Source organism: Fundulus heteroclitus, chromosome 19 (assembly GCF_011125445.2).
Source record: "Fundulus heteroclitus isolate FHET01 chromosome 19, MU-UCD_Fhet_4.1, whole genome shotgun sequence".
NCBI lineage: Eukaryota > Metazoa > Chordata > Actinopteri > Cyprinodontiformes > Fundulidae > Fundulus > Fundulus heteroclitus.
The window spans coordinates 31,818,342-31,962,520 of NC_046379.1; the positions used below are offsets into that span (position 1 = coordinate 31,818,342).

At 39.8% G+C, this 144,179-nt stretch overlaps 5 protein-coding genes across 7 annotated transcripts; 4 read left to right on the plus strand and 1 right to left on the minus strand.

Moving 5' to 3' along the window:
- Nucleotides 1-12,512: 12,512 nt before the first annotated feature.
- Nucleotides 12,513-13,746, plus strand: hikeshi (heat shock protein nuclear import factor hikeshi). The gene has a single exon (XM_012879691.3). It carries the CDS (start codon nt 12,599-12,601, stop codon nt 13,190-13,192), a length of 594 nt encoding a protein of 197 aa, XP_012735145.2. The 5' UTR covers nt 12,513-12,598; the 3' UTR covers nt 13,193-13,746.
- Nucleotides 13,747-27,569: 13,823 nt separating this feature from the next.
- On the plus strand, nt 27,570-34,413 carry lgals3b (lectin, galactoside binding soluble 3b). The gene is made up of 7 exons (XM_036150710.1): nt 27,570-27,685; nt 29,424-29,445; nt 31,988-32,051; nt 32,671-33,002; nt 33,085-33,173; nt 33,303-33,471; nt 33,600-34,413. The coding sequence occupies exons 1-7, from the start codon at nt 27,639-27,641 to the stop codon at nt 33,756-33,758; spliced, it is 882 nt and encodes a 293-aa protein (XP_036006603.1). The 5' UTR covers nt 27,570-27,638; the 3' UTR covers nt 33,759-34,413.
- Nucleotides 34,414-41,887: 7,474 nt separating this feature from the next.
- On the plus strand, nt 41,888-59,602 carry fbxo34 (F-box protein 34). 3 transcript variants are annotated; one of them, XM_021307158.2, is made up of 4 exons: nt 41,888-42,161; nt 44,121-44,213; nt 52,362-52,517; nt 56,336-59,602. In XM_021307158.2, exon 4 carries the CDS (start codon nt 56,343-56,345, stop codon nt 58,242-58,244), a length of 1,902 nt encoding a protein of 633 aa, XP_021162833.2. In that variant the 5' UTR covers nt 41,888-42,161; nt 44,121-44,213; nt 52,362-52,517; nt 56,336-56,342; the 3' UTR covers nt 58,245-59,602. The 3 variants fall into 3 exon arrangements, with proteins under 3 accessions (XP_021162833.2, XP_021162834.2, XP_021162832.2); XM_021307159.2 differs by having other exon boundaries at nt 44,124-44,213; XM_021307157.2 differs by lacking the exon at nt 44,121-44,213.
- Nucleotides 59,603-59,976: 374 nt separating this feature from the next.
- Nucleotides 59,977-79,675, minus strand: jmjd7 (jumonji domain containing 7). Its single transcript, XM_012879740.3, has 9 exons — nt 79,524-79,675; nt 77,192-77,345; nt 75,378-75,516; nt 75,174-75,288; nt 70,910-70,966; nt 70,459-70,554; nt 68,517-68,593; nt 68,273-68,432; nt 59,977-60,635 (listed from the first exon to the last, which is right to left on the minus strand). Exons 1-9 carry the CDS (start codon nt 79,576-79,578, stop codon nt 60,529-60,531), a joined length of 960 nt encoding a protein of 319 aa, XP_012735194.2. The 5' UTR covers nt 79,579-79,675; the 3' UTR covers nt 59,977-60,528.
- A 23,775-nt stretch (nt 79,676-103,450) lies between these two features.
- On the plus strand, nt 103,451-112,601 carry foxg1a (forkhead box G1a). The gene is made up of 2 exons (XM_012879725.3): nt 103,451-105,304; nt 109,504-112,601. Exon 1 carries the CDS (start codon nt 103,752-103,754, stop codon nt 105,060-105,062), a length of 1,311 nt encoding a protein of 436 aa, XP_012735179.3. The 5' UTR covers nt 103,451-103,751; the 3' UTR covers nt 105,063-105,304; nt 109,504-112,601.
- Nucleotides 112,602-144,179: the final 31,578 nt, after the last annotated feature.

Sequence of the window (144,179 nt, forward strand, 5' to 3'; positions counted from 1 at the left end):
TTCTTCAACTTTTTCAACTTCTTCAACTTTTTCAACTTCTTCAATGCTTTTCAGCTATTTTTTCTCTTCCTCAAAGATCTTCTGCATCTTTTGCTTAATCATTCAGCTATCTGCATTCACAGTGCATTTTCGCAGGAAATGCAATTTTTTCTAGTTACTGTGAATGCAGTAGGCATTCACAGTTCTTGAGATCCTGTTTCTCTTTATTCTTTATTCTTCTTCTTCTTAGTGTTTATTCTTCCTAATGCGTTTTTACTGTTTAAAGTTTGATTCGCTTCTCCTCCTACAATTTTTCTCCGATTTCAACCATTCAACTTTTAAACTATTCAGCTTCTTCTGGAATGGATGGCTATGTCTTTTTGTACTTTTAACTCTTCAACTTTTTAAAATATTCAGCTTTTTCTGCAAATTTTCAGCTTTTTTTCTCCCATAGGAAATTAATGTAATTCACTAAAATTCCGCTCATTTCAGCTGCTTTTTGACAGCTTACTGCTTCAGCCTACTTTCAGCTAGAAACGCCATTCAACTTTCAAAATGTAGTGATATCTTTCAGCTATTATGGTCTATTTCAGCTTTTTCATATCTTTTACCATTTTCATATAGTACCTCCTTAAAATAATTTTGGCTTTTCAAGAAATTCAGCAAATAACATGCGTTGCTATGGTCGTCAAGGAGGCAGTTATAGAGTGCGCACTCTAGAAATTCAATAAATTCTTCATCTCCGAACAACTTCTTCTCACTCGCTCAATTTTCAACCTATCCACATAAATTATACATCAAAACGTAGGAATTTTTGTCTGGAATCAGGAAATGTAACCCTCAGTGGTGTAGCATTTATAGATTTTTCGCAAATCACCTCAGAGCGACACAAACCCGAAACCTCCCCCATTCATTTCCTATGGAGCGGTTTTGAAAAATGACGTCTGAAAATCCAAAACATCACACGTTTTCACATCGTCACTACTCCTAAACCGTTTGATGTACAGGCATGAGACTTTCACACATGAATGTCCCAACCCTTCTGGCACTCACAAAAAAGGAATTTTGTGGATAACTGTTACGGTTTTTCCGCAGGAACAATTTGTTCGGGAGTAGCGAATGTGCAAAATCCTGAAGACGCTTTGGACCTCCATCACCCCAAATGATCCACTTTTTTACATCGTCGCTGTGCCTACACCGATTTTTGTACAAACATAAAAATGAGCAACATAGTCCTCAAAAGCCTGCTGATACTCACAGTGAAAGAATTGTTTTGATATCTCTTATACTTTTTCAGCTAGAGCGATTTGTTCGGGACTGTTTTTAGAGGATTTTGCAAATTCCTTAAAAAAAACCCTTTAGATCATAATTTTTTACGCCTTTATTGAACTTTTTCCAGCAAAAACCGATAGCTTTTCTTCTTCCCCTATCCGTTATGAACTAAACGCAGAAAAAATTACGTCTCTACCATTTAGGGATCAGGAGATATGAAGCGTTGTTCGGGGCAAAGTTCTCCATTATAATCCAATGGGACTTATTGTGGGCAAAGTCTCTGCACTTCGGTAGATTGGCCGCTGCAGGTGTGTCAGTGAGTTTCCATGACGACGGAACTCTGAGGGCCAGAGGGAGAGGATCAATTGAGATACAATGGCAACTTTCGACGTTCACCGCAGTTGCTGTGATTAATGTAGGAATCTGAAATTCGCACAGTCATTTTCGCTTGACATTTTAAAATTTTCATGTGACTTTCAGTCATGTGTCATTTTTCTTGTTCCATTTTGGATGTCACATGCTTTCCTATTGGGCCTTTGCTTCCAACAGGACCTGGCATGATGCCCAGACACGACCCAATTGGCCAATACAGCACCACCCACATGTGGAAAATGGCGCTACTGACCATTTTGGTCAAATGTTGAGTTCTGGGCCCAGATGTGGTGAGGCTGAGTTGCTAAAGGAGGCCAATCTGACCCATGAACTTTGGTCATGTTTGGTGACATTAAGTATTGGCACCCCTATTTGAGCCACTTCCCAGTACAGGATTTGGACCAAACTGACAGAGTACAATCACCCGGTGATCCTGAGCACAACCATGTTAGCGGCTAATGGTTAGCATGTTGCTAATTAGAAGTAGCTCTAGGAAGCTCGGACAAACTTCTGCTTTACAAAGTCTGTACCTCCTTTATACAGAATGCTCCACAATAAGTTTGGGCCTTGTCATGTAAAGCATCTCCAAGTTAGGAGGTGTCAAACATCCAATGCTTTTCAATGGGGGGCTAAACCCCTTATACTCCCTAGAAATGCAGGCCCACAATATGGCTACAGTACATTCAAGTTTGAAATTCTACTTCTGCTTTGTTAAACCATTCAGTGTTTAGAATGAGTTAGGAAATGTTTGGTGCCTTTCCCTCAGTTTTTTCTTCTTCTAATCATTCAGCTATTGTTCTTTCATGTTCAAATTCTTCAACTCTTTCAAATTCTTCAACTTTTTCAACTTCTTCAATGCTTTTCAGCTATTTTTTCTCTTCTTCAAAGATCTTTTGCATCTTTTACTCAATCATTCAGCTATCTGCATTCACAGTGCATTTTCGCAGGAAATGCAAATTTTTCTAGTTCCTGTTTATTCTTCCAAATGCGTTTTTACTGTTTAAACTTTGCTTCGCTTCTCCTCCTACAATTTTTCTCCGATTTCAACCATTCAACTTTTAAACTATTCAGCTTCTTCTGGAATCGATGGCTATGTCTTTTTGTACTTTTAACTCTTCAACTTTTTAAAATATTCAGCTTTTTCTGCAAATTTTCAGCTTTTTTTCTCCCACAGGAAATGAATGTAATTCACTAAAATTCCGCTCATTTCAGCTGCTTTTTGACAGCTTACTGCTTCAGCCTACTTTCAGCTAGAAACGCCATTCAACTTTTAAAATGTAGTGATATCTTTCAGCTATTATGGTCTATTTCAGCTTTTTCATATCTTTTACCATTTTCATATAGTACCTCCTTAAAATAATTTTGGCTTTTCAAGAAATTCAGCAAATAACATGCGTTGCTATGGTCGTCAAGGAGGCAGTTATAGAGTGCGCACTCTAGAAATTCAACAAATTCTTCTTCTCCGAACAACTTCTTCTCACTCGCTCAATTTTCAACCTATCCACATAAATTATACATCAAAACGTAGGAATTTTTGTCTGGATTCAGGAAATGTAACCCTCATTGGTGTAGCATTTATAGATTTTTCGCAAATCACCTCGGAGCGACACAAACCCGAAACCTCCCCCATTCATTTCCTATGGAGCGGTTTTGAAAAATGACGTCTGAAAATCCAAAACATCACACGTTTTTACATCGTCGCTACTCCTAAACCGTTTGATGTACAGGCATGAGACTTTCACATATGAATGTCCCAACCCTTCTGGCACTCACAAAAAAGGAATTTTGTGGATAACTGTTACGGTTTTTCCGCAGGAACAATTTGTTCGGGAGTAGCGAATGTACAAAATCCTGAAAATGCTTTAGAGCTGCATTTTTCCACATGATCCACTTTTTTACATCGTTGCTGTGCCTACGCCGATTTTTGTACAAACATAAAAATGAGCAACATAGTCCTCAAAAGCCTGCTGATACTCACAGTGAAAGAATTAATTTGATATCTGTTATACTTTTTCAGCTAGAGCGATTTGTTCGGGACCGTTTTTAGAGGATTTTGGAAATTTCTTAAAAATTTCCTTTAGATCATAATTTTTTACGCCTTTATTAAACTTTTTCCAGCAAAAAACGATAGCTTTTCTTCTTCCCCTATCCGTTACGAACTAAACGCAGAAAAAATTACGTCTCTACCATTTAGGGATCAGGAGATATGGAGCGTTGTGCGAGGCAAAGTTCTCCATTATAACCCAATGGGACTTATTGTGAACAAAGTGTCTGCACTTGAGTAGACTGGCCCGCTGCAGCTGTGTGAGTGAGTTTCCATGACGACGGAACTCTGAGGGCCAGAGGGAGAACCTCCATTGGGATACAATGGCAACTTTCGACGCCCGCTGCAGTGGCTGTGATTAATGTAGGAATCTGAAATTCGCACAGTCACTTCCTCTTAACATTTTAAAATTTTCATGTGACTTTCAGCCATGTGTCACTTTTCTGTCCCATTTGGGATTTCACATGCTTTCCTATTGGGCCTTTGCTTCCAACAGGACCTGGCATGATGCCCAGACACGACCCAATTGGCCAATACAGCACCACCCACCTGTGGGAAATGGCGCTACTGACCATTTTGGTCAAATGTTGAGTTCTGGGCCCAGATGTGGTGAGGCTGAGTTGCTAAAGGAGGCCAATCTGACCCATGAACTTTGGTCATGTTTGGTGACATTAAGTATTGGCACCCCTATTTGAGGCACTTCCCAGTAGAGGATTTGGACCAAACTGACAGAGTACAATCACCCGGTGATCCTGAGCACAACCATGTTAGCGGCTAATGGTTAGCATGTTGCTAATTGGAAGTAACTCTTTGAAGCTCGGACAAACTTCTGCTTTACAGAGTCTGTACCTCCTTTATACAGAATGCTCCACAATAAGTTTGGGCCTTGTCACGTAAAGCATCTCCAAGTTAGGAGGTGTCAAAAATCCAGTGCTTTTCAATGGGGGCGAAACCCCTTATACTCCCTAGAAATGCAGGCCCACACATGGCTACAGTATATTCAAGTTTGAAATTCTACTTATGCTTTGTTAAACGATTCAGTGTTTAGAATGAGTTAGGAAATGTTTGGTGCCTTTCCCTCAGTTTTTTCTTCTTCTAATAATCCAGCTATTGTTCTTTCATGTTCAAATTCTTCAACTCTTTCAAATTCTTCAACTTTTTCAACTTCTTCAACTTTTTCAACTTCTTCAATGCTTTTCAGCTATTTTTTCTCTTCTTCAAAGATCTTCTGCATCTTTTGCTTAATCATTCAGCTATCTGCATTCACAGTGCATTTTCGCAGGAAATGCAAATTTTTCTAGTTGAGATCCTCTTTCGCGTTTTTACTGTTTAAAGTTTGATTCGCTTCTCCTCCTACAGTTTTTGTCCGATTTCAACCATTCAACTTTTAAACTATTCAGCTTCTTCTAGAATCGATGGCTATATCTTTTTGTACTTTTAACTTTTCAACTTTTTAAAATATTCAGCTTTTTCTGCAAATTTCCTGCTTTTTTTTCTCCCATAGGAAATGAATGTAATTCACTAAAATTCCGCTCATTTCAGCTGCTTTTTGACAGCTTACTGCTTCAGCCTACTTTCAGCTAGAAACGCCATTCAACTTTTAAAATGTAGTGATATCTTTCAGCTATTATGGTCTATTTCAGCTTTTTCATATCTTTTACCATTTTCATATAGTACCTCCTTAAAATACTTTTGGCTTTTCAAGAAATTCAGCAAATAACATGCGTTGCTATGGTCGTCAAGGAGGCAGTTATAGAGTGCGCACTCTAGAAATTCAACAAATTCTTCTTCTCCGAACAACTTCTTCTCACTCGCTCAATTTTTAACCTATCCACATGAATTATACATCAAAACGTATGAATTTTTGTCTGGATTCAGGAAATGTAACCGTCATTGGTGTAGCATTTATAGATTTTTCGCAAATCACCTCAGAGCGACACAAACCCGAAACCTCCCCCATTCATTTCCTATGGAGCGGTTTTGAAAAATGACGTCTGAAAATCCAAAACATCACACGTTTTCGCACCGTCGCTACTCCTAAACCGTTTGATATACAGGCATGACACTTTCACATATGAATGTCCCAACCCTTCTGGCACTCACAAAAAAGGAATTTTGTGGATAACTGTTACGGTTTTTCCGCAGGAACAATTTGTTCGGGAGTAGCGAATGTGCAAAATCCGGAAAATGCTTTAGAGCTGCATTGTTCCACATGATCCACTTTTTTACATCGTCGCTGTGCCTACACCGATTTTTGTACAAACATAAAAATGAGCAACATAGTCCTCAAAAGCCTGCTGATACTCACAGTGAAATAATTGTTTTGATATCTCTTATACTTTTTCACCTAGAGCGATTTGTTCGGGACTGTTTTTAGAGGATTTTGCAAATTCCTTAAAAAAACCCTTTAGATCATAATTTTTTACGCCTTTATTAAACTTTTTCCAGCAAAAAACGATTGCTTTTCTTCTTCCCCTATCCGATACGAACTAAACGCAGAAAAAATTACGTCTCTACCATTTAGGGATCAGGAGATATGAAGCGTTGTTTGGGGCAAAGTTCTCCATTATAATCCAATGGGACTTATTGTGAGCAAAGTCTCTGCACTTGGGTAGACTGGCCGCTGCAGGTGTGTCAGTGAGTTTCCATGACGACGGAACTCTGAGGGCCAGAGGGAGAGGATCAATTGAGATAGAATGGCAACTTTCCACGCTCACCGCAGTTGCTGTGATTAATGTAGGAATCTGAAATTCGCACAGTCACTTCCTCTTGACATTTTAAAATTTTCAAGTGACTTTCAGCTATGTGTCATTTTTCTATCCCATTTTGGAATTCACATGCTTTCCTATTGGGCCTTTGCTTCCAACAGGACCTGGCATGATGCCCAGACACGACCCAATTGGCCAATACAGCACCACCCACCTGTGGGAAATGGCGCTACTGACCATTTTGGTCAAATATTGAGTTCTGGGCCCAGATGTGGTGAGGCTGAGTTACTAAAGGAGGCCAATCTGACCCATGATCTTTGGTGACGTTTGGCGACATTAAGTATTGGCACCCCTATTTGAGGCACTTCCCAGTACAGGATTAGGACCAAACTGACAGAGTACAATCACCCGGTGATCCTGAGCACAACCATGTTAGCGGCTAATGGTTAGCATGTTGCTAATTGGAAGTAGCTCTAGGAAGCTCGGACAAACTTCTGCTTTACAGATTCTGTACCTCCTTTATACAGAATGCTCCACAATAAGTTTGGGCCTCGTCACGTAAAGCATCTCCAAGTTAGGAGGTGTCAAACATCCAATGCTTTTCAATGGGGGCAAAACCCCTTATACTCCCTAGAAATGCAGGCCCACATATGGCAACAGTATATTCAAGTTTGAAATTCTACTTCTGCTTTGTTAAACGATTCAGTGTTTAGAATGAGTTAGGAAATGTTTGGTGCCTTTCCCTCAGTTTTTTATTCTTCTAATCATTCAGCTATTGTTCTTTCATGTTCAAATTCTTCAACTCTTTCAAATTCTTCAACTTTTTCAACTTCTTCAACTTTTCAACTTCTTCAATGCTTTTCAGCTATTTTTTCTCTTCTTCAAAGATCTTCTGCATCTTTTGCTTAATCATTCAGCTATCTGCATTCACAGTGCATTTTCGCAGGAAATGCAAATTTTTCTAGTTTGTGCTTGTCGTGCATGAGGTGCGTTTATGTCAGATATCTCACACTGTACCGTGAGAGGATAGGGTGTGTCTTATTTGGCTTTTTTCCCTCTTCTCCCCTATTGTGGCATTCTATCCTTCCACAGATTCAATGGCAGCACCCTGTGGGCACAGTAGTGTCCTTGGCAGCATGGCCTCAGTAAATCGTCTCCCCCCTAAAATTTTTGTGATGTATGTGATGGCAGTTGTACTGAAACAGTAATTTCGCTCTGGAATTATTAAAGTATTTCTGATTCTGATTAATCCTAAATGCAGCAGCATAGAATCCATGTTCAACATGATTCTGAAGCTGAGGAAGGTCCCGCAGCTCTGGAAGCCCTGCTCTGTGGTACCAGTCCAAAAGACCACACATCTGAAGGACCTCAGCAGTTACAGGCCAACTTGTTTACTAAATGTTTTTAGAAAAATCTGCTTAAAGTATCATGTTAATTTCAATGATATGTGAACTTACCTTTTAGGAACTAAATGTGAATAGAAAATAAAGCAAGTCTTACAGTTCAGACCCTTGTGTGATGTGGTGCAGCTGGGAGAACTGTCACATGAAATGTCAGTTAGAGACACTGTCCCTGTCGTAAATCTTCTGTGTAATAGAGTATAATTAATACAGTATAATTACTCTATTAAAATAAGAAATGCACAAAAACTGATCTTAAACAGATGCCAGCGCAAACACTATTCTGATCAAGATGGTTGATAAATGCCTTTAACGTGATTGAACCAGATTGTCATTTAATTTCACAGACTGTGCTTTTAGGGTTGTCCAAATGCATTGATAATGAAGTTATGATAAATAAAAAATATGTCAGTGCAGGTCTGTGATCTTAAATCAGGAATACACTGGCTCCAGACAGTGTCAGGTATGCAGTCCAGGTCAGCCGTGGTGTGTGTGCTGTTCCTACCTTTTTCCTGCAGGTTGCGACAGGTGTTTCCAATCTCCCACTAATCAAGAGGACCATTTAAGTTGGCAGGAGACAGAAGGAAGGCGTCAGAGCATTAGCTCACCATCCCATCTCGGTTCTTGCCATCTCATGTCTGGTCCACTCCATCCTGATTCTCTGGCAAGTCTGAATCCCTCAAGCCATCCTGGAATGCTGGTAGACCTGGCACTCCTCTCCTGCTAGCGTCCTACTACTACCTAGCTTGTCCACCATCTGTTGTGGAACTCTCCATCCAGCTACGAACCACACCTGGGTTTGTCACTAACAGCCGCTGTTGGATTAATTCAGCAGAACTTTCTATATTCTTTCTTCAGGATAGTTTTTTTTGGCTTGCTCACCGCTTGGAAGGCTAAGACTCATCAATTTATTCTGGGTTGTTTTGGGGCATCAGAACCTGTGGAAGGCCTTCCTCTGATCAAATCTTCACCTCTTTTCCAAAACCTTCCCCAGAGTTAAGTCGGTTTATTTAGAAATCCAAACTATCTGTGAATTTACCTTTCCAAGGGGAGAGAATATTTATCGGCTAAATGAAAATCTGAACATTCATTCTCTAAATTTTTCTCAGACCCTTGAAGTTGTTAGCTTTCATGTTTGTTTGCTTATGCCTTATTCACAAACCATAAACAGGCTTAAGTAGGAGGCAACTGGACGTTTGCTCCTTCTGAAGATGTTTCGAGACCTATCCAGGAGTCTGACAATTCTGGCATCTCGCTCTACATGCTGCATTTTGAGCAAATTCTCCAGAGTTGTTCAGAAACTCCTGAAACATATGGAATGACAATGTTTTTGCCTACCTCTGTTTTTTTATTCTGTTTGACAGTGTTGTTTTTCTGCTAGTTTTCTTAGCCGAATGACTTGCAGTGATTTCCTGATGTGTGTGTGTGTGTTCTTTTAGTTTCTCCTGAGATATGAAACTGATATGATTTAAGCTTTAGTAGTGAGACATTTATCCAAACTGTCTTGTGCGTCCCTTCAACATAAATATTGGTGCTGGTATCTTTCCATATGCCAAAGTCACCAGGGTTCAAAGTAGAAAGAACCTGTTTTTCCACATGTTCTAAAGTCCTGAAATGTTCCAAGGAGAGCATAAAATGGAAACATGAGTATTTAAGTGCTTTTTTTTTTACCCAGTTTCCTGAGATAACATGTCAGACGAGTGGGTGAGGGGTTGTGAAAATGCAGTAAACAGTCTGGGCATGAGCAATGGAAAGTTCTCGTTAGAGATCCTGCTGATCTAATTTGCTGTCTTACTAGTTGCTTTCCACTCACTCATCAATATATGTAGTTCAGATCAGAAGTTAACATACACTCACACTGACAACAATTTGGTATGATTTATTTTCAGTTAAAGAATCTGAAGGTTATTCCTTTGTATAGAATGTTCCTTTAACTTTGTGTGGTACACAGGTATCACTGGCTGCTAAACAGACCCTCACTGTGACCACTATGCATCATAGTTGGAACAGTGTTCTTTAGTGCGAAAGCTTCCCCTCTCTCCTCCAACCTTGATATGTAATCCATCAAATATTAATATTACGATAAAGTATACTACATACAAAGGCATCTTTTTAAGTATTAATTTATCAGAGATTTGCATAACACCTATTACCTTCCACAAATAAATAAATTAGCGTACATTTTATGCTCAATTACACCTTAAAATTGATCCCTGAGGGATGATCACAGTGTATTGCAGTAGAAATCTGTCCTCCCTGTTCTTTCTGTAAGAAGAGATTAGAATGTTCACTTATTTACTGACGAGGTCATTCTACATAAGATCCATCAACATTTATCAGATCTAGATCTTAAAGGTATATAGCCACATTACATGTTTAAAAAAAACCCAAAAAACATTTGATCATATTATAATAAGGTTATATACACTAAGGCTCCATCCTTACAATGTTTTAATGGTCCTTTTTGTGGATAAATATAGCCTCAGCGCCGGACGTGATTAGCATATATAAACAGATGTGGCACCATCTAGCGACATTATCGCAGAACTATCAAAATGCCAGTTTGCTTAGTTAATAAATTAAAATTAAATAATGCTGGACCGAGCCTGACCCTCTGAAATGCCTCGCAGTAAAGCAGCAGCTTGGCCTGATCGAAGACCAACCATTATTAATTAAATAAAACGATCTAACAGCAACTTTAAGAGCCTCATATCAGAACATTTACTTACGTCAGTAAACTCTGCGGTCACATCTGAGCCTCTGCAGGTTTAGCGTCCGCTTCAGTGAACACCAATGTTCATACTGTATTCCCAGCGACATTACAGTCTTTGGAGATGCTAATAGCCATTAGCCGCTACCATTTTTTAATCCCTGCCGTGCAAACGCACACTTCCGTTAGAATCGTAAATAAACACGAAAGGCTTTATTTACTAACAAATTGATCAAAAACAAAGCATAAAACACCAAAATAACAACTAATACAGTGACAAGATGTGATAATCATTCATAAAAACTTTGTATGCAACCAGAATGAGCTACTGACGTTTAAATAAAAAAAAAAGTTAAAAAGTAGTTCTGTTTTATTGTCATCTTTTTATTATTTTACATTTTTATGTATTTACTCTAATAATAATTTAACTTGGCTTGGTTTTACATTTTTTGTAAGTTTAGATGTGTTGTTACTCTCAAATGCCCTGGTCAGTGGAGCCTAAGTACTCTCGAGTGCTTTTTAAAATCAATTTGTACAATGCCTAAATTGTTAATCTTGTAGAGGTTCTGGAGGATGAAGTGGATGTGAAAATTTGAGGGTAAATTATTCTGGGCCTGAGTAAATGAGATTTAAATGCCCAAAAAGATATTTCGCCAAAAAACCCCCCAAAAAAACAGACGCTTATATATAAAACCTCTTACCTTTGCTGTAAAGAAAGAAATAAACACAATAAATTGTAACTACAACATCTTGGTTACATCTGGTGCACGTTTGGTGTCCACAATTGAGAAGGTTTCCATGTTTAGATTGAAAAACAATCCAGACAGACCCCTATGCTTTTGGGTAATTTTTGGCACAATTTGGCACTATTTCTGAAATGTATTCTTGAAATACAAAATGTGTATTATATATTTGGTAGATACTTTTGCAGATGAGTCTCAGATGAAGATCTGGACATATGATAAGTGTGTGTTGGTCTCAGTCAGCTACAAGTGCATTATTGTTGCTAAAGAGCTCAAGCCCCCTTGAAAGGGGGCTCGCGGGCTTAAGCCGATAGAGCTTACAAGAACACAGGACAAATATGCAATGGCTTCTGGGTAATTGGGGCAGAAGAGTGGAATGCATGGGTGCTACCCAAAACAACCGCTATCTCTTCTATGATAGGTTCTAGCTTTGTAAATAATATATAATGTACTGAACAAAAGAGAAAAGATTGGGACCATGAAGACAAAAATGCAATGATGCAAAGAAGCACACATTGTTCCAGGAACCCCTTTCTTTTCTGGTAATGGCAGATGATCTGCCCCCCTGGATGGTGTCACACTAACAGAACACCAGACCAGGTGTACTTACTACGAAGAGAAAAATGACAGAACTAAAGTTGAAATAACAAACAATGCAAATTGGAGAACTCAGCAGTGAGGAAAAGAGACCCTGATGTCCTCAATCAGCCTAAGCATATAGGAGCATAACTACAGAGAAAGCTCAGGGTAACCTAAGCCACTTTAACTATGAACCTTGTCAAAAAGGAATAGCACCTTCATTGGTGCTGTGGGCACATTGGCAGCCTCCTTTCTAATCTGCCTGCAAGTTGTGGCTTTAACTAAGAAATGGAAATGAGCAAATGTTAAGGAAATGCAGCACAACACAGACTGTTGAGCTTTATTTCAGGTTAATCAGATTTTTCACAATTTATGGTATGTCTAATTTTACAAAGGTAGAATCTTGAAATGCAATCAAAAAGGTGCTTCAACAATATCAAGTATTAGTTTAAGAATCTGGACACATGCAACCATATACAGGTCCGCAGGTGTCCAGATATGTATTGGAGCTTTTTTTTTTTTACTGACATACTTGTTTACTTTTTCAGTTGAATTTTTTTTATCATTTTTGTAAACATTATTTATCATGCTGTCATTTTTTTTACATCATAAAAATGCGTTTTATAGGGGTGTATAGCCCCACATGGTAAAATATGATTCAAACACAAGGGGGCAACAATTCCCCGGCGCCGCTTGTGTTCTGTCTGATGAATGTAGAAGAAGTTTCTAGAGCTCTGTTGGGCTGAGGCAGCTGCAGGCTAAGCTAGCAGGGTTGGAAGCTGTCCGCGGAGATGTTCGGGTGTCTGGTGGCCGGCAGGTTGGTTCAGACTGATGCGGTGCAGGTCGCCTCTGATAAATTCGTCTTTAATCTGGCGGATTATGAGAATGTGAACCACGTGGTAGTGTTCATGCTGGGGACCGTGCCTTTCCCCGCCGGAATGGGAGGAGCCGTCTACTTCTCCTTCCCGGACCTGGTGAGCGGCGCTCCGGTGTGGCAGCTGCTCGGCTTCATCACCAACGACAAGCCCAGCGCGATCTTCAAGATCTCCGGCCTCAAGACTGGGGAGGGCGGGGCTCATCCTTTCGGCGTGATGGCCTCCGTGTCACCGTCCGTGGCCCAGGTCGGCGTGTCCGTGGAAACTCTGGACCAGCTGGCACAGCAGATTCCGGTGTCCAGCGCCGCCGTGTCCACGGTGGACACGTTCATGCAGTTCACGCAGAAGATGCTGGACAGCCTCTACAACTTCGCGTCATCGTTCGCTCTGTCCCAGGCGCAGATGACGCCGAACCCCACGGAGACCTTCATCCCCTCCAGCTGCATCCTCAAGTGGTATGAGAACTTCCAGAGAAGGATGGCTCAGAACCCGAACTTCTGGAAAAACTAAATAAAATCGGAACCAGATGCAGTGCCTGCATGGGAACAGTTTCGGACCCGCTCTCGGTCCCCACGGTGGCCATGTGTGGGTTTCTGTGATTGAGTGGGTCTGTGGAGAAAAGCCAGAACAGACTCAGAGTGCCTGCTGCTGTTTGAACATCTGACATGGCTCCTACAAAGGTTTCCTCCGCTTGTTTTCATGTTCACTAATTCACCAAAGCTTTGCTACCAACACAAATGATTCCTAAATAAAACCTGATCTGCCCTAAAACTCACCATGTACTTAGTTTTTCCATCAACATCATGTTCCCATGAGACGGAACATTTAATTTAACGGGACAGAATCTTTTGAAAAATGAAGCTGTGCCTTTCAGTCAGAGTGCTCTCCATAAGTGGGACTAAAGGTTAATTAAACTGGACATAGAACCCATGTTCCAGTCACTGCACTAGAGCTTCACAGGGTTCCTACTGGAGCGTTTCACCTTGCAAAATCTGCTGAGAATGTTTTCAATAAACACTGGTTACTTACTTTACTTTAAATAAAGCATGTTATCCTTTTATTTTAACATGGACTTGGAAGCTTTTCTCAGAACTTTACATTTTGTTTTCCATCTCGCAGCCGAACGAGGTTATGGTTGCAAAGGACCCCCCCCCCTCCCTGTTTAGCAAACAGGTTTTCATACAATAAAAAGTCAGAACTTGAAACAATCATAACAGTAGAATAAATGCTTATAGAAAATCTGCAAGAAACAAACAAAACATCTGCAAACTGAAATCCTTGCCTGAATTTGGTCAAAGTAAAGTTAAGTCGTTTCTTATTCTGAAGATTAAATTACTTTTTTTTAATTGTTTCTCTATTTCTTTATTTTTGTTTTATTACCCCATCATAAGATGATTTGTTAAAGAATTGTTGCGTGATCTTATAAGTGGGAATTATTTACATAAAATTGATTTGGTTTGTGCCACTGCCCTTGAATATGAGTTAGAGCCTGGGCTATGTTATTTAAGACAAACAGATTCATATCAATAAATCACAGAACTGAAAATTAACTTCAGTAATTCAGTTCAAAAGTAGAAACTTGTTAAATAGATTCATGAGACAGTGATATAGTTGAAGTCTTTATCTCAGTGAGTTTTGATGATTCTGGCATAAATCAAATGAAATCCCAAATTCTGTTTCACAGAACATTGGAATATTATGTCATGTCTACTGAAGTATGGCTGCACCCATGGGATAGACTGCTGACTGTCTGTCTGGCAGACAGCAATGGTCTAAGCCACAGGTGTCAAACTCAAGGCCTGCGGGCCAAATCCGGCCCGTCAAGGTAAATAATCAGGCCCTCAAGAGCCAAAAAAAAAAAAAAGGCATCATGTCATAAAGTAGAGGCTTAAATCCTTTTAAAGTGTATAAAGTGGTTAAATCTGTGCCTCCTGTAAGTGTAACTCACCCCAATATCAACTTTTTTTGCAGATAAACTGGGCCTAAGGTTGCTACTTTTATGTTGCTGTGCATTTTTTATACTTCTATGTGAACTGGAATGAAATTATGAAATGAAAAGTATTGTCTATACACGTGCAACCGGCCCTTTTAATGACTTCATGACGCCAAAGTGGCCCTATATAGAAATGAGTTTGACACCCCTGGTCTAAGCCATAGTAACCGGCCGTTACTATGGAAGCCAGCTGTTGACAAAGAGCACTATCTAAGCAGTGTGATGGAAAGATGAGTGAAATGATTTGGTATGCCATGTAAACACACCCAAGCAACATGAGTACATTTATTTCACTTCTTTACCTGACAACAGTGCCATGTCGTGTTTAGCTGGAAATTTGCTACTTTAGCTCAGTCAGCCATTTTTATATATTCTCTTGGATGCAGATGCAGATGCATCCAAGAGATGAAAATCTCTTGGATGAGTGGAAGGAAGACATGTGGTAGAAGAGACACCATACAAAGACAAATTCTAGACACGGGCTACAAATGTAGCATTCCTTGTGTCGAGCCACTTCTGAACCAGAGACAACGTCAGAAGTGACTAAGGAGAAAAGAAACCAGACTGCTGCTCAGTGGTCCAAAGTCCTTTTTTCAGATGAAAGTAAATTCTGTGTTTCATTTGGAAATGAAGGTCCCAGAGTCTGGGGGAAGAGTGGAAAGCCCAGAATCCCTGTTGCTTGAAGTTTATAATGAAGTGATGGTTTGGAGTTCCATGTCATCAGCTGGTTCTGGTCCACTGGGTTTTCTGAAGTCCACAGTCAATATAGCCATCCATCAGGAAATTCTAGAGCACTTAGTGCTTCCTTCTGCAGACAAGTATGGAGATGCTGGTTTTATTTTCTAGCAGGACTTGGCCCCTGCCCACACTGCCAAAGGTACCAAAAGCTGGTCCAATGACCACGGTGTTCCTGTTCTTGACTGACCAGCAAACTCCCCTGACTTGAACCCCAAAGAAAATCTCTGGGCTGTCGTAAGAGGAAGATGAGAGACATCAGAAACCGGACAAGGCAGATGATCTGAAAGCAGCTATCAAAGCAATCTGGACTTCCTGAACACCTCGGTAGAACCACAGGCTGATCTCCTCTATCCCATGATGCACTGATGCAGTAATTCATGCAAGGGGAGCCTAGCCAAGTACTGAGTGCATCAAAACGGACATACTTTTCTGTCCGCACCAGAGGGGCTTATAGTGGACTACACCCTGTCTATATAGAGTGGACAATGCTGTCAAAATCAATGATTAATTCAAGTGATTAATCAAAAAAATAACTAATAATCCTACTTGAAACCTGTCTACTATGTCCTGTTTGGCTACCAACCTCCTCACTGTTGGTTGGTTTACACATTTCGCTCACATTCTGTATACTCTGCCAGAGACATCATCATGCTAAGCTACATACAGCTGCAATCGGCTCCATCTGAATACCCTTAATGATAGCTTCTAGATCCTATTCCTAGCTCCTGTTCCTTGGCCTTCCTTGGCGTCAACAGTAAGAACTCTATAGTGGATAGGAAAGGAGCTTCGGACTGCTGTGCCAAATTTGGACAGCCTTTGACTCAAATGTCATTATGTGACGGAAACGCTCATGGATGATGTGAGTCAAATCCGGGCCTATAGACTTCTGAAAATTAACTACAAAGTACTTTCTCCTTTCTCTCCAGACATTTTTGTTGATTTCCGTGAGGGGGCTGTGCTGATGAGTCACGTCACACAAACGATTGTAAGGGTTCTTAGCGCTGGTAAGGGACATCGTGGGGTTCCTAAGCAAAATTAGCCGCGGGAGGGAGCGGATTGGCTACTTTTACCACCTCCTTCCTTACTGACTGCACTATACGGAGCCTCTCTCCAGAGGCGGGTACACCCTGGACAGGTCGCCAGTCTATCGCAGGGCAGCGGGTATTACCATAAATGAAAATGAATGGAAAATAATATTGTTAAAACATATACCCAAATAAATCTAAACAATATATTACATGTTGTGTGCCTTTAATCAATGATAGCACATAGATGTGATTCATCCCTTTTGTTAAAACAGAAAAAGAGTTAAAAAATAATAATAAAGACATTTGTATTTTCTTTTTTACAACTTCGTCAACAGCAGCTGCGGGGTAAAAAAGAAGAAGACAGGAAGCATAACCTGTTCCTTACTGGTTTGGAAACAGCCACTTTCAGATGAGAAACAAACTCAACAAATTGACATGAATTTGCTTTGTTTCTTTCAGACATTTTAAAGTTTAAATTCAACAAAGAAGATTAAAAAAATAAACCCACTGTTTACTATTTAGGAAACACCTTTAACTTGGTAAGGTAGCAGACAAGTCTCCCAAACAGATCTAGGATTTTATCCATTTGTCCCTGAGATTGTCCAGCTTGGCTCTGTCCCGGTCATTGTTCTCTTTTTGTCTCCTCTCCATGTTTCCACACTATTCCCTAAGGTCGTCTTTTGCACTCTTTCTCCACCTTTTGCCTCCAATTCCATCATTTTAATTGTTTCACTGCAAAATAAATACATACATTAAATATATAGTTGCCACAACTCTGCACATCTCCCTTCTTGTAGAGCTATGGTACCAGTACCCTTCCCCTGCATTCCTTGGGCATCTTCTCGCTCTCCAAGACCTAATTGATTAGCCTGGTCAAAAACTCTCCTGCTGTCTTTCCTACACATGTCCATAACTCCACAGGTATCATCAGGACCAACTGCCTCTCCACTCCTCATCCTTTTTCCAATACCTTGCTTACTTCATCCTTACTAATCTTTGTCACTTCCTGATCCACAATGGTCAGTTATTTTACTCTTTGCTCTTTCATTTTCCTCTATCAACTCTTCAGAGTTGATGAAGAGTACGTCAGAGTACTAAAGATCGGTTGTTAGGCTGATGCTCCTTTCTTGCAGGTAAGCAACCAGTTTTGATTGTCACTGTTAAACTTGTTTATCCACTATCCAAAAGTACTGCTGATAAGCCTGAGTTTACCTGAAATGCCTTAGACTGAAGAAGTCTCTTAGAAGAAGAGAAAAAATATTTTAACAAAGAAGAACCTATCCAGAGGACCTTCTCACAACTTGTTTTGAGCTAGGGGAAACATGTAAATTTAAAATACAGCCAACACAGAAAATAGCATAGAACTCTGGGAAATAGTCAAGCAGGCTGACAAACACATAGGCTGGAATAAAAGGTTCAATGTGTCAGTTTCTGTTCATACCCATTGTCAAGATCCTGGTGTGTACATGCATCTGGGAGTATATATGAGGAGATCCTTTGGTGCTGGCTGCAATTTGCACATCCAATCTGGAATATCCTGAACAGCTGCTGGGTCTTTTAAGTAATGCTGGTGAACCTGGTCAACCTTTTTCGTAGAATCAAGCCAAACCATTCTGCTGTCAAGCCCTCAGCTGTCACCTAACTGCCCACTCTGTTTGGATCTCTCACCCAAACTGCTCCATTCTCTCTGGAACCCAACTTCACAGAAAGTAATCCTCCTCCTCAGGCCATCACTAGGATTCCAAGGCCGTTTCTCAATATGCGTTCTTGAGCGTTCTCGTGTGCTCGTGATACGTCATCAGCCTCAGCCCGAGCACTGTTCCAATGCTGAGAACGGCAAATCGAGAACGCGCCGAATTCCCCGGATGTTGTTCTCGCCCGCCCTCTTTATCGAGCATGCATCAGAGCAGACTTGTGCGTTCTTCAGACTGACCGCTTGCCCAGAATGCACCGCGGCCGCAGCTTGATTCGAGACAGCGCAAACAGAGCTCACAGCGGTAAGTAAAAAAATCCCTTTTCTGCTGCTGTTATTGTTGAAAAGTACGTTTTAAGATCGTTTGAGGCGAGAACATTATACTTTTAAGCTTCCCTATGTGGCCTGTTTACAGAGTTAGTGCGTAATTAAAAAAAATAGTGTGCATAATACCGCTGGTTATGATTTATTTGTTTTGTGTTTATCTGACTGACGTGTGTTGCTTTATTAACTCAATACTTGCTGGAATAAATTGTAAATGTCTCCCTAGGACGACAGCAGCATATAAAATAAATAAATTCTATAAATGTTTTTCCTATCTAAGTGAGTTTCTTCTGAGTCAGGGCATGAATAATTGAGAGGAGAAAGAGGGAAATAAAACAATAGTAATAATAGTATATGAAAAAACAGACATTTATTTTATACAAATGTTTAATCTTTGGAAAAGAATGAAGGTGTAATATATTCAACACATTATTAACAGTTACTAACATGGTTTAAAACAAAGAAATAACTCCTATTAAGATCTCATACAAATAGACAATGCTTATAAACTTACAATTAAAAATAGTTGGAATGGAAATTATTTAACGATTATTTAATGTATTTTCACAGGTGGTGAAAAAATGAAACGAAGCAGCATGTGAACATGACTAGAACTGATCTACATTAGGTCAGGTGTAGTCATGTTCACTTAAACATGCAGCCAGCTGGAGCAGCTCCCTGTCTTCAGCCGCCGGATGGTCATCCTCCTCTGGGCCAACCTCCTCATCCTCCACGTCTAGCTGGTCCCCTGCCTCTATACTAATACTGTGGAGGATGCAGCAGAGGGCGATTACTTTTGGGGCAAACGTCAGGCGGACCTCCAAGCCCTTAAGAAGATGGAACGCCACCGTGTCTTCAGACCACCAAAGACACGCTCAATGATGTTTATCAGCCTTGGCGTGGTGTCTGTTGTAGCGTGCCTCCACTTGACCTGTACCAAATATAAAATTAACTTGTAATTTAGGTAATATGCTGATCTGTCTTAATCTTCTATGCAATTAATATCATCTATCAATTGTGTGTCATTGCTGGCTCTATTTAAGGACAAGAAGGTAAGAGATCTTACTGGCAAGCTGTTTCCCTATAGGATGCTCCACAGGCCAGCCAGCAGAGGGTCAGCAGCACCTCTATCTCCTGTGGCCATCCATGGACCTTCTGATGGGCAGCAGCTGAAGGAGGAGGACGATGGTGGCCCTGTTTAGCCTGAAGGCTGGTTTCAGGTCCCCTTCATTAAAAAATATTTGGAGGATTGGCACCGAGGTGTTTATCCTCACATATTTTGTTTCTGTTTCTTCCTGTAAATAAAAAATGCCAAATGTTACCATAATTGTTTTTTGTCACCTTTTCTATGCATAAATCTATACCTGTTTAACATGCAGATTATTATAGTTCTCAAGAAAGAAAAGGTAAAATGTATAGTAAATGTAACAAATGGCTTCCCTTATCTGGTATTTTTACCATTTCACTGAAAAAATGGGCTGAACTAACTGCACATAACTTATAGATTGATCACTGTAAAGGTGGACAGACATAAAATGTTTTTTTTTTTCCTTTCTTAATGATCAATGCTGTGAAGGTCAGGAGGTGCAATAAAGTAGCTTAACCCTACTGTTATTAATGTTAAAACTGGGTCTTCATTTTTATTAATATAGGAAAATAGTCACAATTTCAACCTGATCACGTTTTTAATATCATCATCAATTGGTTTTTTAAAAGTAGGAAATAGGCTGTCAATCTTAAAATGCCTACGCAATAGATGGGCGAGCAAAGCCTGCCTTCTGAGCCTCCTTTGCTGCATCAATCTTCTCCTTGCTCGGATTTTCCTCCTCAACTGTATCACCTCCTCTTCAGCCTGCTGGTAAAGCTGACCAACGACCGAAGCAACAGCAATATTGCTCGTATCGCTCCTTTTGCTTCTACAAAGTGCTGATTTTTAAAGAAGATTCAATCGCCTCTGCAACTACAACAATTACAACTCCCCACAAAGAAATTCACGCTATTGCTGGTTTTATACCCACAGTTCTGTAATTATTTTAGATATTTTTTATACTTTTTAGAAATTAATTTAAATAAAAAAGGTTTTCAATAAGATATGATGGTCTAGTGTATAAATAGTTTTGAACGTTAAAGGAATGCTCAAGCACTGTGGGTGTGATGACGTCACGAGTATACTTCTGTTCCAATGCACAATGTACGTGCTCGCGTTCTCGTCAAGTCCGATCTTCCTGTGTTCTTACCGAGAACAGACTTGACCAGAACGCGAGTACGGACTCGCGTTCTCGTGAATTGAGAAACGGCCCAACTCCTCTCCCCAAAATCCTAGCCTCGTGAGACCATCCTGATCTCGCGAGCTTTCAAGGTTTCACTCGCAGATCAGTCTGGCTACCCTCCGTTAAAGAAAATTTGGAGCCGTTCACCAAACGAACGTCCAATCAGCGTTGGCTTTGAGGCGGGTTGAGGTGTGACGCAACGGGAAGCGACAGTTCAGTCTAAAGAACATGGCGGCTTCAGCCGATGAAACTAGCGTTAGCCTGGCTATCGAGCAAGTTTTATCGGAATTACAGAGTATTTCTCTGCTGAGCTAACGAGCCTTTACCTGCAGCAGCAAGAGTAGCTTGGCTTGTGGTTGTGTTTTCATCGTCAGACGAATCTGATTGGTTTATTTGGCCCGTCTATCACCAACATAGGCCAATCAGCTAACCAGTATTTTCGCCCCTTCCCAAAATTACTTCAATGGAAGGTTTCCAGATGGATATGCAGAGCAAATACATCTGGCGGAGTCAGGTAACCAAAATCCCCCATCGATGATAACACAGTAAGCCACCTTCACAAAGAATTCAGATATCCTATTGTGCTCGCTGCCTCCATTATCTAAACACTCTTGTTCCCCAGATACCATTGAAGCTCCCTTCCAGAAGCCTCCCTGTTGCACATTTTTATTTTCCTTGCTGTAAAACGAACTCCTTGCTAAAGCAAGCTTGAGTTTGAGTCCGCATGTCGGTAAAGTAAAACTACTGGCTGTGGCACTTGCACTGAGCATGTTTATTGCATACATGATTTACAAGATTCTTTTTAAATCTGCCGCACAAAACCTTTTTAATCATTATGCTATCCTTAGTTCCAATATGCTTTCCTATTTGGAGTGCAATGATGTCTCTGAGAACACACCCAGTCTGCACTGAGCTTGTGAGTCAGAGTTTGGCTCTAAACCAGAAAGATTATTTCTGGACAGGGTGTGTTTGTTTACTCCATTTAGCACCAAGGGATCACCCTGTACCACAATGAGAAACTTTAATAAAGCTGTTCAGACTTCACAAACCCAAGCCTTCTTAGACAGTAAAAATAACAAGGTGCATTGATACAGAGCCTTGCCCTCTTTTTGTTTTTTTATGCATTTTGTTACATTCAAACCTGTAATTCGAATTTTTAAAATTGGTTTGGGATGGCTCTGTATAAAATAGTCTAAGCTAAAGTTGTAATGAGAAATCTAAATATGGAAAAACTGAAGATTGGTATGTGCATATGTATCCATCCCCTTTACAATGAAGCCTCTAAAAAGTTCTGGTGTAACCAATTACCTTTAAAACTGAGTTAATATTTCTGAGGTTTGGGTTCTGGGTTTGACCAACCCAGTATTACATGCTGCCAAAGGTGGGACCAAGTCACTGTTTTGCAAGTCCCAAGTAAGTTTCAAGTCTTTATCCTCAAGTCCCAAGTCAAGTCTCAAGCACGGACAGCAAGTCCGATTCAGGTGACAAGTCAAAACAAGTATTTCTCAAGTCAATTTCCAAGTCTGAAACTTCAAATTTCAACTAATTTCGAGTATTTAATAATGTTGGAATAATGTAAACAATAGAGCATGTGTTCTTAAATCAGAATCTATCCCAAAGCGTGATGAAACCAGTGCAACTGACCTTACAGAACAGTACAATTAAACTTAGCTTCAAAACAATTCTCCTATATTTTCCAGAATATTCGATGAAAAATGTAACTGCAGAACTTCATGTTCAGGCCAAGGCGAAATTACTCTTGGGAGCATTCTTGTCCTTAGCTTTTTTTCTTTTCCTTTTTAAAAAATCTAATTCATTTGGCCTGTGACAGACTGGCGACCTGTTCAGGGTGCACCCCGCCTTTTGCCCAGTGAACGCTGGAGATAGGCACCAGCAACCCCCGCGACCCCATGAGGGATTAAGCGGTTTGGAAAATGGATGGATAATTCATTTGGTTGGCTGTGCTGCAGCTCACACACACATATGTGCAGAGTGGGGACAGAGACAGACGGTCTGCGTTTGTAGATACTGATTGAGTGAAATTAATTAACGGTGCACACTTTTTAAATGATAGATGTCTTAAGCTTTAGATTTTGGGTAAAATATCAAGGCTTTTCAAGCAAAGACGTTCAAGTCCATTTCAAGTCTCAAGTCTATGATGTTAAAGTCCAAGTCAAGCCACAAGTCTCTGAACACTTTTTCAAGTCAAGTCTAAAATCATAAAATCAACGACTCGAGTCTGACTCAAGTTCAAGTCATGTGACTCGAGACCCCACCCATGCTGCAGACACCCTCATCCTGTACAACTGCCTTTTATTCTACCCAGAACTGCACATCTCTGTTCTCATCAATCCTCCACCCCCTCTGCTTCAGATGACACCACAAATAAACCCCCACCCTGTCAATCTCCACAACCCCAGGTGAGGAACGTACAGTTAAAAAACAAAGGGAGGAAGGCTGAAAGTCAAGACAGCATTAACTCCAGGCTCATGAGGTGCAGATAAGCTTTGTGGCATCATGTAATATAAATCCAACATCAGCTGTGGAAGACCTCCTGTGTTGTAATGGTGCCTAAAACCTTACACTCCAAAGCCGTAAACAGCTGCTGACAGGTAGCACTTACATCCAGTGGTGGGCACAGCTGACCAACAAGTTATCTTCACAAACTCGTATTCTGCAAGCGAAAACATCAGCTTCACTACCGTTAAACCGATGACAATTAAGGAAATTTGAGGAAGCTAACGCTAACAGATGACCAACAGCTGTCACTCAGTCTGTGTCACAGGTCTTCAGACAAAAGATGCCGCTCGCAAACACAAGGCGCATGACAAACATGTGCAGCGCTGCACGTTTGAGGGGATAGCTGTTTTAGTTCAGGATAAATTAGTTTTACATTTGAACTTTACACAACAGTGAAAGGATTTTAGAAGAACATTCTATCCCTCTGTGCCCAGGGAGCAGTAAAACAGTGTTAGTGTGGGCAGCCAGTGTGCCAGTTCTTGGGAGAGAAGCAAGTGACCAGCTCTGTGAAAACAAACAAGCCCAACAGGCCACCTGTAAACAGCATAAATGAATAAGCCCATAGTTGCTTAGAATAACTTGGCTATGGTGCTGGAAGTCTGGAACACTGCAGGACTGTACGTTTCCAGCGGTTGCTTTTCCCCTCTGTGGTCAGTCTTTTTTTTTTACAACCAGTAAATCATGACTTTTTGGGTAACTATTGGGTAGACTACAGAAAGTCCAGGATTACTAAACACGCTCCTCTCTGCATACAGCGGGAGGTGGTGGAGTGTGTGGACAGCATAAAGTTCCTGGGCATTCACATTTCTTCTGACCTCTCCTGGACTGTGAACACCTCCCATCTGGCAATGGAGGCCCAACAACTGTTCTTCTTCCTCAGGAAACTGAAAAGGACTGGGTTTTCCACTAAGCTGTTAAACTTTTACAGAGCTACCATAGAAAGCATTTAATGTCTCAGCATAACAGTGTGGTTATGCTGATTCAGGAACATTAAATGAAAAACTAAAAGACTTAGGCCACATCCAAACAAAGCCAAATAAAGCCAATTCAAGATATCTGCACAGAAAAGTTTGAGTGTAATGTTGAAACCGCCTGAAGCTGAACAAGCTTCAACAGGCCTGGTATTACGTATGCCACACCAGTGGATGGTGCGGTACTGGGGGAAGTGCTGTAGGAAGAAGAAGAATAGTGACCGCTATCACTGTTGGAGTAAGAAAAGAAGCTTTTATTTGGATCGATGACAAGGTGGAACTTTTCCTGTTCAGCACATCTGCAACTATGGAAATTGCGGTTATGTGCATAGGGGTGTGACAACGAAGGCACCATGGAGGGCGGGTTCAAACCTATCCACTCTAGGAGTCATGACATCCTGGTGAGATCTTCATTAGGTGCACTGCAGTTTGCTTACCAGCCTAGTTTTGGGATGGATGATGCCATCATTTACCTGCTACCAGTGTTATAGTACTCGAGTCCGAGACTCGAACTCGAGTCCGAGTCATTAGCTAAATTTAGAGACTCGTGACTTGGACTTGAGCACTGATGACTCGAACTTGGAATCGGACTGCTACATTCAGATCATTCTGACTCGGAAATTGAGAAAAAGACTTGACTTTTTTTTATATCATTAGGCTATAATTTTAATATGTCATTAGAATATTATTTGGTGTATGATTTTAATATCTAGTGCAATGGAATGTTACTGCTTCATGTCATACATCACACGTCACGGCATTTCCAACAACGAACTTGGATCAATAGTGACTCGACTCGGACTTGACTCGGATGAGTAGTGGACTTGACTCGGACTCGACTCAAAATTTTTTTTAATGACTTGGACTTGACTCGGACTTGAACACTGGAGACTCGAACCTGGACTCGGACTCGAGGCATAGTGACTTGACTACAACACTGCCTGCTATAATGAGCTATGGCCCACCTGGAGAAACCTGGGAGCACCGTGAGGATCATGTTCTGGGATTTCTCTGGCGCTGTCAACACCATCCAACCATGACTTCTGAAGAACAAGAGAGGTCAAGAGTGGACCACCACCTTTTGCTGTGGATGCTGGACTACCTCACTGATCGACCACAGTATGTGAGGACACGGGACTGTGTCTCTGACAGGTTGGTCTGCAGTACGGGAGCGCCACAGGGAACTGTGCTGGGACCGTTCCTGTTCACCCTCTACAATGCAGACTTCTCCATCAGCTCACCAGGTGTCCACCTTCAGAAATTCTCTGATGACTCCGCCATAGTCAGTATCTTCACGGATGAGAACGAATCAGAGTACAGACAGTGAATCCAGAGCTTTGTAGACTGGTGTCAGCGGAACCATCTCAAATTAAATGCCGGTAAAACAAAGGTGGTGGTGAACTTCCGCAGGCATAGACCCACGTCATCTGATGTTGAGAGAGTGGACTCTTATAAGTACCTGGGGGTTCACCTGAATGATAAACTGGAGTCAGAACATGGATTCTCTTTACAAGAAGGGTCAGAGCAGACTCTACTTGCTGAGGAGACTAAGGTCTTTTGGAGTGCAATGGATGCTCCTAAAAACTTTCTTTTAATTCTGTGGTGGCATCCGCCATCTTCTATGGTGTGGTCTGTTGGAACAGCGGCTGATCTGTAGCTGAGAGGAACTAGCCAGATGAGCCCATTAAGAGGGCCAGTTCTGTCCTGGGTTGCCCCTTGATTCCAGTGCTGGTGGTGGGAGACAGAAGGACTGTGAGAAAAATCACATCATTGATTGACAATGTCTCCCACCCCATGCATGGAGCTACAGGGGAGCTCTTTCAGTGACAGACTGCTGCATCATAGCTGCTCAAAGTAATGCTTCCACAGGTCCTTCATCCCAGCTGCTGTTAGACTTTATAATCATCACTGCTCCCAAAAAACTAAATAGGTGTTCACATGCCTTCCTTTTTTTCCATTCTTGTTAATAGTCTGTTTGTCTCTCTGAGACTGGCTCTTTTAGTTCTGTATCATGCCTTATTTGAGTCATTATCTAGCTCTCTGCCTTCATTGTTCTTAGTTGTCCAGAATTTTTTAACATTCTGCACCGTCCCCCCAGTATACTACAAAAATGACCTTACAGGGTGTAGTGGAACACTCTGAAACCTGGAGGGAGGAGGGTTTGAAGTGCTTCCCTTAGATTTAAAGAGACAGCACCAAAACAAGCTGCTCTCAGCCACACCGCAGAACAGGGTCAAAAAGAGGGAGCGTGGGGGTAAATTAACGAGGAATTCAGACCAAAGCATTGCGTTCCCCTTTATTTAGCCCACAACCACATCATTTCAATGTGATGGGAAAGGATTAAAAACCACGATTTGTCCCATTAATACAAGTTATGGCCATTTCAAGACATCAAGAGAATGCAGAAAATCATTACCATTGAGCATGATATGGAGTAAAAAATATTTCTGAGCTTTTTTTTTTTAAAAAAAAGAGGATTGTTTAGGGAAAACACAAATCAATGATGATATTTTATTTCCCTTTAAAGGAGTTTTTTTTTCTTCAAAAATACATAAAAAAAGGACAAAAAACAAACACAAAAACAAATAAGCCAAGACAAATATTTCTTGTCGCCACTGACTTTTATGAAGATATTAAAGCTTCTATTTGCGTGGTCTAAAAAGTAAATCAGCTTGATATGTTGGTTGACATTTTTTGGCTACTTGGATTACTCTTTAAAAGAAATTACAACTTAATTTAAAATCAAATTTCCAAATTTGAGATTTGCACACCTTTGCTTCGGCCTCTGCTTGCCTGTACTCATGACTTGACTTGAGGCTTGAGAAGGAAAACATGATTCTCTTGGAACTTGCTAAATCTGGTCCCATTTTTGCTTCTTATATAACAGCTTTGTAGAATGTCACCTAAAAACATGTGAGCTTTCACTTTAAAACAGTGCAGTTACAGATGTCAAGGCTATGGCTAAAAGTGCTCCCAGCAAAGACTTGAGGTAACTAAGATTTAGATTTAGTGAAGGGGAAAAAGCTATGAGTCATGTGTTGAAGGTGGGTCTGAATCTCTTTTGTCATAGTGTTCGTGTTACCACAAAGCATGCATAGCAAGAGTTTTCCAGCAAACCCAGTTTAAGCTCCAGATAGAACAAAGTCTGACTGTTTAAACAAAGGGGACAACTATGTTTTCACAGGAGCAGTGAGCAACACACCCAAGATGGGAATGTTTGTCTTTCAACGATTATGTTGTGTTATCTCAATATTGAGGTGAATATTGGGAGCTAATTTCCTTATGTTGACAAAAACAATCTTGAATTGCAGAAATGACGGTGCAGAAAGAATGAAAGTTCTTTAACTTTTGGGTTGGCAAACAACCAGCGGTTAAGTTACAGAAACAGGAAAACAGGGCGTGGCTCTGCGTTTAAAACCATGCTCATGTTTCACAGCCTGACAGTCTGCAGTTCTCCAGCGAACAGGTATGTCTCTTTTCTCTTTCACACACTCCTCTTATTGACTCTGCAAAAAGAGCAGCCTGTTGTGGTAAGACTTCCCTGAATTGATTCAGAGATAGACATTACTAACTTGTGAATTGTTGCTTTAGGATGATTTGGGGAGGTTTTATTCTTTACACAGGTGAGGGAATACAAAAAAAAAAATGGAGCAGTTTCATTGATGTTTTCTGTAGATGTTGTTTAGCAGCATTAAAAGAAGGTGGGTATCAATTAAGACTCAGCGAGGTCTGAAATAAGAGAAGTAAACGCAGTATGTGCAGTGATCCCCATGCAAAGGCAACCAGGAAATGGACTGCAACCACACCCACACACACACACACACAGAGTTAATTTTGAATATAGAAGGTTATGAGAGATTTCAGGTTAGCAAAGCGCCAATTTCAGTAAGAACCAGAACACATTAATAGAAACTCAGTCCTGGTTCTGCTGTTACATTCAAACTAAACTTGATCAAATGTAGAGAGTGGCAAGGAAAGGGTTTTACTGTGGAGACCAACAATCAGGTGCTGGTTAAAAATCTGACAGAAATTCAAGTTTTGGTTTGTAGGAAACTATATGTTTGATATATGCTACACACGTCTGACTTGTACTTCATGTTTAGAATAGGATAGAAATACCTTTATTGTCCCGCGCTGGGGAAATTCAGGTGTGACAGTGACAAAAAACAAGTAGACAGAAGACACCAGACGGACACACAAGATTAATAAATATGAAAAAAAAAAGCTACATTTAAAGTTAAGGTATATAGCAGAAGAGAAAACATCAGAATATATTGCACAATTAATAGATAACCAGGTATATTTAGATAAATATGAAATGTTCAAGTTAAAAATGAGAAAAAGCAGCAGTTGATTACAGAACCTTGTAAAAAGAAATCTAGCATTTGTATGAATTTACAATAAAAAAGTCCCAGAGAAGGTAAAAAGTTTGCAAATAAAGAGGATCTGAGAGACGTATTCAGACTGAGAACCTGTGGAACCAGTGGCGTATGTAAAGACTTGAGTTTGTTAGGAGCAGCAGAGATTTTCAGATTTTCAGAGAACCTGCACGATCAATTTCCATACCTTTAACTGTTTGTGCCAACAAGACGCTGTGTTTAACTTTTTACCTTTTACCAGTTATCCAAAAATAAAAATTAATTCTACAATATACCAATTTTATTACAGCAATCATGTCTAAAAAGAATGATGGGTTAAATGGAGAATCCTCTGCACATGAACATTGGAATATATTATTTCTGTAATGAAATAAACACACTAAAACTCCATGTTTTCATAAAGATTATTTGAACTGGTTGATTCGTTCTACAAAACTAGTTTTGTTGGGAGGGAATAAACAGAACTAGAGCAGGACATTGTAAACAATGGCTTCCACTTCTGGACTTTCCATGTGAGGATGTTGGCATTGACTGACAAATCCAGGAGCAAAATTTTTCAATCATGTTAAGCCTTAGACTCTGTATATTTCAAACCCAATTGACCAATTGTGGTTTATAGACAAAAATCCTTTTCCTACTGTCATCTTTTATCCTAGGCATCCCAGACAAAAGGGCTAAATTAGAGGGAAGCTCTGAAGCCATAGCTTAGTAAATGTTAAGGTTTAAGGATAGTAGAAATAGCAATTACTGTTTATTGAACTGGACATATATATTTTTTTCCTGCCCTGTTGTGCTGTTCACTTGCTGCTTCCAATTGGACTTCAGTTCCCAGCAGAGCGCAATGGATGTAAGTCTAATTTCTTCATTTGCATGTTTTATAGTTTTTTTTGTGTTGGTTTTTTTTGCATATTTTTGAAATAATTATTTACTTGAAAAAAATAAAATACAAACATACAAAGTTACAATGAAATTGTGAAATGACTGTTTGCATATAAAATGTTTACCTCATTATTATGAAATATTTGTCTTTAAAAATGCGCATGATTATATAAAAATGTATGTATAAAATGTTTTCACATTGATAGAAATTATTATCAAGGCAATATTATTTAAATTCCAGCAGTTTTTAAAGACTCATTTAAAATGCTATTTTACAAATTCTTAAAGATGAAAAATATTTAATATTACTCAGGTGATAATTTTATAAGCATTTTGTTATTTCACAATTTCATTGTCACTATGTATATTTTCTCTTTTTTTTATTCACAGATTTTTTTTTTTTTTTTTTTTTTTACAATGTTTTTTTTATTTTATTTAATTTATAGCACTTTGGATTTCCATACATAATGGAGAGAAACAACCTTAATGTTGGGAGTCAAAAATTGCAACTGCAAACTAAAAATAGGCAGGGTGGAGTTAAAACACTTAAGTGAAGGACAAAATAGGAACATTTAGCACCCTGAAAATGATCAAAGAATTTTTGTACCATATAAAATCAGTCAGTGATCATGTATAAGGCGCACGGGATTAGAAGGCGCACCATCAGTTTTGAGAAAAAGTTCAGATTTTAAGTGCGCCTTGTAGTCTGAAAAATATGGTACTAGGATTGTGGGGAATATCTGCATATACTAGATATGAAATGTGAAAATCTTGGCCAGATGTTTTCTGGATTTTAAGTTAATTATAAACTATTTTGCCACACTTTTGTAATTAAACTGATATTTTAGTCCTGAACAGAGCCCTTCCAGTTTTTTTAGTGCACAGAAAACACACATTTCCCTAAGGCTGACTTTTCATCTAAACCAAAGTTGGTGGACTGTGAACTCTTTTACTATTTACAAACCATGAGCCATGCCTCAAGGAAAAAAAGAAAATATGAAAGAGTTCAGCTTTCTAGACACAGATGGGTGTGAGGCATTGTGAATAGACACTGATGCACCATACTAAAACCTTTTGTTATCCAGGCACAGAGAGGAGAGGGAAACACAAAGCAAGCATGCATGCATGCATGCAATATATATATATATATATATATATATATATATATATATATATATATATATATATATATATATATATATATAGATATATATATATATATATATATATATATATATATATATATATATATATATATATATATATATATATATATATATATATATATATCAGAAATACTTTAACAATCCCAGGGCGAAATTGCTGTTTCAGTACAACCGCCATCACAAACATTTCATATACATATATATATATACAGACACACACAAATATTTTAAATAATCATATGATCAAAGTTTATTGTGTGCTTACTTGATTTTATTGTTTATCGTGACAGGCCTTACAGCAACCCTAGATCACAGCACCGTCCCCTCAAATTCCTTGACCTGAGTTTAAGTGGAAAATGTATACTTCTGTAGCTCATATCCAAAAGGCTGTTAAATTTGAAAATCAATTATGACTTGTGAAAGAAAGTCAAGGCGTTAATAGACTAAACTATTTTTTTCCAGACCAAATATGAGTACTTCAGTTTAGATACTTACCGATTCCAAGAATCGATACTGAGTACTTAGTAAATTGATACTTATAGATCACACACAACTTTCCAATATCACTGACCACTGTAAACGATTGATCATCAAAGGTGATGAAGTTGGTTACACCTTCAGTTATCTTCTCTCTTCTTGCTTTTTCTTTTGGAGGGTCATCAAACTACCTCTTGGTGTTTTAGCACCAAATGGTATAGAGTAGCATCTAACCTTTGATTTGCAGCGTAGCCCAACCAAGGAGGAAAATGAAGCAGAAATTTGGTATCTGTACAAGTATGTATAACAGTACCTGACTCTGGTATCGGCCTGATACCGATACCTATATTGGTATTGGGACCCCACTAGACTAAACTCATATAGTCCTTTTCATTCCAAACTCTAAAAGTGGTAACAAGTTTATTATGCCAGCCACTCGTACACTCGTACACAATTGCCTTGGGGAATAACTGTTTTGCCCAATGAGACATTGGCACATGATAGAAGAATCAAAACTCCAACTTTCCTGATGACTCCATGATGACTCAATTTCAGATTTCAACTGACTCAATAGCGTTCCATTAAAAACTTCCCAAAAAGCACAGAATGCTACCTTTCTCTTTATCTTGTTGGCCTGTTAGCAAAAACTGACAAAATCCCTACCATTCATATACTAAATTCATTTACTAAAAGGTTAGTGGCATGGAAATTATATAATGAGCAGTTGACCTGTTTAAAGAGTTTACCAGTTTTAAATATTAACAGATATCGCTGCAAGTTCACTTAGGTTAATACATGTCTGAGGAACTGAAACTCCATGAACTGGGAGTTTATGTGTCTTTATGTCTTATGTGTCTGACTTTACAGCTTTCAGATGCTCTTTCTGACAACCAATCAGGAGGTCCCTGGCCCAGCAATCCCACCTGGCCAGGTAGGAACATCAGGCAATTCTTTAAAAAATGTTTACACTTCTTGATATACATAGATGTCTAATGCCTCCTCTGTATTTGGTAAATGGGTATTTGGTAATAAGTCAGTTTCAAATTAGATCAGTTTAGATGGTACCAATTCACAACATGTCATCTCAAGGCAATTTTACAAAGTCAAGTCAATCAAATCCTCCAGACAGATTTATATGGCGCTTTACCAGACTGACTTACAGGGAAGGAAAAAGAGGACAGTGGTCAGCAGTTATCTGCAACAAAACTGTGAGGCACTACAAAGTGATTTTCCCCTCACATTTACTGCATTTACTGCAATCTGAAATACATTTGCCATCTTCCTCTTTTTGACTACTTCTCCTACACACAGTCACTTGTTACTGTCCCATCACATCTGTTGAGTGTGAGTAAAAAGCCAAGAATGCCCCCTCCCCCATTTATTATATAATATCGAATCTGTTGGATATTAACTTTTTAAAAGCAAATAATGTGTTTTCACATTCAGAATGTCAGTGATGTTTTGCTTTTTGTAATTGCCTTGAGATACATTTTGTTGTAAAGCTATATATATGAAAGAGAACTGATAACTAAAGATGAATTATGACTCAGGTCAGCCGGCAGCCAACCCGACGTGGCCTGGGGGTCAACCTGCAGCCAACCCGGCGTGGCCTGGGGGTCAACCTGCAGCCAACCCGACGTGGCCTGGGGCTCAACCTGCTCCTAACCCGATGTGGCCTGGGGGTCAACCATCTACCAACCCAACATGGCCTGGAGGACAACCAGCAGTCAATCCCACCTGGCCCGGTGGCCAATCTGGAGGTAACGGTGTGTGGCCAGGAGGGAACCCAAGTCAACCGACTACACCTGGTGGATTTCCAAGTGGACCTGGTGCATATGGGCCTGGACCTGGATCTGGACCAACTGGCCCCCAAAGGAGTTTGGTAAGAAAATGAGAAATGCACCTGGAAATATGGAAAAAGGGAGATGTGTTAATTACTTGTTGTCTTGTTTACTTTTTGACAGGCTGTTCCCTACGAACAAATACTGCCTGAAGGACTCTATGACAAACTACTGATCACCATCAATGGGACCATAAAACCCAATGCTGAAAAGTCAGTCGCAACACTGAGATTTTAGTTACAAACTAATTTTTCGATCAGCTTTTGTGTGTAATTAGTTTAAAAAAATATGGTGTTATCCCCCCAAAAAAGTTAAACTATTATGTCTATGTTGTTGATCAGGATCACGGTGAACTTGTCAGCATCGAGTGACATTGCCTTTCACTTCAATCCTCGCTTCAATGACTATGGCCAGAAGGTTCTTGTCAGGAACACATGCATCAAAACAAAGTGGGGCCAAGAGGAGAGGAATGTGAAGGAGTTCCCCTTTACCAGGGGTCAGCCATTTCAGGTCAGACAAATACATTCAGACACAACATTTTGTACACTTTCTACTATGCTTGGGAAAAAAGGGATCTGTAAATGCAGAGATTTTTTTGGGCACCTAACATGTATTTTTTTATTTTTATTTTTTTGCAGCTGAAGATCTTGTGCACCAAAAGTGGGTATATGGTGGCTGTCAACAATGTCCACCTTTTTGAATACAAACATCGGATAACCAACCTGAAATCCATCAATAAACTCAGCATCTTATATGACCTCACACTTTCAAACGTTACTACTGAGACGGCACATTGAGAAATATTGGATATTACTGGGGATCTGCTAAAGATGAAATTCAAAGCAGACACTGATTTATTGCAGGTTAACTGGAAATCCATCTCCGATCTACCAGAAATATATATTTTCTTTTAAAGAACATAATCTTTATTAGATTGTCTAAAGAAGAAACTTGAGATCTATAGATTGACCATAGTTCTGGAAATCTAGCTGGAGATCTAGTAGAGATCTACAGAGGATTTTCCCGAGCTATTTCTGAGAAGGCCATTTTTAAGATCTACAAACTCTTTATAAGACAAAGGAAAAGTTAGCTTTGATAGACTTGAATCAGATTATCAGATGATTTAAAGCTGAAGATGATTATTAGTTTTACAGAACAATATTAATCAATTAAAATGTATCCCCAAGATTTGCTTTTGAGCCACAGAAAACATTAGTAAGTAATCAGTGGTATTGCTTTGAAGAGCTATAGTGGAGTCCTCTGTTCTGTCCTCTGGTCTTTTCTTTCTATTCCAGATGGTTTCTGAAGTTATAATCAATTGTAAATCAACAGGTAGTAGTTTTCCATTTTTCTGAGTGTTTCTAAACCCTTGTAGTTTTGAACCTCTTAATACTACTGATGATATCAGAGATAATTTGACTTGTACTAAATAAACAGAAACTACTAAACTGCTGTGTTGTTCAGGGTCTACTTTTAAAAACCCAATTTTGACCTAATGTGAGGTTTCACAGGTTTTAGTTTTTTATATTTAGAAACAAGACAAGGGAATGCCACTAGATTTCTGGAAAAAAAAAAAGCTCAAGATTGATCTTTTTCAACTGGTTGTGTTTTATATTTCTACATTCCTTAAAGGCTTATTTAATTTCACACTATAGAATTCCAAAAATTTGATTTTAGAAAGGTTTTGGAAGTTAGGTTCTTGATCAAGTTGGATTGAACAAGCATTATATGACAGTGCTAGTTTCCTTTCCAACATCTCCAGCTTTCTGAAAATAGCACAAGCCCATTTGCAATGCCTGATGTGTGTCAAAAGATAAAAGTCCACGTGTATTTTTTATGAAACGACTCACAGTGGCAGTGTCTGGTTGAGACAGTGCTCAGTAAAACCATAAATCAGTCGGGGTCAGGACATATCCATTCACACATTGCCTTCCACTAATGTGAACAAAACAAGGGAGTAGATTCCAAGAGAAACAGAAAAAAGGTTCAACACTATTTCCATCATGTGACAAGAAGCGGAGGCAATGGAGGAGTATAATTACCGCTGTGTTTACCTGGACAACAGACTGGACTGAAGATGCAACAGCAAAGCCATTTTTAAGAAGGGATAGAGCAGACTGGACCTCCTGAGGAAGCGTAGGTCCTTCAGTGTTTGCAGTGAGATGCTGCAGATCTTCTCTAAGTCTGCTGTGGAGACTCTGATCTCCTCTGCCATCATCTGTTGAGGCAGCAGCATCAGAGCAACTGACAAAGAAGCTTAAAAAGATGAGAAAGAAGGGTGGTTCTGTTATTATTCCTCTACAACCTCTAGAGATCATTGTGCAACGAAAAATACTTCATAAAATAAAATAAAGAACATTACAGACAACCGTTACCATCCTTGTTATGCAACAACAGTGTCTTCAGTGAGTGGCTTTTCAGAGTTGCTGCAATACAGATCCTTCCTGCCTGTAGCCATCAGGATATGCTACTCTTTGAAGAAAATTATATAATATGAGTTACAGCAAGATTTAATTTACCTTTGCGATTAATAAAGGATTTTTTTAGGTTCTGGAAGTAGTATGTCTAGGACTGATGAGAAATCCCTTGACCAAAGCATACTATTCATCTGAGGTAGCAGATAAAAGAAAAGTGCATGGTTGACAAACTTTATTTTGTTTTTGGATGCAGATTTTTGTAAAAACAAAACAAAGTTTTAAAAAGAAGATAATGTTGTAAAAGACTAGTGAATGAAAATTTAGTCTTAAACTTAGACAAACTTTGTCATTTTGTACGTACAGAATGCATACAAAACAAAATTTCGTTGCCTACAGCTTACGACAATGTAATGAGATTGCAATTGAAATAAAATAACTTTACACTATAAAGTGCAGCAGTGATAAGAATGTACAGTGCAGGAGAAAAATGTTTTTAAAAAAAGTGTGCAAAAGAATGTTCCACCATGTTTATGGTGCAAAAAGGCATTCATTTGAAAAGTCCAGTGTTGGCAAAGCAAGATAATAATGGTGCAAAAATGCAGTAATCTATCATTTGTGTACTTTTAAATTGATTATAAAAGTTCAGCAACGTTGGCAGTGCAAAATAATGATGCGAAATGGCCATAAAGTTCCGTTTTGTGCATGTGTGATGCAGAGTCCAGTTTAAAGTTCAGCAGTTCAACAGTCTGATGGCAGCAGGGAAAAAGCTGTTGCAGAACGTGGTGGACCTCCAGCAGATGCTGTGGAACCTCTTCCCAGAGGGCAGCAGGGAGAACAGTCCATGGTGGGGGTGTGAGGGGTCCCTGATGATGTTACGGGCTCGAGACACACAGCGCTGCGATGAAATGTCTTTAATGGAGGGAAGAGGAGCCCCGATGATCCCTTCTGCTGTCCTCACCACTCTCCTCACGTTCTTCCAGTCGGAGGCGCTGCAGCCTCCACACCACACATAGTGACAGCTGGTCAGAATGCTCTCTATGGTGCTTCTGTAGAAGGTTGTGAGAATGGGCAGGTGGGCTCTCCTCATCCTCCGCAGGAAGTGCAAGCGCTTCTGTGCCCTCTTCACCAGTGACGTGGTGTTCACAGACCAGGTGAGGTTGTCCGTGATGTGCACCCCCAGGAACTTGGTGCTGCTGACCACCTCCACAGCTGAGCTGTTGATGAGCAGTGGAGCATGGTGAGGCCGGTTCTTCCTGAAGTCGACAATGATCTCCTTCGTCTTCTCCACGTTCAGGATCAGGCTGTTGTATCTGTACCAGCCCACCTACCTCTGTACCAACCCATCCTCCTCTCTGCAGTCCCGGTCGTTGCCGTCTCTGATCAGGCCCGCCACCGTTGTGTCATCTGCAAACTTCATGATGTGATTGGTGGTAAACCTGGGGACGCAGTCGTGTGTCATCAGAGTGAACAGCAGGGGGCTCAGGACGCAGCCCTGAGGGGAGCCCGTGCTGAGGGTGATGACATCAGAGGTGTTCTGTCCAACCCGGACTGACTGAGTCGGACTCCCCCCATTCTTCTTTGCAAAACAGCTCAACTCAGTCAGATTAGATGAAGAACATTTGTGAACAGCTGTTTTCAGATCTTGCCACAGATTCTCGATTAGGTTTAGGTTTGGGCCATTCTAAGACATGTCAGGATCCCCAGGGATGTAATTACTTGTGTTAGCTCACTGGGGATTCTGTTTGGTTATTTTATGTTCATCCCTAGATTCTCGTACTGTCATTTGTTTAGTTTCTGTTCAGCATTTATATTTTCAGGTATTGGTTAGATATGTTCATTGCTATTTTAACAGTTCTGTTAGGTCTTTATTTTATGCTTGGCCTTCTTTAGTTTAGTTTCTGTTTTGTCACTGAGATTGCCATGTTAGTGTATTCTTGTCATCATTTAGTTAGGCCTTTATTTCTGTATTTCTGGTGTCTGCTCCTTCTTAAGGCTGGTTCACACGGCAGGATCTTTAGCCTGATTTTCGCGCCTGATCTTAGGCGCTGATTCTCGGCGTGTCTCTTAAGATCATCTTAAGACAATATCCTGCCATGTGGGGTATGTTAAGAGCGATCGGGTCTTCTCAGTAGAACGTCGGGACCGCTCCGACCTCAAATCGGGGATATTCAAGATGTTGGATTGTCTTGCCCCGATATCCTACCATGTGTTGTGTCGCCCGAAGACAAACGAGCACGCAGCCTGTTGAATGAAACCAGAAAGCATGGTGAGGGATTACATTTCACAGTGCAGCTAGCGTAGAGCCCCCGGTGGCGTGGTTTCTGCTTCTTTAACCAACACCTTTTCTTTTTGTAATGTATGTTCTCTCCATTAAAATCAGTCTACAAACTATTGCCATTATTCCTCCTGGTCGTCCATATTTATTTACTCTGAACTCATGTTTGATGTTGAGAGGAGTCGCAAGGTAACATCTTAATCTTAATCTTACTCTTAAGTAAAATCTGTTTGTGTGGTGTGTTGATAGCACACTCTGTACGAGCAAACCTGTTCTATCTAGTTTTACCTAATTATTCACCCATTGTCCCCTCCATCTCTTCCCCTTTATAATCAGCTCACCCTGTCAGACACATTGTCAGATTGTCTATCTTCATCTGTCATGCTACCCTGCTATGGTCTTAACCCGGCTGTGTTCCTGGTTCCTTTGATCCTGTAAGCCTGTGCTTTAAGTTAATAAATCGCATTAATCTCTTCATGCAACTCCCAAGCTCTTGTCTGCACTTTGGTCCTGCTCTTGAAAACCTGACAAGACATGAATATGTTTTGTTTTAAACCATTACATTGCAGCCCTGGCTTTCTGTTTAAGCTCTTCGTGCTGCTGGAAGGTGAACCTCTTCTGGCAAACTGCTAACGGGACTTCTTCTGGTTTTCTTTTAACAACAACGAGTAATAGTTGTCCTATGGACAGATTCCCCCACCTGAGCTGTGGATCTCAGTTTGCTCAGAGTCACCACTGGCCTCTTGGCTGCATCTCTGACCAGTGCTCTCCTTGTTCCGCCAGTAAGTTTAGGTGGATAGCTTTGTCTTTGTAGGTTTACAGTTGTACCATACTCTTTTTAAACTTCTTTTTTTTTTTTTTTTTACTTCTTTTTAAACTCATAATTACGAGATCCTGATCTCGTAATTATGAAATAAGCTGATAAACTGATATTTTTTTTCTTTTTTTCTTTGGTGAATGCAATACGCTCCTGTATCAATCCTATCTCAAATCTCAAACTCACAGAGGGTTGGACCAACCACCAGAACACATCAGGGAGAATTAGAAGTGGGTAAAGAATTTATCAAACAGACAACTCACCCAGCCGAAAGGCAAAATACTTGCCAGGGGACTGAACTTTTCAGTTACACCAAGAAGAGTTCCTCTAGGGGAGTTGATCACAGACACAGAATCAGCTATTCACAACAACAAAGTCCCAGAGTTTGAAGCAGAACAACTTAGGGACAATGTTCAGCCTAACTCAGTAATGCCAAACCACCACCTTCTAACATGGCATAGAGGAGAGGGATGCTCTCACCACCCTAAGCAAGGACACGAACATCATCCCAGTAGACAAAGGAAGGTGCACAATGATTATAAACCAGAATGACTACTTTGGGATACTTATGATACTCCTTGGTGACTTAACCACATATGAGACACTGCAAGAGATGCAGGAAGTGATTATAAACAAGAAATAGATAGAGAGCCAAACAATTTGAAGCAGGACAAGGCTATGGACTGTATTCTGTATCACAGACTGTAACCAGGCCACTCCTATTCTGAATGGTTTACACAAAATTCACAAGAAGGTGAATTTCACAACAAGATGAAACTATGGTCTCTTTTGATGTCACATCGCTCTTTACATGCCTTCCGTTTGATAAGGTGGTGGAGGTGGTGTGTGAAAGCTTAAAACTAGGTACAATTTTGCTAATCTGTAAACAGATAATTGCGAAGCTAACTTTTCTTTCATCACATTATCATTCACGCTAAGTTTAGAAGCTGTTTGCCGACTGGTTAGCGTTCACTTTATTGGGGTTCGTTACCTGTAAGCATGGTAACAACATTCAATATATTCCTCTGCTGTTTACGTCACTATTAAAGGTATTGAAGCTAATATTTTCATTTGCAAAATAGGAGTTTGTGAAGCTAACTTTTTGGTTAGTTGTGCCCACCACTGGCAGCACAAAAGAGCAACATCATCAGGCCAAGATTTGGCAGTTTACACTCACTTTTTGGAATACACTCACTCACTTGCGAGCATGACTCAGCCCCCGGTGAACAATAAGTGGCCATCAGAGCACTAATGATCAGTTGTTGGGCTGATGGTCCTCTTTTGTATGTGATGTCTGATTGTCACTGTTACTCTTCACACTTCACTCTCTCAAATTTTAATGTTTTATAAATCTTTTCTTTCCAAATACCATCACCTTTGTTTTCTCAACTGAAAATTTAAATCCCCTTTGTAATGCCTATTTCTCTATTTTATCAATAAAATCTTGTACTTTCTATACTGTGAACTCTAGATCTCGACCCCTCTTCCAGATGGTTCCATCTTCTGCAAAGAGTGAGCAGCCCATTGCTTTTTCTGTCTCTTTAAATACTTAATTTATCATTATAGAAAACAATAGGGAACTTAGAATACTGCCTTGTGGCTTACCATATCATATGCCTTTTCTATATCAAAGAAAGCAGTCACCACATTTTCTTTATTTATCTGTGCTTTTCTTATTTCCTGCTCCAACCATAATACTGAATAATTTGTATTCCTTCCAATTTAAAAACCACTTAGATATTTAGACATAAATCTTCTAAGAAGTCAACCTAACAATAATAATTTGTCCCATTATTTTATATTGTTTGATGCTAAAGCTATAAGCTTATTCTGCTTTTGTATTTTCTTTTCCTGGTTTAGCTATTGGTATAATGACTCATTTCTTCCAGCTCTGTGGCAGCTTACCCTCCCCCCAGATTTGCTCACCTGGAGAGGGAGGCAACATGGCCGATTGAGCAGGGAAGTTTGTTGAGCTGTTCCTCAAAATAATTGTACACAAACAAAAACTTTCTCTACCAAAAGCGCAAATTGATCTTAACTAAGTACACAACTGGAAAAAGGTAACTCAGAGAACACAGGCCGAAACATGCTCTTGCAGAATGATACTAACAAAGGTGGAAAAAAAAAAGCTCAAACTAATAGCAGGCCTTTGCATCATGATTACGCCGTGATGGAAACCACTATCTCAGGACTGGACAAAAAGCCGGTTGAGGAGTCTCCACAGAACACTCCTGTAAAAGGGCATATGGAAAAGAAAGCTAAACCCAATAAGGATGCTTCATTTGAATCTATAATGGATGCTATAATGCTACTGAACACCCCCTCTGACAAACAAAGAAAAGGGTTTGGAAGATGTCAAACTGAAAATCAGAGAGAACAGCACCATGATCTGCAGCCTAGCTAAATCCCTCGAGTTCAACATGGCTGAGGTGAAAGAATATAAGGATAAAGTGACCGTTCTGAAATCAAAAGCTGCAGTGCTGCAAAAAGAAAACTGTTTGCTGAAACAAAAAGTTGAGCATCAGGAGGCCCACAGTCAGCGCTGGAACCTGAGAATAAAAGGAATGAAGGAAAAGATGAATGAAAACTTGTGGGAGGATGTTATCGGGCTTCTGTAAAAAGTGGTACCACAACTGGCTGAGAAAATGGATAATATGCTAGACGTGGTTCACCGAGTTGGGAGGAAGGACGAGAACAGAACGATGCTGGTCATCATACGGTTTGTGAAACGGTATGACAGCGATGTTGTCTGGAATCTCACCAAAGAGTCAGAGGTGTGCAGGCAAGCTGAGGTTTTCTTCACAGAACATTTGTCAGATGCAATTAAAGAAGCAAGGGCGGTGTAACCATTCAACTTTGGATTTCACATTATGTCACAGATCCATCCCATATTTTATACAAGGATATTAGATTTGGTATATTTTTTGCATGATTGCAAAAAATAACTTTTGTTAATGCATGTATATTACTGATGAAACATTACATTAACCGATGTCAATTTGTCAAAGTCACTGTTCAAAATTTTTTTAAATTAATTTGTACAATTTTCTACAGCCTTAAGTCATGTACACAGTAGAGCTGTATATATATATATATATATATATATATATATATATATATATATATATATATATATATATATATATTTTTTTTTTTTTTTTTTTTTTTTTTTTTTTTCACATTAGGAATTCACATTATGAACACTATTGTATTTTCTTTCTTTTTTATGATGTCCTGTTCAATCTTCCTTACTGTATTTAAAATTGTTATACGCTGTCCTGTCGGTATTGATTCAGTAGAAGTTCACACACACACACACACACACACACACACACACACACACACACACACACACACACACACACACACACACACACACACACCAGGATTTGTTCACCTCACGCTTCCTTTTCAATTTGTGATGTAATGACGCACGACTGCAGGTTTACGTGTATTTGCTCATTTACGGTAGTGGTGGAAAGCTACGAAGGGCGAGTGTTTTAGTAGCCTTGCTGCTTTGGGAAGTAAAAATATTTGTTAATTTAAAAAGCACCTCGGTTATCTGACAGCTTCGGTGCTTTACAGTCGCAGAAACAAACTGGAACAGTGGAGTTTAGCTGCCCTGCCAGCTATTAGCCTTATTTTTGTTTTTTGTCACCAGAAGCAAAGACGGGGACATTGCCTTCTTCAGGTTAGTGAGACTTTCACACTTTAAATTGTTTGAGTCTGTGTGAAAAAAATGCTTTTTTTTGTAACTCGTTTCTATATTTTAAACAGTGTTTTCCTGCTTCGCTGCTGTGCGGTGGTTAGCCCTAAAGCTAGCCACTCGGCTGCGGTTGCAGTAGTTTCAGCCAGTCGCAGCTAACTAGCTTTTCTTGTTTAAGCAGTTGGTTGCTAACCGTACCGCTGACGCGTTGTTCACCGTATGTCTGCGTGTGGCTCTAAGCCGTGAAATGTGGCCGTTAACATTCTGGAACCTGAGGAAAGCCTGGCCTTAGCGGGGCGGAGGAGGCGATGAAGAGGCCCAGCACAGCCTCGGTTGTTTTCCTCAGAGTCAGACTGCAGACGCAGCAGTTGTCTATCAGACGCTGTCCGCTCCTGCGTCTAGCTTCAGGAACTCATCACAAGGCTTCTTATTCAGGCTTGACAACTGATTTGGGTTCATGGAAAGTTCGGGGTTTGAATAAACATGGAAACAAAAATAGGGTATGAAAAACAACAACAACAACCTCAGACGCATCCCTTTACTGCTCTCTGAAATTACATTGAATATGAGCAAAATGACCTTGATATGATGATATTATGATATACCAGGACATAGAAAGACTAAACAGACTTGGTTACAGTTTCAAAAGCAGGTCATTAACGTGTCTTTAATAATGTACAGATTTGATTAATTAAAACAGTTTCTGCAGTAAGCTTAAATGTCATTAGGAAGCATGTACTGTGCACCAGGCACGGGTCAGTATGAGTTTTTTTTTCTCCCCCTGTATAACATTGAGGGTGTATTGATACCAGATCAAAAGCAGACTTTTTTTGTCTAGTGTGGTTTGTTTTCGCATTGTACTTTTTGCAAGTGAACTATAACTTGTAAACAGAAGCATGCGTGTGAAGATTGTTGTTCCCGTTGGACAGAAAGGAAGTAGCATAGACCAGGAAATAAAGGAAAATTACAATGCAAATACTGCGTTCAGCCCCTCAGTTTTGCTTATTTGTGCTGTTGTTACAGCTGATAAATAACTGTAAGTGGCAAGAGCAGCTCATTAATTGCAGTTTTCGGGACAGTTTAATTCTAATTTTGGAACGGCGCCGGAGACCACATCGTGCTAACAGCAGCAACAGACGCTGGGATGTATGATTTCAGTACTACGTTACCACTACGGTGATGTTAAGTCCAAAAAGACATATGTTTTCTATAGTTGGTACGGATGAAGGCTGTTTCGTATTCAAACCAGAGGCGAACCGCATCAGAGGCCTTTGAAACAACAAGATTACCTCAAAAAGGGGGTCTCGGTCCGGTTTTTTATGGTCCGGACCAGGGTTCGATTGAGTGTATTCACACCTGCACAAAAGGTCTGGACCAAGGGGGCAAACAAACTCTGGTCTGTTAAAAGGAGACCAAATTTGGCTGGTGTGAATACACCCTGAGTTAGTTTGCAAAGGTATTGCAGTATTTACACAACTATCCAAAACACAAAAAACTATTAACGTTGTTTTCCTGCTTTATTTATAGAATTTTATAATTTGTGCTGCTTCCAAAATATAAATGGTGAATATTACAGAGACAGTAGTACTATTAAAACAATTTTTAGCAATTTTGATTTTGAGATATAGACCTAACAAAAAATACAGAGTGCATGCCCGCTAAATCTAAATTATCTTATATTGCAGAATGTTATGTTCTTTGTTATATAGGGCTCATAAATTACTAGCCTGCATGACTCATTGCTAGCAATTTCGATTAGCCACATAAAAAACAGTGGTGTGTACAGTAAACCAAAAAGGTTAGCTTTGCAATCTCATATTCCGCAAACAAAAATATTAGCTTCATTACCATTGACCTGACGCTAAATAAGGATATTTAAAGACGCTACGCTAGCCGCTAACCAATGGGTCGCATGTTTTCTTCTGGCTGTTCTGAATATGTTAGCAGACTTTGACGTCCAGCTGCAGCTCATTATTTGGGTCAGATGAGCGGCTGCAGGGAGGAGACAGGAGTGTCGCTACGCTGAAGCTGGAAGAGGTATAACACTTGGGCAGATGTGAATGCGAAGGATTATACAGATTTCTGAAGCAAATCTGTATCTTTAGAATGATTCATTTCTTTTCGCATCAATTATATCAAGACATCAATTACTTTTTGCCAACCCTACTATATACCATCTTTGTTATCACTCTTAACTTATTCAAAATAAAAATGTTAAATATAACTAGGGCTTCAACTAACGGTTATTTTACTAATTGAGTAATCTGTTTAGTATTTTCTCAATTAACAGATTAATCAGATAACAAAAGATGCTTAATAGGAGATTACACAAACCAGTTGACGGCATAATTACTGTTCCGAGTGGTTTGTTCCTTCAGCAAATAGCGTGTTTTTGAGTCTGTATACTTAAGTTCGATTACTGAATAGTCGGCGACTATTTCAACAATTTATCCAGTTAACTGCCTCAGCCCTAGTGCGTTTTTTGTTTGTGCGGATAAATTATTCGATTTTGTGTAGGCGGAGTCCATCAGACACCTGTAGCTGATCCAGAACACTGTTGCCCGTGACCTCACTAAAACTAAAATATACGTGCATTTGATACGTTTGGCAACAAACTTGTCCTACTTTCAATCATTTTGTAAACCTACATAAGTGCTTCTTTTTTTTCCCCCTGAAAAGTCTAACAAACAGTAAGTTCATGATTGAGAATTGTTTTTTGTAAATAAAATTGCCATTAAAATGCGGCAGTTACAAAAGGTGGTGGTAAGAAGTGATTCTTTTCCAAATGTGAGCTTCAAATAGCTCCGTGGCATTTTATTGTAGTATGCCTTGAAATACTTGAGTTAGTAAGAATAGGGAACAGAAGCTTAATGCAGAAAGTTGAGTCAGTCTGTCTCGGATCCCCATCCCCCATTCCCTATTAACAAGAAAACAGCATCAAACATGACAGATAAACATGTTCTGCTATCACTTTTCAGTCGTCATCTGCTTCAAGGTAAACATGGGTCGAGTCAAAGGTGAAGAGACAATTAAATTTAGATTGTAATCTAAAATTTTTGAGACCGTTCTAAACATGGTCATGCTATTATTATTATTATTATTCAATAGCCAGCCATGTAAAGAAATGAAATGATCATTTTCCTCCATCTTGTGCATGTTGAGCTCCAGAACATGCTTCTTGAATGATGTGTTTTATTGATTGTGGCTGATTTTCCTGTAATGCACTTTGAACTGTACGCTGAAATGATTAGGACAATCGTCAGCTATTACTCCATGTGTTACACTCACATGAATGCATCAAATCAGATTAAATTTAAATAGATCTACAACATTTATTTGCTTTTTGTGTAGTCGACTGTCATCAGGAGATCCCCTTAGAATGGAATGGCATAGAAATGTGAAAATATGGCTAGATTTCTGCTTCACAGATGATTTTAAAGGTGAACTTAAGTGTTTTGAAGCTAACATCATTTAAAATTAGAAGCACTAAATATACCTATTGTAAAAGATGCTAATTAAGACAATTCTGCTAACTCTATTTTAATTATATTGGAAAAAAAGGCTTCCGTGTCTGACATTTTCCGTGACCACTCGGGGGTGTGGCGTAAGGTAAGCCACTGAGGATAAATAACATACAGCCATTTAACAAGAGATTAAACAGTGAGTAGATTAATTGTTTGAAGGGGCCCCAAAATACCACTGGAGTATACAAATGAATATGTATTTAAGAGCAGTAGTGCAGATATAGCCAATTTCTTTTTTTAAGCCTTATAGTTTTGGTTAAAAAGTTGGTTGAATAAAAGGTTGAGTTTGAATTCAGTGTTTTTTATTTAAAAATAGGTCATTAAGCAACAGCATAAAATGGCCAGGGCTGTACTTAAATATGTTTTATTTTTTTTTGACAATTCAATTCAATTTTATTTATATAGCACCAATTCATGAAACATGTCATCTCAAGGCACTTTCTAAAGTCAAATTCAATCATATTATACAGATTGGGTCAGATTTTTGACCCATTTATTCGGTCAAAAATTTCCTATATAAGGAAACCAGTTGATTGCATCAAAGTCTTAACAAGCAGCATTCACTCCTGGAGAAGTGTAGAGCCACAGGGAGAGTCGTCTGCATTGTCCATGGCTTTGCAGCAATCCCTCATACTGAGCAAGCATGAAGCGACAGTGGAAAGAAAAACTCCCCATTAACGGGAAGGAAAACCTCCAACAGAACCGGGCTCATTATGAACGGTCATCTGCCTCGACCGACTGGGAGTTACAGAAGACAGAGCAGAGACACAAGAGAGACCAACAAGCACAGAAGCACACATTGATCTAGTAATCTGTTCTACATTAGATGGTAGTAGCGGGTGAGCGGTCTTCCCTGGATGATGTCACAGTTAACACAACGCCAGACCAGGTGTACCTACTATGAAGAAAATGGAGAGAGAACAAAAAGTTAAAAGCTGAAATGACAAAAACAATGCAAAACTGGAGAACAGTAGAACTCAGTAGAGTGAGAAAAATAAGCCCTGATGTCCTCCAGTAGCCTAAGCCTATAGCAGCATAACTATAGAGGTAGCTCAGGGTAACATGAGCCACTCTAACTATAAGCTTTGTCAAAAAGGAACGTTTTAAGATTAGTCTTAAAAGTAGACGGGGTGTCTGCCTCACGGACCAAAACTGGGAGTTGGTTCCACAGGAGAGAGCCTGATGGCTAAAGGATCTGCCTCCCATTCTACTTTTAGAGACTCTAGGAACCACCAGCAGACCTGCAGTCTTAGAGCGAAGTGCTCTGTTAGGAACATACGGGGTAATCAGAGCTCTGATATATGATGGAGCTTTATTACAGAGGATTTTGCATTTTGGCCAAAAAGTTAAACTTTGGTTTCGTCAGACCCCAGAGCACTTTCTTCCACATGTTTGCTGTGTCCCCAACATGGCATCTGGCAAACTGCTAATAGAACTTCAGGTTTTCTTTTAACAATGGCTTTCTTCTTGGCTCTCTCCCATAAAGACCACATTTGTGCAGTGCGCGACTAATAGTTGTCCTGTGGACAGATTTCCCCCACCTGAGCTGTGGGTCTCTGCAGTTCATCCAGAGTCACCATGGGCCTCTTGGCTGCATCTCTGGTCAGTGTTCTTTGTTCATTCTGAAAGTTTGGGTGGACGGCTTGTCTTGGTAGGTTTACAGTTGTGCCATACGCTTTTCATTATCAGATGATTGATTGAACAGTGATCTGAGATGTTCAAAGCTTGGGAAATCTTTTTATAGCCTAAGCCTGGTTTAAACTTGTCCACAACTTTATCCCTGACCAGTCTGGTGTGTTCCTTGGACTTCATGATGCTGTTTTCTCCTCAATATTCTCTTAACCAACTTCTGAGACCGTCACAAAGCAGCTGTAATTGTACTAAGATTGAATTACACACCTGTGGACTATTCAGTCGCTAAGGCAAGGCTAATTTATATGTATAGCACATTTCAGTACAAGTCAACGCAAAGTGCTTTACATGATTAAAACATAGGAAAATAAAAACAGAATAAAAGTAAGTTGGAATTAAATGTAGAAAAATTTAAACAAAATAAAACACGGGAAAATGGAAACTAAAAGCAAATACTAATGATTTTAAAAACAGTTGGACTACAAACTTAAAAAAGATTAAAAACTACAGTTTTTAATCTTGATTCAGAGAAACTCAGGGTTTTAGCACTTTTTAGCAAAGTTTGTTCAAGATAAGTGGAGCATAAGAACTAAATGCTGTTTCTCCATGTTTTGTTCTGGTTCTAGGTATGTTGAGTAGGCTGGAGCCAGAATACCTTAGTGGTCTGGAAGGTTGATACACTGATAACAAGTCTGTGATGTATTTAGGTGCTAAGCCATTCAGGGGTTTATAGACTAACAGAAGGATTTTGAAGTCTATTCTCTGATATACAGGGAGCCAATGGAAGGACTTTAGAACTGGGGTGATGTGCTCTATTTTTTTTTAGGAAAAAGATCATTATGTCATATCTTGTCTCGTCTTTTGTTTCCAGAATAAGCAATGGGTGTAAACAGGCATTGAGTCTGATTTGTCATTGTTTGTTCCTCTAGCACAAGAATGCTTTATCATGTTCAAGATGGTTACTGCCTAAAAACAGAGCAGTGCAGATCATTCCAAGTTCACATTATAAATACATTTTATAGGTTTTCAACTTACTGTAGAATTCAGCTGATCAGGCCCATGTCTACGTGGCAAAAACGGAGCAACAGATAGGCCTGGCTGGAGAAAACTGAGGCATGTTTGTAAAGAGCACAGTGTTACTGTGGCTGTTTGGACAGTAGGAGTGTGAAAGCCGTTGTGTCATAGTGCCACAGGCTGGACCCAGGTAGCTGTCATTGGGGCACCAGTCTGTCTTCAGTCAGCCGCAGCTTTGGCAGTAATAGATGCCAACTGGTAATGGATCTTAGAGTAAGCAGCTCTAACATTATCATCTCTCCTGGGGAATCTCTCTCCTTTAAAGGTAGTGTGCCAGGCTGATGAATCTGTACACACAATGTGTGCACGTTGGCTGGAATGTCTCCACCATTTGTTGTCATGTTCCAGCATCAGAATCAGTGATATACAAATAATTCCAGCGTCAGACTAGAAGATAGAAGTGCAGATATGACAATAAAAGCTTTAAATTGTTAAAAAAGATTTTAACAATTTATTGTGCCAGCTGTATTAAATACTAATTGAACAAAATATGTGGGTTTTCTCACATTATTAAACTTAGGCATGTTTATAAGATGTAACAAAACTGGAACCTGTTAGGTTACCGAAAAAAGATAAATAGGGAAGCTATTTAGCTGACATCTTAAGGAGCCTGAGTGTTTATATTAAAAAACTAAACCGCATAAAGAACATTTTGCATCCATGTCATCATTAAAAAGTTAGTCTCTGGGCTATTGCTTCCACCTTGTCTATTTATTTTACAGCTACGGGTCTGTGTCTGCTTTAGAATGAGCTGCGGTGCCGTCTTCAGGATGGTGGCCATGGTACAACACTGAAAGAATGTTGTTAGCGGAAGTGATCAGTGAATTAGATGGAACAAACAATAATCTAATAAACCATTAATGGACAATCTTAAGTCGATTATTTGTTGGCATCCCTAGTTACAAGTAATGGGACTTTGGACTAAAACGATTCCTTAAATAACTTGAGTGTCTGTTAATGAAATGATAAAACCTTTTTTTTTGCCTTGAGGCAAATTATTTACTTTGAGGCTTTGTTAAATTCTGTCCAAGTACGGTGTGATTGTTGGGCTTGCACATCGCTCTCACTTCCGCTAATGGTAGCCTACGCTGCTGACACATGGATACCCAGTGTGGTTGTGTCAGCTATGGAGGGTGATGGTGAGGGGAAAAAAGAAGCGTAAAGAAAAGGATAGAAAGTGTCAAAAGTGTGGGAGCATCTTAAACAGTGCAGTGCGTGTTCTGCAGGGGTGAATTATCTGTCCATAATAGTGCGTCCTTTGTGCTGAAACATCTGAGCAGGAAGCATCTGCTGCAGCTGTGGCACCAATCTCTAATTAAATGATTTTTTCCAAACCAGTATCATCTCTCCTGACATCTTGACATCCGTCTCTTTACTTAGACGGATGTCAAAATAACATCCGTCTCAGTAAAATTGAGTTGTAGAAATGTACAAGAAAAAAAATTAATTTGAACTAAACATGTTTAAGATTTCTGAAATGTTCAATTTTTACTTGATACAGTGATTGATTATGTATACACGAAGGACCCTGCTGGGATTGCAGTGTCCTCCCTAATATGGTGGTAGGGGAAACATCTGGGGATTTCATGCTTTAGTGCATTTTTGTCATCATCTAAATGATAAAGGCCTTTGGAGGTAGCCTGGCCTACCAGATTGAATTACATGGAGCGTACATCAGTCTGGTAAGGCTCCAGTCTCTCTTGCCCAAAACAGACCGCACCGATCACAGCGCGGGGGGCGGGACTTTACTATGCGTCGCTCTCAGCGGCAGAATTACCCATAATGCAGCAGTGCTTTTCTGCTACCAGAACAGTCAAGATGCATCGAGATTTTTTTGCTTGGTGCCTTGGAAGATTAAGAAAGTGGCTGTGAGTACACCATGTATTCTCATATTGTTTTCTAGACAAAAGCAGGGTTGTCACAATACTAAAATTTTCAACTCGATACCGATACTCAGGAAAATATTCGATACTCGATACCATTTTCAATACCACAAGAATAAAAACAAAGACGCCAAAATTTTACAGAAATATTTTTATTATTAATAAAATACAAATAAATAAACGCAACAATATTTTGAGGTTGTATGCTGTGCACAATATCAAGCAAGCTTGATTTAAAATAAATAAATAAATAAAAATAACTTAAGTGTTCCTTCCTTGGCTATGCTTTACACGCATAACAATGACACTGGCCAAACCAGTTAACAAACAAAAATAAATGCTGTATTCTCAGCAGCTGCACCTGTTACAAAAAAAGTCTGAAACTGAAAAGTGCACAGAATTATTTAATCACACAGCGTTCAGAAAGTGCATTTTTCTCTATTCTGCACTCTAGATGAATGACTGTTTAGGTGTCATTGGTGGTAGCACTGGCCTGAATTTGCTTTGCTGCTTGCAGATTTTTTGCTACAAATACAAGCTTGTAAATGTGTTCCTCTGTAAGTGTTGTACAGCTCTGGGATTTTACTGTACATAAAGTGATTCCGGGAGGGAAGAGCGTGCCTTGTTTAGCTGCTTAATAAGTTGTTGGAACCCATTGTAAATAGGAAACTGTTCCATACATATGTACTCTGCCACAGCTCTGTTTATTTTCATAGCTTCTGGGGACTTGGCATCATATTTCCGTTGTTGGTCAAACATAGATGGTTGAGTCGGCTGTGTTTCATGGTGTTTGGACGCAGGTCTACTTCTCTCTGCTTCATTCATTCAGAGAGAAAATAACTTTTCAGTCACCAACACTTATGTAAACGTATTAACTCTATGCTTATGTATACTGACACTGTGTCAATTAACGTAATATGGGCATACTACGTGCCTGATTTATCTATTTACGTTGTTTATGATCATTAACGTGACGTTAGCCTTGAATTGCTAGCTGCGGCTAATAATAACACACCTAGCATTAATGCGGGCCATCGGCCACGATAACAACAGTAATAGGTAAGTTTGAAACGAAAGACACTAACCTGTCAAAATTCAGTGAAAAGGCCAGGGTGTCGGTCCTTCAGATGTTTCGCCAAGTTTGACGTACTGCTAGACTTGGTCGCCACCGCCTTCAAACAGTGTTTGCACACTGGCCTATTAACAGCCTTCGGTTTTCCTTCCATGTCAGGCTCGAAGACAAAATACATCCGAACAGCACTCTTGCCTCTATCATTTTCCACCAAAACTGGTTGTTTCGGCCCTTCTGCAGCAGCACTGGCCATGCTCTCTACTGTTATTGTGCGGTCACGGTGAGGGGAAGGGTAGAGAGAGAAGGGCGCAGCGTCGGCAGGTCTACGTCGCGCGCACGAAGGGGGGGGGGGGGGGGGGTGGTATCGTTACTTTTAAAATGAGTATCGTATCCGGATACAACGTTTTAGTATCGGTACTTTTTTGAGTATCGATACTTTTGACAACCCTAGACAAAAGCGGCAAATTGTTCACTGGAGAGTTTGCTCAATGGCATGATGTGTTTCATGGACTCCAAATTGAAAAAAAGAGCGCATTGCTCAGAATTTTCCGTAATTATCCGATCCAATAATTACATCCGTAATTATCCGATCGGTTCTAATCTGGTGACGCTGACCCTGTAGATCACGCCTTTGAAATCAGGCTCTACCAGCTCCTTACCAGACTGATACGCTGTGTATACAGCATAAGTCAGTTTGGCTGGCCAGGCTACTTTGGAGGTGAGGCATTTTAGTGAGTTATGTCCAGTGTAACTCTGGAGTAGATTCCCAGTTATCCAGGACATGACTACTCTTAATTGCTTTATTAGAAGGACACTGGATCTGTCCCCTTCTGTCTTGAAGATGTTTTGTTTCTCATCCAAAAGGCTTTAGCTCTGATACCGGATGGATGAACTGCATTAAAACCATTTTATCTAGCTGGAGGGTGCTTCCAAGTGTTATGTGATTGTCAATGGTGAAATCAAAGAATCAGAAATTGTTTTTGTATATCTTTTCTTCCAGGCTTTATGTGGAGGTGGTTATTCATGTTCAGGCTGCTTGTGTAAAGTTAGGGGAGTTAAAGGAGAAGACAAAAAGCTTTAGGACCCGAGAAGCTTTTACATCAACCTGGATCACATCTCCAACACCACTACAGGGCAGTCAGTATGTGCTCTGAAGGTAATTATAGTTATTCTACATGAATCTAATATTAAAGTTATGTGACAGATTATTCTGTGTACATTTATCATAGTTATAAAGTCTGAAATGTTTGTTGATTCCATTAGCATGACTTAGTAATCCTTGAGCAGGAGTGTCAAACTTATTTCTATATTGGACCACTTTGGCCTCATGAAGTCTTTAAAAGGACCGGTTGCACCTGTATAGATGAAACTTTTGATTTCATAATTTAATTTACAAAGCACATTACTCTGGTATAATAACTTACATTTATTTCAGGTTATGAAATAAACATTAACTCAATCAAAGACCAGTCTTTTCAAGTCAAAACCCATGATAAAAAAGTTCAGTGCTTTCATACTTGATAAAGACAGAACAACAATGCAGTAAATCTTTTTCCATCAACACCTTTTTATAAAAATGGACAGTATCCGTATTATCTGTGTTTTCATCAACAGCTGCTGAGGCATTGGAGGACCGAATTTGTTTCAGGTGTCCTACAAAAATACAAGATGACCGTTTACTCTGACTGTCGCACAACACCAAATGTCTGTCTGCTGGAAACAAATATCCACCTTCCTGAGTCTAAAAACAGATGAAAATTTGATGAAAACAAATGGCTGCTTTATTCTTGCAAAAATACTTTTTTAGACTACATGAATGGATCAGAAACATATTTCAAATATAATAAAATAAACACTGGATAAAGTTACACTCAAAAATATTCTGAACTCTGGCAGATCTAGATTTAAAGAGATTTTCATTCAATAATGTAGGAAAAATTAAAAGCCTTCATAATATAACCCTTGTTTAAAGATACATGATAGAGACAGAAAAATAAAACTAGACAGAAAGATGAGTAAATAAGGGAAGAGACAGAAGCTGGCTGCTCATACAGCAGTATTCTGAGATTGTAATGGAAAGTTACCGTATTTTTCGGACCATAAGGCGCATCAGATTATAAGGCACATTAGTGTGTAATATCATTCCTCCGCTTTGCGTGCACAGCTCTCTCCTGAAAGGGAGAACTATTCATCTCTGTTGGGAGGACAGAGTAGTGGGACTACACTTCCCTGTTTCTAACATAAGGCCAAAATAAACAAAACTTTTATATTGAATGAACTTATTAGGTTTATTGTTGTTAGTGTATACTCCGGGTGCAGGCTGCCTTACATAAAAGCTTTTCTAGTTTCAACATTACAGTCAGGCAGTCTTGTAGACTGCTCAGGGGACTGATCAGGTAGTGACACTGTACTGTAATGCTACGAATATCCATTGAGTGGACTGGCTTTGTTGCTAACCAAGGTCGTACTTACACATTTTAACAGATTTTTGAGCGCATTGTACCACCTAAAATCAGTCAGTAATCACAAGTACAGTTATTATATATAAGGCGCACCATACATTTTTGAGAACAGGTGGAAGGAAAATCTTTGCAGTCAGCTCTGAAAGTTCCATCAAACCACTAGGTCTGAATGTCCCCAAATGGATTTGATGGGAGCAGGCTCAGGTTGCTAATGTGTAGAACAGAGAGGGCTGTTATTAGTTGTTGTAGAAACGGTGCCAGTAATGTTTTCATCTCATTCAGCCTTAAACAGTTTTTTTCTGAAGATGAAACTTTGTGTCCTTGTCAGATCACCTATGTCAATAAAATCAATTGATTAAAATTTCTGGATTTAGCAATTCTGCACATAAAGTGTGGCAAATAGAATAGTGGATTAGCTTTCACAGAATGGGTAGTCTTAGTAAGAAGACATTTTTATCACTGTTAAATCTTTAAAAGTCTGTCTGAAGGGTAGACTTAGTCAGTGAGCCTAAAATTGAAACTGTATGAATAGGGCTGGACGATATAGAAAAAAAGCACATCGATAAAATAGAAATGATAGTGATTATTATCAACAAATTCAAAATGTATATCTTATGTGCAGCTCTGGCCATTTTATGCTGTTTTTTTAACGACCTATTTATAGATACAGAACACACAAACAATGAATTCAAACTCAACCCTTCAACCAACTTTTTACCAAAACTGCAAGTTTAAAAAAAAGGAGAAGAAAAGAACACATGCTCTCTGAACTCTTTGAAGGGGGCGGAGTTTGGTGACAGAGGTTCCTGGGTCTGCGTTTGTGATTGGTTGGGTGGATATAGTGACTGTAATATTAACCTACATGGCTAGAATGTATAAGGAAGGAAAACTTATTCTATTTAACTTTTTATTGACCCTTTTTTCTATCATCGATATACGTCTATCGATCGATATATATTGTTATTGAATTATCGTCCAGCCCTATGTATGACAGGAAATGGAGAAATATATCATAAAAATATGATATATTTTAGGTGGAGTGATTTCTTCCAATCTATCAAAGATTAGTATATAAAGTTGAAAAAGCAAAACAAAATCACAGTTATTACAGTTATTATCAAACTTAGGGCTGGGTACCGAATTCGGTACTTTTATAGGCATCGACCGAATCTCGTCGGTACTACCGGGTACTGGAATAAAAATCTTTTTAATGTAACATTGTTTTAATTATTATTCTGGCAATGTATTACAATCCATAAGTCATTTAATAAGGTTAATTTCTAGATCCAAAAAAGTTTTATATATTGAGAAATAAATATGCCTTCAGAAGTTTTCTGATGATTGCTAATTCAGTACCAAAGCTGTCTCCAACTAGAACTTGACAAAATGTCATAATTCAGCCAAATAAACTAGAAAAGCTTAGAGGAAATCATTCAGCAGCTAGGTTTCTCCTCCTGTTGCCTTGATGTTTTACCCACAGCTTTTTTTAAGAAAGTTTTGCCTGTCATAGTATCTGATTTGACTCGGGTAATTAACACGTTCCTCAGGTGTTTTCCCCCAGCGTCTAAAAAACAGCAATTATGAAACCACTGTTGGAAAAAGAACAGTTTAGAGAAATTATTACTCCAGAACTACAGGCCCATCTCAAACCTCCCCTTTATCAGTAAGATTATTGAAAAAGCTGTGTTTCAACAATTAAACACCTTCTTAACAACGACCAGCCGCTTTGATGTTTTCTAGTCAGGTTTCCGTGCTCACCACAGTACAGAGACCGCCCTTATCAAGGTGTTTAATGACATCCATATAAATACAGACTATAGAAGAACCACCGTGCTGGTTTTATTGGACCTCAGTGCAGCATTTGATACTGTTGATCACTCCATTCCTGTTAGAACGCCTGGAGAACTGGGTCGGCCTCTCTGGTACAGCTCTCAACTGGTTTAAATCCTACTTTAAGGACAGGGAATTTTTTTTGTGTTAGTAGGTAACTTTACATCAGAGATAAAAAATCACATGTGGGGTTCCCCAAGGGTCCATCCTGGGTCCCCTCCTACTCATTATCTACAGGCTCCCTCTGGCTCAGATCATAAACAACAACATCAGTTGTCATAACTATGCAGACGACACACAGCTCTATATGACCATGTCACCAGGTGACTATGAACCCATTGAAGCAGTGGGTAAATGCTTTAGTTTGTGTCGTATCGTCTCACTCTCCTCTGGAATTATAACCTGTTTGTTACTTCCTCCCTAGGTAGATCAGAGATATGAGTAATATTGGTTGGTTGGCTTTTCCATGTCGAGACCCTTCAGTAGATGGTGGTAGTGTACAGAACAAGTTTAAATCATGGAGCCAAAAGAGGATTTTGAAAGGAGGCTTCAGAGCCATAGCCTCAACTCAACAGTTCAGCAGGAATGTAAAATTTAACGTGAGAACTACAGTGAAACAGGTTTTAACAAATTTGTTTGATCATTTTTGTAATTGGATGATTTTCTCCTCCCCCTCCCTTAGGTCAGCCATGCATCTGAGGTCCTATCCAAAGCTCCTGCACTCAGAGTTGCATTTGAATGCAACTCCAGTTCAGGTATCATCTCAGAGGAACATTCTTTTTGGGAGCCAGCAGAAGACGCTGATGAGGAATATGTCCAGTAATCAGAGGAACATCAGCACCAGCCGTATTCCTCTAGGTTTCATCTCCACCAACACTCTCTGCTACAGTACCAATGGAGCATCACTGCATCTGAAGGTACCCTGCAGCACCACTGTGCAGCAGCTCGCCTCACCAACCAGCAGGTCCATCTCTCCTCTTGGAACGTGCCGGACCACAGCAGAGGATGCTGATCCGGCGCTGAACGTGTGGACTGTCATCAGACCTGGACATGTGCGTGAGAAAATCGCTATGTTCGCTTCAGAGGGGAGGGGGACGGATGGGGCCGACAGCAGTGACCACAGCTCAGCTAGCTGTTTGAGCTGCTGCGATGCAGCAGGGATGGCATGCACCAACAGCAGCACTTTGACAGGGCAGCTGCGTGCTGTGAAGGCAAAGGGAAGTTGGGATGAAAACAGCTCTGCCAAGAGGCGCCGCAGGTCCTTGAATATCCAGAACCATCAGCTGGACCAGAGGAGCCATTATCTGAGTAAACCGCATTGTGAACCCAAACCAAAGTCAAGGTATTCTGAGTCAACTGTTGGAAGCTGTGGGGAGGCTCCAGTGTCAGCAGAGGAGGAGCAGAAGGTTTCAGTTGTGGAGATGGTGGCGTTTCTGGAGCATAGAGCCAATGAGTTGCAGCCAAACCTAAAACCTCTGTTAAATCTCCAGAGGAGCTCCACTACTATCACCCTGTCTAAAACCACCCGGCCGGACATCAGGGAGGGGGAGGAGCCAGAGATTATCAAGGTCTCAGAAATGGTGGCCAAGCTGGAGTCAGAGTGTCTGAGGACCACTGAGACCAGTCTTTCCAGGAGCAACAGCCTGAAGAGGACGGTGGGGCGAGTCCTTCTAGCTGGAGGGCAGAAGAACTTCGGCCCCTGCCACTCTGCACCGCAGTCAGAAGCATCAGTGCCACCAGAAGCTCTGAACTGCTGCAAGAAACCAATCCGCTCTTCACAAGCGGTCAGGGTGGAGCCTCCTGCCACAGATGCACCTTTAGGTGTCTCTGCACCACCTTCAGCTGACCCCGCTGAGACGCTTCAGGAGGTTTCAGGGAAGACACCCACCGCACCCCCTCAGCCTGTGGAGCAGGAGCCACTGCCCGGCCTCCTGTTTCTTTCTCCTGTTAACGCTGAGTCAAAACTCTGCACCCCCCATTACAGAACAAGCTTTTACTTGGAGCCGACGCTTCCTCCCGCTTCTTACGCTGTCAGCACCTCTCAACAGCCAGAGAAGAACAAGGACAACAAAACGGTGGGTTTTCCTTCTTGCTCTATCACAGTGCCTCTTGGGCGGAGTGCTTCAGTGTCACAGGACTTCCTGAAAGTGCGCCAGCGGCTGCAGCAGCTGCTGGCGCCACAGTCGTACCTGCTCATGCTCCCCCATCACCTGCTGGTGAACATGCTACTGCTGCTGCCAACGCAGAGCCTCGCTGCACTCAAGTGCACCTGCAGCTACTTCAAGTTCATCATCGAGAACTACGGCGTGCGGCCTGCAGACTCGCTCTGGGTAGCAGACCCTCGTTACCGCGACGATCCCTGCAAACAGTGCAAAAAGCGTTACTGTCCTGGAGACGTGTCCCTTTGCCGCTGGCACCACAAGCCATACTGCCAGTCTCTGCCCTATGGGCCAGGATACTGGATGTGTTGCCATGGTGCCCAGAGGGATGCACCTGGCTGCAACGTGGGTCTCCATGACAACCGCTGGGTGCCTGCATTTCACAGCATCAATGTGCCAATATATAGGAGGAACTATAGCCATGAAAGCTGAAATTGTGTGTGTGTGTGTGTGTGTGTGCAGGTGTATAAAAAGCAGGTGGGCTGCAGCAGCTTTAAGTCCTTCCTCTGTCACAGATATCAGCTGATGCCTTCACATGTGTAACTTGTTTACTAAAATGATTTAGCATCAAATCTGTTTCTTCCTAAGTAAAGCATGTTCAGCCCAAAGTTCGTTGTCGTGGTGCAGATCCACTGACTGTATGCTGCAGCAGCCTGTCCGACTTTTCCTGCCTGGGCGCTCTGGCTGATACAGCTTAGCTCTGTTCTGATTTCACATTAAGGTTACCAGCTGCCATGGCTCGACTAACATCCATCCTGGGATGCAACAGCAGTTAACACTTTAGTTTTTCAGCCAGATGTCAGAAAGCAGTGGAAGCTTCTTGCTTTGTAAACCACCTGTTTACAAAGCAAGAAGCTTTGCAGCAGCAGCAGCATCTTTACAGCAAAGAATTGGATAAACCAGGGACCTGATTTAGCATACATCAAACCACTAGGTTTTAATTTAGGAGTTAAACTCAGTTCAGCTTTTCAGTCTCCATTTGGAAATGTAAGAGAAATAAAATTAATTAAAGAATTAAAATTGTACTTCCACAGAGAAAAATGTTTTAACCAGAAAAATCACAGGATTTTGTGCAGCTAATGGTAACGGATTTGTTTGGAAGAAACCTGGATGTTGAGTTGCGACACGCAGGGTGGCGCCCCATCCCCCATCTTGGTCTGTAACCTTTCGGAACAAATTAAGTTTTTTTTTGTTTGTTTGTTTTTTGTTTTATTGATCCCCGATTAACAGTTTGGACTTTTAGGCAGAAGGAAGAGGATTCCCAGCCAGGACTCCTCTGTGTACCAAGATTAGAAGAACAGATTAACATTCACTGCTGCCAAAATGGACCTTTGATCAACTGACCAGTGAGAACACCAGTGTCTGATGTTCTGCAGGCAGCACATGTTGATTATCAGCTGCTTACAAATAACTGATGTGGGAAAAATGATCTGCTAATACTATAGGAACATTTAGGAGAGTGAAAAGCTTAAAAAGCAGTAAGTGATCTCACACCCACACCTGGTCTGTTTCGCTTTGGATTTGTGTTTGATTTGAGTGAGAGCTTCCTTTAGCTGATAGATAATCATTGTATTCCTTTGTAGGACATTGAAAAATGTGGCCTTGGGTCTTTGAGACAATGCAATATGGAAAACGTGACAATAAAGACTGTTTTAAAAAGTTCTAAAAAAAAAAAAAAAAGAAGATATGAGCATAAACTTTGTTTTTAATGTTTGCTGGGTTGTCTTCTGGGTCTGACATTTTCTTTGTAAAATATGTTTTTGCTTGAATAAAATGCATTCACGTCTTTCCTTCATGTTCAAAAATTGAACATCACACTGTTTTTAATAGAAATGATCTCACAACATTATGGAATTTTAAGTAGATGTAGAGTAACAAAAATCCAACAGAACCATCCATTCCTGACATATTGATCTTAAGTAATTGAATCATTGAAAGTTTTTTTTTCTCAAAATAAGGTCAGTGAGAATTCCTTCTGTGTGACAACTGCACAGACTGAGGGAAAGAGATCAGTGGTCTGGTGTCTGTGTGTAAGTATATTTGAATGTGACCTCGGAGTGCAAAACGCAAGGCAGGGTTGCAACTACCAGAGGCAGCAGGACTCCTGATAAACATCCAGGATAGCCACATGCTTGGCAAAGAGAACATTGGCTCCAAGACCAGAGGTGCTCAAGAGTAATTTTTAATATCCTAAAACGTAAAACCTTGGAATCGACTTTAACTTAAAAAATGGGTTTATCTATAGCCCTTATTCAAGACAAGTTTGAAGAATCTTCTGATTGGGTTCAAACCGTAGATTCTTTTCCTATCTGTGAAATATCTAAGACCATTCTTACCCTAAAATGTGAGTTGGCCTCTGAATGACGATGTCCAACAACTTTGCAGATAAAAGGAAAATATATTTAGGAAAATCTTTGAGGTTAGTTTACAGTTTTACATCAGTAAATTTCATCAGGTCTGATAGCAGCTGTGAAACAGTTGGGCTTTACTGTCAAAAATATAGAGAACAAGATAGTTTTAGAACAGCAGCAGCATGCACACCTTCACTGACACCTAAGTAAGGTCATTTAAAGTCGACGGTCATTTGGAAAGGTGCACTGAATACATTAGTTTGAGCTGCTGCAAAGTAATTCACAATCAAAATATAAGCTCCATTTTCCAAAGTCCCCATGAAAAAGTTCTTGCAGCTGTGCATGTCTCATTTCTCGCTGTGACGTTAAGCTGCCGCCATGTCAGGAGGACCTGCAGAGACTTCAGACAGTGCCTCCAGAAGCTGGAAGTAGTTGTACTTGATGTCGTACTCCATATCGTACCAGAAATTCACTGCAACAGAGAGCAGAAGGAACACAGTGAGATTCCTCAGGAATAAAGCATCGGGCTCATTACGGCTCATCCAGCTGAGTTCAGTTTGTATCTGAGAAAAATCTTTTCCAGCTGTCTGTATCTGCTCTGAGTAGGAATGTGGTGGGTGTAGGGAGACTGAAGATGCCAAGTCTAAGTTATTTAACTCTTTTTCCAACTTTCATCTACTGTGTAATCTCCATACATGATTTCATTTTGTTGTAATCAAAGACTGTTTTACTCTGAACTCCATCAAATTGTTTTCTGAACATTCAGGGCCAATTTCAGCATCACCAGCACATTCAGAACGGAGGAACTGCACAGTGAACTGAAACAAAACATCTGTCTTTGTTCCAGAACTGTAGGATTCGTTTCAGGATGAACCACATTCATGAACTGATTCCTTTGCTGTTGTTGAGGTGTGCAGATGTTGAACCCGCTGGACTAACAGAGATGGAAACTGTTAAAAATGCTGTTTTAATTAGAACTTGATTTCCGAGGGCCTGAAAGGATCTACCAGCCAACACTAAAATATTGGTATAGTTCACTGCATAGAGAACATGTGGACTTCCAAACAAATAGTATAGTAGCCTTCCAATAAAGTTCATGGTGCCTGTATTTAAAATATACTAGTTTGTTCCGTTTCCCTCTGGGATTATTAAAGTATTTCTGATTCTTGTCAGAAATCGTTTTTTGTCTGGAAAACCTGACAAGTTTCGACATTAACTTCCGTCTTCCTCAGGTGTTCATAGAGACCTGTCAGTTACATCAACAGGCCGACACCGCCCCCTGCTGAAGGATGTCGCTCCGGGTGGGAGAAAGTAAAATAAAAAATTCAAAGCCTTTATTTTGAACTTCAATATACAAACAAAAACAAGGCAACAGTATTACTACAGAGGATCAACTGGGTTACAGAGGTTGAGTTGTATATGTTCAAAGTACATAAAAAGAGAACTAAAGAAAAAACGTAAAAGCTGTAACACAAACATCGAGGTCTGCAGCAAATCAAGGTTGTTAAAGTACAGAGTTGCTGGGCAGGTTTACTTTTAAACAAATTTAGAGACTCACATAAACTTAGGAAATTTATCTGATAACATAACTTTAGCTTAACTTTAAAAAAAAATCTGCATTTATGGACAAAAAACTTCCCCTGTAAAATTAAATTATTGACTAAGAATTCTGTTTAGGAGTTTTGAAGATATGTACCAAATAGAATTATCGTTAAACTCAGAGCTGGCAGTTCAATTCCCAAGGTCTGGAGCCAACCCCACATACTACTCCAAAAATCTTGTGTGATATTACATTAAAAGAAAAGATTATCTAAATCCTCCTCTACATCCTGACAGAACAAGCACCCATCAGAATAACTTTAAATCTAGTCTTTAAAAAACATTAGTTGGGTAGACATTATTTAAAATTTTAAAATGAACTTCCTTTACTTTGGGAGGTAGAGGAAAGGAAATATATTTGGTTCTAATTTTAGAAATCATATTCAGGTCATAATCTTTAAGAATATATTGCTGTTTAATCTGACCAGGATACGGCTCCTTCAGTAAACCTCTCCGAGTGAACTTGTTTGTCATTTTATTTTATCTTTAAAAGTCTATTTCTTCTATATACAGTTGCCTTAAAGTAGGGGAAGTTTTGGAATAACAAATGGCATTGCTTTTATCAACTTATTATCCATTCACCGGCCACTGTATTAGGTACACTTGTCCAACTGCTCGTTAATGCAAATTTCGAATCAGCTAATCACATGGCAGCAACTTCATGCATTTAGGTATGTAGACATGGTCAAGACGATCTGCTGGAGTTCAAACTAAGCATCAGAATGGGGACGAAAGGTGTTTGAGTGACTTTGAACGTGGCATGGTTGTTGGTCCCAGGCGGGCTGGTCTGAGTATTTCAGAAACTGCTTTCACGCACAACTATCTCTAGGGTTTACAGAGAATGGTACGAAAAAGACGGAATATAGATAGAACAGTTATCCGTGGGCGCAATTGCCTTGTTGATGCCAGAGATCAGAGGAGAATGGCTAGACTGGTTCGAGCCGATAGAAAGGCAACAGTAACTCAAATAAGCACTCGTTACAACCAAGGTATGCAGAACACGCCAAACCTTGACATGGGTGGACTACAGCAGCAGAAGACCACACTGGGTGCCACTCCTGTCAGGTAAGAACAGGAAACTGAGGCTACAATTCACACAGGCTCACCAAAATTGGACAGTAGAAGATTGGAAAAACATTGCCTGGTCTGATGAGTCTCTATTCCTGCTGCGACATTCGGATGGTAGGGTCAGAATTTGGCATCAACAACATGAAATCCATCCTGCCTGTATCAATGGTTCAGCCTGGTGGTGGTGGTGTAATGATGTGGGGGATATTTTCATGGCACACTTTGGGGACCTTAGTACCAATTGAGCATCATGTCAACGCCACAGCCTACCTGAGTATTGTTGCTGACCATGTCCATCCCTTTATGACCACAATGTACCCAACTTCTGATGGCTACTTTCAGCAGGATAATGTGCCATGTCATAAAGCTGGAATCATCTCAGACTGGTTTCTTGAACATGACAATGAGTTCGCTGTACTCAAATGGCCTCCACAGTCACCAGATCTCAATCCAATAGAGCATCTTTGGGATGTGGTGGAACGGGAGATTCGCATCATGGATGTGCAGCCGACAAATCTGCGGCAACTGTGTGATGCCATCATGTCAATATGGACCAAACTTTCTGAGGAATATTTACAGTACCTTGTTGAATCTATGCCACGAAGCATTAAGGCAGTTCTGAAGGGAAAAGGGGGTCCAACCCGGTACTAGTGTACCCAATAAAGTGGCCAGTAAGTGCAAACCTTAACATTAAAAACAAAATTTAATTTCAAACAAAATTACTCGAATAATAATACATCACCATTATTGTTCATGAAATGTGAAATGGACCAAATACCCTTCACTAACAAGTCCTTTAGAAACATTGATTTTCTATTCAACAGAATACGTCTGTTGTTCCTGGGGTATTATGTGGTGTGAAATTATGTTTATACAGGAGTTTCCAATAGAGCAGGCCCTGTTAATGAAAATCTGAGAGTTTGATGGGTTTATGTATTGGTATTGTAGTCGAAGCCACATCTCAAAAGAAAATCAATTCCACCTACATTTTAAAAAACATAACTAAATGTTAACAGATGAATGTCAGTGATTAAGAGTCATAATCACTTAGACAGTGATTAATCTCTTCACCTCCCCTTCTTTCACATTCCTCTCTACACCCTTTCGTGTGCAATTCAATTCAATAAAATTTTATTTATATAGTGCCTATTCATGATACATGTCATCTCAAGGCACTTTACAAAGTCAAATTCAATCAAATCATACACGTGCACACACCAACCGTTACAGTGCGCGCCCCCTCAAGAACACGCTGGAACGCAATTGTGTTCATTGAAATTGTGTTGTCATTGGGAGCCAAAAATGAAGACGCAAAAAAAGAGAAGGAAAACAATGTTACAGGGATGAGAAAAAAAAAGGTTTTCAAAGTGGTTGGAAGACAGCAGGTAAGTTTGTCAGTGTATCCAGAGGAGGCTTGTAAATATTCAGTTTATGTGTAGTTATCAGTATATTTATAATAGAATAGACTATTAAAGGTTCACTATTAAAGGATCGTGTCTGTGATTATTTTGTTGTCCACAGTCATTTGTTTAACTAGATAAAACAGATACATTTTTGATATTGGCTGAACTTCATTAGGATACTACAGTGATGTTGTGATAAGTCTGTTCAGATGCAGTGTCAGAATCAGAATCAGAGATACTTTAATAATCCCAGAAAGAAATTACTTTCGTTACATGCTCCAGATATGCAGATATACAAACACACATATATATATATATATATATTTTTTTTTTTTTTTTTTTTTTGACCAATCTGTATAATATGATTGATTTTGACTTTGTAAAGTGCCTCAAGATGACATGTTTCATGAATTGGCGCTATATAAATAAAATAAAATTAAATAAAATAAAATTAAATGAATATATATATATATATATATATATATATATATATATATATATATATATATATATATAAATAACTATAGATCAGTGACTGAAGTCTAACAACTATATAATTTAAAATTAACATTTTCTGATGTTCAAATGTGGTTTGACACATTAAACACAAAGTTCATGTAATTCAGCTGTGAGGAAGGAGAGAAAGAAATGATGAAGAGAGAGAACTGAAGCAGACAGGAGAAGACAAGTTGGTCTAATATTAGAAGTATAGGAACAGCTACTTAATACCAAATGATTTATTTTTAATACGTATTTATATCAAAAAAGTGACTAGCAAGATGTCTAACTTATTTAAAGCTATTAAATAATTGCTTGTTTGACCACATGACTTAGCAGAGAAGAACACAGGAAAAAGGGGTGAAATTGATGATGGCTTCTGGTATAGAGGAGACCAGTGATGACATCAGGGAGGAATAATTAAACTAGTGAGGCCAGAAAAAAAACATATAGATGTCTGGTATGGTTTGAATTTCTGCTGAAGACCTTTTCGCTGTGTTCTTTTGGGAACCCCCCCCCCATAGATAATCATTTGGAAGAGAGAGGTCCAGATGATGGAAGTTTCTGGTTATCCTTGAGCTCATAGCGCAATATGACGTCACATTGGCAGAGCATCTTAGAAAGGCTGCCTAAAAAAAAGCACTGAATATCAATCTATGACACTGGATATACCGCTCTGAAAACAGGTTGTTACACCCCTGATCCCTAGGCTCGTTTCCTGATCTCCACTGCCCCCATCATCCAACACTGGTGTCTATTGTTTTCCATGTGGGTGACTTTGGCCGGGTCCCATTCCATAATATGATTGTCACATTTCCAGTGATCAGTTATTGCTGCTCTCATGTTTTCTTGTTTCTTTCTTGATCATATTAGTCATTTTACAGCTACCTTTTCACAATCTTTTTGTTGTTTTTTTGTTATTTTTTTCGTGTGTTGAAGGTTTGTCCTGTTTCTCCTATATATGTTTTATTGCATGAGTGATATGGTATTTCAAATGACGTTGCATTTATTGTTTTGGTAGATTTTATCTTTGGGGTGAACTAGGAGATGCCTTTTTTTTTTTGTGCAGATTAACCAGGGTGCTGATGCAATGTTGATTCACTGTACTTTGAATGCGTTCTGTGACGCCCCTGATTTATGGTAATGTGACTACTCCCTTATTTTCTGTCTTTTCTTCTAGATTCTTTTTAGTTTTTTCTTTATGCTCTCTCCATTTCACCTGTTGTCGTCCTTTTTTTCTTACCCATTGTGGGTACTGACATCTTCTCAATGCGTCCTGGATATATTTCTCCAACTCTTACTCAGTCTTACAGTCTTACTCATCTGTTACGAGTTTTGTTCTTTCATGTATGGTTCTTACTAATGACATCTTGTGTGCAGTGGCATGTTCTGATTTCCATAGTGAGTATTGGTCGGTGTGTGCTGGTTTCCTATGAATTTAGATTTTTTTATACCTCCTTCATCAGTATGGGTACTGTTAATGTCCAAAAAAAATATTGATTTGTTTCTTCCTTGTGTGAATTTGATTTGTGTAATCCATTGGTGATGAGGTAAACTGTGATCTGCTGTGTATGTCTTGATTTTACCTTCTCCAAAATATCATTGACGTTAATGTTTCCATCGGGTTGGTCAGTAGTGCTCAGGTACAGATGCAATATAACTGACAGGCCAACACTGCCTCCATGAACAGCAGCTGACAACACCTCTGACGCAGGCAGAAGTTACCGTCGAAACATGTCAGGTATGTTTTAGACAAAAAATAAATAAATAGTATAGCATAGTAGCCATTACCTTTGTTTTTGCTTTTTGTCCAACTTAAATATTCCAAATCATCAAAATAAATTTATATGAGACAAAGATAACCTGAGAAAATAAGTAAACACTAAACAAAATTTTAAAATAGTAATTCCGAAAGCTATCCAAACCAACTTAGCCCTATTGAACATATAATTGTCAAGCTTCTTAAATCACAAATTAACCCAATTTTTTGGTTGAATTTCACAAGCCACATGCAGGTCTGAGGTACTGTATACTCTATACAAGCAGGTACTGCTTATATAGAATCTAGAAATCACTTCAATACAACCTTCAAGACAGTATGTAGTAGGATAAAACATTTCAGAAAGTAACACATCATGCCATGGCACGTGACCTTTATCAGTCTGGAAAGGGTCACAAAGTGATTTATATGGCTGTGGAACTACAGGGAACCACACAGAGAACTATTATCTTCCAATGGAGAAAACAAAGAAGAGTGGAGAACCATCCCAACAGTGCTTGGCCTACCAAATTACTTCATGAGTGAGCTGACAGGTCATCGAGGGTGTCAGAGAAGAACACTGAACAACTTCTAAAGCTCAGCAGATCAACCTGCTTATATAAAGGTATATAAGGACAATTTTTTGTCTTCAAGTTGCAGGGGGGGATCATGTTCTCTTTGTCCCACATGCCAATCGCTGTGAGGCGCTCACCCATTGGCAATGTGCATGCTCATTCCATGAGAAGACAAAGAAGGACTCAGAAGAAAGAAATAACGTGATCCCCCTGAGGAGGAGAAGAGCAGGTAGGATGGTCTTCCTCATGCGCAGTAATTCAAAAAGGGACTCAGGCTTTTCTTACCTACATTTCCAGAAAAATTGCCGACTATACCTTTAAGGTCAGCAGAGGTCATAACTGAACAAACAGAAAGAGAGACTTATCACAAAAATGGCAGGGGACAGTTCCAAGGCCAGAACCACTGCTGAGCAAAAAGAACACAAAGCCCATCACACATTTACCAAAGAGTTACTTGATGATCCCTAAGACTGTCAGGATGACATTCTGTGAATTGAAGAGAAAAGAGTGGAACTTTATGGAATGTGTACGTCCGGTTACATCTGGTATAGAACTAAAACGGTGAAACAGGAGTGGCAGTGTGATGGTCTCGGGCTGCTCTGCTGCTTCAGGACCTGGCCAACTGTACTTGATGGAACCCTGGATGCTGCTCTCAAGCACAATATCGCAAAGGAGAATCTTTGGCCATCACTTTGTGACCCTCAGCTCTAGTGTACCTGGCTTATGCAGCAGGACAATGGTCCAAAGCAAAAAGAAAGTCCACCTCTGAGTGGTTCAAATAGTTTTGGAGGGGCCTAATCAAAGTCCACACTCAAGTCTGACAATGGCATAACTTTAAGTGTGATTAAAAAACTTGCAGTACAGCTGAACTAATAAAACTTATCACTAAAGAGTGGGCCAGAAGTCTCCTTGCCAGTTACCAAAAGCTCTTGATGCTTGATAGTACTTACTGCCACGAAGGTGGCACAACTAATTATTAGATCCAGGAGGCAATTACTTTCTCGCTTATGGCCAGGTTGGTTTGGGTTGCTTTTTCCTTTAATACACTCTGATATTAAAATTTTGTTGAATACCTGAAACATTTAAAGTGTCAGACAAACAAAAACAGAATAAATCTGTAAGGAGAAAATACTTTTTCATAGCACTGTTCCTGTTGTAATGTGTGGTGTGTGTCGTCATTTTAAAAGAAGACATGATGCATCTGTACCTGCGATACAGCCGTGGGACTGCTGCACATGGTGGAACCACAGAGATGGCAGGTACAGCATCTCTCCAGCTTTCACCGTGCAGCAAAGTGGCTGGGCCAACCGGTACTGTGGGAAGCGCTCCAAGTCTGGGTTCAAAGGGTCCAGAGGAATCCAAGGAACCTAGAGCAAAGAGAGCAGGTGAGGTTAAGTTCACCTTCCGCGCTTCCAGCAGAGCGATGAGATCAGATGAGCACCAAAACGCACCTTTTGAGAGTCTGTGTTGTCGATGACGTTAAATTCACCACTATCTTGCTCTTGGTAAACAGCGGACTGGTACAGACCTGACAGAGATGGTTACCATGGTTACTGCAAAAGACCATTGCCTGGTTACATCAGGTGGATTGTTAGCACAAAAAGATTACAGGACTGTCTCTGTTGTCTGTTTTTGGGGGGAGGGACTGTCATCGTCCTGGTGGAGTGGAGGATCTGACTGGGTTTGGAGAACTACCGGCTGGATCTAAGCTAAGTTTACAGTCTAACTTCTGCGTAACCAGACGCCGGAGTAAACAATCGGTTTATGTCGAGACCAGCCTTATGTTTTTTTCTTTTCTCAGTTGCTGCAGGAAGCTGACTCCAGACAGCGCGGAGCAGCCTCCTGCCTGCAGCCGGCACAGGACCCATTTCCCCAAGCTGAGAGCAAAAGCTGAGCTCAAATCGCCCGCTGCAACCCGGTCAAAGACTCAACTATGAACCGGAGCCGCCTGCTCCAACCACCACGTTTCCGCATAGCTCCCGCCAGCTTCTTCGAAACAATGCCATGCTGATGTAATTCGAGTGTGTTTTTACGGTTATAACAAACATTATCGGCACAAAGGTCTTTATACATTGATGGGATATTGATGTTTGTGTTTTCCGGTCCGCTCATTCTACGACTAGAATAAAGCTGAAGCTTTTTAAAATTAGCGCCGAACGTCTGCTAGCATAATGCTATTAGCTTCCAGATAACATTTGCTCTTCCCAGACATGCAAATACAGTTCGTTTCAAACATAAGGTTTGCTTCGTTTCACTCCACCATCACTGGATAGTGCTATGATCGTTATCACTGCATTAATATGGAACATTAATGTCGATTTAATGGTGTTTTCCTATAACTTTAGGTTTAACCAATTTTAGCGACCGATCGCTACAGCGACCCCTGGATTCCCAGAGGTATAATCGCATTAATAAAATAAAGCGTTCTAAATATACTGATTTTACTGAGCAAATCATTCTTTAAAATGTTATTTTATCATTTATTTTATTAACTCAGGATTTACATTGTAAATGTGTTTAAACGCATACCAAACGTTCTGAATTAGTTAAGCTAATTTAACCTCATTCCACATTCTTTAAGATGAACTTTGGTTCTTTAACCTAGATCTACAGTGAACCACGATTCACTGAATTATTTTGATGATGATCAACTATTTTATTTTGTCTTGTTTGTTTTGTGTGTACATAGTTCCTTAGCTTCTTTCATCTTCATTTTGCTTAGTAGTTTTAGTTAAGTTTCACTAGCCTAGTAGAGAGGATTTGTTGAAATATAGTGTTAATTCAGATAAACTGCATTCTATAGTGAAGTTCTCTGGATGTTCATTTTATTTCTGTTAATAAATTCTTGAACTTAGAGAGAAGTTGTCACTCATTTATTCTATATGTGTGCAGAATTTGCTGTTATGAGAACGCCTGTGCTCGAATCATTCCTTTCAACTATTGTCCTGATATCAGCTCTTGGGCTGATATTCACTGGACAATACCTAACAGACAGAGAGAGAGTTATTTATTAAACATTAAATAACTGTAAACAGTGTGTAATAGCACAACAGGTCTTCCTGAAAGAAACTGCTGTGGTTCCTTGGCTCAGCCACAACAATTCCTTAGAGGTGTTGAAAATGTTTGTCTTTCTGATAATGTAGTGATTAACCTTTAATTCAACATGTTTCCACAAACTAATCACTGCTGGCGAGGAAAATCCGCTGGTAACTACAGTGGATGTACAGTGTTTGAGATGACATGTTTCATGATTTGGCGCTATATAAATAAAATTGAATTGAATTGAAATGTGTTTGCTAAAATGGTTAATAAGAGGGTTGTTGGACTTATTTGGTGAGAAAAACAGTTCTAACTATGGGTTACAAAAAGAAACCTGATGACTTCTGTGGTTACCATAAGGGATGAAGGGTCGGTCAGTGGGCGGCAGCAAGATGAAGTGTTTTTCTCCAGAAATGACACAGTACAGATTCTCATAGGGATCTTTGTGCACTGAAAGACAAAACCCAGAACAGCTGAGTGCAGAAAACAGTGTCTGTCCGGCGGCTTTACAATTTTTCTGCTCTTAAATATTGATCTGCTTTGTCCAGGTAGATGCCATTATAACACGGACTGCTCACACAAAAAGTCATTCTAGCATTTGTCAAAAACTTTGCTCTTACATGTAAACAGTTCAACTTTTATATAACAGCTTCTATATGTATTATATGTAAAGAAGTCTTTAAAAATTTAGATTTATGTTTCAGAATAAATTATAGCATCATAAAGCTCTGCACTGCTTTGCTATATTTTTCACACTAATAACAAACATGTTTGGGCAGTCATGAAAGTGAAACTAAGATCTTACTGGATGTGATAGCTTTTGCTTCTCCGAGCCAAAAATTCACTGCGTCTGGTGACTTTCCTAAGAGAAAAAAAGCAGATACGTGACTTGTAATTCAATGTTTTAGATGCTTAGAAAACCATACAGCTACTGATAAAGGGAACCCAGAAGGAAAGAACTGATTTGGATGTAATTTGGTCCTCATGCAGACCAGTGATGGCTATTTAAAAGAAGACATTTATAATGAGCTGACAGCTAGCACTAACTAACCAGCATAGGGGGTAAGTGATGGTGGTGTTGGATCATCTAGTGGTCCATTGAGTAAATGAAGGTCAGTGGAAACCGAGGATGCCTGGTGAACTTGTTAGACAGAATTACCCAGATGGAGTTTGACTGGGGTCACATCATAACATAGTGAGTGGAAGTCCTCACATACCAACTGGTTCCACTATGACATCTGCGTATGCCCCATTTGGCCTTAAGAATTAATACTATAGATCAGATGCTTTTCAGTATATTATAAAAAAAAAAAAAAAACTTGAATTTCACATTCATACAGCATATGTAAGAATGCGCCTCTTTTCCTCTTGCATTTCAGCATAAATCTGTTGCCAACATCCCAAGCTATTATACAGGGAACCCAGTACCCTCTGTGGATAGATCTGGTCTGCATCTCCCTAGATATCTTATGAGTATGAGTCTGATCCGTTATCTCCTTCTGCATATGTTTCTCCAAAGCTTTGTTAATTCCCTTGAGTTTAGGTGGGCTTGACTTTCTCAAATGGTTGTAAAATCTAGAAGACCCTCCTCTAATTGGTCACTTGCTCCTGAATATCTCAATCAAAGTCGTGGTTGCTACAGGGATGTGATACAGCTCCTCAGCTACAAGTACGTATCCCATATTTTACCCTTAGCTGACAAAATGGTATGAAGTTATAGCTCTCAAATATACCCTCAATGTAAACTATACCTGCTTTAATCCATGTATAATGTCTTTCTCGCAACTTTTGCTAACTTATTACTCCAAATAGGCGACTTTTTGGTAAGGATGAAATTTTCTAACCCAACTCTTGCCAGATGGATGTAGTTCCACCGAACTTCACACATCCATCTGGACTTGCTGCCATTGTGAGGGATTTCAATACCCCATAAAATGGACAGGCCAATCACGATCGTTGGGCGGGATTTTTGTAGATATGACGCATCTGAGAAGCAAGGATGCAAGCGGCAACAATGGCCCCTTCTCCATTGCCACTTAAAAGCCTGGGGCTTTGCAAATCATGGGTAGCGTTTCCATACATATTTACCTGACAAATTTCCTTTACTCATGCTTTACTTTGCTGGGGCATTGGTCCCCCAACCGACCCAGTACTTCTCTGCTTTCTCTGGGCTTGTTGAGGGGACGGCGTTGCGTGCAGTAAGAAAAACTGTCCACCTTAAGGGTGGAGTAAGGAGATGAGGAGTTTTATAATAAATTTTATAACCATAATTTATCACAAACAGTTGTTTTAAGATGATTTTAGGTGAGAAAGTACACCTGCAAACTTGATCTGTGCAGTCAGGTCATCAGCATTATAAACCAATTTTAATTCTGCTCGGACTTGTCAGGAGCAGCAGAGACCCGCAACAGGCGAGCCTGGCCGGGAACACTGCAGTGTTACGGCTGCTGCGACTGCGTTATTACTCGACCATACCGACTTCCCGCTGACAGGATCATGTTCGTCGCGGCTGAAAGTCACCCTAAAGATAGTGGGGGATATCTGCACATAAAAGATATTAAATGTGAAAATCTTGTCTGGATGTTTTTCGCCGTTTTGAGTTAATTTTAAACTCTTTCGCCACTGTGTGTGTGTGTGTGTGCTCGCTTTCGCAACTGCTTAGCGCTTATAGCTTTGCTTCAACTTACATAAAAATAATTTTGCTGTGAGCAAAAGTCCGCGATACTGTACTTAAAAACCGTCCTCCCGAGAGAGACGGATAGCTCTCCCGCTCAGGTAGTATGTGTGTCCGTGGAGGGGCGGAATGGTATGGGAAGACTATCTAATGCACCTTATGGTCCAAAAAATACGGGTAATTCTTTAAAAGAACACCGACATCGGTCATTTACTGACATAGTGCTATATCCATGGTGGTGGCTGTTCTGTTTTGGTTTTCCCTGAGTTACTCTTGTCAGCGTCACGGGTTGGTTTCGATGTGAGTAGCTGAAGTAGCACATCAGTAAAGATGACACACAAGTGGTTCATCCAATCATATGCAAGGATATTTGATAAGGCCCCTCCTTCAGAAATACATCTCCAATGGAGCGATTCCAGATGGTTGTGTGGAGACGTGTGGAGCTTGGCGGAACTACATCCATCTGGCGAGAGTCAGGTTAGTACTTTTCCCCTATAATCTGATCTAACAATAGTGGGTTTTTGTTAGGGTGCCTCTTCCTATCTGGGATATAAAAGCCTCTGTAGGAATAGGTTCTGTGAGGACTTGCTTGATTTCAACCCATCCTAGAACTTCCCCTGTCTTGGAGTTTAGTTTAGATAATTGATTCAACGAAGAGGCATAGTGGTAGCATTCAACATTTGGAAAAGCAAGACCTCCATCCTCTTTTGCAGCAAACAATTTTGTCCTGGTCTTTTATTTGACCACAGGTAGGATTCTAATGCTTTATTGAGTGTCATTCTAATGCTTTATTGAGTGTCTTTAACACTGTGGTACAAAGGGTAAGTAGTAGGAGATATGTTATATACTTCACTTGACATCATATTCAACACATTAATCTTCTCAGCTAGCAATCAGCCCAATTTTCTATAATTCTGTAAAACACTTTCTACCTTCTGAATACGGGTCAGTAGATTTTCCGCCACTATATTCTTTAAGCCTGGTAGAATTTTTATTCCTAAATATTCTAAGCCTGAGGGGAGCCATTTAAATTGCTAGTTTCCCTTACGGATGACGAGCATGCCTTAGAAAGAGTCATTGCTTCGGATTTACAACAATTTATTTGTAACTTCAGATATTACAGAAATAATTTCTCATTATTAATACATGGGCCAAAGCTTCTTGTGAATTTGGCATCTATGTATGGAAATAATTTATGTTCCGTTCTACTTGTATGCCCTTAATTTACATACTGTGTTCCATAACTGCTGCTAGAGGTTCCAGAGCTTCATCAAAAATCAGAGAGCTTAGGGGGCATTCCTGTCTTGTTCCTCTATATAGAGGAATGCTCTGAGACATCTTTCCATTTATCAATACTAATGTTCTAGGCTTGTCCTACAGTAATTTATTCCACCCTATCAGTTGAGAGCCTAGTCTATATCTTATCAGTACCTCAAACAGATAGTCGCACTCCACCCTTTCTCAGCATCTAATGACAGGGCGACCGTGGGTGCGTCTCTGACTTTCACCTGCCATATTAGATGTATTAGTCTACTGACAGTATCTGCTGAGGAGCACACCATAACCAAACCACTTGATCTGGGTGTATGAGACTAGATAGGTATTTCTCTAGTATGGTAGCATGCATCAATGTTTATTGACCAGTTAGTAATTTCCACATTGCTGGGGATCTTCCGTTGTCTTTCTTGTGTATAAGTGTTATAAATGCAGATCTCATGCTCTTCAGTAGGGCACTTCTGTTTAGTTAGGGATGCACCGATCCACATTTTTTCCAATTCCAATCCTATTCCGATACCTGAATTTGGACATCTGCCGTTATCGACGCTATTCCGATACCAGAGCTCTTTTTGCTTTAAGGCTATTATAGTGTTGAGGCTGTAAAAAACTCCTCTCTACCGGCAAGTATGATAAATAAAACCCAAAGCATTGCTTTATATGATCAGCACAAATTAAGCATACTGGCTCTGCAACAAATCAAGGTTTTGAAAGATCAAATATAAAAAAGTGCAATAACCCCAGGGTTCCACAGAATGTGGAAGTGGTGCGGGAGCGCCGTGTTGCGGCTGCACCAGGCTTTCTGTCAGGCACCCTATTCCACTGAGAGTGTTAGTAAAGCGGAGTGCATCTGCGCGGTTGGACTTAGATCCACTCGGATTGTGTTGTTGTGTGATAATAATGTACTTATAGGCATTAAATAAATTTAAAATTGTCGTCCATGGTGTCAAGTATCAAGTGAGATCCTCTAGTGGCTTGATGCTGGAGCTGTAGGTAATGATGTATTGATGCTTCAGAGCAAAATGCGATCCAAAGTCTGGGCATGTAACATCTAAGCTAACATTTTGGGCGCTCCTAACTGACTTTTATTATTTACACTGTATATAAGATATGAACTTACCGAGTGCTGTGCTCATCCAGGGAACATGAGGCTCCAGGTCGTCCACCAGCTCAGGCAGCTCCTGCAGCAGGTTGGAACACTGCTTCTGGACGTAAAACACTCCATTTTTCTGCACCTGGAACACACTCAGTCCAGCAGAGAGTCAGAACAGAAGTCACCCATGCAGCTATACAGCATCCTGAAGCAGGTACTACGCTGCCTCACCATTCCTTCTATTATGTCGAGCACAGAAGAAAAGCTCATCTGTCGTTCCTCAGGCATGACAAAACGATCCCCCACCACAGCATCAGCATAGCCGTTAGGAGTCACTGCCACGCTGATCACCTTTGACCCGATCTTCTCCCTGCAGACAGCAGGCTAAGTAAATATCCTACTGTTTTACAATGAAAGACAGGGAAGAAAGGGCGTGGGGGGTGCTATTATATGTCAAAGAAAAGATTCATTGTAAGGAAATCCTATTATCAGACAATTAATGGAATGTATTGTGCTTAAACTAGACCTTGCAGATCAAATGTCATTCAGTGTGATAGGAATGTATAGGCCTCCTAATACAAATAGTGTGTTTTAAACGGTTGTACAACATCAGAGTGTCTTCAGACAGATCCTTCCTGCCTGCAGCCATCAGCATCTACAACTCCTTATAGGAACCCCCATGAGTTACACCAGCACTTAATTTCCCTTTGGGATTAATAAAGTATTATTTTCTATTTGAATTGTATAATGAGTTAAATGGTCTTTTCAAAAATTGCAATAACAAAAATGAAATTATCTTTTTTGTAGATCTAAACAAAGAGGGATCAGCTAAATTCAACTGTAAGCAAATATGATCTCAATCAAACAATTGAAGGGCCAAGTAGAATGACCAACTCAACAGACTCTTATTGATCAGGGGCCTCATTTATAAAGCTTGCGTACACACAAAACAGGCCGTGAAACTTGCGTATGTCACTTTCAACGCAAAGGATGTCTTCTATTAAAAAACAAAGTTGAGAGGAAAACGTGCAGTCCCTCACGGCAACTCTGATGCCTGTGTACGCTTATTTTGGAGTTGGGAGAAACTGGCCACGCAGATGGTAAAGTGGTGTATTGCAGCCCAACTGCATGATGATTCCCCTCAGACTATCAATTTCACTCCATATAAGACATTAATCATAGATTGACTTGATCCTAAGCATTCAGAACCCTAGTGTTATTCATGCTTGCACTGGTGAGTTACAACTATACATAAGGACCTTTCAAATTAATTAAAATGCCCATAAGCCAAATTAATTTTGAAATCAAAGTCTGCACCACATTTCATCAGTTTTAGTTGCAGACCATCGCATTCCTCTCCCAGATAATCACCAGGGTGACGTGTTCCACAAGTTAACAGATCATTGTGACAAGGTGAGCTAATCGCACCGATTGCTGTGAACATTTAAATACCGTGGTGAGCATTGTGCGTAATGCTGTGTGATGGATGCAGCACTGCTGGATGTCCCTGCAAAAAAGAATTAGGAGGAAAAGTGGTTTCAGGTAGCAAAATGTCCTGGCCCATCATCATTACTGGCTAATATGCCACTTTAGGCTATGTTCACACTGTAGGTCCTGATGCTCAATTCTTATTTTTTTTGTTGAAATCGAATTTCTTTCGGGTGGCCATTCATACTACTATTAAACGCGACCGCCATCAGACTTCTGTCTGAACGGTTCAAGACCGCAAAGCGTAGTAATGGTGAATGTAACTGTTTCTAGAAGTGTTCAATAAAGTTTAGTTAAAAAACCCTTCAAAAAATAAAAAACGCGGATACTGGTCAGTGTTTCTCTTTGATATTATTTGAAAGCTGAGCAATGGGAGCTGACATTATTAGGACCACACCATACCAAGAAAAAAATAATGTAAGAAGAAAGCAGCACAGCTATTAAAAATTGTCTTTTATGGAGCGCTAACTGCTACTACTATGTGTGGAGTGTAGTGAGAGACAGGAAAGTGACATGAAAGACGGATTAAATTGTGTAGGTGGACAGATCCTCCTTACCTGAGGTATTTTGGTGTCCACCTGGACAGAGCTGGCCAATGGCTGTAAGCATTGTGGATGATGCAGGGCTTGTTTGGAGCAATCCAATCGCGATAGAATTGCAGCGGCTTAGGTGGTCCGTCCAAGTGGGGCACAGACTTGTTCAGGTAAAGATCTGGTGGATGATCAGCAATCAATTACTGATGCAGGAGAAAACAGCCTACAACCATTGCAAGATATGAGTGACTTATTATGCCAACAATGAAAAAACATCTGGCTCAGAACATGGAGAAAACCAGAGATGCATCCAGCAATTGGCTTGAGATCCGATTCAACCAATTTCTCCTTAATTGGCAGCTTAAGCACCAGAAATATGTTTTTTTTTAAAAAACTTTATTAAATGCATCAAAGCTAAGAAGTCCCACCTTGTTTTGTCTTTAAATGCATCAACCAACAGCATGTGCTCAAATGCTTTTAAATTTAAAGGTATGTAGCCACGTTATATGCCTATACCAAAAAGACCAAAATCCAGTTGATCATGATAAGGCTATACACTCCAAGAGTCAATCCTGATAGTGTTTTGCTAGTCCTTATTTAGCCTAGATGGAACCCCAGCAACGAGTACAATGAGCAGATATAAACAGATGTGGCGCCATCTACTGGCAGTACTGCAGCATTATCAGAAAGCCATATGGTGAATAATAAATCAGTACTAAATAATGCCGGACCGAGCCTGACACCCTGAAATGCCTTGCGGTAAAGCAGCAGCTCGGAGTGATCAAAGACCAACCATTATTAATTAAATAAACCGATCTACAGCAACTCTAAGAGCCTCATATCAGATAATTAAGGAGAAAGAAGATTCCTGTTCATAAGCGGAAACAGGGTCACAGAATCAAGGTAAAAACCAATCAAGCAACCGATTTATTTATAATATTGTTTGTATTTAAGACTGTAGAGGCTAAGAAGAGCATTGCTATTATTATTATTATCACAGTATTAATAAGGACGTTTACTCACATCATTCAACTCTACAGTCTGAACCTCGGCAGCTTTAGCTTCAGTGAACACAAACGTTCATACTGTTTTTCCAGCGCTATTCCAGTCTTTTCCCTCTTGGAATTATATATTTTTTGTGTTTTTTTTCCCCACTAGATCTTGAGCCTTTCTTCATTGTTTTCACAGTTCGCTGGGAGATGCTAACAGCTATTAGCTGCTTACTGCATACATGCAGTGTCGTACTTCCGTTGTTACTATGAATAAACAGGAAGGTCTTTATTTACTCACAAATTGTGCAAAAACAAAGCTTAAAACGCCCAAATAACAACTAATACGCCAGCAGGACGTGATAATCTTTCATAAAAACTTTGTATGCAACCAGAGTGAGCTACTGACATAAAGCTTAAAAAAAAGATGTCAAATAAAGTGGCTATGCACCTTTAATAAAAACCAGACAAAGGTTAGCGACAGATGCCCTGATGCACTGAATGACAATAATCTTAACTTCTACTTTGCAGTTTGATTCAAACAGATAATCCAGTCAAGCAGATCATTAATCATACATTTTAGTCCATGGAAACAAATCTATCAAAGTTGCATCATCAGGTCAGACCTTTAAGTTTTTTCCCCTTAGCACCTCCAAAGTTTAAATAATAATAAATATTAGTGAGCATGTGTGAAAACCTCAAAGTTGTTATAAAAATGTTTTTCCTTGTGGAGCAGTTGATGAAGCATATTATGAGCATGTGAGGTAGAGAATCCACTGAAAGCATACATTAGGCAGCCAACAGAGGTACTGTGGTACTGCATGTGGGGGCCTGATGCTAAAGGGAAGTCTGTGAGGGTGGTGTAGGACGTGCACAGGGATGGTAAGACAGTGGTGAGGTGTGAGGTATGAGTAACAAAAGTCTTCAAGGTGGAGGTGGGATTAAATCTGTGATCAGCTCTGAGCCTCTTTGTAACAGTGATGGACAGTTTGGCAGAGGAGCTCAATCTTCCTGAAAGGGGATATGCCAGGATATACAGAGGGATGGTTCACCAGAGGAGAGCAATCAAGAGAAGAAAATGTATTTTTGTTCTTATTTTACAGACTAAAAGAAGATTTGACAAATCACAAACCGTGTTTTTGGAACATTTATTCAGGGTAGACTAACCCAGTCCATGTATGTCAAAGTGTTTATGTGGCTTTTAAGCAGCCATGCTCTATTGCTTTCTAAATCCATGTTTTTATTTGTATTGTTTTCTAAGTAAACACACGCACGCGGTTAAAGAATCAGTAGAAAGGTTGAGTTACAGTTGGAGCAGCCAGTCTCTGGTTGCTGTTCGTAAACTGCAGCAGAGAGCAGATCCTTACCGTGAGCCTCCAGAGAAAAGTCAGCAAGCCGTTTCTGGACCTGGACTGACTCCATGAAGAGCTTCCACTCAGCTAAAAGCACACATCACACAGAGGGAGATGCTATTTCCAGACTGCATGACACCATGATGTTTTCTTGCTTTTAAGCGTGGTTTGTCTAGTTTTGCAACAGCGCCCTCTACTGGGAGGAGGATCAACTGGTCCTTGTTCTTGTAAAGTGTGAGTGAAGGAGGAGAGCGTGAGAAATATCTGTTTGAGTGATTTTTCTCACTTTTTTCTATCTTTTTCACTGGGTGTATGTAAATATTGTATATATAGTTGTGTGTTGTGCTTGGGTTATTTCGTTTTTTTTTTTTTTTTTGTGGGGTTTGAGGCCGTCGGGTGTTGCCACCCAATGTGGTTTCCCTTTGAATCATAATAAAATAAAATAAAGCAGAATAATATTTAATTTATGCTTGTCCCAAACATGAAAACAACAAGGTTCATGTTCTAGTCCTCAGTAAACCGGCGGCACAGAGACATTCGCCTATGAGCCGCAGGACTGAGCCGAATGCAAGGAGATGCTGGAAACATCAGATTTGTTGCGAACCCGTTTGCATGTGAAGGTTAGGTTGGATATTGTGATGTGAGCCAGACGTGACATTCCTCTTAAGCCGGGCGTACACTGTACGAGTTTTTCAGTCGTGGTACTTATATACATCTCAAACTGTGCGAGGGAACCGCGGGGTTTAAAAGTTCACCGCTCACGATCTGTGCGGCGCGACGCTCGGACGAGACCGGACTGCTCACACTGTACGTCGTGTCCCCTCTGGGACCGCTCGCTGTGGTGGCAGGTGACAGGGACCCAGAGCAGGGGTTCGAGCCCAGCTCTGGCGAAGCCCGCAGGAGGCACGTCAGGGGAACGGAGGGGAGAGAGGAGGGAAGAGACGCACCGGCGGCCGCGCGGCACGGCAGGTCGCCCGGCCCGCCCCCCCAACAAGCGGAGGAGTGCCGAAACAGGCAGCAAGCGCGTTGCGGACCGCGGAGGAGTGCCGAAACAGGCGGCCAGCGCGTTGCGGACCGCGGAGGAGTGCCGAAACAGGCGGCCAGCGCGTTGCGCGGACCGGACGGCTCGCCCTCCCCAACACCGGCCGGAGGTTGCTTCAGGGACGCCCGCTTCCCTCCCTCCGCTGGCGGGGACGGAGAGGAGGGGAGGGCGCCCCCTCGTAGCTCTGCTTGAACAGCAGGATGCGCTCACAAAAACCTCACGACAGCCGACTGAATTTCAAACATGTTTGATTTTCACCGATCGTCCGATTCCTGATCTGGAGGTAGTCGTGAGAAGCCAGTCCCCCCCTCCTCCCCCCCTCTACGATCAAGCTGAAATTCGGCCGATTCAAAAAATGCTCGCACGACTGAAGAATCGGCCCGAAAAGGGGAAAAACTCGTACAGTGTACGCCCGGCTTTAGGTGGCTCAGAGATGCAGAAGACAGGCCGATTATTTTATGCGGTTGGGGAGCTGTAGGGCTGCTGCGTCACCGTGCGTCACCGTGACTTCGGTAAAGTTAGAAAGATATTCACAGATTAATTCGGTTTTCTTCCGGATCAATAATTCGTCGGCGGATTATTTATTCTATAAAACCGACACCTCTCTGCAACCACAGCAAGGCAAACAGTGAGCTACAACCATAGTTTCCTTAAAACGAGTCCCCCACTGCGCTGGGAGAATTACATTGGACTCTATGCAGAGTTCGTTGGTCCGCAAATGCTTAGGGACTGTCAACAACTTGCTACACCAGAAGAAGAATCATAGAGAAATATTTAACAGCGTCACCAAGGAGTGGTGGATTATCATCAAATTCATTTCATGTGTATCTGATCTCACGTCTTTCATACTACATTTATTGGATTGGAAAATAATACATTACATTTTTTTGAGGAATATCCGAAAGCCTAAATGCCAAAAATATTCATTAAAGTCCCTTTTGCTAGGTGTAGGATACAAAAGAAATCCATTAAAAATAACTGTTTGCTCTATAAATCAAATAGCTTTGGATAAAGGGCTTTCATTTTAATCTGATTTTATCATTTAGATAAGTAAGACCTACACTTTGCACATATTTTATTATTAGGATAAGTATAAAATTTTGAGAGATTTTTTCCATTGTTATTACAATCACATAATAACCAATAACTACACTATAGATCATTGTAGTGCCACTAAACTCGTAGCACACAGATAACCTCATCTGGTTCATACTACAACTTATACTTTGGGAAAATCTGCATAAGTCTACTTTGTGAGATTTTTTCATTGTTATTATAAACATAATCACCAATAACTATAGATCATTCTAGTGCCACCAAATTTACAGCACACACAGATAACTTGAACATGTTGAATAAACATAACATTGGCTTTGTTGATGCAGACAGACCAATACTGATAACTATATTACAACCAAAGACTGTTTAACATTTCCTTTACTGTTGGCATTGTGATCAAACAACATCGTAGTAACATCAGTAACATGAGCATACAGCTTGTTCCTGCAAACTTACACAAAATAAAATCACATTCAATAATAAAAATCCCAATATTAAAGATTCACATACAGCTCCACAAAAATTTCTATTAACCTGAATATCGCTTTTTATCTTGTTTCCTGCATGATAATGAGGGAGACTTCCGTGGGAATTGCCTTCTATGAGGTCAACAGAGCTGCAAGGTCCACAAGATCTGCAAGGTCCACATCACTAAAATATGCTCAGTGACAATCAGCAATAGTTACCAAGGGGTGTCTTTGTTTGGAATGTGTGCCGGTATCATTTCAGTGCATTTGGTGTGGAACCATTGTCCACAAGTTTCACACTGCATCTACAGCATGGGGATAAACATGTGTCATTGTAAAACTTTGGACATAAATAAATTAGTAGAGAATGAAATATGCCCATTGTCACGATTTGTCTACGGATGAACTCAGAACCACACACAGGGGACTAAAATTGAGAGTCTTTATTGCAAGGTTGATGATGGAGGTTTGATGAGGCCAGAGGAGCAGGTAACACAGAACCGGAGTGAAGGTGATGGCAGGAGCTGACGGCCCGGAGTAAAAAAGAGTCACAATTTTCCAGGCAGCCGGGAATGCTCATTACTGCTCGGCTAGCAGGCCCCGTAGCCACAACAGGTTAGCAGTTCGTTGCAGACACCAGGACACAGAGCTGAGCTTCTCCAGGGCGGCTAGTCAGGTTAGCAGAACTTAGGAGACACCAGGGCACAGAGCTGAGCTTCTCCAGGGCGGCTAGTCAGGTTAGCAGAACTTAGGAGACACCAGGGCACAGAGCTGAGCTTCTCCAGGGCGGCTAGTCAGGTTAGCAGAATTTAGGAGACACCAGGGCACAGAGCTGAGCTTCTCTAGGGCGGCTAGTCAGGTTAGCAGAACTTAGGAGACACCAGGGCACAGAGCAGAGCTTCTCCAGGGCAGCTAGTCAGGTTAGCATAACTTAAACAAGAAAACAAATCTTACCGAGGCAAAAACGGGGACTGGCATGGAGAGGTGTGGAATGATGACGGACCGGCAAGGAGTGACAGCAGAGTGAGGCTTAAGTAGGGAGGCTGGCAGGTGAAGTGAGTCTGGCTAATTAGTGGCTGGCAGGTGTGACTAACTGCAGAGGAGGTGAAGTGAAGATGACAGAAAATAACTAATGACATTAAAACTAACAATAAATAAAGTCAAACCAAACCCACATGAGATGAAAAATAAAAATAACAGAAAAATAAAGTCGAACCAAAACTCAACCATGACACCCATAAAGTTTTCCTAACAGCAGTCTTTCCTTTTTTTACTCTCCCCATTGTCTTAAAAGCTTGTAACCTAAGGAAAGGAAAATGCAAAGCTGAGAGGCCCTACAAGAATGTTGTACGATTTCAAAGATCATAAAGTACTTAAAACTACATTACTAAAAATATTATCAAAATTTTACCTAATACAATTGAAATGAAAAAGAGCTTGTTGAAGTCTAAATCTAACATGTCTAATATGGCCAACAATTACACATGTAGCTAAAGAGGGGTGAAATTAATGTAGCATTGAATCACGTCACAAGCTTCAGCTCACAATCAAAACTGAATTTAATCTGGCATGTAAACATTGCTCATTCATTACAATTATCAAAATGACAAGGAAAACAACAATGGTTTGACTTACCATTGAAATTCCCTTTACATTTCAACTTAATATAAGGCAAAGGTACTTAAAAACCTCCTCATTATCTCTTTTTCACACTGAGCTCTAAAAGATTATTCCTCTAATGACCTTAATTGATGGCTGATCATGATTGGCTGGGACTTCATTACACTAAGCATCTGATTGGTCTGTTGTGTCTGGTCGTGTGGTCGCTTGGCAGTGGCCATGAGGCAGCCATGAGGTAAAAACTCAATACCAGCACATTTAATCAAATAGGTTAAAGAATTAACCAAAGCTCAAACATCTTTGAAATAAAGTAAAAATCAATGACAACACATGAAAATGGCATGTTTTTAGACTCCATGTTGACTTTTAATTAATGATATACCTGTCAAGAAACAAATAATTGGTGAAAATGGTTTCCAGGACAAGAGTATTGGCTCAGAGATCCCTGCAGTTCAAACTGAGTAATGCTAATAAAAACTATGGAGAAATATTTGATTTTATCTTTATTTTTTTTTTTTATGTAAAATAATTCCTCAGAATTTAGAGTCAAAATACACAAGCCAAGTATTGCTGTGTAAATGAATCTGATATGGTGTAGATGTGATTTTTGTCACCCTACAACTTATAAAAGTTACTTTGTGGATGATGATAATACTTATAAAAGCCCTTAATGTTACATGGAGAATATTAGAAATATCTGTGGCCCATCTTCCCAAAGTAAGAGTTGTAGTATGATCCAGATGAGGTTGTCTATTTGTGCTACGAGTTTGGTGGCACTACAATGATCTATAGTGTAGTTATTGGTGATTTTATGCTTATTATAATGATTAAAAATCAAAAAAAAAAAAGTGGTTCAGTTTGTGTTCACCATTTGTCCCTTATTCTTATTTCTGATTCATTTGCTTTCTGTAGCTGGCCATATTGCTTAAATTTAAACATTAGTTTGCAGCTCTGCTCCACTTACTATCCCGGGTTTGTTTGTGTTAGCATTAGGTTGCAGTTTCCATCTGTATGTTTAGGTTAAAGCTACTCCTGGATTATTGGTTGAACTTGTTTATTTGGTTTCAAAGTATGTTCATATTTGTTTTCCTTTTTTACTCACCATTGTTTGTCCTTGTAGATCTGCAGCAGGGCAGGAGAATGGGAGGGGCCGGCCCAGTACTTCCTGCTTAAATGTCTGAGTGATGTCACTGATTGTCTTGCTGGATTCTACCAATTAGAGGGTTTCTTTTGCAGTATTGCTTTGTTTTTCTTTAAAGTAACTTTTTGACTTCTCTTGTATTACCTGGTTTATTTTGCAGACCATTTTATTATATAGAGGAGTTTGTAAATCAGATTAATAATTGTATTTTTGTTTTTCTGTTTAGTTTTAATGTGTTTTTCTTTTCCCTGTTTAATTGTGGTTTGGTCCACTCAAGTGCAGGTGTGTTCCCACTTGATTATAAAACAGAGCTCTTGGAAGCTCAGAGGGACAAGGAGTGTTCAGAATCCTGTTGAATAAAAGTCTTCAGAAGCTGGAACTGTTGACTGAGGCTGTTTCTTTGGTTCACCTTGCTGACCCTTGACCTCACTACCTTACAGACTTATGCATATTTTCCCAAAGTAAGAAATGTAGTATGATCCAGATGAGGTTATCTATGTGTGCTATTTGCTTGGTGACACTACAGTGATCTATAGTGTAGTTATTGATGATTATATGCTTATAATAACAATGAAAAAATCTCACAAAATAGATTTATGCAGATTTTCCCAAGGTAGAGTTGTAGTATGAACCAGATGAGGTTATCTATGTGTGCTATGAGTTTGGTGGCACTGCAATAATCTATAGTGTAGTTATTGGGATTATATGCTTATAATAACAATGAAAATAATCTCACAAAATAGATTTATGCAGATTTTCCCAAGGTAGAGTTGTAGTATGATCCAGATGAGGTTATCTATGTGTTCCAAGAGTTTGGTGGCACTACAATGATCTATAGTGTAGTTATTGGTGCATGATGATATGCTTATTATAATGATTAAAAATCTCAAAAAGTATAATTATGCAGATTTTCCCAAAGTAAGAGTTGTAGTATGATCCAGATGAGGTTATCTATGTGTGCTACGAGTTTAGTGGCACTACAATGATCTATAGTGTAGTTATTGGTGATTATATGCTTGTAATAACAATGAAAAAAATGTCACAAAATGTTATACTTATCCTAATAATAAAATATGTGCAAAGTGTAGGTTTTACTTATCTAAATGATATAATCAGATTAAAATGAAAGCCCTTTATCCAAAGCTATTTGATTTATAGAGCAAACAGTTATTTTTAATGGATTTCTTTTATATCCTACACCTAGCAAAAGGGACTTTAATGAATATTTTTGCCATTTAGGCTTTGGGATATTCCTCAAAAAATGTAATGTATTATTTTCCAATCCAATAAATGTAGTATGAAAAACGTGAGATCAGATACACATGAAATGAATTTGATGATAATCCACCACTCCTTGGTGACACTGTTAAATATTTCTCTCTGATTCTTCTTCTGGTGTAGCAAGTTGTTGACGGTCCCTAAGCATTTGCGGACCAGCAAACTCTGCATAGAGTCCAATGTAATTCTCCCAGCGCAGTGCGGGAGCTCACTGTTTGCCTTGCTGTGGTTGCAGAGAGGTGTCGGTTTTATAAAAGAAATTATCCGCCGATGAGTTATTAATCCGGAAAAGCCGAATCTGTAAATATCTTTCTAACTTTACCGACATATTCAACTGCATGTACTCAGTTTAGTCACACGGAAATGTTGGTGCATACTTTTAAGGGGCATTTTTTGGCTCTTGTAACATTGGGAGCTTCAGCACAGACCCATTCTTCCTGTTCCTCCCTTCTTAAAAACAGTCTGTGTTTATGCTTTTTCCCCGTTGTGTTTATCCCTCGAGCTCAGCGTAGAACTGAAAAGCATTGTTTCCGCTCCCCTCCCATCAACATGGTATCATTGTGCCCCGCCCCCAGGAGCCTGATTGACAGGTATTGAAGGAAAGATGATGAAGCCAATAAATGGAAACAAACTGTCTTGTGACAGTGCTTGAACAGTCTTATTGCTGTATATTTACTTATTTAATAAACCTAAACATGGGGCTGTGTGATAGGGCTTAAACATGTATCAAGATATAGGAATTATTGAACATTTTGTCAGACATATTTTATTGATATTGATTGCGCAGACCTACCTAAACCTACGCCATTCTCCCAGTCCCATTATTCAGGAGCGATTCCAGGATCTGACCTTTAGGGGTGCTCAGCCCCCAGTGTTGACTGTGATTCCTGGCATGAACAACAGGCTTTCCATGTTTAGTCCAGATGTAAGATTCTTAGAGTTGACACATTTTTGAGCTAAACCTCATCAAACAAGCTACAATATAGACCAGTTCACGCATGACGGCACGAGCTACATCCGCACTACATCCGGGTTCCGGGGGTAGGCAAAAACAGTACTGTTCTCGTCTACTACCATGAAAAAACGGTGAATTAGAGCGTACTTTTAGTTCATTTATTTTTGGAATCTAAACAATGCCTACGACTTGTTGTGCTCCCGGTTGCACACAGAGGCATTTCAAATCGTCGAATGTACGTTTCTTTCATTTACCGAAGGACGAAGAAAGACGAAAGAAATGGATAATTTCAATTAAAAGGATGCAGGCAGACAATCCCAATGGACAGTGGGAGCCATCATACCGCGACAGAATTTGCAGTCTACACTTCATCTCCGGTAAATACAACTTAATTTTGCACTTGTCATTGTTCAAATGAAAAATTAGGATATATACTTAAGTCAAGACGTAAACGTTCGTTTCATAATAATATAAGTACATGTACAATGTATGCAAACCCTCTGGCATGAGTCTGTGAAAAGGATTAATAAGACAAAAACACCAAAATAATCCTTCCTCTCTGCTGAGGTGCTGTCTGCGTCCAACTCTGCTTTCATATGTTACACAAACATGTCTGAACATCCATCCGTCCATTTTCTGACCCTCTTAATCCCTCATGGCGTCGCGGGCGTTTGCTGGAGCCTTTTTCCTGATATAAAATAATTGTAGCCGTCCAGTGGTTTCAGGGGCTTTCGTGCTCTCTCATCTGTACTGGCCTGCCTTGTTTATAAGGTAGCTGTATATGTCGCTGTACGGAACATTTGGCCAGCATTTCACAGACTCGCTCCGTCCCTTCAGGCTTTTGCTGTGTGGATCTGGCAATCTGATACCATCAACCATCAACTTACTCTTAAAACGATCTTGTGATACGTTATCTAAAGAAGAAAAATACGCTGAGAACTCATTGTTTATGTCCGCCATTGTGTTCGCCTTTAGCCTACCAGTCCGGCGCGCATGCGCGAAAAACCCGGATCAAAACAATAACAATGAACTGGTCTATTGGCCCATCCAAAAGCAGTGACAAACAGATTGAAATGATTTCACTTGATAAAACCTTGTGCATTTGTAAAACCTGCATAATGGTAATAGTTAGACTAGCTATATTGATAAAAGTGAGGAATAATTTCCCTAAAGACACAAAACTAAGGTTAGGCACTGCTGCACAGTGTTTGTCAGCTGCCTGAAAAAAGGGCTTTTTGATGGGTCGCAGAAAACGGTGTAATACCTGCCAGCGTCACCATCCCCGTTTGCTTCCAGATTGTGAGAAGGTTAGTGACTGAAGTTTCAGTGACTTTTATATCCCTCAAAGTGGTTCCTGAAGGAGCAGTTTGTAATAATGAAACCTTGCCGAATCTGATTGCTCATAATATAGACCCCAAAACCTGCCCTTCCCAATTTAGGATTCTTTGATCCATCTGTAAAAATGTGACAAATCTAATCTATATTCTGATATAAGAACTCACTGACCTGCTTACTGCCAATACACTTAACAACCGCTAATAAGCTTAAATCCTCTTCTGGTTTTGGCAAAAGCCAATCGGTATAGGAGACCACACTGACTGTATGATTTCCCAAAATCACATTCTCTGCAATTGATTGGACCTCAAAGAATTAATGTATCATTTCTTTTGACTAGTTCACAATCTTCCAAAAGACACTTAGCAGCAGAATTGTTCATGGCCCCTGTTAACACAGCCCAATACTGAAATCCCAATTTTCTTCTTCTGATACTTATGTCAGTAAATATGTCAGCAAAAATCTTTTGCTGACATATTGGTCGCCCCAGTTCTAAAATGCTATCTGCGCCCCTGGCCACACACTTAAAGCTCAGCTGAAGAGCAGGAGAATCCATGTGTGGAGCGGCTTTTAAGCAGAGTCTTGTGGGATGGTAGGATGAGGATTTGTTACAGATTGGCTGGTGCATGGACGCTTGATGAGGCAATCAGTGGATACAGGTGCGCGGGGGTGAGTCTTCCAGCTTGAACTTTCATTTAAACTTCATTTCAGATATACAACAATCTATAATGGTGCTCCCTGGATGTGCATTTGCTTCTTTTAATACATTTTTGAACTTGAAGAGAAGTTGTTACTTCTCATTCCATGAGTTTGCTTTTAGAAGAATGCCAGTGCTCGAATCATTCTTTCAACTATTGTTTGGGCTAATATTCACGGGCCAATACCTAACAGACAGAGAGTTATTTAATAAACATTAAATGACTTAAAAACATACGTACTTGCACAAAAATCAGATCTGTCACCTTTCCTCTCCATTGCCCGACATCCACAAAAACAAGATTAATCTGGACCGATCAAGTAGACAAGGCATTTAACAGACTCCTGTTCACATCCACTCCTGTCCTGCATAGCCCAGATCCTACCCAACGATTCATTGTGGAGGTGGATGCTTCAAACACCAGGGTAGGTGTTAAAACAAAAACAACAACAACAAAAAAAACGTTTTTTTAATCTCTCTTAAAGGCAGCCTTTCCCGGCCAGTCTCTTCAAATCAGTCTCGGATAGCCAGGATAGCCGAGCAGCTCCCAGACATTTACATAACAGCAACAGATTTGTTTATCACTCCTTTCGTCCAGAACAGAATCACTGCCTGTTGATCTCTAAGATGGCAGTATGTTCAAGGTTCACTTCAGCTATAATCAGATAACTTCAAATGATTATTCAAAAGTTAATGTGTTTAATCAAACAATTTGGCCTTTGTGCTTTCTTCAAACACACTGAATTTTCTCTTTAGCTGTTATAAATTTATCAGAGTGCTTACCAATAGCAAAACCACCCCATAGCCATTGTAATTTCTTACAATGAGATTACAAGCTGCGTTAGTACTTCATTCACTTGTGTATCATTGATAAAAAGAATGAGCTTTGGTGATAAAAACCTTTAAAATATTCCCAACTGTCAATTCTTTAGTTATTGGTCACTACTAGAGCTTGTTTCCATTTAGTTCTTGGAACATTATTATCCTGTAGGATCACAATGTCGTTTATTTGCAGGTTTCGTGAAACTTTTTGTCATTTCTGTCGCTGTTGGAGATTTAACAGATGTTCTCGCCTCCATCTTTGCCAAAATTCATTCACTAGAAATTGTTCTTTTCTCCAACTTTTGTTTAAGTATAAATCCTCACTGCAAAACTTTCCTGTAGGGGGAAGAATAACTGAAGATTTCATTGTTAATATGTGATCGGGAGTTAGTGGTTTCAGACCCTAGGGATCATTTAGACACTCCACACTCAAGTGTCTGCTGTTAATGATGGCCATGGTAAGAGTGTTCTTAACCCTAACCCTAACTGGTTTTATCAAGTCTGTTTGAGGACTTGTCTAGCATTGCTGTTAGTATGCTTAGTACTGTCTGAATTTGGCGTTCCCAGATGCCTCCGATGCGGCTAACTGATGGAACATTAATGACAAACTTGCATCCAATAGCCTTTTGTGGTTCCTGGTCCATATCTTTCATCAGCTCTAGAAACTCTCTTTTGACGCCCATAAAGTTTGTCCCTTGGTCACATCTTGGACTAAAACAGTCAACTCGGCAATAGGTAAAAGGAGGGGCTGTTTTTGTTCTTACTTCTGGCAAATCTGCCATGGGTTGAACATTTGTAGCCTTTCTGTATCTTTTACACTTAACACAGCGGTAAAAGTACAAAGGGACCACACTTCCACATCCTAAAATCCATAAACCATTTCCACACAGTTCACTCATGGTCATGCCTCTTCCTTGGTGATGTATAAGTTCATGGTGATGATTAACGAGTAAGGCTAACATGTGGGACTCTTTAGGAAGAGTTGCCAGATGTTTGACATCATGGTGTAAGGCTGATTGGGATAATCTTCCTCCCACCCTGAGAACATCTGACTTGTCCAAGAAAGCACTAAGATGCTTTAGTCTGTTGTGCTTATGCGGGGAATTTTCCCTTTGAGATTTGATTTTCTGTATTTCCTCAGTAAAGGCTTCTCTTGGCACCAGTTTGATGATGAATACTTTTGTATTTCTTCTCTCTTCAAGATCTGTTTCGTTGTTTGTTCTTTGTTGAACACCTTTATATTCTCTGATGAACCATCTAAGTCTGGCAATAGCCTTTACTGCTCATGACCAATTAGAAATCTTCTTTACACTTTCCAGCACTGGGTTTTCTTCCTTTGACTGCATAGTCAACACATGACCTTTAGGGAGCTCGGGATCTGTTTCTTCAATCTCCCACCATTTCCTCCTTGATTGGAAGATCTTGTTTCCAAAGGAAAGCGGGGCCCTTTAACCAGTCTAATTCTTTGAGCTGAGAAGCACTTAAACCCCTTGAAGCCTGATCAGCTGGATTCTATTCAGAGCTCACATGCCGCCATTTTTCAGGACTTGTGCTTTGTCTTATTTGTTGAACTCGATTGGCAACAAATGTGTGAAATCTTTTCGTAGCATTACTTATATAAGCCAATACGATTTGTGAATCCGTCTAATAATATTCATGTAGGTTTTCGATTTCCAGTTCCTGTTTGGTTATGTCCGCATTGCAGACTGTAGTCACAGCTGATGACAGTTCAAGCCTTGGGATGGACATTTGTTTAATGGGTGTGACTCTCGCTTTATCCATGACAAGTGAACAACTGAGGTGGAGAGTACCCATCTCCTGGTCAATGGGTTGTCTTTTACTTGGACTCTAAACTGGAATTTGTCTGCTTCCACGCACCACTGTGTTCCAACGGCACCCTCAATGTGGAATTCTCCAAGAGCCATGTCATGTTCTTTGGCTTGGGCTCTTTCTTCATGGGGAATTGCTGTGAGCACTTCCCTTTTGTTTGATACAAACTTATGGAGATGTAGGTTGCCTGTTTTGCAAAGTGCCCTTGACTCTTTGACAAGCTGTGTGGCTTCAGTTGTTGATGTTACACTAGCAAGTCCATCGTCAACGTAAAAGCCTTGAACTCAACAGTTTCTTTACTTGTTTCTGCCTTGTGATGTGATATATTTGATCCCGCAATTACAGCATCCAGTAGATGAAGCTACTCCGAAAAGATGGACTTTCATCCTGTACACTGAAGGCTCAGAGTTCAAATCCCCTTTCCACCAAAGAAATCTCAGATAGTCTTGCTGTTCCTTGACAACATGAAATTGGTGGAACATTCTCTCCACGTCACACATGATTCCAAAGGAGCCCTTTCGAAATCGGCATAACACTCTGACCAGTGTGTTGGTTAGGTCTGGTCCAGTCAAAATGTAATGGTTGAGAGATGTTCCCTGGAAGTGTCCAGAACAATCAAAAACCACATGTATGTTTTTCAGGTTTGTGGGGGTGGTAAACCCCGTGGTGTGGGATGTACCGAGCTGCCTTTTTTTCCAGCTCTTGTTATGGGACATGTTCTGCGTCTCCACGGGATTTGATGAACTTTACATAATCTTTATAGTATTTCTCATCCCCTTTGAGTAGACGTTTCAATGAACACAACCTGTGTTCTCCTTGTTGTCTTTGTTTGGGAGATTCAGACTATCTATTTTAAATGGTAATGGGAGTTCATAGTGACCATCTTTCTTCTGGTTTATGCCTGTGGTCACCTTTGACATTCCTGAGAAACCGAGTTATTGTCTGTTGAATGCCCAGAGAAATCAGATTCTGAAGCCGAGCAGCTCATCACATCAATTGGACCAACTTTCTTTACTTGAGTTCTGTAGACAAAATGTACTTCTTGCCTAAGTTTAACTGCTGGTTGTGACAAAGGAGTTACTTCATGAACAACGATTCTGTGACTTGTACCGATAGCATCATTGTTATTTTGAACTTGCGACAAGCAACCAACTATTCTCCAGCCTAGATCAGTTAACTGTGCATAAGGTTGGTTCTCTTTGCCTGCAAGACCTTCTCGTGGTAGGAGGGGTTGTTAACAGTAATAGCCACTAAGCAGACCAGCTTCACATTTGAGCTTTGGAGGTAACTTATCTGCAAGTCTTTCAAGGTCCGGCCACTTAAAGGCTGTCTCAAACGTTGGAATATGTGATCTGTTAACAGGAATAAACTCTTGTATAGACTGATGGCAATGTAATTCTTTTTTTCACACTCATATCCTCTAACTTGAAGGTATACTAACTTCTCACATGTTGACTTGGCAGACATGGTTGATATTCACAGATTAGCTTTACTTTTGTCTTTGTCGAGATCTTTGGCTACTTCATCCAAGATGAAGGATGTATCATTATAAGAATCGAGGAGCGCATATTCTAAAACCTTTCTGTCTGGATAATTATTAGATGAAACCCAAACAGGTAGTATAGAAGATGTCATTGTGCTTGAGGTTACTCAAATTATTCTATATGAGATTGCAATCGATGGTTTTGTCTCTTTCTTTAGAGTCTGCTTCATTTTGATCCTGAGAGTTGTCACTAGTTGCAGGTATCACCCTTTTATACAAACCTGTCGTGCAGACATGTAGGATGTCTCTTCTGACATTTTTTGCATGTGCTCCTTTTATTGCACTTCTTCCATTAATGCCCCCTTTTTAATCATCCAATTTCTGTGCTTTTCTGGCACACGATTTAGGTTTTTGTTTGTTTTGCTTTGGACTTTTCTGCACTTACCAGCCTGTCACCTCTCAGCCACCAGCCACTATCAAATCAGTTCAGTCACCAGTCAATTAGCCCATATCAACTCCACCTGCTGCTAGTAATTACTGTCAACTCTGGACACTTGTTCAACTGCCTACATGTAGGCCTACCTGCTTCTGCCAACTCATCTCTACCAGAATGTCTTTTCTCGTCTCGTCCAGTGTGATGTGCCCTGCCTCTACCAGTTTCTATGTGCTCAGCTAGCTCGACTCTTCTGTTAAAAGTTTCCTGTGTCTGCATGCCACATTTCTGCCTGTTTTCCTCGTGAGTTCCAGCCGCTTGCTGTCCCCGTTCTGGTGGTTCCCCGGTCCACATTGTCTGTTCTGGTCTGTTCACTACTTGCATCTTCTGTTCTCCTGCTCATCCTTGGCTGCCTGCACCATCAGCAGTTATTCGTTCTGTCAAGTCTGATTCTGCTTGCCTGCCTCACCTGCCAAAATTCATTCCCTTCAATAAACCTTTTCAAAATGCAACTCTGTGTCCAGCTGAAGATCAGGTTCACCAGCATCATACATTACATTGTAGGTGACTGCTGGGAGTAAATCCAACTCCTGTCCACCTCACATGGTTCTATACCAACGCCGGCTATTTTTGGTCCTTACCTTATTAAAGATACACCATCCAACGTGTCTCTGTAACATGCTCCAGCAATTGAGAAAGCCTTGGCACATGGGGAAAAAAAATAACAAACCAAATAAAAGCCTCTATAATGCAGCTTGTAATGTTGTTTACCAATATCCTACTTACTGGTGCCACTTACATCCGGTCTTGTGGGAACTAGCTTTTCTTTTTTTGTCAAACATTAGTAAAGTCTCTGAAGGTAGTGGTTAGTTGGATAGAACTTAGAGTAGTTCAGGTCATCAATTATCACTTCTATTCTTAAATAAATGCATTTCATTTTGCACCATACTTTTGTAACTTAAAAAAGTTATTCAGTTTGTGTAACCACCATTTTCTAGACCTTACAAATGGCCTTTCTGTTCTCCTCCCATATTTGCGATCCAGTTTTCCTTGTAACTCTTTTAGGTGTTTAGAGAACTATTAGTTAAAAAATATTTTTTGTTTCAACTAATAAATAATAGTAGATAAATAGCAGCTTTAAAGTCACATGGGTAATTAATTTCTTACATTATTCCTTAAATTGCACAGGATCCATAAGCAGGGGAAGTTTAAATAAATATTTAACTTTTAATATTTCACCAACCTGCATCTATCTAGAGCTGTTGCTTTGCAACAACATAATTAATTTAGAATAACTACTGAACACTGATTAAAACACTTATTTTTCTTTTATCAATATAACAATCAGGCAAATGCTGATATTTACAGCACAGGAAATGTTTTTTTAGTAAAAAGAAAGATCAGAATAACAAAAAACAGATAATCAGACCACAGGAACAAGGAATCAATACTTTGACTGTCTAATTGTAAGACAATATTGGAGCATGTAGGCAGGTTACGGAGATGATCCTTGGGAGATTTTGGCAAACCTGCATCTCTCCTCCTGCAGAGCTGTCAGCAAAAAAACATGAAAAATAGAGAATAATTAAGAGTTAACACTCCACCACAATAGGTCTACATGAAAAGTCAGTCTTACAGAATTCTGTACTTTTTATTGTGTACTTTTGATCATCAGTATGCCAGTGTTTCCCACAGAACTATGGAAACTCTTTTAGAATCAATACCTCCATTAACTTCAAATACCAAAAACTTCTGCCGTAAGATATAACATTTATATTCTGGTACTTGCAGTTATTCACCACAAACCTACCAAACACTTTATGTCCATTTTCAGCCAGAGGAACAGCTAGGAGCTAGGGGGAATCTCAGAGTGTCTGGCTGACTATTTGCTGCACTAACAGGGTTAGTGCTACTTGGTTTGCTTAGTTTGGCTTAGCAGCCAGACCAACCTGGTGACCAGGTGTCCCCGATTTCTGGGGACAGTCACCATTTCTGACACATGTCCCTGGTAAAAGCTGCCATCAGAAATAAACCTGACTTCAGCTTTTTATGATAGTGGAAAAAAGTTGCACGCAACAAGAGCTATAAATCATCCAGTCCTGGCGCTGTCAAGACGTAGTAAAAGAGCTGAGAGCCATGCCAACCCCTTGCCAACATCCCGCCACCACCCCACCATATCAGCATTGCTGGGTGATCACGTTACAAATACATACAAACTTCCTGGCAGGTTTTTGAACTAAGGGTAGACTTTGTTTTTCACTGAACATTTCTGTTTTTTGTCTAAGTTTTAGTTCAGTAAGATATCTCACAAGGGGGAAAAAAGCACCTGAGAAACCTGTTATTTAAATGTGGAAGAAAGCAAAGAGAGGATTAAAATAATAAATCAACTACAGTCAGTATGTATCTTTATTTATTTGTATTGTGCAATGCACTTCACATTTTTAAACTCTCTACCACTTCAAATGTAATGTATGTAAAAAAATACTTGGTCAAAAAACAGAATTCTGAATCTGATCCTGATATTGCAGCTGATAATCTGCAACCAAGCAGGACTGATTTTAGATTTTGGCACGTCTGTTGTCTAATGCCTTTATTATTTTATCTCTGTGAGCTGTTAATATTATAATTGTGTTTTACTAAGGCTGTTTGGCCCCAAGGCTTAAATGCATTCAAGCACATCGCGGGAAGGCTGCTATAATCTAAGACAGTGAAGTCGTTTTGTAGTTCTGTATATGGCCTCGTAGTGTCGCTGTTGATCCACTAATTACCTTCCTGGGCCTCTTGGCGTCCCAGTTTTGAACCTGCGGCATCCAGCCGGGAGGCAGCGCGGTTCATACGCTATTTGCAGCGCTTGGCATTGATTGGAGCATTAAACCTGCAGCGCCAACAAAGTTAATGATTCTCCTGCTTGTTTTTAACAGAAACACCGCAGCTAGTTCTCCCGTTTTCACTCAATCTTTCTACTTATATTGATTTGGGCAGACAAACAACTTCCACAATCATCTAGAATACGTTTTTTGATCATTTGGGGAAAAAACTGCAATGTAATCCAGATCCTTCCCTAAGCAGAATATAGGAGAATTCTTCTAGACGCTGGACTCAAATCAAACATTTAAAGCACATATCTTTTCTAAAAATACATAAAAACTGTTCCTGAGGGAATCTATATTCTTGTTTTTGTTTCAAATATTGTAAAGGAGCATAACAACAAAACAGATATTTTCTTCGTAGAAATAAAAGTCCACACATATGAATATTTTTGAAAGCATTGCTTGTAGATTTTACTCAAATAAACCAATTTCAAAATAAAAAAATGCATGCTGATTTCGATTAGATATTTAAGATTTACTGAAAGAAAACATAATTTTCGTTTAGGGCTTGGGCTTTAAAATTATATTTTTTGGTTAAATTGATTGGAAGCCGTTTATTTTAACAGAGACCTTTGGCACTATGCTGTTAAAAAGGCAAAATCTGAACCCAGTAGGACATACATTAAAAATTCTGTTTATTGTTTAAAACGTTTTCTGCCACACTGCTGCGTGTCTCTGAATGGAAGTCAGACCTGTTTCTGACACTGACCGCTTTTATTTCCCTATATGTTGCTAATTTTTTTCGTATTTCATAACTATTCTGAGATCATCAAATGAATCAGCTGAAGGAACAGACATCCAACGGATCAGGGCATGGCATCCCCTCTGGTCACTATATTAGGACAAAATAACAATGACAGTCTTGAAATCCAATGTTTTAAGGCTGTTATAATTACATTTATGACCAAAGAATCATCCCAGTACAAATAATTATACCTCATAAATTTGACTCCACTGCATAATAAAAAGGTGATTCAAACCAAAATTTTACTTGTATTCAGAAAAATGCCTTTTAAACTGATAAACAATCACACCATATTCCTTTTGTTGTTTATCTTTTAAAATAACTACAATTTGCAGACAAACATTTTCTCTTTTTTTGTGCCCATTTCATGATTTCTCATTTCCTCCGCATTTAAATAGCTTTTCCAGATCCAACAATCTGATAGACGTCTGTAATATTTCCTGGGAGCCTTTTAAAAACATCTCAGAAATTTTTTTATTTTTTTTCCTGGAACATGATTACAGCATTAGAACCCTCCAGAAACTGAATGTCCTTAAAGAGATTTGAAAGTCTTCTACCAACCATATGGAAGATCAGTTAATTTTAGAGAACTCCAAAATGTCCCAGATTCATAGAATTCTTATGGAAATGTTCTGAGACAGATCTCACACACCAGACCCTTGTCATTTTATCTTTATTTTATGATACACATTCTTTACCTGATTGTATAATTTTTATACTATAAGAGAGGGAGGATGATGGCCATGCATGTTGTATGGGCAAACCACCAGGCCTGCACTGCTTGCATTATTTTATATTAACTACATTTTAAAATTCTTTTATGAGATAACAAGGGAGAAAGGGCAATTGCCTTGGGAGTCGTGTGCCTTTTTATGTACTTCTATTCCGTGAAACCACGGACAAATTTGCCTGTGTGAAAAATAACGATTTGTATTTGTATACATATATTTATTCATTGAAAGATGAAGGCCACAGTCCAGTAATAATTCCTTAGATCAATGTTAGGATCCAGATGAACCCTGAGAACTTTTTTTTGGTGAAAAACATTTCAGTTACAGCTTATATGCAGCTAGATGTGCATTTTTTTAAAAAGAGGATCAGAGTTTAAAGGGGCTGCAGAAGCCCCCTGTAAACAGATTTGACTGTTTTATCACGTAAGTTAAGTCAGTTCGGGGAGTCTTCCTCCTCATGGCCACCGACCACTGTGACCAGTTACAACCCAAAACCAGCACCCAACCCCCCAACCCCCACCCCCACCCCTTTCAGAGCTGTTACAACCCCACCCACCCCCTGACTGAACACATCGTGTTGCCCATTAACTACACTGAGCAAACTGTTAGATGTGTTGCCCAATTTGTTCTGCAGTTTTAAGAAAATTGTTTTTTCCATAATTATAATCCAATATGGTTGTGAAAAACAGTGATGAACTGTTCATTTGTAGCTCTGAATCTTTGTATTTTCAGATCTGTTGCCAGTTGTGGTACCGTGCAACCGCTGGTTCTGAATCTGTTGTGTTGCAATATGAATGCAAAGAGAAACATTTTTCTTGCCTTATTTTGTAAATTGGAGTTAGACTAATCACTGTTCACAACCACAAACTAGTCCCTGTGGTTTTCTGTCATGTAGCTAGAATTTGAATAAACTGGTGTGAAGCCATTCCAAGATCCATGTTCTGACTTCTGGGCAAACAGAATGCACCATCAAGGTGTATGAATGAAAATTAAATTAAATCCTAGAACTACAGTTAATATAAAAAGAAAGAACGTCAAAAATGGTTTGAAGCCAACACCAAGTACACAAAAGCACACAAAACAGATTGAACCCTGTCCTCATTAACTAAGCAAAGATTATGTCAAATGCCAAAAAAAAAACAAACATAAAAAACAACATAAAAATGTAAAATGTATCCCTAGAATCTTGACTAATTTCTAAGGTCTAATTTATTTTCACCAAACCCAGTAGCTTTTTTAATTATTTGTCAATGTGTTAAATAAAATTCCTTTATCTTTGTTAAACTGACAAAACCACCAACAAAAAAAAAACATCTTCGTTAAGAATCCTGGAAACCTGCTGAAGGCAGAGAGAACAGCCTCAAGAAGCTCTCAGTCCACTGGCTCCTTAAAAGCCGCAGGGATCCCTACTGGCTTTGTCAGGTTGGATGTTTTACTTTGTGCTTTTCTTCTCGATTTCTAACTCAGAAAAAAAAAAATCCTCCTTAGAGCTGACCAGTGACGATTAGTCCACAAAACGCAGACATGTGTCTGCTAAACCAAACATCTGTGGTTCAGGGGGAAACAGCAGATGGTGAAAGCATGCTGCTTCACATCTATTACCAGAACAACTTCCAGCCTTTAATTTTGATGAGAACTTCGACCCAAACATGGAAGACTGTTGCTTTCCTTTTTCCTGTGAAACGTTCATGGGGGGTAATAAACACTATAATTAAACCTATGGAAATACAGACAAAACATTTTTCTTTGTTTCAAATGAATATTCTTCTGGAGGTCAAATGTCAGCCTCATATTCCTTTCTGTTAGTACCTCTGCTGAACCTAATTGGACATGGAATTTTTTTTAAAGAAACATTCTTGAGTTCCTTTCATCTGCTTTAAACTGACCACCTTCCTGCAGGTTTCAGCCTCTGTCTGTGCTGAACAGCTTTAATAAAGACTCCTTGCGAGGTTCAGATATCATCTGTTGTCGGTGTGCAGTGATGATGCCCAGCGTCTGTTGTACTCTCTTGCGCATCAGGCTCAAAAGGTTGAAGCTTTGCACATGGAGCTCAGTTTTAATATAATCACATTATCTTTTGTTGCCAGGATGTGTCAAAGATGTATTACATTTGAAGTTGTACTTGGGTGTGCCTCTTTTTTTTAAAAAACACTAAAATTTAATTTCCTGAAGAATTTAATTTGGGAACATTTTGGCAGAAATGATTTTTTTGTTTGTGATTTTAGGATGTAAAAATAAATACACTTCCAGTGTCTAATTGGTTTTACTTTGATGGGGTGTGAACTACAGCAAAAATGGAAAATATTCTAAAGAAAATTAAATAAAACATGTCTTTAAACCAACCAAATCGGTAAATTTCAAGGGAAGAAACAAGTACATGTCCAATCCAGATCTAGGAGCAGTCTGTTAATGAATCCTGGTTGCTTGGTTTGATCAAAATGTTATTTTGCTGAGGATAAAAGTTAAGCAGTCAACCAGAGGATGTGTACTTTTTTTTTTTTTTTTTTAGTGTGAATACGGGATCTGGAGTCTGTTTAAGATGGGGACCTTCTGATTTTTAGCATTTTATTGCCTCTTGGATTTGATTGGTCATTTTATTTCAATCAGTCCTGCCTCTTTCTCTGTCCCTCTGAACACTTGGTGGTTTAAATATGAACGGCACATTCTGGCAGCTCAGACAGGCTCCAAAGGGTCAAACTCGAATGCAAATAAACGAAGAATGATTTTATTTAGTTAGAATCCTTTTACAGCTTTAGATATAATTATAGAGTATTTTAATATTTGATTTATTTCCAAATATTCCACAGTTTCAGGGCAACGGATAGAGAATGAATTAAAATATGTGAAACATGTAACACGATTCAGAAAACAGTCCAAACAGATTTTAGGTTAAACTTAAACCCTGCTGCAGAGAACAGCTTTTATTCAACATTTCTTTTGTCGTCTTTCTAAATCGGGTTTTCTGTGCAACCCCTCCTCCGCCTCCTGCAGCCTGTTTGCTGCTGCAGGATCCAGCCTCACTTTATGCAGCCCCGGAGCCAGACGCAACGCTCCGGCCGCATCCTCAGCCACAAGGACCCGCAACAGGAATTATTTCAACCCGCCAAAAATACAAACCTCTTTGTTGAACATCTGCAGGGAAATTTAATGCCTGACTTTTTATGCAGTAAAACATTACAGGAAGAAGAATTCTGAAAGTATTCTCTCCGCAAGGCCGTTAAAGCAGCATGATCTGTCTTCTGAAAACACCAAAAACATCAGTTATAGAGAAAATAAGTAGGCCTGGCCAAGCTAAATAAAGACTGCATAAAACAATAAACAAGCAAATAAGAACACCTTGATAAATTCTAAATATTTTTTGTATTTTTAAACCGTTATTCATACAGGTGAGACACGAGTTCTCATTTTTCAAGAGAAACCTGTTAGCACGTATGTAAAAACTTGTAAGGAACAATAATAATAATGATAAAAAGACTTGCTAAAATACAGTGGCAACAATAATAATAATAACAATTATTATTATTATTATTATTATTATTATTATTATTATTATTATTATTATTATTATTATTATTATTATACGTAGAACTATGAATATCTATAAAATGCAAAATATATAATTTTTGTCGATTTCAAGAAATTGTCTTCGGGGGGGATAATATTTTTTAACCACTACTGGGTTTACCTTGCAGGCTGATATCATTCAAATTAAAATGCGTTGATGGCCCAGTGGCCATCGATACCAAAGCTTCGCCGATACGGGGATGCATATGTAAAATCTATTTTAAAAAGAATATTTTATATAAGAAATAAAGTGATTACTAAAAACCCTCTATGGAATTACATTTCAAACATGTTACTTTATAAATTTGTGACAGTGACTAATGTTTAAAAAAAACATTAAAATGTTCCTTGGTCCCCTTCTGCAGACAGCGTGAGGCTTTGGGGCGCTATCGAAGGATGTGCAAATTCACCCAGCTGTTCTACGCCTGTGAACGGGAGGATCTGACTTAACGGTACAACGCAGAATAAAACCTCTTGGTGTGAGATTGTGGACTATAAATGATGTTCTACTCCAGAGAAGATGAGAATAGTTTCATGAAGAGGAGCTTGATCTGCTTGTATTTGGTTAGGCTCTGGGTGAGACTTGCCCTTCTGACATGAACATGGTGTCTGTGCGCTAACGTCCTTTGATTCTCTGACCCATTTCTTCTCTTTGACACACAACGCGGCGGCGGAAACAGCCAGCTGTGAAGGTTTCTGGCAGAAACGGCTTGGATTGTTGTGGAATTACTGTGGAACATTTTGGAGCAGTTTGACTCTATCTTGAGGCCTGCGTGCGCCGATGACGCGTTAACGTGATATCAAAACCCCAAGAAACCCCGACTGAACAAAATATCTGACTGACAGGATGTCAGTGTCATGTTTTCCTACATTTTACTGGTGCTTGTTAATGATAACATTTTGTCCCGCTCCATTTAAAACAACTCTCGACGCGTTTTTATATCATCGCCGCTTCTAAATGAGCAGAGCCTGTTATTCCTTCACTTGTGTTTGTTTGGTGAAACTGTCCTCCAGCAGGAGGAAGGTAGGAGTGAAGCAGCCGACTGCTATACAACTCTTTCCGCCTCCCCGCTGCATATTTCACGCTCATTTTACACGACGCACGTTTTCCCGAGAGACACTCCGTGTTTCTGTCAGCTGCGACCCCCCTATCACCCATCCTCTCTGCGTGTCCTGACCGTGTCCGTGTCCGTGTCCGTGCCCTCCGGACTCCCTCGCTGTTTATTTTCCCTCAGAGATGGGATGTAAACAGTTTTGCAGACGCCTAAGGGGCAAATATTTGAATCGAAGGAGTGTAAATGTGAGGAGCGGCGAGGATTTGGGTTGACGCATGCACGGTGCGCGCTTCCAGCTCCGGCTTGGGTGGGGTGGTGGGGGTGGTGGGATGGGGGGTATGGGGTGGGGTGGGGGGTGGGTAAGAGGGGGGGGGGGGCTGATCAGTGTTGTTGAGGCGCTGCAAAAAGTTTCCCAAGAGTTCCGCAGATCTTTTTTTTTTTTTTTGTCAGAAAAGTTCCTTCTCATATAAATATTGCGCTTATTTATCCGCGGTGTAAAAAAAAAAAAAAAAAGGGTCTATCTTCTCATGGCATTCAAACTGAGGTGCTGAGTATATAGGCTACAGCGGAAAAATAAAAATGGTGAAAAATAATAAATAGTGTAATCCCAATTAAACCAACAGATTCACTTTAATGCAGCAGATTGCAGCTTTATCATATCCATTCTCCTGCGGCCGGGGGTAAAGTCCTCGAGCAGCGTGGCATTTTTTGCAGCGTGCCATTTATTGGCGGATGTGCGTGTTTCTCCGCGCATCGTGATTGGCTGAGCGCTCAGCGGACGCCTTAATGTTTAATACTAATGTTCCCCTGGTTGGCTGAGGACTGGGAAGGTCCAACCAATGTTTTTCACTTGCTTTAGTGGCTGCGGCTCCCTAATTAATTGCAGCTATCTGTCTCCTATCGATGTGTGTGTACATGTGTGTTGTGTGTGTTTCCCTTTTTCTCCCCAAACCGAACATGAAATAGTTTGTTAGGCTATACTTTCTTTCTTCCTTTCTAATCCCCCCTTCCTTCCTTCCCGTCCTGGTTCGCTGGTGGAGACCGGGAGGACTGAAACCCAGCTGTGTTCGCCGCCCGCCTCTGCTCGCTGCCGGTTCCCCCCCTCACTGCACGGTGATGTTGGACATGGGAGAGCGCAAAGAGGTGAAGATGATTCCCAAATCGTCGTTCAGTATAAACAGTTTGGTGCCCGAGGCCGTGCAAAGCGACAACAACAACAGTCACCACCACCACCACCACCACCACCAGAACCAGAACCAGAGCCAGAGCCAGAACCAACACCGAGTTGCTGCTTCGGATGATGCGGAGCAGAAAGCGCCTCTTCCGGCCTCGCCGCCGGACGGCAAAGCTGACCCGAAAAGCGAGTCGCTGAACCTGGAGAGCTGCCCGGAGGACAAGCAGGAGGAGAAAAAAGACGGGAAAGACGGAGAGAAGGACGGAGAGAAGAAAAGCGGCAAGTACGAAAAGCCTCCTTTCAGCTATAACGCTCTGATAATGATGGCCATCAGGCAGAGTCCGGAGAAACGGCTCACTCTCAACGGCATCTACGAGTTCATCATGAAAAACTTTCCGTATTACCGGGAGAACAAGCAGGGCTGGCAGAACTCCATCAGACACAACCTCAGCCTGAACAAGTGCTTTGTCAAGGTGCCTCGGCACTACGATGACCCGGGGAAGGGCAACTACTGGATGCTGGACCCCAGCAGCGACGACGTGTTCATCGGTGGAACCACCGGGAAGCTCCGCCGGCGCTCTACCACGTCACGGGCCAAGCTGGCTTTCAAGCGCGGTGCCCGCTTGACCTCCGGCCTGACCTTCATGGACCGGGCAGGCTCGTTGTACTGGCCCATGTCCCCCTTTCTGTCCCTTCACCACCCGCGGGCCGCCGGCGCCCTCGGCTACAACGGGACGTCGTCGGGATATCCGGGCCACCCGATGTCCTACAGCAGCATGCTCACGCAGAACATGAGCAACAACCACTCGTCGTTTCCGTCCTCCAACGGGCTCAGCATGGACCGACTGGTCGGTGGGGACCTCCCCTACGCGACGCACCACCTGACGGCGGCGGCCCTGGCGGCCTCGGCGGTGCCCTGCGGCCTCTCCGTGCCTTGCTCCGGGGCCACTTATTCATTGAACCCGTGCTCGGTGAACTTGTTGGCCGGACAGACAAGTTACTTTTTCCCTCATGTCCCACACCCGACCATGAGCTCACAGACCAGCGTCGGAGGGGGCGGCTCGTTGCAGGCTGCCCGGGCTTCGGCTTCCAATTCCCCGCAGGCTCCCTCCTCTTCCTCGCTGCCGTGTGACACTCTGAGGCCGGCTTTGTCCGGCTCTCTGCCTGCCTTCTCCTCGGGACTTTCCGGGGGTTTGTCTGACTATTTTACACATCAGAACCAGGGTTCGACTTCTAACCCGCTCATACACTAACTCCCCTGAACCTCATGCATCCATCCATTCCTCCACCCAGTCATCCATCCATCCATGAAGGAGTGATAATCTCAAAGTGATTGGAACACTAACGTGATCGTTTTTAACACTGAACATTTACGATGTAAAAAAGACAAATTATTATAAACTACTATTATAGAAAAAAAAAGAGAAGAGACTTAAACTGCAAAACAAAAAAGAGCAGCACTGAAAAACACAGAAAGCAGCACTGACATTTCCAGGTATTTGTTTCTATTATTATTATTATTATTATTATTATTATTATTATTATTATTATTATTATTATTATTATTATTATTATTATTATTATTACTTCTTCATGTCTTGTTGTTGTTCTTCGGACCCATCTCCTCCCGCGGTTTTCATTTCTGTGTACATAATGTGTGTTCTAAGTGTCCGGGGTTTGTCTCTGTATAATAATGTCAGTCAGTGACGTGCAATGTGATCTGAGATAAGAAGCCGAGAGAATGATGAGAGCAGAGCTTATAGCTCACGTTTTTATTTACTTGTTGGAGGAGGCATGTTTGTTTTCTATTAGAATGAGTATTTAAAATAGTTTTCTTTTGTTAAATATATTTTATTATCAATAATAATAATAATAATAATAATAATAATAATAATAATAATAATAATAATAATAATAATAATAATAATAATAATAATAATAATAGGCCTTCATGTGTAAGTACCATGCTGGTTAGATTAGAAGCGTGGAAAATTGATACGAAGCTAAATGATCTTTTTCAATTTGCATCTTTAAGAAGCTGAATGTTCTTATTAAAGCACACAGGGAAGCTTGGGTCCAGAGGGGCCTCTGAAGGTTATTTTCCATTCATTCATTGCCTGGTTTTAAAAACTGCTGACGCGCTTTTTATAGACCAAAGAATCTGTTCCACATGAAGTCAGTATTGTGCTGTATATTCTGAGAGGCCTGCTGAGGTCGGGGTGAAGGAGAAACTGATTCCTTCATCACTGCAGAAAATTTCCTTTTAAACGAGATTTTTATTGCATTTTAAAATAGCGCGTTAATCCCTTATATCTCTTTAGAGCTGTAAACCTAAATTTTTGGTTATTTCAGCGACTGTCGGTGCAGCTGGAGGGCTTTCTTTTTAAATAGATAATCTGCGGCTATTTGAATTGACGAATTGCGCTTTTGGGCAGACTTTGAGCGTAAATGTCTCGTTTGTGGAAGATTTTCCGCAGTGAAGCTTGTCCTGGAAACGTGATCGCCGGTCTAAAAAGCCCCACAGACGTTCACGGTTCTTTTTCTTCCTGTTTTGTACAATTACTAAGAAATGAAAAAAAAAAATCATCTTTGTAATCTGACTTTTTGTTTTGTTTTGTTTTGTTTTAGAAGAAAAGGAACGCTGTAAAAAAAAAAAAAATCCCGTTTGTTTAACAAAAGAAATTCTGCCTTCTGATCCAATAGGCTCCTGTTTGGAATGACTGTCTTTTAATTGTCACCGCTAAAACAATTTTTCATGGTTGTGATACTGTTGTGGTCTTCTTATTATTACCGTGTTTGTCGCTTATAAAAAGAAAAAAAAAGAAAAAAAAATGTTTTAATCCTAAAAAGCACAAATAAAAGAATAGGTTACATTCATAACTAACGTAATTCCATTTGTCTCTTCTTTCCTCCTGCCCTCCTTGTGCATCAAACAATAACCCTCACTGATAGTATTAATGCTTTTGGGGTTCAACTTGGATCTCGGGTTTCTTAATGCGCATCCTCGCTCTGTAGTTTTGCTGTCTGTGGTATTTCTATAGACGTTTAACCCAAACATGAATAATTCACGGCTGAACTAGGACGATGAATTCTCGGTTCCCGGGTCTGGGTTGCGCTGCAGAGCTTGATGTTGAGCCCCTGCTAGCAGCAGAGGCTGGGAACCATTTGCAGAAGCCTTCCCTTCCGGCGCGTCTGAGAGTTTCGCAAAGTCTCATTTTTGCTCCTTCTGAGCGCGGAAACATTTGGCGCTGCAAGCTGCGGCGTTTTGCTTCGCGTGCACGGCAATCTGCGCTCCGATCCGCAGCTTGATCTGCGTCCGAGAAAACTTGCAGATTAAATCTGACCCCTGTTTTTGTTAACTGATGAATGTGCGCTTGGTGCTCACCGCGTTCCCCTCTTTTCCTGCCCGTTCCGTCGTCTCTCTTTTTTTGTGTGTGGTTTTCCTTCGTTCTGCTTATTTGCAGAACACAAACAGTCATTGGAACCTCGCTGTCTTTCAGATTTCCCCCCTGAGTAATTCACTGTTTATTTTACTGACAGCTGCTACGTGATCCCGGAGTGAAAGCTCTCCGCAGAACTTTTGAACTGTGTTTGTAGAAGTTAGAACCAAAATGAAAAAAAAAAAAAAAAAAAAAATCAATAAAGCTCTTGGGTTTCTGCTAAATTCGCAAGTTTTGTGGATGTTCGTAGCCGGACTCTAAATGCTCCTTTTGTCTCCAACCTATCATGTTGGAGGAGATGAAGCACATTGCGGCTGTGATTGGGTTTCTGCTGCTGCTGTGGTTTTAAATTGAGCGGTGGTTCCTTTTCTCACGTTATTCACACCAGAAAAGAAAAACGCAAGAGTATTGAACTATATCCTGATTTAGGTGTTTAGGCAGCTTTTGGAGATGCTGAAATGTGCGCAGGGTTCGGCGGGCTGTTCCTTTTAAAGCTCCTTGTTGCAGGAGAAGCTCCGCTGTTGGTTTGAAGGAGGCGCTGAGCTGAATCCTCCTGAATGTCTTTGTCAAACGGCTCCGGGAAGCATTTGGCGCATTAAACCACTGCAGAACCAGGCTTCATGGCTGATTTAAAGCATCTATCTCTTTATCTTTAAATATTTTTGCCACTTTTTTTTTATTTTAGTTTTAGCCCATCTGCAGGTTGTGAAGGTAAATGTGTCACATGTCTTGTTTGTTCTGGAAGCCTCTGCTGTCCGGGGTTTGCCCAGTTTTTGGAAGGAACGCTGCGGGCTAAACTGCGCAGTGGGAGCTGTCCTCCTGCACAGCGCAGCCGCCTCCGTATTTTTTCTCGAACCTGAGGAGTTTTGGGACTGCAGCTGATCCCCATCAGCGGCCGCTGAGGGCTGCCTGCCTGGCGGAGAGGCTCTGCAGCGATTTGCTTGATTTCTGGGAATGTCGCTTTTGAACTTGTTGGCTCAGATTTTGCAGGTGCCTTTCTCAGCAGTGTCTGCTCTTTTGAAATCGCATCGCTTGCACATCCGAACCTTTTCGTAAAGCGCTGATCTGAAACACATAGATAATTTAGCGGTTATCAGAAGCAGAGATAAGAATTCCTCTTACACCGGGCCTTTGTCTGTAGGGTCTATTCTTTGTCTTTTTGCTGGAGCTGTTCCCGCACGGCTCAGATTATCCTGTTACTTTTCTGTTAATGTTCTGGTTATTGTTCTTCAAACACCCATTCCGTTAAATTCACCTATTGGTAAATATATAAATACATAGAATAATTATATAAATCAATTTAAGGAAATCCGATTTCCATTGTAATAAGAAAATAATACTACAACAACAACAACAATAATAATAATAATAATAATAATAATAATAATAATAATAATAATAATAATAATAATAATAATAATAATAATAGAAATTAAAATAATTTATATTTGTATTTTAATATTTAATTATTTTCGTTATGTTGTTGCAGTACACTATGAATAACACTGGCCTAACAATAATCCCAAAACAGATGTATGTGGTTTGGGGGGGGGCTCTACGGGACAGTTTTAATATCTGCAGAACCTATTTCTGTTTCTGAGTCTTGAATGAAGCCTGCAGCTGGACCGAACCGCATCTCAGGTCCGGTCAGATATTTGGACCCGTCACGCAACTGGAGACGATGTTCACGGATCTGGTGTTTATTTGGCTTCCTTCTTACAGCCGGGCTCTGCGCTTTTTACTTGCTTGTTTTCAGTGCATGTTCTGCATGCGTTTGGATAAGCCTACTTTAGTTTCAGTGAAGCTGAAAAGAGGCTGCTGCTAAGTGCGGTGTGCATGTGGGATGTTCAGGTGTTCAGGGGGTTGACTTGGATATCATTGGAACAATGTCTGCCGCTCTTCCCGCTCACAGCTGCGAGCTGTTAAAACGGGATATTTTGCATTATTTGTCTGAACTGTCAATCAAGATGCTCCTTGAGCGGGATATTTATTTTTTGACGCCAAACAATTATATAGTTACTGCATTTTCTGTTAATAAAGCAGTACCATTATGCAAATGATTCTATTTTTTAAAATCCCATATCATCCCTCAGATAAAGAGACGATGTGATAATAAGTATATTAATGTCACCATGTTTTCCATATTTACAATCTGACAAGTTGGATTTTATAGTGTTGAAATTCTATTTTTTGATTCTTTTTGATTTTTAAAAAACCTTTAAAATATTATTTTGTTTTTTGTTTTTTTTTAAAGGCGTGCGCTTTCCTAAATGCTGGTTTTATGGGAACCGTTTGGAGCTTCTAGAAGAAGCCGCCTTTCCAGCTGCTCCGCACGGGGATGTTCTGCGCTCCTCAGGGCAGCAGGTCAGAGCTGCTCACACCTGAACGGACAACAGCCTTAAATGAAAGAGTCTCTATTACGTTCAATTTATTTCTTTATTTTACAGAAGAATATATTAGAAATATCTTATTAAAAGGAAACCAATTTCTCCCGATAGTTCTTAAAATAAATGTTTTAAGTTTAATAAACCTTGCGTACAACTGGAGCTGTCATAATATGCGATAGATAAACTTTGTAATCAACGTTTTTTTTGACTCCCTGGGAAAAAAGAAAGGTGCAAAGTAGATATTGTAAATTGAACTGAGACCTGGGTAAATGGTGTAAATATGTAAAATGACCCCAGTCGGGATTTCCACACACAGCGCTTTTAATTGATGTTAATAGCATTTTCATAATATGTAAAAATGGCAAAAAGATTATTCAGTACTAAACAGGGGTCCTGCTGGAAATAGTTTCTTCAAAAACAATAATAAAAAAAACCTAACTATTTTTTACTAAAAAAAATACAAATCCAAATGGTTTTAGGGGTCAAACTTTAAACCTTTGGTTTGGAGCTGGAACATATAAGAATAAAGCAAAACCTCGTCAGCACATGTAGCAGTTTGAAAATTACTGTTGACTTTAAATTAGTAGCTTGATTTAATTTCCCTTCACTTTGCACGAGCAGTTTTTAAAAAATACTTGCTGACCCAATAGCATTCATTTTAAATGACCTGGCTTCAGTGTTGAGCTTCAGGTCCTAAAAACTGCATTTCGTTGCAGTTTCTGTCCATGTAATTTATAATCATCTTAATTATTTTTGTTAAAGAAAAGCAGAAAATATGTTAAAAATAATTTAAAAGAATAGCACCAATTTAGGTTTCTGGAACCAATAAACACTTTTGATAAGAATCAAAACAGCTACCAGGAATAAGATAAAATAAAATAAAAATAATCCAAGAAATTAAACACAAACACTTATATTAACATCATGGTGTTTCTAATGAAATATCTTCAACATTTCTAAGTTCAGCTGTTTCTTGTGTGCCTGTATGCTTTCAATGCTTTAGTAAGAACCTGTCTAAAAAGTGTCCGCTTTGGTATAAAATTATGAAATTCTAAAAAGATTTCAATGAAAGAATGTGCATCTCCCTTCTATTGGATAAATGCATTTATTGTGAAATGTTTATTCGTTTTTGTTTATGATGTATTGCTGGTAATTGGTTTTGGCCCAGTGTTTTCTATGAGTGAGCATGGATGTGTCATGAATCAAGCTGTTGAGATAGAAAAGACCACAAAGTCTCACATAACAGGTGAGAACATGTAGCGTAGCTAGCACCTTACTAATGCTTTTGGTCCCTTTGAAGCTTGTAGTTTATAATCTGGGGTCCTCAATGTAAAGCTCAGTTGTCCAGTTTTCTGTTAGAAGAGTTTAGGCCAAACTGGAAGTTAAACCTAAATCATCTCCCAAATGTGTACATTTTCTTTTAAAACCTTTCTGATTTCTCCTGTTAACGTCTGCACTATTTAGCCTTTTTGTGGGAGTAGAGGAGTTCCTAGTGTGAGTTAGAAAAAAACAAACAACCAAAAAATACCTACAAACTATTAAAATCCAGACCAAAGTGGAGGCATTAGCATTCCAGTGATTTTGTAAATCTGATTACCAGGCTGTCGGTGTAAAGTTTAAATTTGGTTTTGGTGGCTCTGAAGTCGATTCTTAAAGTGTGAAGCTGTGAATTCTGCTACAGCGGCAGATGTTTTGGCTCGGAGCGTTTGATTGTCTGATATGATACAACAACAAAGACAGACTTTCAGCAGCAATTTGTTCGTTTCCTAGAAGATGACTGCGAGCAGAACGAGTCCAACTGTAATGCAAGAAGCAGCCCAACAATGGAGCTGCCGTGCAACCCAATCTCTGTCAGCCTGATGCTATCTGGCCCATGTTAAATGGGGTGACCAGCAGTCAAAAGACAAAGGAGCAACAGAAGGACCATGGGGGGTGGGGTGGAAGACTAACTTTTCTTTCTTTTTTTCTGTCTTTCTTTTTTTTTGGTTCTTTCCTTAGTCTCTCTCAATTCTCCCTCTCTGTCATTTTTTTCTCCTATTTTACTGGTGGCTGTCTTAGGACTCGCTAACAAACTTCTTTTTCAAAGAGAAATGTTTTTGGATGCACATTTTAGTTTGTTGATGGCTCTTAGGTTTTGAAAAGATAGTTTTCCATCAGCAACAACAACAACAACAAAATAATTCCCAGAATATGAGAATCTTATTCAGCAGTTTTTCTTCTCTAACAAGGTATTTGCACTGAAAACAATGAAAGCTCACTACTTGGCCTGTGCCTACACAGCTGGGAAGGTATGTCAGGACATTTTTGACTGTCGTGTGAAAACACCTCGGGATAGAATATCAGTTTTCAGAGTTTTTGTTCTTATTGGCCCAGACCTGATGTTTTTGGCTTTCCTTCATGTTTAAATTACAAGTCTGTGAAAATAGGAACTGACTCATAATATTTCAGAAACAATGTGTGATGTTCAGGGTTGCTGTTATTACATGTATCATTCCAAGTCAGGAAATGGTGTAGACCATCTGTTGTAAATGGTAGTTTTATTTCACTTTACAATTAAATTCTTTTTTTTATTTGAATAGATTAAAATGGTTTGATATCATTCTTATTTCTTTAAAGATTTTTTGGAACAGAATTTGACAAGAATGAGGGTGGAGTTTTACAGAGACGTACATTCATCCTTTATTCTGCGATTGGACATATTGAGGGAGTGAAGTTGGCTGACGTGATGCTAATCACATCTCTGCAACAAAAGCATTTATTCCTATCATTAGCTTCTCAGTACTAAACATTCTTAGAGTGAAACACAAAAGCTTCTCATTTGTGCACAAATAATTTTAGCACCACAACCAATGCATAAAAACAGAAGAGGGAAAAGCCTGAGGATAAAGCCGCTTTTTTTATTTAAAACTGGATTGAATTCATGCATATCATCTGTTGAGCATGTCACAGGGTTATTTTTATGAAAGTGATAAAAACATGAAAATAGTCCTCTGTACTTCATCACAACGATTCCTGCTGTTTTATTTTATATTTTTAAACTCCACAGTGGCAAATGATCTTATTATTATAACATTAATTATATTGGATAAAAAGTATAACATGTTATTGTTACAATAATCAAATATTATTGAAATTCATATAATTATAAATATAGTCTATGTTTTTCTTTTATCCCCACAAGAGGGGTCTAACTTAGAATATCATAGCATAGTGCGTAAAATGTGTCTTAAAAATGCAGAGGAAACTGGCAGAGTGGAAAACAAAGCGAGTCATAAAACTATCTCAATTTAATTAAACTCAATTCATTGTCATTAAATCACATTCAGCTACACTCAATTAGATCCAATTCCACTGAGCTTATTTTTAAGGCACCTGTTGACAATTGTAATTTTAAGACAATATCCAAATCCTGGGATTATTAAAGTATATCTGATTCTGATTCTGAAACTAAGTTGTCTGTAGTTCATATTAACGCAGAAATGTACAACCAGGTCAAACCAGTTCATCCCATTACAATGTAACCGTACAGACAGATTTAAACTAAATTCATACGGTCCTATTTCTTTGTAATTATAAAACACTACAGTTCCATTTAATTGATAAGAGAAAGGAATGAGTATTTCATGCTTTGTAGAATAGTACAAAGATCATCATAAGTCCAATGGGTTAAAGGTCATCTGTAAACCCAGCTGATTTCACAGCAACACCTGTGCCTGACAAAGCATGTGGTGACAGTGGAACCCTATGTTTTAACAGCAAGAAGTTCCTGCAGAACCCAGGCCAGTATGAGTGAATGCCTGCTAGAACGGTCTTGATGCTCATAGGAACAAATCCAAGCGAAGCTTGACCTGAGACAGTCATAATGATGATACAGAGTGTCCTTAGTCAGTATGCCAAATATCCAAGTAACAGCTCCAAGGAAATCAGCCTAATGAGTTTTTAACATGTTCATACTGTTAAACAGTTTGATAACATACCTTTGGATCATTCCATAAATACAACTAAAGAAATAGGAAGATATAGTTTCTTTTGTACAATACTTCATCAGTACAGTCTAGATGTTCGGGGATTTTTCCAGTCCTTCTTTAGGTATAGAAACAATACCAGTTGGTTCCTTTGGTATGGGGTCTTCCATGCATTTTGTCTCATTCCAGAAACGTCGTTTTTTTTATGGAAACGTAGAAGCAGGTTCCAGCCCCCTACAACTACAAGGCTGAGTAAGATCTGGACATACCTCTCTGTATCTATTGGGCCCATGTTTGCTTCCTGAACAGTTACGTTCCACTCACAGATGTAGTTCTCACTGTAACCTGTTGTGGGGTGATGACACAGCAACGAGGAAAACAGGAGAATCTCATCTGCATTCCTGAAAAACTTTGTTGTAGTTTTTTCTGCTTCTGCTCCTGATCTTACCTGTCATGTTCTGAATTTGCCTTGTCTTTGATGCCACCCTTTGAATTCTAGCTGTATTGTCACTGTTGATGTGCACAGTCAAGGCTGACATTATCGTTACACGGACTTCATGAGGGATTGGACCGTAGACTTGGGAGGTATGACTTAAGCCTATTTCAGAGAAATAACCACATCTCTGTGATTCCTTACATTTGTTACCTCCTGAAGACTGTGTGTCACTACTCCATCATATGTCAGAGTTATGATCTGTGGAGGTCTGTGTCCCTCCTTGAAGATGCCTCCCCAGAGCAACACTGACCCACCACCAAACTGATCTGGCTAATCAATGTCGCAGGTAGCAGAACGCTCACCTCAGCCTTTTCAGAACCTTTCACGTCTTTCTCATGAGCTCAAAGTGAATCTGCTCTCATCTATGAATAAACAGGGCGCTGATAGCAAACCTGCCGGTTCTGGTGTTCTCTGGTAAATGGTAGTGGAGCTCCATGGTGCTAGGTAGTGAGGACTAGGCCTGGTAGAGGGCAGCAGGTCCTCAGGCCATCCTCATGAAGTCCATTTCCATTTCAAGTTTGGCTTGACAGTAAACCAAAAAACTAAAGCAAAACAAAACATTTGTGATACTTTGGTGAGGTGGGCTTCACTGGAAAAGCCTCCCCAGATCAATTTCTGCTTACTGCCCTGAGATACACGTTCATACATGCAACTCTAAAATGTTCCGTTGGGTCAAATCTAGACCGAGTGCATCAGAAGATAAAACTGGTTGTTTTGAAAGCTCAGCACATATGTGTTTCCATAAAACCAGCCATTTTAAACGTTTATCACTATATATGAAAGAATAGTGAAAAGCCTGGTGATTTTCATGCACAGTAGAGGAATGATTTATTGTCTACCTCACCACAAAACTGAGAAGAAATCTAGAGCTGTATTTATCATAGTTTTTATTATAGTAAAAAGCTTTTGGTGGATTGCTTCCTGCATGCCATAGGTCATAACATCCATCATATGTTGAAAAATGTGCTTGGTATTTGTAGTAACCCCCCTCCCCGAGAGTATCATAAAATTATATAAAATGATAAGGTGATATTCACCTGGTGTGACTTTTATCTACAGGGATAGTGAAAATCATTTACCATAGAAACTAATCTTGAATTTGGCCATACAATTTCCTACCTTTTAATTAATTCAAGCTGGAATATAATTTTCAACAACAGTTATTGTAACAACATTAGCCTGTCTTCCGCTGGGAGGAAACCATGTGGCAGACCCAGAATTCATAAGAGGAACTTATTTCCCTTTGGGCCTGGGAACACCTTGGGATCCCCCCAGAACAAGCTGGAGAGAATAGCTGATTTCCCTGCTGGACCCACTACCCCTGTGACCTCATCTTGGATGAGTGGAAGACAATGGATAGATCCAAACAAACATTGTGATCGTGATATTGCAGAAGATGTTGGTCCTGTCAGTTCTGTTTCTCCGTGTCCAGAGGACAGTAAGGCTGACTTGTTTATGTGCATTATTGCATGATCATGTAAAATATCAGTGAAGTAAAAGTTAATGGTTTTGTGTTTGAGAAATATTTTGTGTTGGAGCATGAATTTAAGGTAGGATTTTGTGGTTACTAGTTTAGCTACTGCACTAGCGGTGAAGTTAAACTGAGGTGGTGGTTAATTGACAACCCATCTTAGTGACAGTTGTCAGGGCAGCGGTTTACAGCCTGCCTAAAGTTTATAATTTCAGAAATGTTTTATGCTTCAGTGACAAACCAGTTCAATGTCAATGTTCAATGGTTTCTTTTTAATATGGGGGACCAATTAGAAAAGCAAAATGATTTTAATTTGTTACCATGTAATTGTGTACATTTTAAGAATTGGTTTTCTTTTAGCACATAAACTTCTGTAATTTCTACTCAGAGACACTGATTAAAACATTCAAATTAAATGCAAGCCAACTGTCAAACCACTTTTAACAGCTTGAACATTTCAGCTCAGGACCTTCAGCACTGGGTGAGATGAAAATATAAGAGTTCACTTAGAGGTAACATTTCTGTTAAAAAAAACATTGGTGCCATTCAGTCAATGAATTATGGGACCCAGAAGGAGCCAAAGTTTGTTCAGGAGATAAAATGTGAAGCAGGCGAAACTGGCTACCACGGAAGAATATGATTATTGGTTAAAAGGCATTTAAAGTGTATTAGAATGAAAAAATGTAAGCAAGCCAAATTTAACCCACAAAACATTAAAAAACATAAGCAAGAAGCTCAAACTCAGTAATGTGAAATATGAAGTAACTAAAACCTGGATAAAAGTCCAAATACCAGGAGTACAGCTCAGTTTGCTTCAAGGGAGTAGGAAAAAAGTCCAAACCATTGTATGGCCTTACAGCAGCCACACGCTTCAAGAATGCAGGGTTTCATCTCCCATGGGAGAGAACCCTAGACTCTACCCACTCCCTGAGATCCTCTACTTCCACCTGCCAACACTGCTGCTGCTCCTGCAGCCTTTCTTCAACTACTGCATGTTCTCAGCTGCTCCCCTCTTCCTTTTGGTACATCCAGCAGGCTCTCCTCAGGTGCCAGTGGCAACCCTAGATATTTCTTTCTGCAAATGCCAAGGGGGAGCTAAGAATTTTACTGAAGGTGCTATGAAGGATGACTTATTTCTACATTTCTGAACACACAGACACATGAGCACAAACAGAGGAGCACCCAGAACTCTCACTTCTTCAACAGTCACCAATAAGGTGGACAATAAATATGTGGTATTCTGCTATTCAATGAAATCATATTCAAACATGACATCTGACTGAATAGTGTAGTATGTAAACTGTTACAATACATTTACTGTGTTCTGTTTCCCAAGATGTATCTGTATATGTGGGAAATATTGATCAAGTCAGCCTTTGTTCAAACTTCAATGTTGCGGTGAGACGGATATTTTAGCAGCAGGGGTCATCTTGACTTCTGCTTAGATCCTCTAGCTGTCCACTACAAATAGAGTTACGGTTCTCAGCAGCAGTAAAAGGATGGCCTTACGGTTGGTCCCCTTCATCCAGAATAATGTTTTTGTTGTTGGTCTTCAAAACTATTTAACCTAGCCTGACTCTACGTTCTGCAAATTATCAATCTGGGTCTGTTCCCATCGATTCAGTTCGGAGAAAGGCGGGTCATTCAGCAGAACTTTCTGTGCTGATTGGGCGAAGCGACACCTAGTGCCCACCTTCCAAAGGATGGTCTTAGCCAATCACAGTATCCAATGAAAATGTTGTAAGCAGCAGGTGCCATGAGAAACTACAAGAAGGTAAGCTAGTCAAGACACTTCTTGCTTTTCTTCTCTCAAAAAAAAAAATTGTGGATTCTGACCAAACAGATGTGAAAGCAGCTGCACCTCCTGGGCTGCCATGTTTATGTTGGTTCGGCTGTAGGCTCTTCAGCTTACTTTCGTTACAGTTGTACATTACAGTCCCGTCTTAAACCATAATATTGCAACATGATTGAACAGTTGAGATGCGAGCGGGTCAGGGTGGTTTCATGTGTGTATGTGAATGCACAAATACTGTAAGAATTCAGCTTGTAGGCAAGGTTACAAAATACCATCCCTCCCGGATACCATCTGTGGAAATTTGGGCAGTAATATATTAGCAATTTTTGAATCACATTACATTACATTGCTTTACTTTCAATACGTGGTTTAAGTGAAAAAAAAAAGGAAGTGCTGGGACTCCCCTTAATACAAATATGGGACAGAAACATTGGTAGTATTTTTATATAGATCTATCTATCAAGTTATAGATCAAGAGTTTTATTTTACAGAAATGACAAAGAATAAAAGGATAAAACCAGTTTTAAACGAAATCTACATGAGCTAAATTCAAAGTGTCATGAAGCCTTTTTATTAAGTTCAAGCTGCATGGTATTAATACGGACATAAAAAACTAGAAATACACAACACAAGACCCTTAAAAACATAAAGAAGTGATACGTTTCGGCTTTATCATTTCAATAAGCTTGTTAAGGTTACGGTTTCTTTCTGTAACATACACTTCTTCTCAGAATTGGACCTCAACAAACCCATGTCACTTTACCTTTAATCTGAAAATATGTTAATATCTTCAAAAACTCAATATAATGACCAGTCAACGCAGGGTCTCAGCATACAAATTTAAATATTTAATCATCTTTATTATCAAATTGTCCACCAGGTGACATGAGCTGTATACAGAAATGTGGGAAATTCATCAGGCCTGAACTTGTGTAGTCTACTGGAGGGGAGCAAAAACAAGCCGTCTCCACTTCCATCACACAGCAGGTAGGGATATGGACAGGAGATAGCAGAGGCTGACAGATAAAACAAATAGAAGCAGAAAACATGAGCCATATTGTGAGAACATTTCATACCATCAGGAATTTATACGTGCCAGTTTATTACTTTGAATAAATATAAATATATGAGGTTGGTTTGTACATATAATATAATGTCAAAATGTTAAATATTAACATTTTACTTAGAAAACAATTGTCTTTAATCTAAAAAATAACGGTGATTTAGAATTAAGATATCAGCTTAAAAAAAAGGCTACGGCAGGTCTTGGGTTCATCTTTGCTTCATTGGTTTGGTGCTTCCTGCCCTATCGTCAGCAGCATCCTGCACTTGACCCTTTGATCCAACAGTTTGGCCTCTGCTCATCTTATCCGATGTTATTCTTGACTTGTCTTTCTGCGGCGAAACCGACAGCAACAGGCGTCTGTGCAGCATCAGAATCCATTAGATGCGCTAATGCTAGTTTGCTTAGCCTAATTATTTTGTGTAGTGAAGGACTGTTCAGTGTTGATGTTATCATCCAGTTGGGTCATCTTGATCCCTTATGGATCGACATCACAGCCTTGTTAATTTTCCTCCGCTTGTTCTCTCTCATCCAAAACATCTACATCCCTTAAATGTATGGTAAGTGTTGCGTACCAAAACAAGAGTGACTTTTGCGCCGATATTTTTTTAATCAACACATGTAAAGATCAATCCCTGTTTTTGACTCAAATATAATTGTTGATTGTATATTGAAATTGGATGCGTTTTGTGAGGAAAATATCACACGTTAAATAATAGTAACTGAGATGAAAAAGAAAATTATAATCTAATATTTTCTTGGGGGTGGAATGACTTTTCCAGGGGGAGCTATAGCATGCTCTATTGCCCCCTTGGCACTGCCACTGTCTGGTGCTTGCCTTCTTTGCATAGCTTCCTGTTGCTCCCTTTCTGGTAGTCACCTTCCCCTTCCTCTGTGTACCATTCTCTTTAAAAAGCTTAGAGCTGTGTCTTGATCCGTTATTTCAGTTTACACAGGTGTGGGCGATTTTTACAATTAGGGTGAAGAAACCAATAAAACTGTAAACATCACAACTATAAGCCTGGTGCAACAATAAAACCCGTGTTAAAATACAGAAAAAACATACATTAACAGCTTCACACATTGACAATTGCATACATCTATCACAGATGTTTTTTAAAGAGACAACAGGCAACATGTAGCAAGGCAGCATTTAATATAAAATTCTGTATTCTGATTTGTTGCATATGGAAAAACCTATCCTATATCTAACTCCTCTCAAAATAAGTTCCATAAACACAATTTTATTTGAAATGAATGTGAAAGAGCGCCGCTTGATTAAAAGTTTTATTCATGTTATACAAGGAAACGGTATTAATTCAAAGTCATATCTGGAAAACATAAATCAGAAAATAACTTAAGATGACTGTTTATGCTGTAAAAACTGCTGCTATTAGGATAGAAGTTGGGGAGTTTTAATAAAAAATTATGATCCGTTTTTGTTTGGTTGGATAAGAAACTAAAAGGACCTTTATAATTTCCTCAAGGGACTACTGTTAAACCCTCCCCCATTGCCAAAACGTGGCTGTCTGTGTATGCCAACAGCAACAATAATTCTTCCATTCAAAGGGTGGCACCAAACACTGCAGACAAATAAAACTGAGATTCAGATCATGAGCAGAAGAAGAAAACCAACACTTGTGCTTGTTTTGAGAAAATGGGTTAGACTGTACCATAAGACTGTGATGGCCTGGTGACCTGTCCAGGGTGTGCCCTGCCTATAGATACTGGATATAGGCACCAGCCCACCAGTGACCTGATTTGGATTAATTGGTTTAGAAAATGGATAGATGGGTATACCATAACACTTGGTCAATTTGTTTCTCAAGACCGCATTGAAATTCTGATGGGAAATTAGTTTTTTTCCTGTCACTCTCAGTTTTTTATTCTTCTACTCTTCTGAGTACACTGTAGCCATGTTTCCATCTAGGAGCAAGGTTTTAAGGAACGTGTAGCTAACTTGTAATTATGCTGTTGTGTCAACTAGTGTTGGCGGTGTTACATGCAGTCCGGAGACATTGAGAAAGAAATTAATTTCTATGGGCATCATGGGAATGTCCAGGAAGACGGCGACAGCGGACACAGCTGACCAGTAATGTGAGGTAAATGTTCGCAACGTCAGAACTTATTCGGCAAATGTGTTTCCCTCTCCAATTTTGTGTATTAAGTCTTTTTTTTGCAAATTCCAAAGTCCACCTCAAGCAAACTTTAAAACTTTTTTGCAATGTCATAATTTTGAATTTAGCAGTTTCTATTAACCTTTCTAATGCGATACTTCAAAGTGTGCATAAAGGAACGTTGATGGAAACACAGCTATTGTACAATCCAATACATTATCACCCCCAAGAGGCTATGGTGAAAGCCGTATATATTTCTCAATGGAAAGTTTATTGGACCTAAAAATAGTATGATTTTGGAAATCCATGGGTCTTGTACATTTGTGAGGTCTAAGCTGCCTGTTTTTAAGGACAGAGAGACTGCGACTGCCCATTTAACTTGCTCTTAGGTGTGTTTCTCTGCTCACATGGTTCTCTGTCCTGTGTGGTTCTGTGATGTACTGCTGCACTGTCCTGAGTGTAGCATTGCACTTGGCAAATTATGTTTGCAACTGAATTTGTTGTTTGATCAACCCTGTAGGAATTAAGTTGGTGATGACAATGAATGGATGGATCATTCACGCAAGGATTACCTGTTTAGTAATCGATGTTACAGGTTCTTTTTTGTCAACCTAGTTTTTGGTTGCTTTTGAGTTATAGGTTAGCAACTTTAGCCTACTGTATTTTCTGAATTAAAACCTAACCCAATTAGGGTGAAACCAATAACTATACAAAGTAGTGTCTGCATTAGTCCATATTAGACCTAGGACTGAGTTAGCAAAACATTCAGATTGTGTTGTTTTTTTACTTAGCAGAGTTTATAGTTGTCACATAAGCAAATCAAGTAATGAAACAGTCTGATTAGGTTCATACTGTGGTATCTGGGATTTCTTGATGAGTCGTTTTCTGATATAAACACAGCCTTAATCATTAGCAGCATCCCATTTGTCTACCAAAGTGTGGGGCTGAGGAGAAAGATTTAAAAAATTTAGGTCAGCCTTACCCCTCATTCACACATACTCCTACATCCGTGTGTTCTCTGTTACGTCACAAATAAACGCCATTCTAGTCAATAGGGTATTTCCACAGGCTCCATGGCTGTATGGCATGACAGAGAACCCTCCTCCGTTGTCCGGCAGAAATACGGATCGAGTCTATTTGGACAGATGACGGAGGGAAATGCGGCACTTTCTAAAAAACAGATAAGCCAGACAGGAAGTCAGGCACAGATCCGGTATAATTTCAAAATGAAGTAGGGAAGAGGGTGAGGCTGTTTGGATGCATGAACGGATCCAGTTTGGATTGCTGCGGGGCACATTTTGGAATGAAAGGAAGGAGAGCACAAGGAACGTAGTTAGTGTAAAGCCAGCTTTAGGGCCTAGGGTAGGATTATGCATGGCACTGTAGACTACAGCTCTGCCTTTTTGTTAGACCAGGGATATCAAAGCTGCAGAGCAGCAATTATCTGTTAGATCCTCCACAGTGGCACTAAATAACTTTGGACAGAAACGACAAAGAATTGTGCATTTTAAAATAGGTATAGACCAAGTTAAATAGGACAGTTTAAGGTACTTTTCTGTCTTCATTCAACATCAGCACAGGAATCCTAAAGGTAGTTTATTTTATTATTTTCTTTATTGTTAGATCACAAGCTACATGCTTTTAAAGTTTTTACGAAATACTGCTCTATTCAAGAAATTTATTCTATTCTTTCCTCTAAAGGGTTGGCCCTGAGTGACCAAGCTCCAGCTTATATTACAAACCTTTTACAACCCCCCTTCTCATAATTTGAGATCCTCCAGCCAAAGGCTGTTAATGGTTCCACAAACTAATTTCAGGACCAGAGGGGATCGGTCTTTTAAAGCTGTGGCCCCCAGACTGGGGAATGTGTTGCCTTTATCTTTACTCTGTCTTGACTCTGTTCATTCTTTCAAGCAGCAGTTGAAGACCCACTTCTTCCGACTGGCTTTAAACTAGTTTTATGCTATGATGTTGCATTTACACTGTTTTTATATTTTTAGTCTGTGTTGTTTTATTATTGAAAACTTTGTGGTTTTTATCCTGTGAAAGGTGCTATATAAATATAGCAAGCTTTATCATCAGAGCTGCTTATGATGTTTTACCGTCACCTGCAAACCTAAGCCAATGGTATGGCGACGACCCCACATGCTCCTTGTGCCCAAGCCCAGCAACACTAAAGCACATCTTAGTGGGATGCAAGACCAAGGTCGCTACACCTGGCGACACAACCAGGTGCTCAGAAGTCTTGCAGCAGTGCTGGAATGCGGATGAGTGCAAATGTGCTCCCCCCGCCTCCATCCCACCGGCAGCCAACACTTTTTGTTCAAGAAAGTCAAGCCAGCTTCACCATCACCAGTAGGGCTGACATTGGACAGCTGCGCAGAGCACAGGACTGGAAAATGCTGGCAGACCTGGACAAAAAGTTGTGCTTTCCACCGGAAATTGCATCCACCAACCTGCGTCCAGACCTCGTTCTGTGGTCTTCCTTACTCAAGCTGGTGTACATCATTGAGCTCACGGTACCCTAGGAGGGTGCCATAGAGGAAGCCTTTGAGCGGAAGAAGCTGAGATACACCAATCTTGCAGCAGAAGCCCAACAACAAGGATGGAATGTGAAGGTACGCCCGGTGGAAGTAGGCTGCAGGGGATTCATAGCCAGCTCAACATCTAGGCTACTCAGGGAGATGGGGGTGCGAGGGAAGTCCCACAGGCAGGCAATCAAGGACCTCTCCAAGGCTGCTGAAAAGGGGAGCCAGTGGCTGTGGACCAAGAGGAAGGACCTGGCCTGGGGCTCAAGTGTGTGATGATTGATGGGAGTGAACCTGGGACGCTGGGATTCACTGCTGAACCCTCTGGAGGTGTCGTGGGCCTCTCAGCGAAACACCCAAGAAGGAGGGCGCCCACTTGAGAACCCAAGGGATGCCATCACTCACTTGATGGCCACAGTGTCTCGTCGGTGCCTTAGGTATCTATTGGGATAACAACACCTTGTCCTACTCAACAGATTAGCTTATTGTAGTGCCATAAAGCCATGATTGAAAATAATTGAGGTCAGATTGAATTCTGACCACACAGCCACAAAGGAAAGACAGTCAGCTGGGACGGCCCTTCTCTCAGCAGGGTTCCCCTGCTGCTATAAAACTTTCCTCCCACAGGACTCAGTTTTCTCTTCTGACCAGACACTCTCTCACTCCTGACTTCACTCAGACCACTTCTCTCCTGGGGCTCCCAAGGAGAGGGAGGGTCTCCTTCCTCAGCAGCTATGTGACTCAAGGCCCAAAAAGCCACATGCTCCCCAGAACAGCCTTTCTGTGGAACTCACCTGCCTGCTTTGATGAAGTGACTAGGCGAAAGAGGGAAACTGACCTGAACAACCATGGGCCTTGGCAGGGCAAGAAGGATGCACCATCGAGCACCTGGGAGAAATCTCTCTTCGCCCAGGGGACATAACCGGACAAATCAGAATTAAGTTTGCTGTTTTAACCTCAGCGTTAGGAGCATGAGGGAAGGATCCTGCCTGCCAAAAACACCTTTGTTTTATTTCTCCTCAGCCGTTACAGGAAGCGAACCCCAGATGGAGCTGGAAAGCCGACAAACAACCTGTTTCCGCATGCTGATGAGAACCTGCTTAAATTGGGACTGCAACCGGTCAGGGCTGTCTGCAGGACATCGGGCCTCCGATTCCGACCACATGTTGCTGCTGTTAAGCCATTAGCCGCTGCTAAAGGAGCAACGGTTACCCTTTTACTGCCTTCCTTGGATTACCAAAGTGGACCGACTCACATGAGGCGCCGACAGGTTTGGCAGAGAGACCCAAAAGGGAAAGTTTAAATGGTTCATTTGGGAAATGTTTGTAAACCGTTTACACACGGTATCTTTGAACAAAGGGCTAACGGAGGTAGCTCACGCTAGCCTTCGGTTTCATGGTATTGCTAATATCACTCGAGTGTGTTTTTATGGTTATAACAAAGGTTATCTCCACAAGGCTTTCATACGTTGATGGGACATTAATGTTTACGTTATCCGGCCCAGTCATTATGACTAAAATAAAACTGAAGCTTTTATTTGTTAGCGTCGAATGTCCGCTAGCCAAAATGCTATTACCTTCTGTTAACATCCGGTTCCGGACATTCAAAAGGAGCTTGTTTTGAAGCATAATGCTTGTTTGTCTCACTCCACGCAGTTCAATAGAGCTACGAACATATTAATGTTGGTTTAAAGGCAATTTTGGTAACTTTAAAGTAACCGATTTTAGCGACCGATCGCTACAGCGGCCCCTAGCACCTGGAGGTAGAATTGCATTAATAAGATCGGCCGCCCATAAGGTTTAAATGATTTTACTGAGCAAATCAGTCTTTAGAATGTTATTTACTCAAAATAATGTTCTGGTTAACTTGGGATTTGCATTGTGAATGTGTTGAAAACATGCCAAGTGTTTTCTGAATCAGTGAAGCTAATTCTACCTCAATTCACATTCTTTAAGATGAACTTTGGTTCTTTACCTGAAACAAAATATTATTTCATCAAATAAGGTTTTGTTTAACTCAGGATTTGCATTGTGAATGGATTGAAAACATGCTAAAGGTTTTTCTAAATTAGGTAAGCTAATTTATCTCCATTCGATGCTTTTGAATCAGATCTGCAGTGAACATGACCAACCACTTTTGTTTTGTCTTTTGTTTGTTTTGCATGTAAATAGTTCCTTAGCTTAGTTTCTTTTTATCTTCATTTTGCTTAGTAGTTTAGTTAAGTTTCACTAGCCTAGTAGAGAGGATTTGTTAATCGAAATATAGTGTTTATTCAGATAAACAGCATTACATAGTGATGTTCTCTGGATGTTAAGTTTATTTCTGTTATTAAATTATTGAACTTGAAAAGAAGTTGTCACTCCTTTATTCTATGTGTGTGCAGAGTTTGCTGTTAAAAGATCTCTAGTGTTCGAATTCATCCCTTTCAACCATTATCTTGATATCAGCTTAAGAGCTGATCTGGGTGCGATTTGCCGGGGTGGGGGGGTGGGAATGGGGGGGATTTATCCCCCCTCTGTTTGTGACGTCCCCCCCTCTGATCATTCATGTTTTATCCCTGGGGGGCATACATTCCTCCCCCCCTCTGGTCTGAATAAGTAATATTATGGATTTTAAAAAATGTATATAAATAAGGGCTGTCAGTTTTAACGCGTTATTAACGCGTTAGACCACAACGCCGACATTTTTTGTCGCCGTTAATTGCGCGTCAAAACACACACACCGTTCCCTAATGTTTTTTCCCCACCGTGCTATCCGGGCTGTGTTTCTTTTACCCTCGGCGCTTTCCGTAGTTTCAAGAGAGCTAGAGACTGTAGCAAAACAGACCCACGCTCACTGTTGCACATACTGTTCATTTCATGCGACTTTGGCCTTGTTTTTTTCTAAAGGCGCTTGTAAATTTCATAGGTCATGGGTGGCGTTTTTTTGGAGCACGTTTCTGAAAGTGAAATCGCGTATTTGGTGACAAAACAGTGGTTATTAAGAGACCTGTCTTCACTAGACACTTTGAGTGTATCCTGCTGAAATATCCCTTCGCCATAGGAGCCGACAGTAGTAAAGGCAGACAGAGCAAATCTGCACGTATTTTCTGCAGTTTACGGTGCAATAACCGGTGATAACTGCTGAAAGTAGAATATTTGGTGCAGATCACCATTTTGAGCAGACATTGGTTCTGAAGATGAGTTTTTAACATGCTGATAACATTGCAGAAACCCAACCCATAAACCATACTTTAATGCTTATTAATTAGTTTTCTCTATATTTGCTAAACAAAGGACTTGGAGTTACTAAACTGTTGCTAAACAGTCTCTTTCAGGGTATTAAGCTCCTGCAGTTGCAAGCAAAGTGTAAGACTAGAATGACCTGGAAATTTAAAACCTTTTTCCAGGCTTAAACTGTATGAATATGGATATAAACTAACCTGACTCTAGCCAGATTGATATCGCTCCGCCTAGCTTCACTCACATCTATCTGGGACATCTCCCATAGAAAGTGATTTCTCCAACCAATTTTATTGTCTAAAGTAATGAATGACAACGTGTGGCAGCATGAACGTCAACAAAGTATTTTGTCATGTTTTGGCCCAAAAAATCAACAGATTTTTTTTCCAGATAGGACACACCAGACAACTGCAGAGTCATCTGAGTATTTCTGCAGATGACAGAAGTCGGATCTATGCTGAAACTCTGAAGTGTACAGAGTGAAAAGGAACGGGGAGAGTACAGTCCCTTGTGGTGCTGTTGAGGCCTCCACCTGAGTCTTCTGGAGTTTCAGACAAAGGAGATCAAGCTTAAACAGGGGGGCCAAAAGGAGTCTCTCCAGGACCTTCATGATGTGGGATGTCAAGGTAACGGGTCTGTAGTCGTCGTGGTGACTGATGGGTGAGTTTGCTTTGGTACCGGAACCAGGCAGGATGTTTTCCACAACAGCGGTACCTTCTCTTGTGTCAAGCTTAGATTGAAGAGATGCTGAAGAATCCCACAGAGCTGCAATGCACAGACCTTCAGGACTCTGGGGCTGACACCATCTGGACCTGCAGCCTTGTCTGGTTCAGTCTCCCTAGCTGTCTCTTCACCTGACCTCTAGAAACAGAAAAGTGAGAGGAGGGAGTAGCAGCATCTCCTGATTTGGTTGAAGACAAACTAGTGGAAGCAGACGAGGCCATGACTGAGGTAGAGAATAAACATCTGAGGTGTGACAGAAAAACTGTATGTCAAAGGAGGGTGGGACGTCTGTTTGGCTTGGGGGAGGAGAGGAGAGTGGTGAGCCTGCTCCTGAACTGAATCTGTTGAAGAATGTGTTCAACTCATTTGCTCCGTCCAGACTTCCATCTATCCGATCCTCCTTCTGTTTGAAGTCTGTGATCTTCTTCATCCCTAACCACACATCTCTGATAGTGTTCCTCCACAGTTTACTCTCCAGCTTCTTCCTATAGGGTAGTTCATTGTTATTTTTGATCCGGGTTTTTCGTGCATGTGCGCCAGACTGGTAGGCAAAAGGTGAACACAATGGTGGACGCAAACAGAGAAACTGACGAGTTCTCCGCATATTTTCCTTCTTTAGATAACGTATCACAAAATCGTTTTAAGAGTAAGTTGATGGTTGATGGTATCAGATTGCCAGATCCACACAGCAAAAGCCTGAAGGGACGGAGCGAGTCTGTGAAATGCTGGCCAAGTGTTTCGTACTGCGACACAGCTGCTTTATAAACACGCAGGCCAGTACGGACAAGAGAGCAAGAAAGCCCCTGAAACCACTGGACGGCTGCAATTATTTTATATCGGGAAAAAGGCTCCAGCAACGCCCGCGACGCCATGAGGGATTAAAAGGGTCAGAAAATGGATGGATGGATGTTGTTCACACATGTTTGTAACAGCACAAAGCGGCGTCGGACACAGACCGCGTCACAGCAGAGAGGAAGACCCGCCCGGTAGGTTAAAAAAAACATTGTTCACTACGGATTATTTTGGTGTTTTTGTCTTGTTAAAATGGGTGGGGGTGTCGGCGACATTGCAGCGTAAACACAGAAGTACTAGCGCGCGTGAACGGGGGCGTAATAGAGCAGCAGCTACCGCTGCTGCAGCAGCAGCTGCCACTCTCGCTACACGAGCCGGAGAGCGGCCAGTGTAGCGAGAGCGGCCTGTGTAGCGATCGCCACCTCCCCTCCACCGCTATTTAAGTAGAACAATGACTAGAGCAGAATTAAGTTGTATTTACCGGAGATGAAGTGTAGACTGCAAATTCTGTCGTAGTATGATGGCTCCCCCAGTCCATTGGGAGTGTCTGCCTGCGCTCTTTTCATTGAAAATATCCATTTCTTTCTTCGTCCTTCCTCCTTTGGTAAACGACAAAAACGTACATCCAACGATTTGGAATGCCTCTCTGTGCAACCGGGAGCACAACAAGTCGTAGGCATTGTTTACATTCCAAAAATAAACAAAGTAAAAGTATGCTCTAAATCACCCATTTTGTCACACGTGACGTCACGCGTGAACTACCCTATACACCTCCTTGCTGTCTCTGATCTTGACTTTGAGCTGGTTCTGTATACTCAATAAATCAGTCTTGCTCCCTAAAGGCTCTTTTTTTTCTTGTTCAACAGTTCCTTCAGGTCACTGGCGATCCAGGGTTTGTTATTAGGGAAGCATCTCACTGTTCTGGTGGGGATGATGCTGTCCACACAGAAGTTCATATGATGAGTCACACACTCACTCTTGGCTTTTATGTCCTCTCAGTGTGGCTTGCAAAGAGAAATGCAATTGGTAGTTTCAAAACAATTCTTTAGGGCTTCTTCATCTTCCTGTGACGACTTTCTCACAGCCCTTTTTGTTACATGTAGTCTCTTGACAAGGGGTTTGTAATCTGAGCAGATAAAAACAAGGTTGTGATCTGATATACCCAGAAGAGGTCTTGATTTGAAAATATACAACTCCTTGACAATTGTGTAAAACAAATCCAATGTCTTGTTGAACAGTTGAAACGTTGGCAGTGTAGCAGAGAATGAGGCGTGATTAAAATCACTAGATATTGCCACAAAATAATTGGGGTGTTGGGGCTGCATCTTAGCAACAACGGAACTGATGACATCACATGCATTGTTGGTAGTAGGCAAGGCAAGGCAAGGCAAGGCAAATTTATTTATATAGCACAATTCAGTACAGAGACAATGCAAAGTGCTTTACATGATTAAAATATAGGAATAAAAGCAAGTAGGGATAGAATGTAGAAAAAAAAGAAAAAAAAAGAACATTAGTTGAGGATGGAATGTAAATAACTGCCAAAACAACACTGGTGAACTTTCTTGGCTAATAATATGAATGAAAACTTAGTGTCAATAGTTCAATGACTGGACAGCAGAGACGTTGCTTCACAGTAACATGTGCTGGGTGACACCATCTGTTGTTGATAAGCACTGCCCATCCACCTCCTTTCCTTTTCATGCAGCTCTTTGAATCTGTCTGCATGTATAGTCAGGAAGCCCAGCAGAGAGACGCTGGAGTCGGGGATATAATCCTGCAGCCATGTATGAGTAAAACACATAATACTGTATTCCTGATACTCTTGCTGAGTCCTTGTCAGGGCTTGAAGTTCATCCAACTTGTTAGCTAATGATCTCACGTTGCTCATGATAATGGATGGCAGAGAATGTCTGAACTTCCTACTTCTCTCTCTCCTCTTTGCTCCTGCTCTGCAACCATGACACCTCCTTATCAACTCCTGTAGGGTTTCTGGTTTCAGTTGTCGCATTATTTCTGCTTTTGCGATGTTAATCAGCTGCTCCCGGTTGTAAATCACCCTGTTGCTATGGTTATACTTCATAACGAAAGAGCAAAATATAGAAAAGTATTGGGTAGAATCAATCCAGCTTCACAGAATCCAATCTCAGAAGAAACGGTTGTCCAAAAAAGCTATTTTTCCCAAGAAAAGCAGGAATGAAATTTAAAAAAAAAGAAGAAAAAAAATTACAGAGCTACTTAAACGTGCTGCCACCCTGAGCAGTGCAATGATGAAAACAAATCTTGTACTGTAGGTAATTATATAATATGATTCATTATTTTTTCTCAAGACATTTTGTGACTCTGTTAAAATTGTTGAAATTGGAGAACTGGCTCCTTGGATTGTAAATGTTACTGAACTCCGAGCTAGACTGTAAGCAGTCAATGAAAATCAATGAAATGTCCTAATTGGGCTAAGTTGCTGGGCATTTTCAAAGTTTTCAAACTTTATAAAGTGTGCAAACTTGTTTAGAAGTTACACCATTTCATGCAGAAAATATACCTAATATTTTTTTTTACTTATTTCCCCTGGACAGTTAGAAACATGTAAATTAAAATTAACATGAACATAATTCAGTAATTTAGTACAGTAAAATAATTGTGTCTTTAACTTCAAAATCATGCTAATACAGTTTTATTTGCAGTTGTTGTCTTTAGACCCCTTTGGAATTTATGAATATGAATGAGCCACTTATCTCAGCACCCACAAATAACAAGAGGTAGGTCTATTATTATGATTCCTATGGTTTTTGTTCAACACTCTCCTGTTCGATTTTGCCCATGTGTCTTTTAATAACAACTTTTCAAAGGCTCCCAGATGCCTAATTAAAAAGAATTTGGTAACATACATTCAGTAATCATGATGTTTAACAATAGTAGTAGCAGGTGGCTGTATGCAGCATCAACTTTGTTAGAGGAGAGCCACACCTGTTAAACTGAGGAGGAAGGTAACATGACAGCTGGCTTTGTGCCTTAAAAATAGGTTGAAATGTTGGGAATAAATGTTCTGACACAGTTTGTCATAAAATGTCAGTGTTATTGAATTTAATTATTGTGAGTGTGGCTGTCACTGGTTATGGTGTTGGCTTTAAAGAACGTTTGCAGAGTTTGTGCTGATCAGTGAGGTAGCAAGACCTGAAGTTACTGATGGTTCTGGCAGGTGTGGTTGAACAGCTGAAAGGTTACATTACAGCCTATTTATAATTGTACAGCAATACAGTCACGGGAAATAAAAAAGACAGTTTTCAATGTTTCTTGGTACCTATCCAGTTTTTCTTGGGATGACATAAGAATTAACACATTTTTGCATTTTGGCTTTATCCTTATTACATAATGACAATCTCATTGGTGTGGGTTAGGGTGTGTGCTTTCTTCTTAATTTTAGGACTTAAAATGATAAGATAATTTTATGATACAATGTTAAAGCTGACAGAAGGAGTACTTTATTTTTACTATCACTGCATTTACAGTCAAATCCTCCAAATAAATACTCTTCAGTGCAAATCCTATGTCTGTAGACTCCTATCCTTCCAGGATCATGAGGGTTCTGGTGCCTGTCCAAGCAATCATTGTGCGAGTTTCACCCTGGACTATCGCAGGGCAACTTAGAGACAAATATGATACAGCCATTCAATTTAGAGGGACCAATTAACTTAACTGTCATGTTATTGGACTGAGAAAACTGGAGTACCCAGAGGGAACCCAAGCATGCACAGGGAAAACATGCAATCTCCATGGATAACGACCACAGACTGGGATGTGAACACATGATCTTTTTGTTGCAAGGAAACTGCTCTCAATTGCACCACTGTGCAGCCGTCAGAGAGATCAATTAAAGTAATACATTTCAGGACTGTGGGAGGAAACTGTAATACCCCGAGAAAACCCCCATGCATGGGGAGAACCTTGAAGCCCCAAGACAATAGGGCAGGATTCAAACCTAGCTCTTGCAGCACATTTTATTTGTATAAACTGGTGATTTATAGAAATATGTGCTTAGGATCTACCAATAATACCCTGATGAAACCGATTCAGAGATCTGACAGGCATGAGGGAGTACACCTCTATCAGTGATCTCTGTCCACTGACGGGGTTAATGCAAAGTACTTATGACATAGGTAATCAGCATACCAGTGATGTACATTACAGAACCATGTTTCCATTTTTATGACTTTGTTTCTGTTTTTTTTAAAGGCACAAGACATAGTGAAACTGTATTCAAATTAAAAATTGTGTCTATTTTAAAATACTGCTTACATGTTTTTTGTCTTGAGAGGTAAGTCAAACAGTTATATATTTATAAAAATTCAATAGGAAATTGTGCCACAATAGGTGGATGACCACTGCAGTGTACAAAATTTCATGGCTTTTAGTGTTACGTCACTGTTACAACCTTCACCTTTAACTGCATAGAGTTCATGGCACAGTGAGTTCAGGTCTGTGATTCCAAACTCAGCTTCATATTTTGTGTATTAGGAATCCTGTTTTAGACACAAGATGCTGTAATTACCGTACATATGTTTTTAACGACTAAGGCATCTGTCTCAAACTGCCTTCCCTAAATTCTTTCTGTGTTTGGGTCCCCCATGCACTAAAACTACTGCAGCTATAATTTGTCATTATATTTCCTCCTGAACATACAGCTCAGGACAAAACTTATATGCTGCTGTACCTGTTTAGGGTACAGATCAAACATATAAGAACATGGCCCAGTCAGATGAGAACAAAACTATGTATGAAAAAACACAAAGGGCTAACTCAACCCAGCACATTATTTTAAATTGTTTCTTGGATCACAAATAGGCACACTTTGAAGCGCATGGCCACAGATCAATGCATCTTTGTTTCTGTGCATCTTTTTCTCTGCTTTTTCTCACCAACCTGGAAAGTAAGAGGCGCTCCATGCAGCAATCAAAAGCCAAAGAGGAGATGGCCTCACACAAGCAAACTTCTGGATGACCATTTAGGCTGCTGACATCATCACTTACAATACAGAAAAACCTTCTCACCTCTTTTATCTTGTCTATAGTGTGTATGTATGTATATATCTTTTTCCAATTCTTCTAAAATGTTTGTTACTGAGAGTATTTTACAGTCTGCAAATAAAAAAAATATTTTTCTCTGTACTGTATTCTTTGTGCATTTTTCCACTTTTTATTAATGATTATTAAATATTTTCTCTATTATTTATTCATTCTCGGTAAAATGACGTTACTAGAATCATACTTTCAACCCACCTGGACGCTGAAACAAATTAATTTCCCTCTATGGGGATAATAAAGCTTATCTTTTCGACAAATTGATAACTCTATGATTGTTGAAGTTTAAATGCTCATTTCCTCCACTGTTTGGGTGGCTGATCAGCCAATCAACTCTTTGGCTTGCCAAAAGCCCCCCTCACTACTCAGAAACATTTTTCACTTTAGGAGCTCTCTTAAGGCCTATATGCTTTGTGAGTAACTTTTGTGAATAACCGAGGTAAAATTCTAAGAAAATTCTAAGAATTTTGGAATTCTAAGATTTTTCCTAACATGAAATCTTTTAGTCTTAGGATTCTTTTTGAATACCAGCACTGATTATTTGTGCATACTTCAGAATTATCTGATGCAGCAATTAAATAAAAAGGAAAAAAAAATTCTTCTTGTTAGTTTATTTAACTCTGTGACATATTTTATTACCTTTAAATTATTATTTGTACGTTGTCTCTACATTATTTAATAGTTTATGATTATTAGTTACCTAGATAAATCTGTTTTTATTCATAACTAAATTTATCCAGATAAAGGTTGGGGATTAGTTGTGTTTACCACCGATTTCTTGCAGTTTTTAGTTCATCCTATGTACATTTTCTTTTATTCCCTGTTAAATTCCTTTCGTGTTTCCTTTTAGTTTCTGTTCATTTCACTCCTGTCCTCCTTTCCATGCTTCTTAGTTGTTTCTCATTCACCTGATTGCTCTCCCTTTACAAATGGTGTGTTACATTTGCCTCAGAACTCAAAACTGACAAAACACAGATTATGTCACCTCCGACTTTTTGCGTTCCAGTTCCCTATTGTCGCACAGTGGAAAAAAAATGGACCAACCTGCATCTCTGAATGTGTTTTAAAGATGCATTTTAGTGCAAAATCTTTGTCTTTTTTCAAGTTGTGCTGAACTGTTCAACTGAGCACCAAACATTAAACAATAGGTAGCAATCCTTCATTGCTCATTTAGCCACTATGACCACTGTTGTTGAAACAATAACAATGACAATAACTCTGTTCTATGTGGTGTTTTATGCAATTAAACTGAGCTGAAACAATCGTCTTATAAGCACTGAAAAGTACTAAGCTACATGTACGAATGACTAAATGTTACATAAATAATAGAGAACTGCTAAAAACAGTCAAAGAAAGAAGTTTTACTCAATGTTGCTGCAAGTAGCAGCCATCATGAAAGCTAAAGTCAGGTACCATCCTGATGCACCGATTTTTCGACTCATAATGCTGACTTTAGGGGGCTTTCCACTTCAAATTTCTGACAAAGAGGTTGAGAAATCCAACTACAGAGGAAAAATGGAACGCACCATCGTTCCCAGCTGTTCTTCTATCCTTCTGATTTTCGCTGCTTCTGCCTCTTTTCTCCTTAGTATATACTCATTGCTAACTTTCTTGTTTCTTTGCTCTGTTTCTCAGACATTGTTTTTTGCCATCACATCTCTTCACAGTTCGTTTCTCTGCTTTGTTCCTTGTTTATTCTCATTCATTAAACTTTTACCATCACCTCATTTTGTTTTTGCGTTTTCCTTTAATCCCAAACAACACAACCTGTGAATTTTTATGGGTTTCTTTGGGTTTCTTATGTGGTGTGTATAGTAATCTGTGATAAAGTGTGTGTGTGTTTGTGTGTGTGCATTTGGGTGTAACAATCCATCACTTTCTTCAGCCTTGTCAGACAGGCTGTTGATCACTGATGATTAAGATGTGGGAAATCTAGACAGCTTAATTTTTGTCTTTCTACTTTAAACTAATCTAGGTGTGATTGGTTGAGAGGAGGCTCTGTCTGAAACATAGGCACATTTCTGTACAGCCAGCTGGGCGATGATCCGGCCAGAGGTGATAAAAATCAGAGTTAAAGGCGGTCAAGCATTTTAGTTTAAAGTCAAAGACACCTGTCGAAATGAGCTGAGGTTATTACATCTTTATCCACTGACAAAATCAATCAGAAATAATGAAATATAAACTAACTCAGATCACCTTGGGGCTAATACACATTCTAGAAATTTCTATACTCTGCAGATTCATTGAACTTCTTTTTTATTTTTCTAAACTAGTTCATTCTAACGTTCATCAGCACCTTTGCCCTACTTGGATCCAGGGGAAAGCATTCAGACCTGACAGGCCGATGCTGACAACTGATCCCACAAGGCTGTTGGAAAGATCCTTATTAGGAAACAGAAAGGAGAACATGCACATGCCCTCTCACACATACAACACCCTTTAACATTTAGTGTCTGAACTAAAGATCTTTAGAATAAATACATTTTTTATTGCAGCAGCATAATCTCCAACTGAAGAAATTTACTTGTAGCATATTTATAGAGTTAGGGTTAGAGGGAAAGATACCATATTAACAAATCATCAAATATTACATAATCACCAGTGCTTCTCCCTTTGGGACCCCTACTCTGCACAACCCCCTTTGGCCGATAGTAAATATTCTCCTAAAGCTTTTCCCAACTTTATTTACTCAGTTACATTTACTTGAGGAATTTTATAAAATAAATGTATTTCTAGGAATAGGTTTTACTGCACCATACTTTTTACTTCTCTTGATCAATATATTTTTTAAGTAACACATCTCTTACTTGGGTACTTGCTGCCCCCCGCCTCCAGATACTACTCCGATTGAAGAACAAGACTTTTTCAACCGAAAATGCACCAAACAGTATTGATTCTTTGATGAAAAAAAATTGTCATTTGATTGGTAACAGTTTATGAGTTATGATGGACTTCTGCATTTGTAACACATTCTAAAACTATAACCCACATTACGCACATTTTATCACAAAAGCAAAACATGAATAAGTATTGCTGTCTTACCTCTACTTATAATTTAAGTCCCTGCGGCGCTCTTTCTGAACAAAAATATCATCATTTTCTTCTTCTTCAGATTTAAAAGTCTCTCAGTCTCAATGGAGCTCACTGCCAGGGAGGAAAGCCTTCCCTGATCAGTCCTGTTCCAGCTGTATGTTTAGAGTCTTTTTAGTGCTTTACTTGTTTAGCAAAACTCGCTAATAAAACATCAATAACTTGTTTTGACACTACTATTTGGGGATCACGAGCGGTGCCCCTTGAGCGCCCCCTGCCTAGCGGCCAAGGAACTGCCGACCTCACCTACAACCACTTCTTTGCTGTTTATGATCGCCCAGCAGCACGAAAACATGTTATCTGCACACAGTTTGATGACCAAAACACAATTCGTAATCCACATATATTAAATTGTGGAAAATCAGTTCATAACTGTTTGAACAATTGAATTTATGATCTAGAGACAGGAAGATGCATTCATAGAATGGAAGTCAGCGCAGTTAACATGGGATTGCACAATCCCAGGGGAGGCCAAGCTCGCTGCGGCCTCACCGGCTTCGCTATGAAGCGTGAGATGTGTGATTGACTGTGACACCTCTCTTTCTCTCTCTCTCTCTGATCTAAGAATTGTTGCTGTGCTGTGATGGAGTTTACATTGTACAGTGTTAATAAATTAAGATTTTGGAAGTATTTTAAGTGTCCACTCTCACTAATTTCCATTAACCTGGCCTCAAGGTATTGCACAGTTGGTATTGCACAGCTGGTATACACATTCAGTACACAAAAAAAAAATGTTGTGGGCCAGTCTAATCCAAAATGCCAGGACCAATTTTTTGTCCCAGTCCACCCCTGACCTAAACCTAAGACAGAATTGATTACATGAAGAGAATTACTAAACCAAAACAGAAATTAAACTAGACTAATCCAGAACCAAAATCAACATAAAGACCAAACCTAAGAATAAACAGAACAAGGCAAGGCAAAAGCAAGGCAAATTATTTATGTAGCACAATTCAGTACAGAGACAATGCAAAGTGCTTTACATGATTAAAATATAGGAATAAAAGCAAGTAGGGATAGAATGTAGAAACAAAAAAAGAACATTAAAAACAGTAAAACAGTTTAACTGGAACATTCAAAGGCAATTTTAAACAAATGTGTTTTTAATCTCGATTTAAAGGAACTGAGGCTTTCCGCACTTTTACAGTTTTCTGGAAGTTTGTTCCAGATAAGTGGAGCATGGGAACTAAATGCTGTTTCTCCGTGTTTGGTTCGTGTTCTAGGTATGCAGAGTAGGCTGGAGCCAGAAGACCTGAGTGGTCTGGAAGGTTGATACACTGATAACAAGTCTGTGATGTATTTAGGTGCTAAGCCATTCAGGGATTTATAGACTAACAGAAGTATCTTAAAGTCTATTCTCTGAGATACAGGGAGCCAGTGTAAGGACTTTAGAACTGGGGTGATGTGCTCTACTTTCTTAGTCTTAGTGAGGACGCGGGCAGCAGCGTTCTGGATCAGCTGTAGCTGTCTGATCCACTTTTTAGGCAGACCTGTGAAAACACCGTTGCAGTAATCAATTCGACTAAAGATGAATGCATGGATTAGTTTTTCCAGATCCTGCTGAGACATCAGTCCTTTAATCCTGGAAATGTTCCTCAGGTGATAGAAAGCCGACCTTGTAATTGTATTTAGATGATTTTGAAGGTTCAGGTCTGAGTCCATCACTACACCCAGGTTTCAGGCCTGATCAGTGGTTCCTAGCTGAAGCGACTGAAGCTGTGTGCTAACTTTTGATCTCTCCTCTATTGGTCCAAAGATTATTACTTCAGTTTTGGTTTTATTCAATTAAAGAAAATTTTGACACATCCATGCATTGATTTCTTCTAGGCATTTACTCAGTGCTTGAACTGGTTTATAGTCACCTGGTGACATGGTGATGTAAAGCTGTGTGTCGTCTGCATAGTTATGGTACCTGATGTTGTTATTTTTTATTATCTGAGCTAGAGGGAGCATGTAGATATTGAAGAGGAGGGGAACCAGGATGGACCCTTGGGGAACCCCACATGTGATTTTTGTCGTCTGGGATGTAAAGTTACCTACTGATACAAAAAAGTCCCTGTCCTTTAAGTAGGATTTAAACCAGTTGAGAGTTGTAGCAGAGAGGCCGACCCAGGTAAAACGCTATGACAGGTAAAACTTTTTTAAAGAAAGCTGTGGGTAGAACATCAAGGCAGCAGGAGGAGGAACTTAGCTGCTAAATGATTTGCTCTAAGCTTTTGTAGTTTATTTGGCTGAATTGTGACATTTTGTCAGAAGTAGTTCCAGCTGAATAAGGCATTGGTTCTGGTGTTGATATGGTAGTACAAAGTGATCCTCTAATTTTTAGGATTTTCTCAGTAAAGAAGTTAGCAAATTCATTGCAGGCCCTGGTGGAGTGGAGTTCGGAAGTCACGGACACAGGAGGATTTGTTAACCTGTTGACTGTGGAAAATAGGACACTAGCATTATTACTGTTTTTCTTAATGATCTCAGAGAAGAAAGATTCTCTTGCATTTTTCAGTTGTAAGTTATATCTGTTAAGTCTCTCTTTATAGATGTCGTAGTGAACCTGGAGTCTGTTCTTTCTCCACCTGCGTTCAGCTTTCCGACATTCCCTTTTTTCACCTCTAACTGCTGGAGCATTTCTCCAAGGAGATTTTTTCTTCCCGGAAACAACTTTCACTTTAACTGGAGCAATGCAGTCAATGATGTCTGAGACTTTAGACTGAAAGTTATCTACTAGCTCATTTACTGAGTTGCAGCCCAAGGTTGAAGTAGCAGAGTAAGCTTGAATAAAGGTTTCCGTGGCATTGTCCTTAATGGTGCGTTTTCTTATGATGTCCCTTTGGCTAAATGAATCACTGGTAATTATGCTTTCAAAGGTAACAGAAAAGTGATCAGATAGGGCAACATCAGCTACATTGACGTCAGAAATCTTTAGACCTTTAGTGATAATTAAGTCTAATATGTGTCCCTGTTTGTGCGTTGGCTGTTTAACATGTTGAGTTAAACCAAAGTTTCTAAGTGTGTCACACAGTTCTTTTGCACTTCTGTCTTCAGGGTTGTCAACGTGAAAGTTGAAGTCTACCACAATAATTAAACAGTCATAGTCAACACATATCACAGACAGGAGGTCACTAAAATCCTTAAAAAAGTTTGATGTGGACTTAGGAGGCCTGTAAACATTCAGAAACATAGTTCATACCGGGCCCTTTACCTTGAGAGCCAAATGTTCAAAAGAGTCAAATTTTCCCAAAAACACCTTTTTACACTTTAGTGAACATAAGCCAATAATAAAAACCAGAGCAAATACTAAGACAGGAGAGTGAACTAATTAAACAACAAATTATAAATCATAACAAAACCCAAATCATGACAATAAATGATCAATGCAAAGAACTTGATGAATGGCAATGTGCATTTAAATGAGCCAGCTGATGATTGTTGTTTCACAGTTAACTATGGCAACCATAGAGAAAAGAGCAAAGACACAGTGAGTCAGAGGTAGAAACCATTTATGTTGTCCATCTACCTTAATAGAACTTGTTAAAAAGTGAATCTTATTACTGTTTTAAACGTCGGATGACATTTCAGCACGTGGTCTGTATTGAAATTCTTCTTGTCCGGGAGGCCACTGTCCCTACTGTGTTTTAGTGGAGTGCAATGCTCTAGGGAATTTAAGTTGGCATTTTGGTCAGTCATCATCATAGGCCAGAAAACCTGGGTGAGCCCTGAAAATACATTCCTTCCTTATTCTCCCATATGCAAGGTCATCCAGCCATGCCACATCCACCGTGCAGGATTACGCATGGTATTTAAGTGTTCACACCATCAGTGTCACAATTTATCTGTTAATCTGTGGTACACATCACCCTAGTGATCTTCGGGGAGAGGAATGTGAAGGTGGAAAACTCTGATGTAATGTGTGGACTTTGATCTACAATCTAAGTTGGCTTATGAGCAATTTCTTATCCATTTGAAAGGTCCATATGTATAGCTACGGCTCACCAGCCCAAGCATGAATAACACAGGGGTTTTGAATGCTTATGATAAAGGCGATCTATGATTAAAGTCTGATATGGAGTGAAACTGAATGCCTGAGATGAATTAAACTTCACCACTTTACCATCTGCGTCACCAGTTCCCACTGTCTCCAAAATGAGCGTACGCATGGGTCAGAGTTTGTGTGAAAGACCAAACATTCTGAGTTTTTCTTCATAGATCACTGCTTTTGCATAGAAAGTGACATGGGCAAGATTTAGTCTCTGTTTTGTGTGTACACAAGCTTTATAAATGAGACGCCAGATAATTGTCTAATGTTCTTACACTTAAAGACAGAGGTTTTGCATTTATTTTCCAAAAGAATACTTTCCTTTGATTTTCTTCTGTATATGCAGTCACCTATATCATAATAAAATGTATACTGAGAAGGCGAGGTATAGGTAACCATTCTTACAGTCTGAAGTATCCATATAAAGCAGTTATGTTCCAGAAGTAGAGGAACTCTTCTGAAGAATTGTATTATGTGCAGCTATGGCAAATCCAAAGACTCAAAAAATACCACAGGATTTTTCGGGTTTACTTAATTTATCACAAACTATCAATTTTATCAACTGTATCTCTTATATGGTTGACCAGATAATGACATGGCACAACCAGGTGCCACCAAGTATGTTTTTGTAAACTTTTGTAAACTGGTATATAAACTTTGCCTTTAAACAACATGAAACAAGGCTTTTTGTATTGGCTCACACAGGGGTCCCTCCAGAAATGTTTCATAGGGGTGGCCAGATGGGGCCACTTAAACACTTGCGGTGGCACTGAAATTAAAAGCCGTAATTTCAGGATTTTATTCAACTGTTGTAGTAAAGCTGCCTGTAGAAACCTATCAGAAAGACTTAAGTAAACACCTGCTAATATCTTTTGGTTTTTAATGTTTTTTTGGGGGGGATTTTTAATGTTCCTAATGATCTAATGTGCATAGACCAATAACAGTACAGTTAACATTTTGAGTTGAACAACAATCTCTTTTTATTGAGTAATTATATTTAGAATAAGGTGTACATTTATTAATTTATTGGAAAACAAAACAGTTACTAGGGGAAAGTAGATACTGGCAGATACAAATAAAAGCACAATAGAAGCTCAGGAAGAACAGCTGCCTACAATTTACACTGGCCAGTGGGGTGGCCAGGACATGGCAGGGGGGGTGGGGGGGGGGGGGGGTGGGGAGGGCATGGCTAACCCTGGCCACCCACTGGTGGCGCCACTGGGCTCACAAGAGGAGGCTATAATGTTTCCAAAACAATGTCACAATTATCTTCTTTGGTCAAATACTTATTTACTTACTTACAGCTACTTAAACATACCTCATGAGATTTAAAGGTCCACAAAACAACACAAAATAAAGCGCACATCTACCGGCCCAAACCGCCCATGTTCAGTATCACCTGAGTTTTGCATAGGTCGCCTTTGTAACGCCATGGCTGGTGACATAATTTCTGTGCACAATCAAGCTTATAGTTTAACTTTACGCATTTGTTTGTTCATTATTGATGAAATGCCAGTCACAATGGTACATTTTGATGATACAAAGGTTATATGTGTTTAACAAAGACTGTTTCATATGCATACTGAGTCCTGCAATGGAAATCAGCACTTTTAATTCACCAGATTCCATTTTATGAGTTGGAAATCACATTTGGCACAGTTTTGACACATTTGGCTAAACTGTGCCACATTTAGAACAAAGATTGGCACACTGCCCACTAAACCCTTTGTGGAACGAATATGCTTCAAATTATTCCGTCCAAATTTGCTGCAACGATAGTCACAATTTGGATCTATATAGATATGTATCTATATTTAAATCTAGTCTTTAAAGGCTGGTGTGCTGCAACTTTTAGATGTGTCCATGGTCTGACACACCTGAATCAAATGGCTGAATCACCTCCTCAGTATGCAGTCAAGTTCTCCAGAGTCCTGCTAATGACCTGATTATGTGACTCAGGTGTGTTGAAGAAGACACACATAAAAGTTGCAGGACACTGGACCTCGACGACTGGATTTTAATATCCCTGATCTATAAAATCTGATTTCCTGGGTTTTCAAGATATTTTGTAATGTTAATTTAGAAAAAATAAATTGGGTGAGGCTCAATTTTATTTTATTTTATTTCTTTGTTCAATCATTAATTAATCAGGCATAGCAATAGTTGCAAAAGTGGGTTTTATTTTATTTTTCCAGTGTATTACCTTTCCAAAGGTAAAAAAAAGTTTGCCTTTATACTTTATAACAATGGAGCTGTACTTTATTTATTTCGAGTATATAATTTCAGTTGCTTAAAACATTTAGGGATTAAAGGAATTTGAAAACCAGATAATTTCTATGTTTAACTCCTGGAACTGAAAGAGAGGACTCTTTACACTTTGTTGATCTGAGCAATGTCAAAAACATATTGTTTTACCCCTGTAGGATTAAAAAACCAAACCAAAAATTCTTGATTAAATCGAAGTTAAATTAAAACTTGTATGTATATTTAAGCTCATTTTAATATGCTTGTTATGTGCTTTATATGAGATGATGACTTCCTAAGTCATCATACACAGGTTCATTTAGAGTTTCTGTACTTGTTATGGTTTTTATCATAATGCAGAAACCTTTGTGTTTCACTTGCGTGACCCTGCAAGAAAAATTAAAAATAAAACAGAAGTTACTTTTCTGACAACCAGGAAATTGAGTAATATTGATTTAAAAGTTAACATAAGACCTGGGGCTTGCATTTTGCTGAGTCTTTGAGGGGGGGGGGGAAATAACTTGTTTGTGTGATTGAAAAAGAAAACACTTGACAGGTCGTGAATAATTGTTTTAATGAGTGTGCAAAAGCAGCCGGCTCAAAGGCCTGTCAGGTTAAACAAACTCTCCAAATCCGATTGTCAAAGTGCAAAGTGTTGTCGTTTCAATTTACCCCCACCATAGCTCCTTCCTCCCCTCTCTGCCTCTGGCTCCCCCTCCCCCTGTGTGCACCATTCCTTCCAATTACAAGACATAATATTTGCTCGAACCTTGTGTGATCATTGGTTTAGTTGTTTTAAAAAGCCTGTTGATCTCAGCACGCTCTGCTGCTCTTTGTCAATGGAGCATCAACAGGGATGAATAAGTGGCAGGCACTTCCTTGTTATCTCTTCACAGCACCTTCCGTCTTTTCACCAACCATCTTATTAGAGATCCTTTCATTTCCATACAGCTCTGCAGACTCTGTGTACTTGTTTTATTCATGATTTGCAAAAATGTCGAAATTTAGCTTCAGACTTTGGATTCAATTTTCATTGTGCGGCAAAAAATTACTTTTTCAATCAAAATCTTAAATCATTTCAGTTAATTTTCAGTTTATTTAAACAGCACCAATTAATAACAATTGTCACACTTTCAAGACCTTACAAAGCAAGTACATATTACTTATGAAATAAAACCAAATTTATAATTAAACTCTGACAAGATTCACTTTTATCGTGTTACTTTCTTTCTGTTTTCAAGCACATTTTAGTCATTTTTAAAACTTAGGATGCTAATTGATACATTTTCCTTGCACACAGAAAATTATATATTCAACCATTTGTTTCATTTTGGTTTATTTCTTTTCTTCACCATCATTTCTTTAAAAATGTTCACAGGCAAAAGATTTTATAGCAGTTTTTAAAATAATTTCAATCTAACCTCAAATTTCCAAAAAAACACGTTCTGATTCCGTCAACCAATTACTCTTTAAACCAAAACAAAGCTAAAATAGAAAATATTTTTAAAAAGAATCCAATAATGTCTAGATCTGTCATCCATCCATCGTTCATAGTTGTCCTCATGGGGTTGTGGGGAGGTTCTGGAGCTTATTTCCAGCTCTCCTTGGGCGTGAGGCAGCGTGCAACCTGGAAGGACTCAGGTCAGGGAACCCAGAGATTAAATGCATCCATGATATTTAAAATCATTGAAGTCATGGAGAGTCATTTATTTTCACAATGGCTGTTTATGGGTTCCTTTTATGTAACAATCTCAGATCACATGTCTGCAACAAAATATTTTATTCATGGGGACGCTGGGAACACATAGAAAAGCACAAAAAAGGCCAAATATATGAGCACATCTCATGTAGTGCCACCAAAGGTCGCACACTTTAGTGTTGTGACACAGTGAGATAATTTTCTAGCTTCCTTAGTACAACAGTACAACAG

Coding starts and splice junctions, on each gene's coding strand:
- hikeshi (XM_012879691.3), top strand. CDS start 12,599: ATGTTCGGGTGTCTGGTGGCCGGCAGGTTGGTTCAGACTGATGCGGTG.
- lgals3b (XM_036150710.1), top strand. CDS start 27,639: ATGCTCATGTTTCACAGCCTGACAGTCTGCAGTTCTCCAGCGAACAG. Junction 27,686..29,423: donor TGCAGTTCTCCAGCGAACAG/GTATGTCTCTTT, acceptor ATTGGACTTCAG/TTCCCAGCAGAGCGCAATGG. Junction 33,003..33,084: donor CTGGCCCCCAAAGGAGTTTG/GTAAGAAAATGA, acceptor ACTTTTTGACAG/GCTGTTCCCTACGAACAAAT.
- fbxo34 (XM_021307158.2), top strand. CDS start 56,343: ATGCATCTGAGGTCCTATCCAAAGCTCCTGCACTCAGAGTTGCATTTG.
- jmjd7 (XM_012879740.3), bottom strand. CDS start 79,578: ATGGAGTCAGTCCAGGTCCAGAAACGGCTTGCTGACTTTTCTCTGGAG. Junction 75,289..75,377: donor TCGACATAATAGAAGGAATG/GTGAGGCAGCGT, acceptor AGTGTGTTCCAG/GTGCAGAAAAATGGAGTGTT. Junction 60,636..68,272: donor GTCCCACGGCTGTATCGCAG/GTACAGATGCAT, acceptor TCTCTGTTGCAG/TGAATTTCTGGTACGATATG.
- foxg1a (XM_012879725.3), top strand. CDS start 103,752: ATGTTGGACATGGGAGAGCGCAAAGAGGTGAAGATGATTCCCAAATCG.